Source organism: Cajanus cajan, chromosome 4 (assembly GCF_000230855.2).
Source record: "Cajanus cajan strain Asha chromosome 4, NIPB_CcT2T_4, whole genome shotgun sequence".
In the NCBI taxonomy this organism is placed as follows: Eukaryota; Viridiplantae; Streptophyta; class Magnoliopsida; order Fabales; family Fabaceae; genus Cajanus; species Cajanus cajan.
The window spans coordinates 58,485,409-58,600,164 of record NC_138520.1 but is presented as its reverse complement, the minus strand read 5'-3'; the positions used below and the strand labels follow the sequence as shown (position 1 = coordinate 58,600,164).

Sequence of the window (114,756 nt, the reverse complement as noted above, 5' to 3'; positions counted from 1 at the left end):
TTGCAATTTTGCAATTTTAGTCCTTCAATTTTTAATTGAACAATTTTAGTCTATTAAATATCATAATTGTATGATTTTAGTCTCTCTCATTAAAAATTTCATAATTTTACTATATATACATACATACATATATATATATATACAATATTTTAAAATTATATTATTTGTCTATTCAAATCAACGTGTATTATAATTTTCATTAATATATCAAATTGTAACATCCCGAATTTTCTATTAGTATAATTGTTTATTATTACTAAATAAATAAAATTTATATATTATTATTTTTATAATATTATTGATAAATTAGTATCAATAATATTATTAGTGTATTTATAGAAAAACTCATAATTTGATAAATATAACTTATTATATATTAATATAATTTTACAAAATTATAAGTATATTAATTATAAATATACATATCTTATCTAGTATATTTATATTTTTGTAAAATTATATTAACATATACTAAGTTATATTTATCAAATTATGAGTTTATCTATAAATATACTAAAAATATTATTGATATTAATTTATTAGCAATATTAAATTATTAATAATATATACATTTTGTTTATTTAGTAATATTAAATATATATCATTTGTTACATTAATAAAAATTATAGTATATGCTAACTTAAATAAGCAAATAATTATATAATTTTAAATTATTATATATATATATAGATATATATATATATATATTAAAATTTTAAAATTATTAAATTTTTAATGGGAGACATTCAAATTGTACAATTATGATATTTGAGGGACTAAAATTGTTCAATTAAAAATTAAAGAACTAAAATTGCACAATTACAATTATTTAGGGACTAAAATTATCCAATTAAAACCTTAGGGATCAAAATTGCACAATTACAATACTTGAGGGAACAAAAATGTAATTAAGCCAAAATTAAATTAATACTCTTTTTTTTTTTAATTTCACAAGTTTTTTTAAAATATTTTTAATGAATGTCTTAATTTCTTATGCTCAAAATTGACAATTTTTTATTTAATTAAATAAATTTCATAATTTTTTCAGTCCTTTAATGAAATAAAATATTTTTATTTTTATTATTATTTTTTAAAAATATTTAACATATTTTCTTTAATTATGCATCATTCTTAAATATAAAAGTTTCATAAATAAAATTTAATATTTTGAGAGGGAATAATTCGTCACAAATTTTTTTACAAAATATTTTAACCTATTTGTGACGGAATTTTGAGAGGGAAAAATCCGTCACTAAATTTTTTTTTATTTAGTGACGAAATTTGTGACGAATATTTTAGAGACGAAGTTTATTCCGTCACAAAATACGTCACAAACATTTTTTTTTGTTTAGTGATGAAATTTATGACGGATTTTTAGAGACGAAAATTTTTCCGTCACAAAATCCGTCACAAAATTTTTATTTTTTATTTAGTGACGAAATTTGTGAAGGATTTTTAGAGATGAAATATATTCCGTCACAAAAGTCAATAAATGGTAATCTGTCACAAAACTTAAAATTCCCTCACAAAATGCGTCGCTATTAGCGACGCTATTTTTTCCGTCACAAAATTCGTCACAAATATTAATTGATGGAATAACACTAAGGCCGAGAAGACCAAGAGGTGATATACTAAAGGAGGCAAGAGGAATGGGATAGTAAGGCCATTTTTTGGACCTTAGCTCCTAAGTTTTATAGCATTTATTTATTTATTCTTATTTTGCCCTTGTCTTTAATTTCTTATTTTACCCTTGTATTTTGGGGTATTTTAGTCATAGAATTGATTTTACTTGTATTTCCAATTTTACCCTTGTATTTTGGGGTATCTTAGTCATAGAATTTATTTTCTCTTGTATTTCCCATTTTACCCTTGTATTATGGGGTGCTTTAGATGATTAGGGTTTTAATTTTGGGCTAGGGTGTACATTAAAAGGGTGACGCATATTTGGTGACCATTGGACCTATTTTTGGTGTTAGAAAGGCTTAGGCCCAAGTGGAGGGCAAAGGTTGCATGGTCTTATCATGCACCTAGATATAGCCAATCTAAACCCAAAGATTCCATCCTTGGCCACCAAGTTGCATCTAGGGTTCATTTGCATTTCATTTTGAATGCATTTTCCTACTCCAAATGCAACCCTAGATGCCTCCCCTCCTATAAATACCCTAGGCTATGCATCATGTAAATACTTTGGATTATATGATATTGAGTGAGCCTTTTGTGCCTCAAAATCTATCCTTAGTCCCTAGGTTAGTTTCGGCTAGCCCCCTTCATTCTCCACCCTTGGAGAGTGAAACCCTAGAGTGGCCTCCACTTACACTTGGAGTGAGCCAACCTTGTGAGCACCAAACACCATTTCACCAAAACTTCCGCCCAACACCTCCTTTCACGCCCATCTCCCTTTTGTCCCACAAAAACCTTCCTTTGTCTACCCCTTGGTGAACCTAGATCAAGGGCAAGGAGTCTTCCTTGCACATGCATAAAAATTGCTACCCACTTTTCCCTTGCATTCCACTTGTTATGGTCTTTATTTGATACTTAATAACCCTAAAAGAATCTAAGAGGTGTGCTGAAAATTTTGTGCAAAACAACTTGTACTAGATAGTACAAATCAATTTCCACTCAAAAGATTCCCTAAGCACCACTAAGAAACTGCCACTTGTCCTCCTCTCCTTCTCCTAAAATTTGACCTAATTTCTCTCCACCCACAAGTGCAAAACCTAAGCAAAAATTGGGCTGAACATTAAAAAAAAAATTGGACCCAAAGTATAAAAGAAAGTGACGTGAAAAGAAAGGAAAAGAAAGAACAAAAAAAAAAATTTGACCAAAAAGGACTTGTTGCTAGACTTGTGGACTTGGACCAATACCTATGCTTTTTGGAGTTGGACTTAAGACCATTATTGACCTATTTTGAGACCTTAAAGGTGGCTGGAATGAATCAATTAAAAGACTTAAGCAAGTGGACTAAACACTAATCCATTCTAGTGCCATTCTAGGATTACTCTTTTGTGTGCTTCCTATTTTTGATTGAGTCTTAATTTTAGTTTGTCTTTTATTTGGCCTCTTTTGTTTTGTCTCAACTAATTCTCTCTGAGTTTAGCCTTCCCTAATTGTGCTTTTCAGTTTTATTTCTTGGACTCTTGCTCTTTGGGTTGGTTTCATTTTGTTTGTAGGTGAAGAACCTATCTAGCAAACTAGCACACCTTTGGTGGATTTGAGTGGAGGAGTGAACCGAATCCAAACTTAGCCTTTGGAGGGATTTCCACCATACAAAAGGAGTGTTAAACACTTGGAGAGGACTAACAAGTTTTCTCTTTGTGAAGGAACCCCAAGTGGAGGAGTTTGAAGACCAAGACTTTTGTTTTTCATAATTTTTGCTTGAATTGTTCTTTTCGGCCTTTTGTGTTCTCTGGACTTGTTTTCATTCTTTTGGTTTGTAATTGGCCATTCTTAAACCTCTTCATTTTGGTTTAGCTTCGTGTAGTTTGAAGGTTATTTGAAAACCTTCACCTAGGACCTCGACTAGACTATGTTTTAAGTGCTTTTCTTTTGCATGCTTTATAGCTTTTGGTAGTATAATTGTTTAGGCTTTTATCTTTGTCTTCAAATCCGTTTAGAAGGCTTGCTATTTGCCTACTAGGGGTAACGTGCACACACACACTTTATTGTTGTGCCAAATTGTTTTGTAAGAAAAGTAGAAAAGGCTTAGTGATTTTTACTTGATAGGGCTTGGTTATTAAGTGATTCTTTGTAGTCCACCTCCCCTTGAAAGTTCACTTTGTACACTTAGGCCTTTTCCTACCTATCTTGCACTTTGAAAACCTTTTGTGAAAACCATTTTATCACTCACTCTTGGTGAAAACTTTTCTAACCCCTTTGAAAACAATTTGTGAAAACCTTTTCTTGATCAAAGATGAGTGATCATTCTAGTGTCCATGGTCATAATTCTCGTAGTACTAGGTCTAGTGTTAGGGATGAACTTAGGGAATTGAAAGAGTACCTAAGAAAAAAAGAAAAGGAAAATATAAAAAGAGAGGAAGAGTTGAGAAGAAAAGAAAAAGAGTTTGAAAAGAATAATAAGGAAATAAGAAATTTACTTGCAAAGTTGGTAGAAACTCGTGGATCCCACCCTAGGATTGTTCCATCTAGATCTCAAAAGGAGAAAGAAGCTAGAATTCCTAGAAGTATGCATGAGGAAGAAAATACAAAAAGAGAGGAAGAACTTAAAAGAAAAGAAAAAGAAAAGAAAAGAGAAAAGAAAGAAAAAATAAAGAAAAGTATAGAGAAAGTTCAAGAGTGGTTAGAAAATGAGACACAACCAACACTCTTGGAGAAGAGTAAGGAGGATAATGTTTCCTCCAAAGGGCTTATGCTTAAAGAGAGTCACTTTCCCATTGAAAATGATTTAAAAGAAACTCTCTTTATTCATCAAGACCTTAATTCTTTCTCTCACATTGCCACTAGTCATGAAGTGGAGATTCAAAAGCAAATCCTTTTTAAAGAAAAAGAATCTCAACTTCAAGATTTAGTGAAGAAGAAGTGGACTTCACCTAGTACCACTTCTTTTGCTACTTCCTTGGTGGTGCCCAAGGAAGATAAGCCTTCTTTCTTTAAGACTCTTTCTACTTTAGTTCCCTTCATAAAGCACCCAACTTTAGATTGGTATGATTTGTTGGATACATCTCATGGTGTCCTATTTTCTATTTTCGATCTTGAGGGAAGTTCAAACTTATTTGAACTTAACTTGGACACTTCCCTACAAGACAAACTTAGATTATATGAGTTTTCTAAACTGCCCTTAACACCTTTTTCTCATATGTATCTAACAAATTATGCAATACAAAGTTGTTTAGGTAATTTTTTAGATAAGTTTTCTTTATTTTCCAATACTTACCTAGGTCATTACATTGGGCACTTCCAACAAGATATTTTAGTTTTTAGGACTAGTGCTTTAGTGTGCTATAGTTTTAGTCTTTTTAACTTTTTAGGTTTTAGTTATACACCTAGACTTCATCATGGGGAGGATCCTATCCTTAGCATTAGGGAGTCTAGTCTTTTAGTTTAGAAAATCTTTTTAGCATTTTTAGTGGCACTCCTCTTAGGATGCACTTTCCATCTATATCATATACTATTACCTCTCATGCTTACTTTTATGTTTTTGTTGGTCATAACGTCCACCATGAAGAACCTCTTGATTTGAGGTCAAATCCTTTTCAAGAGGGAGGGGATGATGGAAAAACACTAAGGCCGAGAAGACCAAGAGGTGATATACTAAAGGAGGCAAGAGGAATGGGATAGTAAGGCCATTTTTTGGACCTTAGCTCCTAAGTTTTATAGCATTTATTTCTTTATTCCTATTTTGCCCTTGTCTTTAATTTCTTATTTTACCCTTGTATTTTGGGGTATTTTAGTCATAGAATTTATTTTACTTGTATTTCCAATTTTACCCTTGTATTTTGGGGTATCTTAGTCATAGAATTTATTTTCTCTTGTATTTTCCCATTTTACCCTTGTATTATGGGGTGCTTTAGATGATTAGGTTTTTAATTTTGGGCTAGGGTGTACATTAAAAGGGTGACGCATATTTGGTGACCATTGGACCTATTTTTGGTATTAGAAAGGCTTAGGCCCAAGTGGAGGGCAAAGGTTGCATGGTCTTATCATGCACCTAGATATAGCCAATCTAAACCCAAAGATTCCATCCTTGGCCACCAAGTTGCATCTAGGGTTCATTTGCATTTCATTTTGAATGCATTTTCCTACTCCAAATGCAACCCTAGATGCCTCCCCTCCTATAAATACCCTAGGCTATGCATCATGTAAATACTTTGGATTATATGATATTGAGTGAGCCTTTTGTGCCTCAAAATCTATCCTTAGTCCCTAGGTTAGTTTCGGCTAGCCCTCTTCATTCTCCACCCTTGGAGAGTGAAACCCTAGAGTGGCCTCCACCTACACTTGGAGTGAGCCAACCTTGTGAGCACCAAACACCATTTCACCAAAACTTCCGCCCAACACCTCCTTTCACGCCCATCTCCCTTTTGTCCCACAAAAACCTTCCTTTGTCTACCCCTTGGTGAACCTAGATCAAGGGCAAGGAGTCTCCTTTTAACCATTGTCATCTTCCATGGAAGGAACTACTCCATCATTAATTTTTCTAGTAGTGTTACCTGATTCCATTTTCATTGGAAAGATAACGTCCAAGGTTACAACTTTTGTGAAGACCATAAAATCTAAACAAAACTGCAACGAAAATATTCCCTACACCATACCGCAATAGTGTACTAACATCCCACAAAATACCTCAACCATTCCAAAATCACTTCTTTCCACCTTAAACTCATATCCAAGCTTTTCACTACAATTCTAAACCAAATCAACTCACACATTCAGCACAAAAGACTTATAACTGAAATAAAATCCTCATGCAACCTAACCCCTAACTAGGTTAATATGCAAGTATCAAAACTTAAGGAAATCACCAACACTTTGACCTTTCATCAAGAATGCTCAAAGCTCTAATGCTCAACACATAACCTCTCGGATTCAATCGCTAAAACTATAAATTCCAAAAACTCCATCAACCATAAACTCTCAATACACTCAACAAATCAATGTCTCACCCACATCCAAGATTCTAATAGTTTCTAGTTGGTTAGCAAGGCTTTGTCCACTACTACTGGTACATATGCTTGCAACACGAGTGATACCACTCAACCACTACTTCTTACATAAGTAAGAAGTATCAAAACAAATAAACAATCATGAATAGAATCAACTAATCTATATCATGTCTTTCGGCCAAATTCTGAGAAAACAATAAAAGTGTAAGCACAACACTAACAACACCACGGACACATCTACATCATCATCATTATCCTCATCATAAGGAAAAACATTGTTAGAGTACACACAATTAAATAACAACAAACATAATCAATCATCATACTAGCATATCAATAAATTCCACAACCAATTCATTTTATCATTCATCTACCAAACAAGCATAGTAGACTCATAACTCACGGCCGATTGGATCGACCTGCTCTGATACCACTAAATGTGACACCCTTACTACCCCCAACAGATATATAAATAAATCTTGAAAATAACTAAAGAATAAAATATTCAACATTGATAAAAGGGTTCACATAAAACCTCAAAAATAACCAAAATAATTAAAAATGAAATTTAGAAAGTAAAACTTGAGAGTTTACAAATTGCTTTCAAAAGAGAAGTTATAACTCTAAATACATATAAAACTTTATCCTAGAATTCTTTGCCCTGATGTCACAATATCAAAGCACACCCACAACTCAACGATTGACATTCTAGATGACACTCAAAGCTGGATCTTCCTCACCTAAAACATCCACAAGTTGTACGGTGAGAAAATAAAATATTTATATATAAAGCACACAAGGAAATCCACAACATCATCTCATCATAACATGGAATATTATTTACAAGCATTTCTATAGATATATCATCATTCTATCAATCATTCATCTTCACATCTCAATTCACAATTACACCAATCCATCACAATCCACACAAATCTTACGATTAACACTATGCCAAGGCCACGCCACATCTGACACAAGTGATACGGGTTAATTTCCTCACTCATCCCACACCATGCCAGGGGCACGCTCTTCCTCGTTGCATCACTTACCCAAGGTTTGTCTCATCCCCGGTCATTAGTGTGAGGAACCACTGTCACATTACAATCCACACAAGTCTTTCAATTTACCCAGGGCTGCCATATTTGACATAAGTGATGCGTGTTAATTGTCTCACTCATCCCACACTATGCCAGGGGTACGCTTGTCCTTGAAACATCACTACTCAAGGTTTGTCTCATCCCTGGTCATTAGTATGAGGTACCACAATCACAATCATAATCATATCCACACAACATCTCATTTCATATCTCAATTCCATATTACATACACAATTCCATATCACATACACAACAGACAAGTCCAACAAAAATAAGGGTTTACACACCCCTCAAGCAATTCACATCTAGATCATCAATTCTTATCAATTAACATAACAATAACATTCATAAATTAATAAAATAATCAATAAAATTATCAATTTAATATAATTTTAACATAAACGGTAAAACCCCCAATTATTCTAAAACCCAGCTCACAGGCACTTTTCTACAATTTCGTTCTCTCTCCCAAATCGTCATTCTTACAAATTAAATATATCTTTCTAATCCTCAACACATACAGAATCTAATGGTATCATTAATTCCTCAAACAGAAATAATCTAATTTTTCCAAAACCTAACTTACAGGCACTTTTCTATAATTTCGTTCTCTCCCCAAAGCATCATTTTTACAAATAAATCATATATTCGTAGTCGTAAATATATACAGAATCACATAAGACCAATAATTCTCCAAAAAGAAATAATTATAAAATTACTCATAATCCTAAAGGACTCTTCCTCTACCCAATTCCCTCATGAAACTCTACATATAAATAATCTCCTTTCTCCCGTACCTGGATTAACAGTAGTTGAAACTAAAATAGAGATCTCCTTGGTCTCCTCCTTTGAGTGTCCCTCGGTCTTCAGAGAGTGTAGAAAGAGAAGAAGAGAGCAAAGAAGAAAAGAAGAGAAAAGTGAAAAGTGTGCCTTTTGGGAGTGCCAGAGTGCTCTATATATAGGCATTAGGTGTCTCCGGAACGGCCCGTTCCAAATCCGAAACGGCTCGTTCTGGACCCTTAAATCATGAGCAAAATTCACATCCAGAACGGCCCGTTCTCAAACCAGAACGGCCCCTTCTGGGTTTGCATTAAAAACTCTCAACGGTCATAATTTGGAACGGCTCGTTTTGAATAAGGTTTAAACGCCATTTCTAAAATCCGGAACGGCTTGTTCCCAACTAAGAATCATAGACAAATTTAATAGTTTGGAACGGCCCATTCCAATTCCGGAATGGCCCGTTCCGGGCTACCAAATGTTGGTCTATTTAGTAATTTGGAACGACCCTTTCCAATTCTGGAACGACACGTTCCAGGCTACTAAACCACCTTAATTGGGCTCTTGGTCTAGTGAAAATTGGGCTGTTACAATAATCATTGATGACGATGAGAGTTTGAATAATGGTAATATACAATGTTATGATGTGAAATGATGTGATGATGATGATGTATGTGATAATATGATGTATGAAATGATGGTGATGGTGATGGTATGATGAGATGTGTAAGACTAGACTACAAATGACAATGATGAAATCCAAGTAAAGCTTTATATGTTGTAGAGAAGTTTAGACTATTTAGTCTAGCGATAAAATCACCAAGTAGTCATTGTATTTGTTGTAATGTGGCATTGTTATGTATGGAGTCCATGCATTCAAACCTTTTTGGCAAGGTAGTGTGAATCTATGTGCGAGGATCTCTATAGTTATATACTTAGACCTTGATGGTGTTATGATAAGGATCCTTTAATGGAGGGTGTGAGGTAACCATGGTCGACTATAATGTTTCAATTAGATTTTGGTAGATATCCCCTAATTAAGAGTGGATTGATAGGGTCATCCAATATGTGGTGATCTAGTCCATGAGTCTTAGGCTGCCTTAAGTTGGCAATGATGAGGAGATTGATACCATATGCATGTAGAATGATTGTTGTTATTGAGATGAATATTGCCTTGGATATTGGAGATGAATATAGGTGTATGTATGAGGTTTAAGTATGATGTATGTACTTTTAGTACTATCCTTATGCCTTATATGTGTTGTACATGGATGAAATATATTCTTACTCCCTATGTTTATTGTTGTGTTTTGCTTGTGCTGATTATCACTACAAGAGTAGACCAGGTACAAAAAGATGAGTTTGATGAAGGCGAAGTCTAGTGCTTTGACGGTTGTTTCATGATCTTGCTTTGACAGTGTTACATCGCAATTAGAGAGATTTATGCATTCCTTAGTTACAAATAGGTTTATTCCATTTTTATGTCATTTTATGTTTTAAGTTAGAAGTTTGTGTAAATAAACAATTTGTGCTTTGTTTTTTAATTTATACAATTATTTGGTTACATTTTATTAAATATTTTTTATTTTAAAAGAATTGTCAATCCTCTTGCTTTAAAGTGATGATTAATTATTTTATAATATCTACTTAATTTAATTAGTTTTTTAAAAATATTTATTTATAATGCTTTAGAGTAGAAAAGTGTAATGGTGATGGTGATGGCTGCAACAATGTGATGGTAGTAGAGGTTGTGATGTTGATAGTGACGATTATATTATGATGGTAGCATGTGTGTGTCATGGTTTTGCTTTGCATGAAAACATAGGATAGAAAAATTCTTTATCAGTTGCTTTGTGTTTTTATAAAAGTGTGCTCTCAAATAGTTACATAACAAGTGGCCCAGGTTTAAATTTAGATTCTTATCTATCAGAAAATGCAAGTCAGAAAGAGATGTCCGCTGTAACATCCCAGTTTTTATTATTATTATATGGTATTTGGTCATAATTTTGTGATTATATTTTACTTCAATTGTAGCTAATTCACATTTCATTTATGCTTAATTGTAGGCTTTAGAAATATATGTATATTGTTGGGCTTAATTAGATAGTTGTAAACTTTCTTTTCAATAAAATCGTTTTCGCTGGGCTGACTGGCAAACCTCGGTGTTTAGGGCATAACTTGGGCTGTGATGGTCCAAATGATGCAAAATTGGTGTCAATGGAAATCTAAGAGAAAAAAGCACAACTTTTACAGAAATAGCCATTTGCAAATTCGGTCGTTTAGGAGGTCAAAATTGGAATTTGATTGATACAATTGGTTCTCGCTGGACTGATTGGCAAGCCTCGGTTTGTGGGGTATAACTTGGTCGGTGGTTGTTCAAATGATACAAACTTGGTGGCTATGGAAAGATAAGAGAAAATCCTACAACTTTCATGAAGGAAATATTTTCAGATTCGGCTGTCTATAAGGTCCAAATCAGTAGCTAAAGTCGATGAGGAAAAGAACATGGCACCAACTCCATTAATTCATCCCACCAACTTTAATAATTCATCTCACTAATTCATTCCACTTAGTTTTGTCTAAGATTTTTTTCATTATTTTCCATTTTTTAATGTGTCTTGAAGGCTATAAATAGCCCTTCACTTCTCCATTGCAAACCATCCCTCAATTCTCATTCTCTCTTCTCTTATACTCTCTTCTTCTCCTCTTCTTCTCTTTGAAGACCTAGAGGAATCCATAGGAGGTGATTCTATCCTAGTAGAAGGAGCCTAGAGGAGGAAGCTCTTCTTTAGTTTCAGCGCTTGTCATCCAGGTAAGGGGGGGAGTGAGAAATCTCGCTCTGGGTGTGGGATTGTATGCTGGGTAGTGGGATTGGCCCCCAATCCTGTGTTTGTTGTATGTTATATTGTTTGTATGTTCTAATTGCTTGGTTAATATGTGTGTATGAATAGAAATTCTGTTGAGATTATGATTGTGAAAGTTATGAATATGATATGATAATGTGAATGTGATGTTTCTAATGATATGATGTGATGATGAAATATGATGTGAAATGACCATGAGATATGATTGACCATGAGATAGATAATGTGATAATGTGACAATGAGATATGAAATGTGATAAAGAGAAATGACCATGGAAAGTGATAAAGTGATATGAGAATGCATAGAGTCTTGTTTGACATGCATCATTTGCATAAAGTGATAAGGGTACGATATGGAATACGCCGCCAGAGAAGGCCCCCTAGTGTAAAAGCTGTGGGGATCAGTCCTTGGGGATGGCTCGGTTTGGAAGTCCCAGTCTCGCCCATTGTGTGCATGGGATGTATCTTGCGCGGCTTAGCTATCCCGACGAGACTCTGGTAGTATGTCCTTCTAGTGAGAGTGCGCAGAGGTTGTGTCCCGGCATGTACTCCTAGACTACTCTTTGTGTATTGCTAGCGGCAATATACTACGTGATAAGTGACTGGCGCCACATGCATGATAAAATGTAGTCCGTGTCCATACATGTGTCTTTTGATGTTATATGACAAATGAATATGCCTTGAATGAGTAAGATGTGATATTGTTATTAATCTATGTTATACATATTTTGTTTGTGCTTGACTATCTGGTATATATTTCTACACTGTGAGCCGAGTGAGATGTTTTCTCACTCCCTTTTTCTTTGTGTTGTTTTTCTTTAACCGTTATACAGGTGATTATCAGCATGAGGCTGAGGATGTTGGTGGTGAAGCTTAGGCTTCTTTATGGGCTATGCTCTGATAGGACATGTGACATCGGGGTATAGATAAGATTAGATTAGGTTGTTAATGTTATTTTAATTACTTTGAAAACTTTGAGATTTATTTCTTTGTAATTTCCGCTGATTATGTTTGTTAAAAATGTGATACTCTGTAAACATGTTTGATTATTAAAGTTATATTATTTAAATTTATTGATTTATGATATGCGGGGTAGAGGGTGTCACATTTAGTGGTATCAGAGCAGGTCGATCAAATCGACCGTGAGTTATGAGTCTACTGTGCTTGTGTGATAGTTGAGAAATTTATACTAGCATGATGGTTGATTATGTTTGTTGTCATGTGTACTATTTTCTTAGATTATGGCTGGTAGAAATGATCGTGCAATTGCTGATGCTCTTCAAGCGTTAGCACAAGCCGTGAGTAACAATAATAGGGCTGAAATCACTCCTAACTGGTTAGAGCGATTTCAACAAAATAATCCACCTACTTTCCAAGGAGGATATGACCCAGATGTTGCGATGAATTGGCTAATGGAAATCGAAAAGATTTTTAATGCCATGGAGTGTCCTTTCGCTCAGAAGGTGAGGCTGGCTACCTTCATGTTGACTGCTGATGCCCATTTTTGGTGGGAAGGAGCTCTTCAAAGGATGATTGATGGAGGAGTGCAATTGAATTGGGACAACTTCAAGAGAGTCTTCCTCGAAAAGTATTTCCCGGATGATGTAAGAAGCCAGAAAGAAGTTGAATTTCTCGAGCTGAAACAAGGAAATGATACAGTGGCAGAGTATGCTGCAAAATTTGATGCCTTGGTTCGCTATTGTACTCATTACCATGGTGAGGGTGGTGAAAGGGCTAAGTGTATTAAGTTCGTGAATGGCCTTCGTCCGGAGATAAAAACAGCAATTAATTATCAAGAGATCTATCACTATCCAACGCTTGTCAACAAGAGTAGAATCTATGATCGTGATAATCGTGCACGTGCTAGTTTCTACAAAGGGGCTGGAGGTCCTATACGTGCTGCAGGTTCTAGTGCCATGGGTAAGAGTAAGCCTTACTCTGTTCCTACCAAAATTCAAGGAAATCATGCTAAGAGTAGATCCGTTGCTAGAAATTCTTTCGTAAGTGGTGCTGCTAGTGTAGGAGGCTCTGTTTCTACCCCTACTAATCGATGCAAGAAATGTGGGCTGCGTGGGCATGAACACTATAACTGTCCCGACAAAGAAATAACATGTTTCAATTGCAATGGCAAAGGTCATATTAGTACTCAGTGTCCACAATCGCCAAAGCAACGTATGATGGGAACAGGAGCTAATTCTCAACCTAAACGTCCAACAACTACTGGAAGAGTATTTGCTCTTAGTAGTGCTGAAGCTACTCAGTCCGATAATTTAATACAAGGTATTTGTTTCATAGCTGAGAATCCTTTGGTTGTACTGTTTGACTCTGGTGCAACTCATTCTTTCATTTCTTTTGCCTGTGTCCAAAAATTGAAATTGCCAGTGTCTTATTTGAGCTATGATCTAGTGGTAGAAACTCCCACAGAAGGTCCTATATCTACTTCTAGTATTTGCCTCAAATGCCCAATTGCTATTTCTGAAAGACAGTTTCTGGTTGACCTTATCTGTTTGCCTCTTAGTCAACTCGATATCATTCTTGGAATGGACTGGTTATCTTCCAATCATGTCCTACTAAATTGTTTTGAAAAATCCATATCTTTTGGTGAGAATAAGGGCGCAGAGTTTTTAAGTGCTAACAAAATAAAAACTTGTTTAAAGGAAAATGAAAAGGTTTACATGATTCTCGCCTGTTTAACTCTTGAGAAAGACCATGAGCCTAGTAAGATTCCCATAGTAAGAGAGTTTCCTGAAGTTTTCCCTAAGGACATATCTAGCTTACCACCTGAGAGGGAGATTGAGTTTTCCATAGACTTAGTACCTGGTACTGCACCCATATCCATAGCACCTTATAGAATGTCCCCTAAGGAGTTAGCTGAACTCAAGAAACAGATAGAAGAACTTCAAGAGAAACAATTCATTAGACCTAGTGTCTCACCTTGGGGAGCGCCTGTTTTGTTGGTCAAGAAGAAAGATGGGAGCATGAGGTTGTGCGTAGACTATAGGCAACTAAATAAAGTAACCATCAAGAATAAGTATCCATTGCCTAGAATAGATGACCTTATGGACCAGCTAGTTGGGGCTTGTGTGTTTAGTAAGATAGATTTGAGATCAGGTTATCACCAAATCCGAGTGAAATCCGAGGATATCCCAAAGACTGCTTTTAGAACCCGCTATGGGCACTATGAGTATTTAGTTATGCCTTTCGGTGTAACTAATGCACCTGGAGTATTCATGGATTATATGAATAGGATCTTTCACCCCTATTTGGATAGATTTGTAGTAGTCTTCATAGATGACATCCTTGTATATTCTAAGACTAAGGAAGAACATGCTGAACACCTTAGGATTGTCCTTCAAACCCTTAAGGAGAAGCAGTTATATGCTAAATTGTCTAAGTGTGAATTCTGGCTCAATAGTGTAAGCTTTTTGGGACATGTGATTTCTGAAGGAGGGATAGCTGTAGACCCTTCTAAGGTAGAAGCTGTACTTGAGTGGAAAACACCTAAGTCAGTTTTTGAGATCAGGAGTTTTCTGGGGTTAGCTGGGTATTATAGGAGGTTTATAGAGGGTTTTTCTAAATTAGCATTACCTTTGACCAAATTGACTAGGAAGAATCAACCTTTTGTGTGGGACTCTAAGTGTGAAGAGAACTTTCAGGAACTTAAGAGGAGGTTAACTAGTGCCCCTATTTTAGCATTACCTGACCCTAATGAAACCTTTGTAGTGTATTGTGATGCCTCTAAGATGGGTTTAGGAGGGGTACTTATGCAGAAGGGAAAGGTAATAGCCTATGCTTCTAGGCAATTGAAAATCCATGAACAAAACTACCCTACCCATGACCTTGAATTAGCTGCAGTAGTATTTGTTCTTAAGTTGTGGAGGCATTACTTGTTTGGGTCTAGATTTGAAGTTTTTAGTGATCATAAGAGCCTTAAGTACTTATTTGACCAAAAAGAACTAAATATGAGGCAGAGGAGATGGTTAGAGTTCCTTAAGGATTATGATTTTCAATTAAATTACCACCCTGGCAAGGCTAATGTTGTAGCTGATGCTCTGAGTAGAAAATCCTTGAGAATCTCTTCTTTGATGATTAAGGAGTTGCACATGATTGAAGAGTTTAGAGATATGAGCTTAGTGTGTGAACTGACCTCTAGGAGTATTAAGTTGGGAGCCTTGAGAGTGACTAATAACTTGATAGATGAGATTAGAAAAGGTCAGAAAGCAGATCCTTTCTTATTGAGTCAAGTAGAGAAGTTGAATCAAGGTGTGGAAAGTGAGTTTAAAGTTGGAGTAGATGGGGTGTTAAGATTTAAGGACAGGTTATGCATTCCTAGTGTGCCTGAGCTTAAGAAAGCAATCCTAGAAGAAGGTCATAGGAGCAGCCTTAGTATCCATCCAGGAGCCACTAAGATGTACCAAGACCTTAGGAAAATGTTCTGGTGGCCTAAGATGAAGAGGGAGGTAGAGGAATTTGTGTATGCTTGCTTAGTATGTCAGAAAGCTAAAGTAGAACACCAGAAACCTTCAGGTCTGCTACAACCTTTAGATGTGCCTGTGTGGAAATGGGATAGCATCTCGATGGATTTTGTAGTAGGATTACCTAGGACAAGGAAGAACTTGGATGCTATATGGGTCATTGTGGATAGATTAACTAAGTCTGCCCATTTTATTCCCATTAACATTAGATACCCTTTGGAGAGATTAACCAAGTTGTACATAGGTGAGATTGTAAGGTTGCATGGGGTTCCTACTAGTATAGTTTCTGATAGAGATCCTAGGTTCACCTCTAGATTTTGGGAGAGCTTGCATAAGGCGTTAGGCACTAAGCTTAGGTTGAGTTCAGCATATCACCCCCAAACAGATGGCCAGACTGAGAGGACCATACAATCCTTAGAAGACTTGTTGAGAGCTTGTATCTTAGAACATGGAGGTACTTGGGATAGTTTCCTACCTTTGATAGAGTTTACCTACAATAATAGCTACCATTCCAGTATTGGGATGGCACCCTATGAGGCTTTGTATGGTAGGAGATGTAGAACACCTTTGTGTTGGGTAGAACCTGGAGAGAGTGCCATTTTGGGACCTGAGATAGTTCAACAAACCACCGAAAAGGTTAAGATGATCCAGGATAAAATGAGAGCGTCCCAAAGTAGACAAAAGAGCTACTATGATAAAAGAAGGAAAGACCTTGAGTTTAAAGAGGGAGATCATGTATTCCTTAAAGTAACTCCTTGGACTGGAATTGGTAGAGCACTTAAATCTCGCAAACTTACTCCAAGATTCATTGGTCCCTACCAGATCCTTAAAAGAGTTGGTGATGTAGCCTACCAAATTGCGTTACCTCCATCCCTATCAAATCTTCATGATGTCTTCCATGTTTCTCAACTTAGAAAATACATTCATGACCCATCTCATATTGTGGAACCCGACAACATTCAGTTAAAGGATAACCTCACTTATGAAACCATACCTTTGAGAATTGAGGACAAGAGGGTAAGGCAACTAAGAGGTAAGGAAATTCCTTTAGTCAAAGTTGTTTGGGGAGGAAACTTTGAAGAAGACGCTACATGGGAACTAGAAAGCAAAATGCGGGAAGCTCATCCATTCCTGTTTTCAGGTAAATTTCGAGGACGAAATTTCTTAAAGGAGGGGAGAATTGTAACATCCCAGTTTTTATTATTATTATATGGTATTTGGTCATAATTTTGTGATTATATTTTACTTCAATTGTAGCTAATTCACATTTCATTTATGCTTAATTGTAGGCTTTAGAAATATATGTATATTGTTGGGCTTAATTAGATAGTTGTAAACTTTCTTTTCAATAAAATCGTTTTCGCTGGGCTGACTGGCAAACCTCGGTGTTTAGGGCATAACTTGGGCTGTGATGGTCCAAATGATGCAAAATTGGTGTCAATGGAAATCTAAGAGAAAAAAGCACAACTTTTACAGAAATAGCCATTTGCAAATTCGGTCGTTTAGGAGGTCAAAATTGGAATTTGATTGATACAATTGGTTCTCGCTGGACTGATTGGCAAGCCTCGGTTTGTGGGGTATAACTTGGTCGGTGGTTGTTCAAATGATACAAACTTGGTGGCTATGGAAAGATAAGAGAAAATCCTACAACTTTCATGAAGGAAATATTTTCAGATTCGGCTGTCTATAAGGTCCAAATCAGTAGCTAAAGTCGATGAGGAAAAGAACATGGCACCAACTCCATTAATTCATCCCACCAACTTTAATAATTCATCTCACTAATTCATTCCACTTAGTTTTGTCTAAGATTTTTTTCATTATTTTCCATTTTTTAATGTGTCTTGAAGGCTATAAATAGCCCTTCACTTCTCCATTGCAAACCATCCCTCAATTCTCATTCTCTCTTCTCTTATACTCTCTTCTTCTCCTCTTCTTCTCTTTGAAGACCTAGAGGAATCCATAGGAGGTGATTCTATCCTAGTAGAAGGAGCCTAGAGGAGGAAGCTCTTCTTTAGTTTCAGCGCTTGTCATCCAGGTAAGGGGGGGAGTGAGAAATCTCGCTCTGGGTGTGGGATTGTATGCTGGGTAGTGGGATTGGCCCCCAATCCTGTGTTTGTTGTATGTTATATTGTTTGTATGTTCTAATTGCTTGGTTAATATGTGTGTATGAATAGAAATTCTGTTGAGATTATGATTGTGAAAGTTATGAATATGATATGATAATGTGAATGTGATGTTTCTAATGATATGATGTGATGATGAAATATGATGTGAAATGACCATGAGATATGATTGACCATGAGATAGATAATGTGATAATGTGACAATGAGATATGAAATGTGATAAAGAGAAATGACCATGGAAAGTGATAAAGTGATATGAGAATGCATAGAGTCTTGTTTGACATGCATCATTTGCATAAAGTGATAAGGGTACGATATGGAATACGCCGCCAGAGAAGGCCCCCTAGTGTAAAAGCTGTGGGGATCAGTCCTTGGGGATGGCTCGGTTTGGAAGTCCCAGTCTCGCCCATTGTGTGCATGGGATGTATCTTGCGCGGCTTAGCTATCCCGACGAGACTCTGGTAGTATGTCCTTCTAGTGAGAGTGCGCAGAGGTTGTGTCCCGGCATGTACTCCTAGACTACTCTTTGTGTATTGCTAGCGGCAATATACTACGTGATAAGTGACTGGCGCCACATGCATGATAAAATGTAGTCCGTGTCCATACATGTGTCTTTTGATGTTATATGACAAATGAATATGCCTTGAATGAGTAAGATGTGATATTGTTATTAATCTATGTTATACATATTTTGTTTGTGCTTGACTATCTGGTATATATTTCTACACTGTGAGCCGAGTGAGATGTTTTCTCACTCCCTTTTTCTTTGTGTTGTTTTTCTTTAACCGTTATACAGGTGATTATCAGCATGAGGCTGAGGATGTTGGTGGTGAAGCTTAGGCTTCTTTATGGGCTATGCTCTGATAGGACATGTGACATCGGGGTATAGATAAGATTAGATTAGGTTGTTAATGTTATTTTAATTACTTTGAAAACTTTGAGATTTATTTCTTTGTAATTTCCGCTGATTATGTTTGTTAAAAATGTGATACTCTGTAAACATGTTTGATTATTAAAGTTATATTATTTAAATTTATTGATTTATGATATGCGGGGTAGAGGGTGTCACATCCGCCTATTAAGTACTTGTTAATCTCTAAAAAAGATGAGTCCTTGTGTTGATACTCATTGATAATAAAAAAAATAAAGATTAAAATACTTTTATATTATGTATATAATTTTACTTACTTTACATCTTTGTCCTTATAATTTAAAATAGACAAGTTTAGTTTATATACTTATCTTTTTAAATTTTTTTAATCTCTATAGTTTAAGATAGATCTTTTTAATTCTTATACTATAATTTTTTTAATCCTTTTAGCTAATGTTGTTATTCTTTTTTTAACATTATCTATTTTATATTGACCTAGTATTCAACTTTGTGGTTTTAATATTGAATTTGCTTTTGTAAGACTTCCCTTCGACCCATTTTTTTTTATCCTCACCTTCGATGTCCATTATTGAAATACATATTTTTACCCTTACAAAGTTGAAAACCTCTATCATATTAACACAAAAGAGATGATGTTATAAAAGAATTAACAATAAAAATTGTAAAAGATTAATAAAAATTGAAAAAGATTATAAAAAAGGTATGTATAAAAGTTAAAATGATATATTTTAAATTATATATAGAAATTAAAAGTTATTGATATAAATAAATATAAGGGCCAAAAATGTCTAATTTAAATTATAAAAACTAAAAGGTTAAATAAATAAAAATATAGAGATTAAAAAAATATATTTTAACATAATATTAAATTAGGTCACTAATTTCAACATAATTCATTTTAAAACATCAATTTATTGCGCAATCACATTTAATAGTTAGTAAAAAAAAAACTGTAATGTTAATCAAAATATGTAACTCCTGAATACTTAGAAGTATGGATAAGTTACATGATTATTTAACTATTTTTATAATTAGAGTACTAATAATATATTTTTAACTCATTTTTATGGTCGATTAAAAGTTATTAAAATTACAAAATCATACACTAATTAATAAGAAATGAGACATCTAATTTTATAATTTTAAATAAAATTTTACTATTAATAAATAGTTTTTTAAAAAAGTGTGCAGCTGATAAACTTGTAGGGATGAGAACAGAACATCGATTAGTTTTTCATGTTTATGTAGTTCTACCTTTTACTATGTTCGATACTTTTATTCGTGACCTTATTTTAGTTTCTTAATTTCTATATTGTTTATGTACTTCCTTTGATGTTAAAAAAATTGTCAAAATTTTTATTTTATCGTATATTTACAAGTTTGTTTTATACATTGGTGTAAAAAAATGTTATTTTATACCATATTCAACTATGTTAATTTTTTGATTTCTTCTTATTATATTAATTGTTCTATTTTCGTATGTTTATCATTCTTTATTTGTTGTAAAAAAAATATATTTGTATATACAATTGTTAGGGTCATTCGAACAAATTTTCATAGCACCTACTCGAAAAAGGAAATCGAGAGGATACTTGCCACAAAGACAGGTAAGCATGTATTCGAGGGTGACTCGAAAACTATAAAATGGAAAGAGGTTATTGAAGGTTCTTGGGTAGTTTGATTGGTTATGCCAAAGAGGTTACACTACAAGAAAACACTGAATAAGCGGCGAAAAATAAATGTCGGCTAATAGCTGACGCAAATAGTGTCGGAAAAGTTGATGCTATTTTAAGATTTAGCGTCGGCTTTTCCGATGCTAAACTTAAAATAAATTTAAATTAAATATTTTAAGTTTAGTGTCGGAAAAGCCGACACTATTATTTAAATATAGCGTCGGCTTTTCTGACGCTAAACTTAAAATATTTAATTTAAATTTATTTTAAGTTTAGCGTCGGAAAAGCCGACGCTATTCTTTAAATATAGCGTCGGCTTTTCTGACACTAATTTAATTTAAATTTAAATTAAGTTAGTGTCGGAAAAGCTGACGCTATATTTAAAGAATAGCGTCGGCTTTTCCGACGCTAAACTTAAAATAATTTAAATTAAATTTATTTTAAGTTTAGCGTCGGAAAAGCCGACGCTATATTTAAATAATATACGTGCTTTCAGAGAGATAAAAATAATTTTTCCAATGTTATATACGCATAATGTGTTCTAGTACACTTGGTTATCAAGTTCACTTAAGACCTCAAGGTTCACGGATCGAGTCCTAGGAATGTTAAAAATACGAACGAATAAATGATAAGCGAGAAAAAGAAGATAAAGAAAAAAATAAAATAAAATTTGTGTCAACATAGTGTCGGCTTAGCCGACAATAAAAAATTAAAATAAATAAATTTGTTAGTGACGGCTTAGCCGACACAAAAAAAATTGTGTCGACTTATTTAGCGTCGACCAAAAACCGACAAATAACCGACAATATTGTGTCGGCTTTTATGATTTAGAGTCGGCTTTTGGCCGACTCTAAATTAAAACATTCTTGTAGTGTTACTACATGATCACGTGTCGAAGGGATAAAAACACGTGGGATAAGCGGTTACGAGAAGTTACACTCGATTGACGGAAGTTGCGTAGTGGATAGCAGTTGTACATCCCATGATGAGCCCATGCGAGGTTAACTGCTCCTAGTAACCTCTATAAATATGAAAAGCAAGTTACTTCTCAAGGGTAAGAAAAATCATACTTGCACTCTCATAGACACTTACCGCCTGCACATATGGCTTTCGTGCATGGAATTGTTGGGTATGACAACTTCTTGGCCACATTTTTCTTCCTTTTCTGTTTATTAGTATATAGTAGTTTCTATAATTTGTTTTCTTTTTATCAGTACTTATTGTAATTCAACAAGCATGTGAATTGGATAATGATCTGTATTGCCAATATATATGTTATTCACTCGATATATTTGAATGTTTGTGTGCATGAGGGTTATTTGTTGATAATTGTTGATCAACATCTGGAGATCGGAACTTGCTAAATTAATTAAGACAATTGTTGTCGTCTCTATCATACTCTTAGAAAGCTTAATCACATCTACCTAAATTGAAACATTTTGCTAGTTCAAACAAAAAGAATCCATAAACGAAAATCCACGTCAACAAATTTGGCACGCACGGTGGGACATGTTTAATTAAAAACATAATTGAACTAGTTTTAGGTATGTTTTATGAGACTTAGGAGTGGAAGAACCATGTCTACGTCTAGAAAGAGAAAGGTGAATAATGACGATCAATTTGATATAGAAAATAGAAATCCAAATCATAATCTAGAGAATGCAACTACCGTGACAAGGGGGCAACATCGCCTCCTGTTGTACCTGAAAATGTGGCTAGGCAAATAAATGCATCACAAGAGTTTATAACTGCCACTCCGGAATGCCCATGGGGTATGCCCCAAATTGGCGAACTACCCAACCCATGCACGTCGAGATGCCAATGCCTTATTTGGGGTCAAATCCACAAATGCATGTATCCCCACGAGGGTATAATCCCGCTCCAAACGGAATGGGTTTTATCATGCAAGACCCTTACCGGAATGAGGGCACTAATCAAGAAGGATCATTAGTGCGACAAAGTAACTATGTTCTCACGGGGATAAGTAATCAGGCCATGATAGCTCTTCGACAATAGATGGATCATAGTAATCATGACATGGTAAATTTACTATCAACCCAAATGCATAACATACTCACTCCTTTATATGAGTTAATAAATAAATAAGGTGATAAATGGGGGGATCAACCTTCGAGAGCCATGAGCGCAAATTTGAACGAAATCGATAATCATGGTGGGAATGGTATTCCCCAAAATCTGGGGAGGCCTCATAGGAACCTCAAAGAAAATTTAGATCAAGCAGTAGAGAGGGTATTAAATAGGCATGGTTTCGAGACAGGAAGGAATGAACATCCTTATTTTGTGTCAGCCTTCCCTGAATACATAACCCAGGCAGAATTTCCTAGAGGAATGAAAATTCCAAAGTTCTCAAAATTTGCGAGAGAATTGAATGAATCTACCATTGAGCATATAGCGAGGTACTTAGTCGAATGTGGAGATTTAGGGAACAATGAATACCTAAAAATGAAGTATTTCCCAATTCTCTGACTAAACATGCTTTTACATGGTTTACAACATTACCTCCTAATTCGATTAATACATGGGCTCAATTAGAAGGAAATTTTCATGAACATTTCTTTTAAGGAGAAACTAAGGTAAGTATATTCAATTTAATGAATATAAAAAGACAGCATCATGAAACATTAGATGACTATTTAAATAGATTCAAGCAGTTAAAATCTCAATGTTATACAAACATACCTAAACATGAATTGGTTAAAATAGCGGCCACATGGTTATATTTTTCAATTTGTAAAAAACTTGTGAACAAACAACTAAGGGATATGGCCCAGTTAGCAGAAAAAGTGAGAAGAATCGAACAGATTAGGATAGAGAAAGAAAAGCTAAGAAAATTCGATAGGTTTGTTCGAAAAGAAAAAGTGGCTTATATAGAGAATGCAGAGATCAACAAAGATACTAATTATGAGAGTTTGAGTGAAGATTTCGAAGTAAACATAGCTGAATTATGCCCTGGTCCTACATATCAATGCCAAATGCTAAAACCAGGAGATAATGTGGAAGGGGGTACAACTAAACAATATAGTTTCAATGTAACCAAAGCTGATAAAATATTCGATATCCTGTTAAAAGATAAGCAGATTGTACTTCTAGAAAACCATAAAATTCCTTCATTAGAACAAAGAAAAGGGAAAAAGTTCTATAAATATCACAACATGTATGGTCATTAGACTAATAATTATATACGTTTGAGGGATATGATCGAAAAGGCAATTACTGAGGGTCGTCTTACTTTTGAGGAGAAAGATATGAAAGTAGATACTGATCCATTTGCAGATCACACTAGGTATGTAGAACCTGTTTCGATGGGGATCAACATGGTCGAGGTTAACATTGAAGAAGATGAGAATGTTGAACCCATCTCAGATGAAAAGTTGGAAGAACTATTGGACGATTTTGCTAAGGAGGAAGAACCAATTTATCCAAAAGAGGGGGATAGTCTGATTGAATTCCTTTCCAAGAAGAAGGATGTTGATAGAGAGGTCATGTTATGCCCTCGATGCAGCGCAGTGTTCGATAGAGTTACTGCTAAAGCTTTCAAGGAATCGGAGTTACTGAAAAGCTATAAAGCTGAAAAACTTCGAGAGAAGGCAAAGGCAAATGCTAGGCTGACCATGAGGTAGATACACATGCTTCAGTATAATGCTCCAATGGGAAAAATGGAAATGCACAACTCATCAAGATTTGGTAATACCTTTATGCCAAGTGCGAATATACCAGTAGGAAAGTGGAATGCACCATAGAGGCATATGGCTAGAATGGGTCGAGGAAAACAAGTCATGAACTATGTGGGACCCCCATTCCAGGGAACCCCTGGGAGGTTTTTGAATGTGCCTAGAATTTATGGGCATTGACTTAAGTAGCAACCTTTCAATAATTTAACCAAGACCCAATGGAGAAGGCAACAAAGAATGAGGAAGGCTACATTCGAGGGTTTCAAGGGGAATCGTTTCTCAATCCTAGTGCCCCAAAAGTGTGAGTCATCTCGAAAGTTCATGGAAGATGATGAGGACATGATAACTGATTGCTTCAAGAGTGGGTTTGAGGATTCCTTAAAGAACATCTGTGGCATAGTGTCAATTCTTCCTTCTGAGTATGCTGGAGCAATGGAATCTGTAAATAAGCAAGAAGACATTCATAGGGAGGATTATTTTGATGATCCTAATTATGAATCGAAAATTATGTGGGTTAATCGGATCTCTCGAGTTATCCTCAAGTTCAACTTAGCCGTGTTTGACTCACCAACTGAGGAAATGAAGGCTCATCTGAAACCTCTGTTGTTGACTCTAATGATCAAAGGGCATGAGGTGAACAAAGTGTTGGTAGATGGGGTAGCAGTTATAAATATACTGCCAAGAACCATGCTGAAAAGGTTTGGAAAGACATTGGTTGATCTGAAACCTCATAATATTCTTATATCAGATTATGCAGGAAAGTCATCACAACCTGAAGGGATGATTTTGCTCGACGTGCAGATAGGTACTGTGAAAAGGACAACTATGTTTATTGTGACTCCATCGAAGGCAAATTTCAATGTGTTGTTGGGACGAGAATGGATACATGGAGTTGGGGCCGTTCCTTCGACTATTCACCAGAAAATCTTCTTTTGGAATGATGATGAAGGTTTGGAAGTACTCGATGTTGACTAGAAAGAATATGAAGTGGGCATGTACTTCGCAGATCAATAGCTAACTGCGTTTGCAAAAACTAAGCCTTTCGATGCTCATAATACCAGTATATTAGAAGAGAAGGAAGACTTTAAGAAAATTTTCTGTTGGGATGTACAAATAGGATTTGTTATTCGTCGAGTTGAAGTTGAGTCAGTTCAGGAGCAAGCATGACGTACCAAGATCAATATTCGAGCTTTTTAGCTTGAATTGCGGTTTGTGGCCTAACAAACAGCCAAAAAGGCCGAGGATTGTGAAAGCATTGAGGGGATTGATGATGCCTAAAAAATATTAGGAGAGTGTGCAGACAAAACGACTAGAATTACCGAAGAAAAAGAAAGCAAAAAAACAAAAAATGATCGGGAAAACCTAGAAGTCGAAAATTAGCAAAATGAAGTGTCAAAACCTGAAGCAAAGCTTGATTGTGTTTTCGATGATTCCCCATTGGGATTCGAAAAGCCAAGAAGTGAAGAGTATAAGCCAGAATACCAAGATCCATTAGAGGAAATCAACTTGGGTACCATCGAGAACAAGAAGATCACGTACATTAGCAAGCTTTTGAAAGGGAAAAGGAGTTATTTGAGTGTTACACGAGTATAAAGACTATTTCGCGTGGGATTATAAGAAAATGGCCACTTTAGATCGAGGTTTGGTAGAACATAGATTGGCAATAATTTCCAGGAAGAAGCTCGTGAAGAAAATGAATTTAGATGAAAAACACATAAAAGGGGGGTTGAATATGTGTGTGTGTGTGTGAACAAAGGAATTTTAAAACGTTTTCGCAAGAAGACTCTTTTTTGTCCACTAAAATAATATTGGTAAAGTCCAATTGGAACTCTCGAAGATTGCTTCATCAATATTTTTGTGTCTAGAAATTTCATCGTCTACTTAAGAAAAATATTTCTTAAACAAAAATCGTTCTTTAGAATAACAAGTTAAACGAGTGTGGTTTTCGTCTGAAGATAGTTTTAATGGACGATAAGCGTTAGACAAAGTTTTCAATATATTGAGTCAATCAAATAAAGTGCGTCTAAAATATTTGAGTGTAGAGCAAGTATTTTTATATTGGTTCACTCAAACTGAGCTACGTCCAGTCTCCTTCAATTGAAGGGTTCCACTAGATAATCAATAAAGTGCAAGTATTGTTTTGATGGCATCCTAACTTGCATGAACTTGAGATGATCAACAAAGAATAGGACGCCTTCTCCAAGGATCAAGTTCTTCAAAGGTGGCACAAGGTTTTAGGGTGGATGATGATGGAATGAACGAAAATGGAGGTTGGGTAGAAGGTGTTTGAGGAAATGCTTGAGAAGGGTACTCTAGGGTTGGCTCACTTCATGATGATGAAGGCCACTTCTAGGGTTGTTTCTCTCAAGGTGCAGATGGGAGGGAAGTAGCCGAATTAGCCAAGGGTGACTAAGGAAGGATATAAAGGCACAAAAAGCTCTCTTTATATTCAATTTCCAAAGTATTTGCAAGGTGTGGTGCCTAGGGTATTTATAGGAGTGGGAGGCATCTAGGGTTGCATTTAGGGTGCCAAATGCACACCAAATGAAACCCAAATTAACCCTAGATGCAACTTGGTGGCCAAGGATGAAATCTTTGGGTTTAGTTAGGCTACATCTAGGTGCATGATAAGACCATACAACCTTTACCCTCCACTTGGGCCTAAGCCTTTCTATGTCCAAAAATAGGTCCAAACACCACCAAAAATGTGTCTAGCTCCCTAATTAAATACCTTAGCCCAAAATTAAAAACCTATGATCTAAAACACCCTATAATACAAGGGTAAAATGAGAAATACAAAAGAAAATAAATCCTATGACTAAGATACCCCAAAATACAAGGGTAAAATAGGAAATTAAAGACAAAGGCAAAAATAGGAATAAAAATAAATGTTATAAAAACTTAGGAGCTAAGGCCCAAAAGTAGGCTTACTCCTCCTATGGTTTTTCAACACTAACCCATTCCTCTTGCCTCCTTCAATATATCACCTCTTGGTCTTCTTAGCCTTAGTGTTATTCCATCATGTTTGTTCAGCCTCTTCAAGCTTGTAGTGAGTATTATAGACCACCCAGGTCACGACCAATCCTGGTCCCAAGTATTCTCAACCACTTTTGACTCGTTAGCTTCTCACTCGTAGACGCTAGTATTCTTTACTCAGCCACTTCTGGCTCTTAGTGAGTATTATCGACCAACTCCTGGCCCATTGATGATGGAGTTAGGTTGAAGCAATGGATGGATTCTTGCTTCTTGTGACCTTCTCCGAATATGAAAACCTTTTCCTTGAGCTTGCCACAGATTAGATGATGGAAGAAGATGATTGAAATGATAGGAGAAGATCTCTAAGCTATGGATGGAAGCATCCAAGCTCAAGAACCAAAAGAAAGCTCATATTCAAGTTTAGGAATGGAGGTTTTCCTAGAACTAGGGAAGGTGAGATTTCGGTGACCTTTGAGAGAATTTGGGCTGAAGTAAAATTCAGAAATTCTCATTCATCAAAAGTGAATACAAATTATGAAGGATCATGCATATATAGGCTCGACTAGGGAAGCATTTGGTGCCAAGATTCAAACACCACATGTGGCGCCAAGATTTGAATTCAAATTCGAAATTTGAATTCAAATTTTCACTCGCATGTGCAAGTCCGTGAATCTAGGTGCTCTCATGCATCTTAATTTGATTTAGGAAGCATTTAGGGTTGATTTGGCTAAGCACATGTTCAGCCACAAGTGGCACCATCCATGTGATCCCAAATTCAACTTAAATGCCTTCTAAATTAAATCTAGTTTAGCCTAATGAACCTATTTAAGTAATCCCTCAATAATCCTAATCTAATGACCTAAATACAATGGCCAAGCAAATACAATGGAAAGTAAAAATTACAAGAATGAAAATGAGCCCAATATTGGGTACCAAAAGCCCAAAGGCCCATGAAGCCCAAAACTAGGCCCAATAAGCTTATAGCCTAAAATGTTATCCTAAATGGTCCAAAATACAAGACCCAAAATATAGAAAACCTATACTAACATGATATATATACAAGACATAAGGAAAATAGCTAAAACAAGATATGGCCCATGAGAATCTCAACTTGGGCCTTCCAAGCCCATCGGGCCCATTGGGCCTTGACTGGCCCAAACCTTCTTGTCTAGCCCATTCCTCTTGGCTCTTTCAATGTGACACCTCTTGCCTTCCTAGGCATGATTCCATTAGTTGACTTCACTCATCAACACTAGTATTCTTTAATCAGCCACTTCTGGCTCCTAGTGAGTATTCTCGACCAACTCTTGACCCGTTTACTTCACTCATCAATGCTAGTATTCTTTCCTCAACCACTTATGACTTGTAGTGAGTATTCTTTGACAAGCCTCTCCAGGCTTTACAAGTATTCTTTCCCTAGCCTCTTTAGGCTTTACATATGATAACTAAGCAGGTTTAGTTTGATACAAGAAAAATTATTATCTTTGGAATATTACCTACGGAATTTTTTTCGTAGATAATATTTAGTTATCTACGGATTATTATCTCGAAATTTTTTCTGTAGATAACTTTTAGTTATCTACGGAATATTACCTACAGAATTTTTCGTAAGAAACGTTACTTACGAAAAATTCCGTAAGTAAGTTACCTACAGAAAATTCTGTAGATAATAAAAATAAAAATAATAATAATTTTAATATTAATAATATTAATAATAATAAAAATAAAAATAATACACATAATAATAATAATAATAATAATTATTATATCATTATAATAATAATAAAACTAAAAATAATAATAATTATTATAATAATAATAATAATTATTATTATAATAATAATAATATTATTATTGTTATTAAAAATAATAATTATTATTATAATAATAATAATTATTATAACAATTATAATTATAATAATAATTATAATTATAATAATCATAATAACCCACGAAAGTTACCTACGAAAAATTTCGTAGGTAAGTTACCTACAAAAAATTTCGTAGGTAATAGAAAAATAGTAATAATAAAAATAATAATAAGAAAAATTATAATAATAATAAAAATTATAATAATAATAATAATAATTATAATAATAATAAAAATTATAATAATAATAATAATTTTAATTATAATAATACTAATAATAATAATAAAATTATAATAATATTAATTATAATAATAATAATAATTATTATAATAATAATAATAATAAATAATTATAATAATAATATTTATTATTATAATTATAATAATAATAATTACAATAATAATAATAATAATAATTAAAATAATAATAATAATTATAATAATAATAATAATATAATAATAATAATAAAATAATAATAATAATAATTATAATAATAATAATAATAATAATTAAAAGTAATAATAATGATAATAATAATAATATTAATTCAAAAATTACTAAATAAGTTATAGTAAAAAATAAATATTTGATAAAAAAATAAATATTATTAAAAATTGTCATTTTTTATTTTTTATTTTTATAAATTAATGATGATAAAAAATAACATACTAATATTTGGTTTTAAATTTGATATGAAAATATTATAATATAATTAGATAAGATTTTAAATTAGTATTTTATTAATGATTGATAATTAGAAAATAAAACAAGAATAGATATATTTTTTGAATTTTATATCTTAGATTTAAGATGAATAAATATATTAAGTTAATTAATTAATCATTTATTTAAAATATTAAATTTTAATTTATAAAAATAATATTTTAAAAGAGAAGGGTTATAATAACACCAGTGTAATAATAAGGGTTATTTACAATATTAAAATTTAATTTATAAAATTAATATTTTAAATGTGAATTTTATAAATTCAATCGTTAGATTGAAAGATTTTTACTTTTAACTCATATATACAAAATTTTATATTAATTCAAGATTATTTGATACTTCATTCTTGTAAAACAAAATTGACGTAATATATACATTTCAAAATATACTAAAATATGAACACTTTGATTACCTTCAAGTTGTGGTTCAATTTTAACAAAATTTGATATAAACATATAAAGTGGTATGAACTTTCAATCTAACGATTGGATTTACAAAATTTACATTTAATATAAAGTTATTGAACAATGTAATACTTAGTAAAAGTTACACCGGTGTTATTATAGCCCTTATCATTTTAAAATATATAAATTATTATTTAAACTTTTAAATTTATAATAAATAATTTAAATTGTATCATAATATTAATTTTAAGTAGAAATAAGTAGATTGTTAATTATACAAGTAAGTATATATATATATATATATATATATATATATATAAAGATTAATTAAATATAATATAATTATTATATATATTTTTATTTTTTTATAGCGAACTAGACATACTAAGATGAGAGGGATCCAAAAATAGTATAAGTATGAGATTGTATAGTTGAGGATGACTTAAATGAATTAATTTGTATTACTTATACTGATAACATGCATTAGCTTTTCTGTAGCGCATCTCATCAGAACTCCACAGTTAAGCGTGCTTGACTTGGAGTAGTATAAGGATGGGTGACCTTCTACGAGCTTATTACCTACGGATTTTCATGCTTATATACGGATTTCTTCCGTAGATAATGCTGATTTTTCTTGTAGTATATGAGATACTCTCATAGAGAGGATACAAAGGAATATACACTCACTAAGGTATGCAACCTTAGTCTTTGCAACGATTGAGTGTTTGGTTTACTCTCACAAAGAGGATACATAAATTGGTACACTCAGTAAGGTTTTGTTCCTAAGATGCACATGCTTGGAACTCCCGAGTTTACAGAGATGAATACACTGTGGTATATTTGACTCTTATACGTTCTATCTCTGGTTTCGTTGCTTTGTGGGCTTGATATCATTTGGTTAAGAATGCACAGCCAAAGTCTAGCCAGCAAAGCCAACCTTCCAAGGTTTGAGATAGTGATATATATAATGTCTTGCAGAATCTGCTCGTTGCAAGTGTTCGTTAAAGCAGATATAGTTATTTATGACTAGTTCAATCTACTCATTTAATGCTTGAGTTTTTGCATTAAATGTTGCTTCCTGAGATAGACCTTGCGTGAAGTCTTCTTTGCCTTGTTAGCAGTAGTGTCTGAATTTAGTAGAGACCTAGGATCCTTTTTGTCCTTTTCTCGTCTCATAGCTGTTAAGTGTTGTCCTTATTTGAAAAAGTGATGTACTTTTTCTAACACATGCATGCTTTTGCTTTTGTGTGCTTTTCTTCTTCTTCTTCTCTTCTCTTTAATCATGCGTTTTACATTGAGAGCATTTGACTGATTATAGACGCTGTCTTGATTAGTCTTTTAATTGCTTGCGTGGCAGTCTTCGTCTACGTTTGTTAGTTTTGTGCATCTCAATCTTGACCTCCGTTTGAGCATCTGAATTTAGTGCTTTGACTTTTCTCTTATTCTGATCAACATTATAGGTGGACAGACTCTGTTCTTTATTTGACGTGTGTTTCAATCTATGTTGTCCTTCGTTTGAATTTCTTCTGTCTTTGTCTCATGCTTCGTCTAATTCGTTATGTTGTACTGGAGGTTCTCCTTGACACACCTTAATTTAATATTAGACTCATAGTCATCTGGTGCACATATTGTACTTTGTCTCTTTCAATTTGATTTGTCTAATTCTCATGATGTGCCTTACCTTGACTGTTCTTTTATCAGAGTTGACCATCTGGTTTCATCTGATGTTTAACCCATCTTTTTATTCTTCCTGGTTAGGCCTTGTTTTAGCTTTTCATTGGATGCTTCAATGTCTCGACTTGTAGTAGGCCTCATCTAGTGTTTGTTGAATGTTCTTCCGTCTGTGATTGGACCTGATCTTGAAGCTTGAGTGGCCATCATCTTATTCTCTTGTTTGATTTGTCTAGGCTTCGTAGATCTTGCATTTAATGTATTTGATCTTGCATTAAATGTTTGCTTGCTAAATCTGTGTTTCACAAAGTCTTTTGTACCATTTGTTTACTTCTATGTCTGGCATCAATCATAACCTAGACATCTCTGTACATTCCTGGCATTATAGCTACAGAGCTGTTATCTTTTACTGACTAGTAAGTGTACTTGTTTTGACATATGCAACTTTCACTTGTGGAGAAGCGCTCGTCCATTTTTCTTTTCTCTCTTCTTTTATTTTGATGACTTCATGTGTTCTTCTGAGAGTGTGAATGCTAGGTAGTTCTTCTTGTTGTGACTTCAGGCACAATCCAACATTTTTGGTTTTCGTCTGTGTATTAGAGTCTCCGTCTGGTCAGTTATGTAAGCTCTTGACTTCGTCTAGGATGCTTTGATTTTAGATTTGTCCATCATCCGTGGTTTTGTATTATCTGAGGCTTCACTAATTTCCTTCTTATGTTGAGCTTGTTATCGTTTGACCTCTTCGTCTAGTGTCTTATAGCTTGGGGATAGCTTTGTCTGGTGTATTTCCTTCTTTTGTTCAACCTTCATCACCTTCATCCGATGCTTAGCTTATTTTGTCTTGATTTTGGTGCAGAGGGTGGTGCATGCATATTCTCTATTCTTCAACTTTCCTGTACTTATGTTTTTATCTGAAACACTAACACATTTGTTAGAGATAACAATATGTATTATAATTATCTCATTCAAAACCTTGCTGGGAATTTCTTCGTCTGACTTAATAGCAAAGTCCTCGAAGATTCGCTCTTGAAGTAATTGACAAAATTAAAGAGGAAATCGAAAGGTTACTAAAAGCCAAGTTCATTCGTACTTCGAGATATGCTTAATGGGTATCTAATATTGTTACTGTCATCAAGAAAAATGGGAAACTCAGGGTATGCATTGATTTTCGAGATCTCAATTTGGCTACACCCGAAGATAAGTACCCTATGCCTATTGTAGAGACATATTCTTAAGCCTATATCTATTAGATGGATATTCTGGTTATAATCAAATTTACATTGTAGCTAATGATGTATCAAAAATTGTTTTTCGATGTCCAGGAACTTTAGGGGTTTACGAATGGGTGGAAATTCCATTTGGATTAAAAAATGTAGGTGCCACGTATCAAAGGGCAATGAATTTAATATTCCATGATTTGATAGGTAAGTTTGTACAAGTATATATTGATGACATAGTTGTTGGGTCGAAACGAAAGGGTGACCATTTACAGCATTTAAGGCTATCTTTTGAAAGAACGAGAGAACATGGTTTAAAAATGAACCCACTAAAATATGGTTTTGGTGTCACAGCAGGAGAGTTTTTGGGATTCATTGTGCATCAGAAGGGAATTGAAGTGGACATAAACAAAACCAAGGCTATTATGGAGGCTAGGCCACCCTCGAACAAAAGGGAGCTACAATATATGTTAGGTAAGATAAACTTTCTCAAAAGGTTTATTTCAAATTTATTCGGGAAAACTATGGTGTTCTCTCCTTTATTACGTTTAAAGAAAGAAGAGGCATTTCGATGGGAAGAAGAGAACCATAGGGCATTCGAGGAAATCAAGTCTTATTTAGCTCGCCCTCCAATAATAGCACCACCCTCTAAAGGAATAGAACTGAAATTGTATGTTTCGGCCAACGATTCAACTATTATGGGCATGCTGGCGCAAGACGATGATAATGATATCGAAAGAGTCATTTAGTATCTAATTAAAATGTTGGTAGGAGCAGAAAGTAGATATACTCCTTTAGAAAAACTATGTTTAAGTTTATATTTTGCTTGTACAAAGTTGAAGTATTATCTTAGACCTTCCCATGTATTGGTATTTTGACGAAGTAATGTAATTAAGTATATGTTGTGTAAACTTGTGTTGCATTCTCGAATTGGCAAATGGGCACTTGCTTTGATTGAATATTCATTGACCTTCGTTCCTCTCAAATCCGTTAAGGGACAAGTAATTGTAGATTTTATTGCGGATCACTCAAACTTAACTAAACAAGTAAATTACTTAACCACGAAACCTTGGGAATTATTTTTTTATGGTTCAAAACAAGAATTGGGAACTGGAATAGGCTTGTTAATTGTTTCCCCTAAAGGAATCCCAACTAAGTTGTCACTAAAAACAAAAATTGGGTATTCAAATAATGAAACTGAATATGAAGCACTCATTGTCGGAGTAGAGATACTCAGGGAATTAGGAGCTAGGAGTATAATGGTTCGAGGAAATTCTCAACTTGTAATCAAACAATTAACTCGAGAATACAAATGCATAAACGAAAAATTACTAGAATGTACATCTCGAGCTATAACGTTGTTAAATTCATTTGATGAGGTACAGCTAGAACATATCTCTCGAAATGAAAATAAAATCGCTAATGAATTAGCTCAAGCTGCATATGGATATAAGATAAGAAAGGAATGTCTCGAATCCTTAGTTTGTACAGAAAACGAGTTGAGTTACAATCAAGAAGGCTTCACCATCAACACCTTGAGCACTCAGGATTGGAGGAAAAAGTTAATCGAATATCTCCAAAACACAAACTCAAAAGTCGAAAGAAAGATAAAATATCAGGCTTTTAATTATGTCATGTTGAACAACGAGCTGCACAAGAGAGGTTTGACGGAATTTTATTTAAGTTTCTCGAAAGTCATGAAAGTTATATAGCTACGGTAGAAGTACATGAGGGTATTTGTAGAGCTCACCAAGCAGGAGAAAAAATGAGATGGACATTGTCTCGGAAAGGATACTATTAGCCAAGCATGATCAGGGATTGTATCAAATTTGCTAAAAGTTGTGAGGAGTGTCAAAAACACAATCCAATACAGAGGTTACCAGCAAGTGAGTTGTATTCAATTATCAAACCGTGGTCATTTCGAGGTTGGGCAATCGATATAATAGGAAAAATACACCCACCATCATCAAAAAACCACAAATACATAATAGTAGCCATAGATTATTTTACAAAATTGGTAGAAGAAATTCCATTAAAGGAGGTAGGTCAGAAGGAAATTATAGATTTCATTGAAGACCATATCATAGTCTGATTTGGAATACCTCAGTCAATAACCACAGACCAGGGTACAGTGTTTACAGGTCGAAAAGTCACATAGTATGCTCAGTCAAGAAGGATTAAGTTGATGTCTTCGACACCTTATTATGCACAGGCAAATGGGCAAGTAGAGGCTACTAAAAAAGTGATCATTGCCTTAATCAAAAAACACATTTCAAGAAAACCTCAGAATTGGCATGAAACCCTTGTCCAAGTATTATGGGCTGATAGAAATTCACCAAGAGATGCTACAAAAATTACACCATACAAGTTGGTGTATGGACATGAAGCCATTTTACCTATAGATATCAATTTACAATCTATTCATTTTCAAAGGCAACGATTTGCTTGTCGAAGATTACTAGAATTTAATGTATGATGAATTAAGTTCTTTAGATGATGAAAGATTAATAGCATTGCAAAATCTCATTTAGCAAAATGAAAGAGTCGAGAAAACATATAACAAAAGAATTAAAATTCAAAGTTTTCTAGTCGGAGATCTAGTATTAAAGACAATTCTTCCCATGGATCAAAAATCTCGACACCTAGGCAAGTGGTCTTATAATTGGGAAGGCCCATTTATAATCAATCAGGTGTACTCAAAAAAAGCGTATGTAATTAAGGAGATAAATTCTAAGTCTACGAGTAGGGTAATTAACAACAAATACTTGAAGAAATTCCATGAAAGATAATAGTATTGTAGAATGCATCAAAATAGTCAAAGAAGTACAAAGAAATTTAAAGTCATGTACAAAATTTCAATCTAAAACTCTTATAAGCCTGATAGGCTTGATCTAAACTTTGCCTCCGAGATGCACATTGAGTCTCCAAACGTTTTTTGTGATCCAAAGTCTTCAAGAGCCTCAAAGAGATCTCCTTGCCTTCGTCCTTGAGACATTTTTGCTGTTGAATCACTTCTTGACTTTGAGTTCTCGACGCGACCTGTTTAGCTTGAAGATTATCAAGTTCTTTTTGCAAAGCCTCGAGATTTTTCTCAGTATCATCCTCTTCTTGCTGCAACTTCCTTAGAGCAAGAATCATCTCTTTAGTGGATTTCCTTATCGAAAGTAATTCCTTCCTGAGATGTTCGAGCTTGGCACGATCACCCTCAGTCTCTAAATCGATTTGGGCCACTTCTTGGGAATAATTAGCCCATTTATCACGAAGATCATGGGCAAGGGTAAAAGACTTCATAAACTCCTAGAGCTCAAGATGAATCTCAGGAGGTAAATCTGGGAAGGTTAGCAAGTCATCCACCATTTGTTCAATTTTGGTTTTATTTTCTAATTCTTTTGTGCTAAATATGTGAGTTGTTTTGGTTTAGGATTGTAGTGGGAAGCTTGGATATGAGTTTGAGGTGGAAAGGAGTGAGTTTGGAAGTGTTGATACACTATTGTTGTAGGTGTAGGGGATGTTTACACTACCGTTTTGTTTTACCCGTACGAGTTCCTTATTGATAGATTTAGATTTTATGGCCTTCACAAAAGTTGTAGCCTTGGATGTTATCTATCCAATGCAACTGGAAACAGGTAAAACGAAGGTCTAGAACTCCAGTTATAGCTACTTTGGTGAATAGTGGTCTAGCTGTAAGCGCTGAATATATCCATTTTTGTTTTTGAAGTTTTAGCTAAAAAGATGATGCTTTTAGAATCTCATGTCTTCATAAGATTTATAGCTTATTCTCTTAGCTTTCTTTTGAGATAGTTTTGTGATCATTTGGATGAGTATAACTCTCTATCATTTTCTTTGGCAGTTGTTGAAGGGTGATGTATGCTTTCATGATGTTTTGAGTTATTAGGCAATGCAAGGATAAAAACTGATTTTGTTATGATGTTCTGAGGTGTTATCATGTGGATTGAAAGGTTGTTTAAGGTTGTATGATGTTATGTGGTAAATTTGGTTCATGTACATGCTATATGGAGTAAATGATGATTGATTCTTACATGCTTAGGGATGATATATATCGAATGTTTAAAGTAGGTATTCTAATATGATTTGATATGCGTGTATGTTGATACGAGGATAGATGACCTTATGGATTAATTAGTGGATGTTTGTGTGTTTAGTAAGGTTGATCTCAAGGTGTGGTATCATCAGATTGGAGTTGAGAATGAGGATATATCCAAGACAGCTTTAGGCTAAGTTATCTAAGTATGATTTTTGGTTATATGAAGTGAGTTTTCTAGGTCTTTTAAATTTTAGTGGAGGTATAATGTAGATCTATCTATGGTAGAAGTTGTGCTTAAGTGGGAGATACTTAAGCTAATTGGTGAGGTTAAGAGTTTTCTTAGATTAACTTATTTTTATAGGAGGTTTATTGAGGAAATTTCTAAGATAGCATTACCTTTGACTAGATTGACTAGGAAGATTGTTGTCTTTGTGTGGAATAGTACGTGTGAGAGTAGTTTCCAAACTCTTAAGGAAAGATTTGATAGTGTTAATATTACCAGATTTTAGTAAGCCTTATGTGGTATATAGTGATGCTTCTAAGATAGGTTTGGATGGAGTGTTGATGCAAGAAGGAAGGGTAGTAACTTATGTTTCTAGGCAATTGAAAATTCATTAGAGGAATTACCTTACCCATGACCTTAAGTTAGCGATTGTAATATTTACACCTAAATTTGGAGACATTACCTGTATGGTTCCAAGCTTGAGGTATTTAGTGATCATAAGAGTCTTAGATATCTTTTGACTAAAGGAGTTGAATATGAGACAAAGGATATAGTTGGAATTTCTTAAGGAATAAGATTTTAATCTTATTTGTTATTATATGGCTAAAGCCAATGTGGTGGTTGATGCTTTGAGTAGGAAACCTTTACGTTTATCTTCCCTTATGATTAGAGAGATGAATCTTTCGGCTCAAATTAGGGATTTAAGTTTGACATGTGAGATTACTCCTAGCAGTGTGAAACTAGGTATGACTCGAGTAATGAGTGGATCGTTGAAGGAAAATGGAGAAACATAATTAGTGGATTCAATTTGGTGACAAGACTTGGAGACCAAGTATAAGTACGGAATGAACTTACACTTAAGCGCTTAATCCTTGGAGAGGGTCATAAAAGTAAAGCTAATATTGTGACAGATGCCTTGAGTAGAATGATCATTCATCTATCATTTTTGATGATGTAAGGGTTGGATTTGATTGAAGAGGTTAGAGACTTGAGCTTGATGTGTGAGCTCACCATTAGGAACATTGAATTGATTATGTTGAAAGTGACTAGTGAATTATTGGATGAGATTAGAGAAGCCTAGGAGTCATACCCTTTCTTAGTGAACCAAGTGGAGAATTTTGGTAGGAGTAAAAATAACCTTTTTTGAGTAGGAATCGACGTTGTTTTGGTGTTCAAGAACAAAATTTGGGTGCCTAGTAATCCTGAATTAAGAGAATGATCTTAGAAGAAAGACATAAGAGTACTCTTAGTATTCATTTGGGAGCTGCTAAGATGTATTAGAGTGGTGCAACGGAAGCGTGGTGGCCTAAGGTGAAGAGAGGAGTAGAGGAATTTGGGTACTCGTGTGTAGTATGCCAGAAGTCTAAGGTACAACACTAGAAGTCTTTAAGATTTTTATAGCCTTTAGACGTCCCATTTTGGAAGTGAGATGGTGTGTAAATAGACCTTGGTTGTAGGTTTGCCTATACACACTTAAGAAATTTGATTTTTTGGGTTATAGTGGATAGACTCACCAAGTTTGTTAGTCTTATCCTTATTAATATTAGATATTCCTTAGAGAGATTGATAGAGTTGTACATCCACTAGTGCAAAAAAGGGTATTTACGTCACCCAATTTACGTCGCAAACCACAAACACCGACGTTGTAAAAACGCGGTGGCAGTTTCGTAAATAAGTGGAGACTAATTTACGTCGGACCACTCTTAGACCGACGTAAATTAGGTAATTTACGTCGGGTACCTCCAATCCGACGTTAATTTACGTCGGGTACCACTATTCCGACGTAAATTTACGTCGGTTCCCTGTAGTCCGACGTAAATTTACGTCGGTCCCACCCAAATCCGACGTAAATTTACGTCGGAGTTCAACAAGGGCGACGTAAATTTACGTCGGCGACGCCTTATCCGACGTAATAGTTCTCCTATATTGCCCCCAAAGTCCCATTTTCATTCCCGCGCTCACAGTTTATACGAAATCCTCTGAATTACTTGAGTCTCCCTCTGCGTTTACGGCTACATTCAACGTATCCAAGTTTGTAAGTGTCAGCACGTTGGTCGTTTGAGGTTAGTTTGTTGTCCCCGTAATTTATTTGTTTTTTTTTTTGCTATTTGTTCCTCTGGAACGGGCCGTTCTGCAAGGAGAACGGGCCGTTCTGCAAGGAGAACGGGCCGTTCTGCAAGGAGAACGGGCCGTTCTCCTTGCAGAACGGGCCGTTCTCCTTGCAGAACGGGCCGTTCTGCAAGCAGTACGGGTCGTACCGCATGGAGAACGGCCCGTTCTGCTGGAATTTTTTTTGTTGTAATTTGATGATCTGGAACGTCCCGTTCTAGTTTCAGTACGGCCGTTCCAGATGCATTAAAGAAGAGACTTTTTTAGGCATTGACCTTTAGTTTACCATCGATTTTTTAGGGTTGTAGTTTAGGTTAAAAAAATTATGAATAACTGAGTCAATAGTTAATTTGTGTTAATATATAGATAATGAATCGAAGTTGGATGAATATGGGAAAACATTCCAACCTAATAGGTTTCTGTTTATGTATTATTTGTTTTTTTATTAGTTATTTTGTTGCTATATTGTTATTATCTTTTTTACTTTATTTGTCTATTCAATTAATTCATTGTTTTAATAATGACAGTTTAATTTTTTCAGGATTATGGAGGATTCTGGGTCTGGCAGTGGAAGGAGGGAAGGTAGATCTGTCACTCGATTGTCTGGGTTGACAGCTGGGCGCATTGCCAAGGAGAGGACATCGGTTGAGGTGGATCCTCGTTCTGGCAAGGCATCAGGCCCAAATGCTGCCAAGTTTAAGAGCTATTTGGGAGTCCTAGCTCGACGACATGTTTCTATTATCATTCCATCATGGGATGACGTTCAGGAGGTTGACAAGAACCTCATGTGGCAGGATATTCAGGTATATACTTTCACATCCTTTCAATATTATATAACTTAAATACATTATTTATTATTTGTTGTTATTTTCATAGCAAAATTTTGACATTCCCAACACTGAGGGCATGAGGAGGAAGATGTTATCTGCCCTTGCCAGCAGGTGGAGAGACTTCAAGACTTTCTTGACACGGGAGTATGTATTTGGAGAGCGCCAAAATGAGACTCCCTGTCTAAAGTACCAGATCACTGATGAGGAGTGGATGCAATTTTGTGCCACTCGATTGGACCCTTTGTGGCAGGTTAGTTATCGATAACTTTTACATTGACACAAATACTTAAGGTATATTTTAATTTATCTCATTTTTTTTTGTATTATTGCAGGCTAAAAGAATAGCTGCCCAAGAACGACAAGCCAAGAATGATGCACCCCATCTATTGTCAAGAGGGGGATATGAAAGAAAAAAAAAGCAAATGAAGAAGGCTAGGGCACAGGCAGCAGGGGTTGAGGATGCTGACCGTGTGGAGTCACCTCCCCGCCATGAGATGTGGATAGCAGCCCGGACAAAACCAGATGGGCAAATGACTTATAAACCCTAAACCCTAAATTCTTAATTCATTTGGAAGAACTTATTTCTTGAATTTTCTTTGATTTCCATTGGGGCTTTCTTGTTAATTCTTTATCCTTAAATTTGATGACTTGAATTTTATGTGTTAAGAAGAGTTTAGATTTTTTTTTTGTAAAACCAATGGAAACCAATTTTTGAGGCTTGAGATGTGTATGGATTGATTTGGAACGTATGAAGAATATAAATGGAGTTAAACTGAACCAACGGAGTGTAGAAGTAGTGAAAATTGGTAAAAACCTTGTTGAAACTCGTAAAACGCAGGTTTAATTTCACAGAGGGGAGTCTGGGCAGAGATTTGGGCGCTCAGCGCCAGTTTTGGGCGTCGGGCATCGGGACCCCGACATACGTTTGTAATTTTGCGATATCTTTCTGTGTAGTTATCCAACTCGAGTGCCGTTTGTTTTGTTAGAAACTAGACATCTGGGGCTACCATTTAGACACACGAATCGTGTAAAAATATTAATATTTGATCAAGTTATGTGAGTTGCAATTTGAGCCTTCCAATCTGTGTGCGAACCACAACATCAATTTTTGTGAGCCCTGAATGGTAACCTAAACGACTTTATTAGGATTTGTGTTCTTCATGAAAGTTGTAGATATTGATGTTAGGATTCTAATGGAGTTGGGATCACTTAGAAAGGATATGTATATCTCGACTTATGGTTAAATTATTAACTGAATGTCATAGATATTGTGATGTGTGTGAAGAATTATGTGAAATTTGTGGTCTATGATGTTGATAACTTAATGATAGGTACCTAGCATGTGAGGATGATATTGCATGGATTGTTATTGACATGTGATGATGTTATATAATGGAGATGCATTAATTATGAGTTACGTGGGATGCATGAGTTGCATGAGACTTATGAGTTGCATGTGGTGCTTGAGAAGCCAGACGTGGCTATATTGCATTGGACCCTGGGCCCAGAGAGGGGTTGAGACAGGGGGGACCATGACGGGAGGCATTCCATGCGTGGGCCGTTGGGTGTTTAACTGCACAGCTCACTGGCCACAGAGGGTTTGACGGTGGGTGGATTGCCTTTGCACGGGCCGCTGGGTGTTTAACCGTGCAACATACCGGCCCTGGGAGGGTGTGAGAACGGTATGCCTGCATTGGCAACAACTAAGGGAATTGACGAGGTACGCCCATTGTGCGGAGTGCCAAGTTGAGACTCTTAGGAGAGGAGATGTGTATGAGCAAATAGTGAGCATGTGTATGAAAGCTTGTATGATTGAAAAAAAATGATGTTTGGTAATTATATGAGATGTATTTGTTGTTTATATTTAATGATGATATTTTGGGGCACGGTGTGGGGTGGGAATTGGATAGCTCTATGTTCATATATGATGTTATCTATCTCTCATCGTCCTGTTTTTATGTGGTTTTCTTTTAGGTGAAGATGAAGGCACTCATAGTGTTGAGTTCTAAAGGGAAAGGGTTCTGCTCTGATAGGATGTGACATTGGGGCATGAATTTAGGATGCTTTAGTTATGAATTGTTATTTGTCGTTTGAGGAGACTTATTTTTAGGAGTTTTATATTCACCTTATATTTGTAAATTCTGGATCCCTTTCATTTTTCTTTAGAGACCTTGATAATTTTCTTTTAAGAGTAAAACTTTATTATTATTATTATTATTATTTCTATTTATTTCAAGACTTGTGAACCTATGAGTTTTTATTAAAATATGTGGACCCTTCTTGATGTTATATTTATTGAATTATTCTTATTGTTGTTACTTATCTATTATGGGGTAGAAGGGTGTCACACTTGACCCCGAGTGTGCCTTCATCTGTATGAAGGAACTACCCAAAGGTGTTGGTGCCAAGCGGGAAAATGTCCACATCAGGCCATAAGGATTATGGTGCTCTCTATTGTAATTTAAAGTTGAGTGGAAGTGTGATGCTAGGCGTATAAGGATTATGATGCTCTCTGTTGTGATTTAAAGTTGGGTATGTGGAATGACGCTAGGCGTATAAGGGTTTATGATGTTGTAAATGATGTTTTTATGATGTTTATGATTGATTATATGATGATGAATGTATATATATATATATATATATATATATATATATATATATATATATATATTATGAATGATGATTATTATCTGTATGGGTGACAATTGATGTGGATGAATATAGATGTTGATAAACAATAAATGATATGATGATTGTGATGAAGTTATATAAAAGCATTTGCATGGTTGTGACATGTGTCATATTTGCATAATTCTGTGATTTTGGTGGGAACCTATCTCTGTGGTTCTGGTGGGAACCTATTGGTGTTTTAGTGGGAGCACTTTTGTGTTGGTATAGCCCAAGGTTAACTCGGGACTTAGGTATCAACAGTATATTTTAGATGGTGATGGTCGAATACCCATGCATTTAAATGTAGGTGCACATCGCATTACATTTCTATGTGTGTGTTGATGGATGGAATTGATGTTTTCTATTATTGAAGTTGAATTGTGAATTATGATTATCATAGTTTGAAGTATGAATTGTGATTACTATAGCTTGAAGTATGAGTTGTTGTTATTATATTTTGAAGTATTAATTGTTATTATATTCGTTTATCGTGAAGGGATGGGATGTCAAGGATTGCAGCTCATTCCATATAAAGTGAGATTGTTCTCACTCCTTGTTTGTTGTTGGTATTTTTTTTTTATATGTTTTGCATATGAATTTAATTGGTATCATACTTGGGGTAGATGGGTGTCACAAATGTAAAATTATGTTCTCATTTACATTTGTTCACAGTTGAATTGATGTATATGTGTCTTTTTTTTAAAATAAAAATGTTTATTTAACCTATAATAAACAAATATAATTCTTAGTTAGATTGATTCACACACCCATCTTTTGTTTATTTATGTTTTAACCATCAATGAAAACATATATAATTCCTAGATAGATTAATCCACACATCTATATTTTGTTACACACATTTAGACCAATAAAGACAACTAATAATTAAAAAATTAAAAATGTTTAACTATTGGTGTGACACCCTTTACCCCAACATACATATACAATAAGTATAAAAATAAAATTCCTCATTATTAAAAACCAAACCTCCAACCACATAAGGGTAAAGAGTTCACATTCATAAACTTAATTCAAATAACATGTCAGTGAAATTACAAGAAATAAAACTGAGTTTTCAAATAGTTAATGGAAATAACATCCTAAACTAAGCCTAGCTATGCCCCGATGTCACATATCCTATCAGAGCATGCCCAACTGAAGCTTAAGCCTCATCACCAACATCCTCACGTTGATGATCACCTGCAACACAATTTAAATACATACAAATAAATATAAGGGAGTGAGAAACATCTCACTCAGGTTCAGGTGCAGAAATAAAGGTTAGATAGTATACACACACACAATAAACATATTACAAGTTACCAATCACACATAAACATTACATATACATAATCAACATCACATGTACACTCATTTATCATGCAATGATGTCATGGACTCGACTAATAGTATATTTCCTATCACAAAATATACTATTAGAAAATCCCATGTAACCTCACTACCTCAATGATCACTAGTACACAAAGGGTGTTTTACGTCGTGTATTTTGACCATTTTACGTCGGAAAAGGGTCCGACGTTAATACGGGAGTCGTAAATTTACGTCGCCACTGGAAGACGACGTAAATTTACGTCGGGCAACTTTTCAGACCGACGTAAAAAGGGTCAAAATCGTGCCACAAATTTACGTCGGACGTGCCACAAAATCGGGTCAAAATCGCCATGTCCGACGTAAATTGTGGCAGTTTTTTTTTTAAAAACGTTTGTAAATTGATATACCCAACACCTGCATATAAATATAATCCAGAATACCAAATCTAAACCAGGCAGTCCAGAATAGAAATTCAAATTGTATTTCAAAATTGAATGACAAAAAGAAAATAATATATAAATCTTAAAAAACATAAATTATGACAATGTAAATCCTATTATCCTAAAAAAGCTATAAAACATGTTTGTCAATGCTATCTAAATAACTAACTATCAAACTATAAACATAATATCTAACTAACTAAACTTAGAAAAAAAGTTGCCCATTGTTCTCTTATCTTGAGCATCTCATCTTCGGGCAATGGAGATGGATCTTGAAAGACCTGAAAGGGTAATTTAAGTGTCATTAATATGCAATGTTAATTATTCTAAAGGTAAATATAGTTAAATAAATTTTGATATGAATTACCTGCGCCCAAGAATCAATAATACCCGCAGAAACTATGGCTTTCATCCAATACATGATGTAATAGCCACATTCAAACGAGTCTTGTTGCTTATTACACTAAAATGAGAAACAAATAACTATTAATTCCAAAGTCAATAAATTTAAATATTATTGACTGTATGAATTAATTTGCTAACCTTAGGGTATATGAAATGCAATGACTTTGATGATCTGGCTCTTCCACTTAATATATTAGCTCCAGACACGATTCTAATTAATTGAAATAAAAATAAATGTTAGCCAATATATATAATTACAGTGTTAAAACATAATGAAAAAATTTAGTTACCCATGTAATTGGCTTTTAATTTCCTGGCTTGGTTTTCGATGAAGTGAACAAAACCACACCACGGTATATTCCTTAGGAATGATTACCATTAACTGCCAATGAGACCTACATTGTATGACAAACAAATCAGTTAAAAAATTACCATGATTAAAAAATCAATTAAAAAACTAACCCGTCAATGTATGGAGCCATGTATATATGTCTTCTTGAGTCACTCATCCATGTTTGCATATATTGTTGGATCTGGACCTGAGTGTTTCCTGATTTTTGGATGGATTGAGGCTCAATAAATCCATATACTTCTGCTTGTGCTTGCTCCACACTCAATTTGTCCATGTACCTAACACAAATAATTATTATAAGTTAAATGTAATTATTGTAAATTTAGACTCATAAAAGAAAATATGACTTACATGGCCCACAACTGTATGATAGATATATTTAACATGGAGGTTCCCCCAACAATCTCTAATGCATCAGGCAGAGATATGTATAGTGGAACATCAGAGCTATCAACTCCAAAAACTCTAATGTCCCACTGCAATTGAATTGGTTGCTTCTTTAATCGTGGTAATTTGATTAGAAGCTTAGATATGGGATCATCCTCAGCTTCTGCGATATTAGCATCATGAACATGAGGTTCTCTCATGACCTCCTTACCACGATCGATAAAATCCTAAAGAAATAATGAAAATTAGTTAAACAATAATAGAATTATAAGAATCTAAAGGAGCAATAATATAATTACCTTTGCCCGTGCTGAAAGCGGCATGACCAAACATTTTGGCCAAGCTAAGAATGTGCCGGTTGCCTGCCCCACTAGTTGAACCTCTGTATTGGGCAAAGGCACTGGAGCAGCAGCATCTTGAACTTGGTCAACCACAACCCGTGTCCAGTCTGGCTGTAGAGGGACACCATGGATGGTTGAGCCACCCTCAAATACTCGGCCAATAGCCACTAACCGTGGGGGGTCATCCTCAACATATAACTCGCACTGGTTTGGTACATCAGTGTGAGCATGTTCCCCTGAGAAATTTGGAGCAGCACAACTCCCTTTAGTGCTGACTCGAACACCATCATGAGCAACTGCAGTCTGTTGCTGAGAACGAGCCAAAAGTTCAAACTTCTCTTCAAACTATTTTTCAATATTCTTCAGTTTCTCTTCAAACTGCATCTCCAATCTCTGCTCCAATTTCTGTATAACCTCTTGACTGCAAGAGTCGACAGTGCTCCTCGATGATCGGCCACCAAAGAAATCTCGGTGGCTCCAAGAACCACCAACACCACGCACACGACCTCCGTGCTCTGGCTTTCCTATGGCCGTTGTGAGGATATCATTCCGACCATCGGAAACAAATGAGCCTTGGGTGCTCTGCTCAACTAAATCCTCCTGCAACAATAAAGAAGATTAAAAAATCTTATGAATTAAATGAGTTGAAATGAAGAGTCTTAATTTGTATATTTTTACTTACTATTTTATTAGCAACGACCCTTGCAGACTCAGAACACTACAAGAAAATTGCGAATTAGAGAGGGAAAAATCCCTCGCAAATCCCTCGCAAATCCCTCGCAAAACAGAATAGCGAGGGACTAGCGAGGGATTTGCGAGGGATCGTTCCCTCGCTAAATTCAAGTCGCTAATTAGCGACGGATGCATATCCCTTGCAATTCCCTCGCTAAATTCCTTCGTTTTTCCCTCGCAACTAGCTTCGCTAGTCCGTCGCAAATTTGTGCCGCTAATTCATCCCTATCGCCTCGCCAATGTAGAACCTAAATTCCCTCGCTAATCGCATTTAATATGTCCTTCGCTAATCCCTCGCTAATCCCTCGCAGATATTTCCTTCGCTAATTCCTCGCTAATCCTTCGCAAATGTGTCCTTCGCTAATCCTTCGCTAATCCCTCGCAAATATGTCCTTCGCTAATCCCTCGCTAATCCTTCGCAAATATGTCCTTCGCAAATTCGTCGCTAAACCCTCGCAAATAGGTCCTTCGCAAATCCCTCGCTAATCCCACGCAAATCCATCAAAGCATATGGATTGAGTTCCCTCACGAATACCACGCTAATCCCTCGCTAATATCTTGCGAAACCTTCCTAATTTATCGATATATATACATTATTCTCTCATGAATCCCTGTAGATATGCCACTTAATTCAACTACATAATTTTTTTTCAATTCAACATGATTTAAAATAAAAGTTACATGTAACAATATCTCTTACAAAACCAAATTGTTAAATGTCTTACAAAATCCAACTTGTGCATACTATCTTAAAGAAACCAAAACTAATTAATGTCTTACAAAAAGAAAAGTCAAATAATGAGTCATCCTAAATAGTAATCAACCTAAGCTAGTAAAATCATCATCTCGTCCTTGATCCTCCCTATGTTGGTTGGTTGATGGTGTTGATGGTTGAACTGCCTGAATTTGCCTCATCATCTCTGGTAATTGTGTTTGCAAAAAAGAGGCCAATGCATTATTTATAACTGTATTGACCCGTTCTTCTGTCATAGGCGTAAGATTTTTAGAGGAACCTGCAACCTCTGGATCGATGAAGCTTGGGTAGAGCTACTAGTTCCAAGATCCAAGCTATGTCCCATGCCATGCACTCTTTTCTTCTTGTTTTCACCTGCAACTTTTAACCAAAGATCAGAATCAATTATAGGATGAGATGAAGTGTTTCTCCATATTTTTGTGTCATTGATTCTTCATATGTTTCATACAAATAATAAATAAAAAAAATAAGTGAAATAACAAGAGGTTAAAAAAGTACATAATCAATCTTAAAATATAAAATAACATACAATAAATTTCTTTGCCCTAGTTGAGACAAATTCACCATCAATTTTTTGTGAACCTTTTATTTTGCAAATTCTATTTCCTTTAAATCTTTTTATATCAACTAATTTATGTTGATTCTAAATCAAAGAGTCTCAAGATTGTAAAGTTCAAATATGTTTCTTATATAAAATAAAGATGACATGCTAGTTTCAATTTGTGGTGACACTTTTTTTTTTTTTTTTTGTATCGGTAAAGATTTCAACATCTTTTTAATCTTGTTATGTAAAACACTTTGATTTATCATTTAATTGTTTTTTAAGATAATATCATGTTTTCTCCAATCTCCAAAAATTGCATCCAACAACTATACTTAATAGAAACATTTTTGTTTTCAAAATTGACAATTTAACAATCATTAATTTTCTTTTTATGCTTTTATACTGAGTTTCGATTTTGTAGTAGTGTCAGGAAATCTATAGTTAACATAACTACATGACAATTGATAACAGAGATTAAAACATGAAAGAATTACTCAAATAATAGTGGCACAAATATTTGAACAAATCAATTTATTGATCAAATAAAGTTATAATTTCATTATCTTCATAATAATTGTAATGGAAAAATGATAAATATATATGTATATATAATCAAAAAATTAATCATAATGGAACTTTGTTATGCAAGTGAGTTTATATTTACAAAGAAAAATTAAAAGTGGCAGTGAGTAAATTTCTAAATAAAAAGACCACTAGTTTAGCTCCTGGGCCCGTTTAAAGGGTTTCTTTAATGATAATGTTTAATTAGTCGACAATATGTTAGCTACTTATTATCCCTTGTTAGAATATAATTTACTGCAACAACCAACGTACCATTTTATCAACTAGCAATAGTAACAACAGAGTGAAAGACTGCATTAGAATATGGAAAATGGCACTTACTTTGGAAGCATCAAGAACCATCAGTACTATGTCTGAAGATTTAGCAACAGCAATAACCTGAGAGAATCAGAGAAAATTCAGAAAACAAAAGTCCTGCGCTGTTAATAATAAGGAAGCCATGCTTTCCAAAGCATTCAATGAAAAGAACCAAACATCACATTCTACTCGGGATAGAGAAATTTTAGTTTTACCTGCCTCCCACGTCCCTTGCCTTCAGAAGCACCTTCAATAATTCTAGGAAGATCAAGTAACTGAATCTTAGTATCAATTTAATGTATAATCCTAGGAATACAGGTCAGAGTTGTGAACTAAACTAAAATTAAAACTAAACTTTGCCAGCATTTGAAAATAACACAACGCAAAGTTGACATGAGATTCAAGATTTCTACCAAAACAATAATTACAGAATGCATTACAGAGAGAAATGTAGAAGATCGATTAATATGAGTCTGAATAGAAAACAACGTTATATAACACGAAACAACAAATAATTTATCCCCCTACATATCCTCAAAAAGCTAGAACATACCTTTCAGAAATTGAACAAAAGAAGAATTGTAGAAAAAAGGAACAATCGAGGAAAAGTGAAAACAACATGCTAGGTTATAGGCAGGAACGAATTGATGCAGGAAGTGTTAATTGATTGAAAAACAATCATGCAATGAATAGAAAGGCGTCCAAACAATATGAATCACAGGCACAGACCATAAAACCTAGATTGATTGAAGCGAGTAACGCAATAAGCATAGTAACAAAGAGATAACGAAAAAATGGAGAGAGATTACGATTTGAGCATTGTGCCAAGAGAGGCCTCTGTAAACGTTGACGGAGAAGGTGGCGGTGAGGTAAATGGTGGCGATTCCGAGTGTGGCGGTGAATGCCTTGAAAGCATAATCTCCAACCCTACCTGCTATTCCCATTCTCACCCAACTCCACTAGGTTTTCCGCACCCTCTATTCTATTTTTCTTCTACTTCTATACCCTCAAATATATACTTTTGTAAAAAAAATTGTAGTGCGATTCTTCTCAAACAGATCAATACCTTTGGTATTCTGCATTAGCAATGTTTTCAAATTAGAAATAAGGTATAATATTTATTAATAAAAAAATCTAAAATATTTTTTTAAAGCTTAAGATTATTTTAGTAGTTAAAAATATCCTTTTAAAAAAAGTGTTTCTTCAAAATAAACTATTTCAAATACCAACTAAATAAAATTAGTTTAATTGCTATGTACCAGCACCTAAGAAGATTCACACCAAAATGTCGATAAAAAAATTGATATATACGAGTTTTAAAATATTAGTTAATATAATTTTTTAAACATATTATATTATTAAACATAAATATTTTAAATTTTTTATTTGATAAATTTAAATAATTTTTATCTTTATAAATGAATTTAATTTAAACTATAATTGAAAATAACAATAAGCTAAATAGAAATAATATTGATAAAAATATACAAAAAGATATATTATTATAATTTTAATATCATATTATTTTAAATTACAAAATAATATTAAAAAAGATAAATATAAGAAAAAAAGTATACATAGTAATAAGTTGTTTTTTTAGTTTTAAAAATAATAAAATATTGGTATTTGAAAAAAAATTAAAATACATTAAAAATGAAGTGAAATATTTACTCTATGCAATTAGTTTTGTTTTAAATCTCATGTATTTTATTGAAAAGAAAACACACACACACACACACACACACACACACACACATATATATATATATATATATATAGAGAGAGAGAGAGAGAGAGAGAGAGTTATGGAGAGAAGGTAAATTAAATTAAATTTATTAAAAAAGATAGAGTAAAAAAAAACATGTTGAGCAAAAACGTTTTTGAAAAAATCGTGATAAGTGTTTAGAAAAAAAAAACTTCCTTTATATATAATATGATAATTAACAAATATTTTGATAAAATTGATTAATATATATAATTTATGCTTACTTTAATTTTACAAATATTATATATGAAATATAAGTTAAATATTAATTTAGAGTTTTTTAATGTTGATCCTTCCAATTTTTTAAAATTATTTTTAATCCTTATAGGATTATCCTTTCTCAATTCCAATCTTTATAATATTTTTTTTCAAAGTTTAGTCAATATAAGTTTATATTTTTTTCTTTCTAATTTTTAGTTGTTAGTACGAAGTTACATGAACTAGAGTGAAAGAAAATTATAATATATATTTAAAGAACTAAAATTTGAAAAATACATATTTATAAGGATAAAAATTTAAAGAACTATAATTGAGAAAACATGACCTTACAGAGACTAAATTCATATATAAATCAAAATAAGCAAAAATATTTTAAATTATCATAATTAAGAAAACAAAACATATACGCACTAAATTCATATTGTAAACATATAAATTATATTTAAAATTTATGATGATATATATATATATATATATGTGTGTGTGTGTGTGTGTGTGTATTTTAAAAAATATATATGAGTGAAAATTCAGTTACTTCAAAAGTAACTCTTAAAAGAGTTATTTAATGAATATAATTACGTTATATATTGAATTTTTTATTCAATAAATTAAGTCTAAAAATTTGTATATTTTATCTTTTAATCAATAGTTTTATTTAATCAATAGTTTTATTTAATAGATAATGTTAGATAATATTTAATAATTTTTAAAATTAATATTAGATAATATTTAATAATTTTTAAAATATTTAAAAATATTCAATAATTAAAAAAAATGAAGAGATAACAAATAAGATAATATATATATATATATATATATATATGTAAAATAAAAAGAAAAAAATATGAGGAATTTCAAATTCTTACTTTTTTGGGAGAATTTGAAATTCTACTATTTGAAGAAATTTTACAAATACTTGAATTTCAAATTCTACTAGCAACAAAATCTCTTATTTGCGAGGGATTAGCGAAAGACCTTTTCCCTCACTAATTTGCGACGGATTTGCGAGGCATTTGCGAGGGCTATACTTATAACTCATTAGCGAGGGATTTGCGACAAGAAAACTCCCTCGCTAGATGAAAACTTCGTTTTTATATTTTGGCTCATAATTTAGCGAGGGATTTGCGAGGGATTTGCGAGGGCCTAAGTTCCTCGCTAAATAAGCACTAGCTTTAGCGACGGATTTGCGAGGAGATGAAGGTTGGTCGCAAAATAATCCTATTTAGCGAGGGAATTTAGCGAGGGATATAAATCCAAGCTATTGCCTCGCTAATTAGCGAGGGATTAGAGAGGAACTGTATTCCTCGCCAGTCCCTCGCTAATTAGCGAGGAAATAGCTTGGATTTATATCCCTCGCTAAATTTCCTCGCTAATCCGCGAAATTCTTGTAGTGCCACCTGACTCCTTTCTTAAAATTAATCCATTGGACTCGGTCAACCCAACCCATTTTCCTTCTCTTCTAATCCACTTCTAATTTTCCTCAAAATAATTAAATAAAATAAATACATGTATATTATAAAATATTTTTTCTCTATAATAATAATATATTTCTGACCCTAAATATAATAATATAATTTCAATAACAAAATATCATATAAAATCAACATTCTCTTAAAACATATAAATATTTATTTAAAAATGCTAATAAAAATACTTATTTAATACGTACAAAATAATTGTCCAAAATAATAATTATTTAAAACGTACAAAATAATATTCCTCTATAATTATTAAAATAATTATGACCAAATACCATCTAATAATAATAATAATAATAATAATAATAATAATAACCTTTTTGAAAATTGGGGTGTTACATCAAGCTCATGAGCCTAGTGCTAAGTGCGATCCAACACCGAAACACCTCAACATCAGACAAAAATCTCGAAGCAAACATCACCCAATCAATCATAAGAATTATAATCACTCAGAACAAATTTTACATCTAGGAAATTCACCAATTTCGGCGTCTATAACTTCCACTTCTGAATTTCATTAAATTTCTTCCCTTAGGGTTCTAACCCCTTTCTACATAGCACTTAATTAATTACTCTCACAACGTCTGATCATCAAATAAATTACATATTCAAGATCTACTCAGTAAATCACATCAAACGCACATAACATCTCATCAAATAGAAAACTTATGGGATTGGGGCCAATCTTTCTACCTTTCATGCATACACCTAATCCTTAGAAATGAGTGTTCTCACTCCCCCCTTACCTGGAGTGATGCAATATACGAGTCTTTTTGGAGCACCCGAACGTTAAGGAACGTGAAATGAAACAAATGAATAATAATATCCCCCTTTCTCCCTTTTCTTACAATATATAACTCATATTTCTCTAAATCCCCTCTTATCTTCATTATTTCTAATACTTTCCTGAATAATTAAATCTATTAAAATGAATAAAATAAAATTATTAATAACAAAATAAAATAAAATAATCATTATCTTCCTAATTAATAATTACTAATTATTAGAAAAATCTTAGGATGTTACAACATTAGTTCACTTAAAAATTGATGTAGATTGAGACATAAATCTACATCAATTGTGTAACATCCCAAATTTTAGTCAATGAAAAGAAATATTTTTTATGTATTTATTATGTGAATAAGTATTTTATTTATGTATTTTACTATTCACATATACGTATTTTACTATTTATGTATACGTATTTTACTATTTATGTATATATATTTTACTATTCATATATACGTATTTATGAATAGTGTTTTACTATGCAAATAGTGAATGGCTGCGCATGAGGGGCGGCTACGAGGGGCTGCGGATTCTTAAGTTTCAAAATTAAAATTAATTTGAATATTTTAATGAATAGTGCATAGTAACTTATAATATTATTTTAATGAATAGTGCATAGTGCATAGTAACTTCAAAATTTCTATAAATAGGGGCCTAAGGTTTTGAAAATTCAGAATTCTAGAGAGAAGGAAATTCTGGAGAAATAGAGAGAGAAAGTAAGAGAGAGAGAAGGAGAAAGAAAAGGAGGTTCTGCTCTAGTGCCTTGTTTAAGGAGAAAGAGGAAGAGATTCTGCCCTAATTCCGATTCCTTTTAAGGAAAGATAGAGAGGAGGAGATTCTGCCCAAATTTCTGTAAACCCAGGTAAGGGGGGAGTGAGAAACCTCGCTTGGGGGTGTGGGAATAATTGTTAAATAGTTTGTTTGTTGGATTGGCTCCCGATCCCTTACCTGTTGTTTATTTCTTTGAATATGTATTATTGATGTGTTTTGTTTTATATCTTATTTACATATTAGAATCTGTTATTTGAATGGAAGGCTAAGCCTCCTAAGTATTTATAAATTTGTAATCTGTTATTTAAATGGAAGGCTGAGCCTCCTTATTATCTTATATTACCTTTTAAGCTTCCTACTTTACTTAAAAGATCTTAATATATTATTATTGAAAAATATGATACCTAAGCAACCTCTGGACTGTTGGATTGTTGGACTGTTGGACTGTTGGACTGTTTGGACTGTTGGACTGTTTGGACTGTTGAACTATTGGACTATTAAATTGGATTATTGAAATAATTCTTAATTATGAAATATGAATATGATATGTGTAACATGCTAAAGGTTGAGTCTGTGAATGTATGACATGCATCATATGCACATATTACTCCAGGTGTGCCGCTGAGGCCGCATACCCACGACTAACAAGGTGTACCTTTGGGTCACCCACGATATGCTAACGAGGTGTATGAACACCAATGATAGGTGTACCTTAGGGTCACCGACAATTGTATAGGTGTGCCTTCGGGTCACCAGTGATAAATTCTGAAACTTCCGTATGGCGCCACATGCATACATTAGTGAGTCAAGTCAAGAAAATCATTATACATAAGCATATATGTGAGATTGATTATATATGTGAATTATATTGCGTGTGTGTGTGCTATTTAACTTTTATTTCTATATCTGCAACTGAGTGAGAAGTTTCTCACTCCCTTGTCATTTTTGTTTATATTTAAATTATGATGCAGATAATTAGCATGAGGCTGAGGATGTTGGTGGTGAAGCTTAGGCTTCTGTTTGGGTTTCGCTCTGATAGGATGTGACATCGGGATTAGCTAGACTTATTGTTAAATTATTATTATTTTTCTTTTGTAATTTTTATGTTATTTATGTTGAAAGTGTGTATTTTTGTCATATTATAATTTTTCTAAAAGATTATAAGTTAATTTCTAACTAGGAGGCCCTGCCACCTTTACTGGGATTAATCTATAATCTTTATTTTATTATTTCTTGACAATTTGATACTTATAGTTGAAAATTTATGAATGTGCATCTTTTACCCAATGATACTTGAGATAATTATTTTATATTAGACTAAGAAAGAATTTATATATAGATGGTTTATATCTATTGTATTTATGTTGGGGTAGAGGGTGTCACATTTAGTGGTATCAGAGCCTGGTTGATTTTATCAACCGTGTGTGTTATGTGCTTATCATGACTCTGTTGTGTACTCTGACTATGTCTTGTTTGTTGTGTACTATGATGATGATGTTCGTCCTGTGTTGATATTGTTGAGTTTGAGATTGTTAAGTTAGTTTGTAATTAGAGGAATGATAATCATGATAGTGTTAGCCAACTCGAATTATTAGAACCTTGGATGGGAGGTGATATATTGAGTGTACTAAGAGTTTATGATTGGTGAAGTTTCTGACATCTATAGTTATAGCAGGTTGAATCTAAAGGTGGTTGTCTCTTTGGTGAGAGATCGAAATGATGTTAATTCCCTTAAGTGTTATTATTGGTATGTTAATTATTTATGGTTTAGGTAGCATGTGAGTTGTTTTGATTGAGAAAAGTAAGGAGAGACTTGAATGAGAAATTAAGTAGTGAATTTGGAAAAAGTTGAGGTATTTTGTGGCATTAGATATATTGATACATTATTGCTATTTGGTGTCGAAAATATTTTCATTATAGTTTGTTATGATAGTATGAGTATTATATTGACAAAATTTATATTTTGAGGTCTTTATGAAGAATATGGCTTTAGATATTATCTTTTCAATAGAACTAGGATAAGATGAAACAAAAATCTAGAACTTCAAGTTATGACTGCCTTGGTGATTAGAAATTTAGTAAGCACTGAATTTATTAGTGGTGATATTTGAATCTTTAGCTAACGAGATGATCTCTTGGAAATCTTATGTCTTCATAAAGAGTTGTAGCTTATTCACTTAACTTTCGTTTGAGATAGGTTTGAAATCACTTGGATGAATACAACTCTGTGTGTCAGGCAGATATATGCTATCATGATATTTTGAGTTGTTAGGCATAAAAATAGATTTAAATATGATATTTTGAGGTTTTGTATTTGATAGGTCTATTAAAATGATATAATGCAGAGTAGTAAAAGTTGGTTCTTGTACATGCTATAGGATGTAAGCAATGATCAATTCATACATGCTTAGGAATGATATTTATGAAAAAGGTATTCTAATATGAATATGTATATTTTTAACTACCCAAATCATTTCGTTGCTTACTTCTTTGAATTACTTACTATTACCTTTGACTGAATTGACTAGAAAGGAGTTACATTAGTATGGGATAACAATTGAGGAAGTAGTTTTCAAACTCTTAAGGAAAGATTGACTAGTGTTAATATTACTAGATTTTAGTAAGATTATTGTGATATATAAATATGTCTCTGAAAATAGGTTTAGGAAGAATATTGTGGCAAGAAGAAAAGATAGTAGCTTATGTTTCTAAGAAATTGAAAATTCATGAGAAAAATTACCTTACCCATAACCTTGTTAGCGACTTTGTCATTTATACTAAGATTTGGAGACACTAACTATATGATTCTATGGTTGAGGTATTTAGTGATCATAAGAACCTTAAATATATTTTGACCAAAGGGGTTGAATACGAGATAAAAGAAATAGTTGAAATTTCTTAAGGAGTAAAATTTTGATCTTACTATTTGGCTAAAGCCATTGTGGTGATTGATGTTTTGAGGAAATCTTTATCTTTCATTATGATTAGAGAGATGAATCTTTTTGGCTCAAATTAGAAATTTAAGTTTGGATTATAAGGTTACTTCTAGTATTGTGAGATTAAGTATGAATAACGAATGGATTGTTGAAGAAAATTATAGGAGCATAATTAGTTGATTTATTTTGGTAACAAGTTATAAGGCTATAGGTTAAGGTGATGGATATGATTATGACTTGGGTGAAGATGAAATGGTGAAACTAGAAAACTGATATGGATACCGAGTGTACATTATGCTTAGGTACCTGATCTTTAGAATTGATCATAGAAGAGTTTGAATTGGTTGTAGATAGAGTAGTAAAATTAGTGATCTGATATGTGTATCTAATGATTAGGTGTTGATATTGTGGCAAATATCTGGATTACAATGATAACCAAATTATTATTTTGATGATTTAAGGATTGAATTTGATTGCAGAATTTAGAAACTTATGCTTGATGTGTAAGATTACCCTAGTAGCATTGAATTATTTATGTTGGAAGTAACTATCAGATTAATAGATGAGATTAGAGGAACTAGGAGTTAGATCCTTTATTAGTGACCCAAATAAGCAAGAGATTAGAAAGGACACAGTTGGATGTTTAGTTATAAAACTTGAAAGGACATAAGAGTACTCTTAACATTTATTTAGAAGTTACTAAAATGTATCAGAGTGGCGCAGGGGAAGCGTGATGGTCTAATATGGAAAGAGAAGTAGAGAACTTGAATTAAGATATGGAGAGTGAGTTTAAATTTGGAGTGGATGGAGTTTTGAGATTTAAGGATAAGTTGTGCATTCCTAGGGTGCTAGAATTTAATAAAGCAATCCTAGAAGAAAGTCATAAGAGTATCTTTAGTATCCATTCAGAAACTACTAAGATGTACCAAAATCTTAAGAAGATATTTTGTGACCTAAGATGAAGAGAGGAGTAAAGCAATTGTATATTTATGGTTAGCATACTAGAAGTTTTTTAGAATCTTGTAGCACTTAGATGCTCCATTTTGGAAGTAAGATGGTGAATAGATAGACCCTAGTGGAAGATTTGTCTAAGACGCTTAAGAAATTGATTTTGTTTGTGTTTAAGTGGATAAATTCGTCAAGATCTTTCCCTAAGCAAATCCTTTGAGGAAATTGATAAAAGTTGTACATCAACAAGGTAGTGATGTTGCATAAGAATTAGAAGTAAGAATGCGAAGAGTTTACCATTGCAAAAATTTCGGGGACGAAATTTCTAAAAGGAGGGGAGAATTGTAACATCCCAAATTTTAGTCAATGAAAAGAAATATTTTTTATGTATTTATTATGTGAATAAGTATTTTATTTATGTATTTTACTATTCACATATACGTATTTTACTATTTATGTATACGTATTTTACTATTTATGTATATATATTTTACTATTCATATATACGTATTTATGAATAGTGTTTTACTATGCAAATAGTGAATGGCTGCGCATGAGGGGCGGCTACGAGGGGCTGCGGATTCTTAAGTTTCAAAATTAAAATTAATTTGAATATTTTAATGAATAGTGCATAGTAACTTATAATATTATTTTAATGAATAGTGCATAGTGCATAGTAACTTCAAAATTTCTATAAATAGGGGCCTAAGGTTTTGAAAATTCAGAATTCTAGAGAGAAGGAAATTCTGGAGAAATAGAGAGAGAAAGTAAGAGAGAGAGAAGGAGAAAGAAAAGGAGGTTCTGCTCTAGTGCCTTGTTTAAGGAGAAAGAGGAAGAGATTCTGCCCTAATTCCGATTCCTTTTAAGGAAAGATAGAGAGGAGGAGATTCTGCCCAAATTTCTGTAAACCCAGGTAAGGGGGGAGTGGGAAACCTCGCTTGGGGGTGTGGGAATAATTGTTAAATAGTTTGTTTGTTGGATTGGCTCCCGATCCCTTACCTGTTGTTTATTTCTTTGAATATGTATTATTGATGTGTTTTGTTTTATATCTTATTTACATATTAGAATCTGTTATTTGAATGGAAGGCTAAGCCTCCTAAGTATTTATAAATTTGTAATCTGTTATTTAAATGGAAGGCTGAGCCTCCTTATTATCTTATATTACCTTTTAAGCTTCCTACTTTACTTAAAAGATCTTAATATATTATTATTGAAAAATATGATACCTAAGCAACCTCTGGACTGTTGGATTGTTGGACTGTTGGACTGTTGGACTGTTTGGACTGTTGGACTGTTTGGACTGTTGAACTATTGGACTATTAAATTGGATTATTGAAATAATTCTTAATTATGAAATATGAATATGATATGTGTAACATGCTAAAGGTTGAGTCTGTGAATGTATGACATGCATCATATGCACATATTACTCCAGGTGTGCCGCTGAGGCCGCATACCCACGACTAACAAGGTGTACCTTTGGGTCACCCACGATATGCTAACGAGGTGTATGAACACCAATGATAGGTGTACCTTAGGGTCACCGACAATTGTATAGGTGTGCCTTCGGGTCACCAGTGATAAATTCTGAAACTTCCGTATGGCGCCACATGCATACATTAGTGAGTCAAGTCAAGAAAATCATTATACATAAGCATATATGTGAGATTGATTATATATGTGAATTATATTGCGTGTGTGTGTGCTATTTAACTTTTATTTCTATATCTGCAACTGAGTGAGAAGTTTCTCACTCCCTTGTCATTTTTGTTTATATTTAAATTATGATGCAGATAATTAGCATGAGGCTGAGGATGTTGGTGGTGAAGCTTAGGCTTCTGTTTGGGTTTCGCTCTGATAGGATGTGACATCGGGATTAGCTAGACTTATTGTTAAATTATTATTATTTTTCTTTTGTAATTTTTATGTTATTTATGTTGAAAGTGTGTATTTTTGTCATATTATAATTTTTCTAAAAGATTATAAGTTAATTTCTAACTAGGAGGCCCTGCCACCTTTACTGGGATTAATCTATAATCTTTATTTTATTATTTCTTGACAATTTGATACTTATAGTTGAAAATTTATGAATGTGCATCTTTTACCCAATGATACTTGAGATAATTATTTTATATTAGACTAAGAAAGAATTTATATATAGATGGTTTATATCTATTGTATTTATGTTGGGGTAGAGGGTGTCACAGATTGTTTATGAAAATCGATGTAGCTAGATTCATGTACTAATCTATATCGATTTTCATAGAGAACCAATGTCGATGTGAATATTTTATTTTGATTCAAAAATTGATGTAGATGTCTATACATTTTCTAAGTCACCCTATTTTACATCAATTTTGGAATTGATGTAGATACCTTCACACATGATTGATCTAGATAATACTTCTTGGTGACCTTTTGCCTTACCAAGGTTTTGTTTTGTCCAACTAACAAGTTGTGGTTGGATATAGTTAATATTAATCCAACAAAAAATGAAAAATAAAAAAATTAAAATATTAAATATCTTTGTTCAATTGGCTTGTGCTATAAGTTGGAAGTATGAGACTAACATCTCTACCTTAATATTCAAACTAAATAATCTTGACTAACAGGAATCTATATACCAAAGGTGATCACATATATGGGAGATACTAGGAATTTCATTTACGCCTTCGAGTAACTTTCACTAGTAATAAATAAAGGCTAGTAAGCGGATGAAAAGGGATAATTAAAAAAATTACCTTTCGTGGTTGATAAAATGGCTACAAAAATTGTCTCCAAAAGCTTTTTGTTTTAGTGGATTTTTAACAACATTTAATATAACAATGAGTAATTCTTTTACTAACGTTTGATACACCAACCTTTAATTAATTGTTGGTAAAATTTTAGTAACTGTTTAGAACATTTTCTATTGTGATTCTTATTAGTAATTTATTAAAGTTTTTATTTTACATTAAATATGATCTACCTTACCACATCATTTTTAAGTAATTCACTCTACATTTTTACAAATTTTACATCAATGTTGGAATTTTATAAGCAGCCCACACTTTTATAATTTTTTTTTTATATACACTTCATTTTTTTGACAACTTAAAAAATTAAATTAACTATTATATATAAATATTAAGTTAATTAAACATAATAAATAATATTTTACCTAAAAAATAATTTACATAATTAATTTAATGCATATATAAAATATTAAATAATAAAGCAATTACATTCATGATATAAGAATGATGGATAAGTAGTTTTCTATTGGTGGGTGATGAAGAGTTGATGATGCATGTATATATATTTTTTTATATGTGAGAGTGATTTGTATTCTCTTTTGGTTATTGAAAAAATCAAGACTAAAAAATGTTATTTTTTTTTAATTCATAAACTTATTTAAGGATTGTTGCTTATTTTTAAACAATTGTTCATGTTGTTATTAAAATCCAATAAAAATTACTGATAAGTATCATTACTTTTTAATAAAATATATCACAATCACTTTTATTTGGATATGCATAACTAAAGGACATATTAATAACTACCAAAAGTGTTTTTTGTAGTGATTGTGAAATTTGTATAATTTACTTGACATCGTAAATGTTATGTTCATTGTTCACGTTCATTGTACACGATCACAAATAAAAGAATCATTTTATTTTGATATACACCCAAAAATCATTTGTTAGTGGTTTATAAATAAAAATTATTAAATACATTAATATAATTTTGATTGTGATTATTATTACTATTATTATATATTAATAATGTATTTATATCGAGTTAATATCACTCGGTCAATTCAATTCTAGAAAAGTAATGACACGATTTTAATTGAAATATTTTATTAATATATGATAACATTAACAAATATTTTTAAAACATTTATTGACTATTTAAAAAAATAAAACGTGTTAAGAAAACATTGAAATATTAAAATATTCAATGTATTATATGTTGTATTTTAAGAAATACCTTTATTTGTTAAATATTTGTTATTGATTTTAAAATATTGTTGGCTATTTCAAAAAAAATTAAGAAAAATGTTAAGTGGTTAACAATATTCAGTATATTAAATCTTGGTCAAAAATAAAAAAATTAAGAAAAAATGTTAAAAGTATTCAGTATATTAAATGTCATATTTTAAGAATTAATTAATTTAATTTAATTTTAAGAGGTATATATATCCTTAGAACAATTGGTGAACATTCAAAATATTCCCATATCAATATTCTCACAAGGACAGGAGGTGAAAACTGCAAATTGGCTTCCCGCACCAATCAAATTTTCCTTTTGGGACTATTATGCATCGCTTTGCTTTTGGATTCAGGTAAATAATAATAATAATAATAATTAAGTTGCATGTCTATTTTTGATTGGGTAAATATGGTTTTGAATCGTTAAATATGATTAAATAAGTAGTTTTTCTCTAATAAATTTTAACATTCTTTTTTATTAATGTATATATGAAGAATGATTAATTTGTGCAAAAAAGAAACCAATATATGTATTTATTTATTTATTTATTTTATCTGGGTTGAATATGCAGGAGAAGGAGAAGAACAAATCTGCCAAAAAGGATCAGACGAATGCGCACATGTCTCACCGTGGGCTTGTAGTGAGAGTTGTCGTAGAAAAGGCTTTGGGAAAGGAGGCTCATGCGAGATAGTTCATTCTGGGGATGTCGAGTGTTGTTGTTTCAAATGAGCACTTGTATATGCTAAGCATGTATGAAATTCAAATAAAACTTTTACAAACTACACCTTAATTTGAAACTGAGTTAGCAAGAACTCCTGTTAAAAGTCCCATACTGCATTGGTTAAAAGTTTAGGTGTTGACCAATATTATAACTTTTAACCACTAATAATGTTTGTTATACAACTTTGGTAATGAAATAACTGACATAATATATCAGGTTAAAAATTAAGTTGTTTAGGGTTATTAGAGTTGAGATCAAAGTTAACTATGAATATGGAAGACATATAAGGGTTTTTTGAAGATAGGAAATTCATAATCATTTTCACAAAACATAGGCGATGGTTGGTACACTATTTGCTTTTACTTTGTCAAGAATTTGAAGTTGAGAATGTTACCTTCTCAGGTTTGACTTATCATCTAAAAAATAACATTCATGGGAAACATGGTTTTTCGAAAATGTTTTTTATACAGGTTTTCCATCAAATTGTTCTTATGGGATAGGTGGTAATCTAACATTCTTGAGTTAAAAAGAATGTTTTACTATAGTAAATATGTTACCTTAATTTTCCTAGTTAATGTAGTCAAAATCTTTGGTTCCCAAAAATATTTATAACCAACCAAACGAATTTAATCATTCCTACAAATCATGATTTATAAGATTTATGATTCCCAAGAATCATGATTCTTAGGCATGAAAAAATTTTCTTTTTACCAAACGCTCTCTTAAAGTGAAGTTTTATAGGGAAGTTAAAGAGATGTGCTTTGGAGCTAAAGAAATTTGTCTTCTGATTCCACGAAGATCTACCTTGTCTTCTCCTAAAATTGAGAATGGTGGAGGTGTTGGCAACGATGACGATGGTTATGGTGCGGGCTACAAAAGTGTCATTGTAAAATCTCATTTCTCATAAATAAAATAAAAACAAGTGTTTAATAAAATAATTATATTCCTAAATTAATTAAATTAATTTTTTTATTCATATAATTAAAATGTTTTATTAAATAAAATAAATTAAAGGGTAGTAATGGAGAAATGAGGTTTTAGTTGGACTCTGAAGTCTAATCTGGAGGCTTATTTAAACACAAACAAAAATAAAGGGTGGTTCATTGTTATGCATTTGTTCTAAATCCTAAGAGCAACAACAAAGGAAAACATAGAAGGAGTGCTACAAAGATTGTCACTCAATGTAAAGGGGAGTGAGAATGTCTCATTTATGGACACATATGAAGAAATGGGTAGTGAGAGGACCCTTAACCCTCTTAGGTTGTTGGTTGGATTTCGTTTAACACTTGTAATATAAATTTTTTGGCCGAATTGATCACGTGTGAAATTTAATTGTTTGAGGGTTAAGGTCAGATGGATGATTTGGGAGTTTGGTGTGATTTTTTTAAACTCTAAAAATTATTGCAATATGATGTTTAATTTTGAAATGATTATATTAGTATCGTATAATTTCATGATGCAAAATAGAGAAAAAGAGGGTGAGAATTATGTGGGAATTAGTTGAGTTTGATGCAATTACGTGACTCTAGACTGACAAGCATGACCATGGTTAAGGGAACATACCAGTGTAGGAAGCACCACGACTTTGCTTAAGTAAGCATGCTTTTTCATGGCCAAACTTGAGGGAACCACATTTTGTCTTAATGAAGCATGCCCATGCATGCTTGATTTTAGTGAAGCACACCTATGCTTAATTTGTGCATGCTCGTGCATCCTTTTAAAATGTGATTTAACTTTTGATGTCCTCATAAGAAATGTAGCCTTGGATGTTAGCTTTTCAATGACACTAAAATCATCGAAAATAAGGTATAGAACTTAAGTTATGATCAAATTAGTGACTAAAGGTCAAGCTATCATAATTGGGCCTAAATACTACAATTTTGTAATTTTTAAAAATAGTAGATGGTAAAATAAACAGTTGAGGTCAACATAGAAGGTTTAGATAATTATCTTAACTTTCTAATAAAATTAAGATCAACTTGATAGCATAGGTACAATTGTAAATATCAAGTTTAGACTACAAGATATCATAAAAGCTTAAGATTAGAAGAGATAATTTTTTAGTTATATTGATGAGTTGTTTTATTCTTTTATTTCCTATATGTGATATGAGGTGGTTGTACATGATATGACATATAATGTTGATATTTGAATTGAGAATGTTGTGTGTAATATTTGACACATGTTGGTGAATGAAAATATGTGAGATGATAATCATTGATGATGATGAGAGTATGAGTAATGGTAATACGCAATGTTATGATGTGAGATGATGTTATGATGATGATGTATAGTGATAATGTGATGTATGAAATGATGATGATGGTGATGATATGATGAGATGTGTAAGACTATAGGCTACAAACAGCAATGATGAAATCCAAATAGAACTTTATGTTGTAGAGAAGTCCAGACTTTTCAGTTTAGTGAAAAAATCTCCAAGTGCTCATTGTATTTGTTGGAATGTGGCATTGTTACGTATGGAGTCCATGCATTCATAACTTTTTGGTAAGGTAGTGTAAATCTATGTACAAGGATCTCTATAGTCATCTACTTAGACCTTGATGGTATTATGGTAATGAGCCTTTAACGGGAGGGGGGTGTAAGGTCACCATGGTCGACTATATTAATGCTTCAATTGGATTGAGAGGGGCATCCAATGTGTGCACTATGCCAAATTCATTAATAGATAGTGCTTATTTTGCTAATTGATAACACTTTTTAAGCGCTATCTATGTGAGCGATGTCTATTAAAAGAAAGCGCTTCTCAATAAACACTATCTAATGACATTAAATAGACAGGGCTTATTGAAGCAAGCACTATGTATGTTAGATTCAGTACAAGGCGTTTTTCTCTTCAATTGTTGTGTATGTTGTCTCCAATAAACAAAGTTTTCTATAAAAAAATGTTTTCTATCTACCCTCCAATAGATGGCACATTCTAGAATAAGTGCTTTCTGTATTTGCGTCCAATAAATAACACTTTCTTACACAAGCGCTCTATATTGGCAAACTTAATGTAAATCAAAAACAGGAAAAACTAGAACTAAGGACCAATAGCTCCATCAAGCCAAAACCAAAGTTGTTGTACCAAAATAGCTAATGTAACAAAACAAATCATAACTAGAAATAGTGTATATATAGGTAATGTATATATCAACCTAACATAGTCTTAGAATACTCCATGTCTAATTAATCATGTAATAAAAAGAAAATTTACATGTCATCAACTAGATACAATATAAAAACAAGTGTAAAGATTAAAATTAACATGAACAATGACAATAGCTTCACTTGTCAATGTATCAAACATCTGATGACAATCTCGCATATCCTCTTCAAAAACATTTAACTCCATGTAAGGGAGAGTGAGAACACTCATTTGGAGGATTGGGTGTATGCATGAAGGGTAGAGAGATTGGCCCCTAATTCCATAAGTTTTTTGTTTGATGAAATTAGATGTGCGTTTGATGTGATTTAATGTGTAGATTCCAAATATGCAATTTAATTGATGATCAGATGTTTATAGATAATGAATTGAGTTCTTTGTAGAAGGGGTTAGAACCCTTGACCCCTAATTCCATAAGTTTTCTATTTGATGAAATTAGATGTGCGTTTGATGTGATTTAATGAGTAGATTTCAAATATGCAATTTAATGGATGATCAAATGTTTCTAGATAATGAGTTAAGTGCTCTATAGAAAGGAGTTAAAACCCTAGAGGGATTTGCCCCAATTCCATAAGTTTTCTATTTGATGAAATTAGATGTGCGTTTGATGTGATTTACTGAGTAGATTCCAAATATGTAATTTAATTGAAGATCAGATGTTTCTAGATAATGAATTGAGTTCTTTGTAGGAGGGAGTTAGAACCCTATAGGGATTGGCCCCCAATCCCATAAGTTTTTTGTTTGATGAGATGTTGTGTGCGTTTGATTTGATTTGATGAGTGTATTCAGAATATGTGGTTTATTTGATAATCATATGTTTCTATATAATTAATTGATTGCTCTATAGGAAGTGGTTGGAACCCTAAGGGAGATGAATTCAATGAATTATAGAGAAAGGATCTTAGTTTTTTAATTAAAGGGATAAGAGTCATAGGCGTTAAAATTGGAGACTTTCTAGATCTAAAATTAATTCTAACCACTTATAAATTGTATAATTGTTTGTAGTTATTCACTGATCGTGAGGTATTGCGCTGGGCGTGAGAGATATGTAATGCTCTCTGTTGTGGTTAGTCACCAGGCGTGGGTTTCCAAGCCTGGTGTGGATGGTCTGAAAGTTTATTTTGGTGTTTCAAATGGTGTTTTATGATGTTTATGATTGATTTATATGATGATGAATGTGTGTGTGTGTATGTGTGTATATATATATATATATATATATATATATATATATATATATATATATATATATATATATATATATATATATATATATGGGCTTGATGAATGATGATTTCTATCTTGATGGATGAGAATTGATGTGCATGAGTATAGATGTTGACGAATGATGGATGATGATATGATGATGAATGAACGTACATGCCTTGTGATAGATGATTTTTATATTAATGGATGACCTTGATGTGGATAGACATAGATGTTATGATGATCATGGTGTGATATTATAAAAGCATTTGCATGATGGTGACATGCATCATACTTGCATATTTGTGGTTTTGGTAGGAGCCTATTGGTGTTCTAGTGGGAACACTAGTGTGTTGATAGCCTCAGGTTAACTCGAGACTTAGGTACCAACTGTATATTTAAGATAACAATGATGATGATGGTCGAGTACCCCATGCGTTTAGACGTAGATGCACATTGCATTACATTTATGTGCATGTGTTGTGAATGAGATGGATGATGTTGCTATTGACACTAGTGCGAAAATAGGCTTTTACGTCACCTAATTTACGTCGGAAACACGAAAACCCGACGCTATAAAAGTGCGGTGGCATGTAGCGTAATTTTGTTGAATTATTTACGTCGGTCCTAATTGGGTCCGACGTAAATTTTAACATCTACGTCGGTTAGGCATTGTGTCCGACGTAGATGTTAAAATTTACGTTGGACCCAATTAGGGCCGACGTAAATAACCCCCATAAGCTGTTAAAAGGTGAGGCGCACTAGTTAATTTCAAAATTTTCATGGTTGTTCCTTCTCCCGCGCCTCCTCCTCCTTCTTCTATTTTTCTTCCTTCTCCCGCGCCTCCTCCTTCATGGCGTTCATCTGCACCTTCTTCTGTTTCTTCTTCGCGTGGTCATGGGCTTCTCCCGCACCTTCTCCTTCATGGCGTTCTATGAGGTAGCATCTTCCATCAAGATTGTGTTTTTTGTGATGTTTTTTTCTTTATAATACGCATATTTTGTGGGTATAAGTTATTGTGATGTTTTTTTCTGGTAGGTTCGAGTTTTTGAAGCTGTAGAAGGAGAAGGAAGTGATGAAGTCCAGTTTCGCAGAACGCACTCCTGGGATTATCAAGCAGAACGGGTCGTTCTGCTGCACTTGTTTTCTTTTTTTTTTTTTAATTTTGTATGACTTTTTACGTCGGACATTGGCATGTCCGACGTAAATTTACGTCGGTTTTCGTGCCCCGACATAAAATTTACGTCTCTCGCTTCTACGTCGGAAGTTTTTCTGACGTAAAATGCTTATTGTGTACTAGTGTGAAATTGATGTATACGAATTGTTGCTATTATGGTTCGAAGTATGAATTGTGATTTCTATAGTTCGAAGTATGAACTATTATCATCCTAATTGTTTATCACGAAGGGATGGGATGTCGAGGGTTGCGACCCATTCCTTATAGCTAGAGTGAGATTGTTCTCAATCACTGTTTGTTGTTGGCATGTTTTGTATATTTTCCAGACGAGGACCCTCAGCCTTGGGAGGAGCAAAGGGGTGGTCTAGGTGTGTGTAGCTCTGCTGCCAATGTGATACCGGGGATTGAAGTAGTTAGGGATTTTGTTATTTTTTTTGTTTTAGTTTCAAAAGTTTGAATTGTAATTGTTTATCACTACTTCGTTTACTTACCTTTTGATGACCTAGCTTGTCTTTATATTTTTATGTTTGTGTGAGGATTCAAAGGAGATTTATGAACCACTCATGAGAATTTTGAAGCTATATTTTTATCTTTTAAATGGTATCATACTTGAAGGTATATGAGTGTCACAACTAAAGGGCATATTAATAACTATTGAAAGTTAATTTTTTGTAGTGATCATGAAATTTGGATAATTTACTTGAGATTGTAAATTTTATGTTCATTGTTCACAATCACAAATAAAAGGATCATTTTATTTTGGTGCACACCAAAAAATCACTTGCTAGATGTTTGTAAATAAAAAGTATTAAATACATTAACATAAATTATTAACATTATTATTATATATTAAAAATGTATTTATGTAGAGAGTTAATATCACTCAGTCAATTCTTTATTCTAAAAATGTAATTACACGATTTTAATTGAAATATTTTATTAATATTTGATAAATATTAACAAATGTTTTTAAAACATCTAAAATGTTTTTAATTGAAATGTTTTGTCCAATTAACATGTTGTGGTTGGATATACTTAATATTAATCCAAAAAAATGAAGAAAAAAAAAGGTCAAAATATTAAATATCTTTGTATAGTTACCTTGTGCGTTGGAAGTATGAGACTAACATCCATACCCTAATATTCAAACTAAATAATCTTGACTAGCAAGAATCTATATACTAAGGTGATCGTGTATATGGGAGACACTAAGAATTTCACATACGCCCTCAAGTAACTTTCACTAGTAATAAATAAAGGCTTATAAGTCGGTGGAAATGAGTAATTAAAAAAAAAATTAAAGATTGGTAATTCTTTTAGTTTTAGTGGACTTATACCAACATTTAATATAAAAGTTGGTAATTCTTTTATTAACTCTGATACACCAACCTTTATTTTTTTATATACACTTCATTTTTTACAACTTAAAAAATTAAATTAAATATTATAATTCAATATTAATTTAATTAAATATATTAAATAATATTTTAACTAATAAAAAAATTACATAATTAATTTAGTGCATATATAAAATATTAAATAATAAAAGCAAAGAAATTACATTCATGAAAAATATATAACGATGATGGATAACTAGTTTTCTATTCAAGGGTGATGAAAGATTGATGACTCAAGTACTTTTTTTATCTGTGAGATTGTGTTCTCTATTGTTTGTTGAAAGAATCAAGAATAAAAAATATTATTTTTTAATTCATAAACAACAAAACTTATTTAAGGATTGCTACTTATTTTTAAATAATATTTTATGTTATATTATTACATTCCAATAAAAAGATGTTAATAAACATCATATTGCTTATTAATAAGATACATCACACCATCAAATCACAATCACTATCAATTAGATATACTTTAAGATTACTAAAGGACATATTAATAACTACCAAAAGTGAATTTTCCTTTTAGTGATTGTGAAATTTGGATAATTTACAATTAATTGTGAAATTTGAACAATTTACTTGAGATGTAAATTTTGTGTTCATTGTTCACAATCACAAATAAAAGAATCATTTTATTTTGGTACACACCAAAAAAATTACTTATTAGTGGTTTATAAAAATAAGTATTAAATACATTAACACAAATTATTATTATTATTATTATTATTATTATTATTATTATTATTATTATTATATTAATAATGTATTTATATAGAGTTAATATCACTCGGTCAAATCATTCTAGAAAAGTAATGACATGCTTTCAATTGAAATATTTTATTAATATATGATAAACATTAACAAATGTTTTTAAAACATTTATTGACTATTTAAAAAATAAAAAGTGTTAAGAAAACATTAAAATATTGAAATATTCAATGTATTATATGTTGTATTTTAATAAATAATTTTATTTGTTAAATATTTGTTATTGATTTTAAAACATTGTTGCCTATTCAAAAAAAATTAACAAAACTTTAAGTGGTTAACATTATTCAGTATATTAAATCTTGGTCAAAAATAAAAAGAATTAAGAAAATGTTAAAAGTATTCAATATATTAAATGGTATATTTAAATAATTAATTAATTTTATTTAATTTTAACAGGTATATATATCCTTACAACAATTGATAAAAATTCAAAATATTCCCATATCAATCTTCTCAAAAGTACAGGAGGTGAAAATTGCAAAATGGCTTCCCGCACCAATCAAATTTTCCTTTTGGGACTATTATGCATCGCATTGCTTTTGGATTCAGGTAAAAAAAAAATAGTTAAGTTGCATATCTATTTTTGATTGGGTAAACATGGTTTTCTGTCGTAAGATATGATTAAACAAGTTTTTTTTTCTCTAATAAATTAAACTTTTTTTTTAATTATAAAGATAGATGTCATTCAGATAAATAGATCTCACGAATAATGTATATCTAAAGAATTATTTTTTCAAAAAAAAAAAAACAAGATATGTTTTTATTTATTTATTTAACTATGTTGAATATGTAGGAGAAGGAGAAGAACAAATATGCCAAAAAGGATCAGACGAATGCGCACAAGTTGATCCGTGGGCATGCCCAGACAGTTGTCGTAAAAAAGGTTTTGAGAAAGGAGGTTCATGCGAGATAATTCATCTCGAGGAAGTCCAGTGTTGTTGTTTCAAATGAGCACTTGTATATGCTAAACATGTATGAAATTCAAATAAAACATTTATGAACTACAACTTACCTTAATTTGAAACTGAGTTAACAAGAACTCCTGTCAAAAGTTCCATACTACATTTGTTAAAAGTTTAGGTGTTAATTTATGTTATAACTTTTAACCACTTATAATGTGTGTTATACAACTTTGGTAATGAAATAACCCATGTAATATATCAAGTTAAAAATTAAGTTGTTTTGGGTTATTAGAGTTGAGATCAAAATTAACTAAGAATAAGGAACACATATAAGGGTTTTTTGAAGACAGAAAATTCATAATCATTTTCACAAAACATAGGCGATGGTTGGTACACTATCTACTTTTACTTTGTCAAGAATCTGAAGTTGAGAATGTTAGCTTCTCACATTTGATATATCATCTAAAAAATAACATTCCTAGGAAACATGATTTTTCAGAAATTTTTTTCACATACAAGTTTCCCATCAAATTGTTCTTATATGATAGGTGGTAATCTAACATTCTTGAGTTAAAAAGAATTTGTTACTACAATAAAAATATTACGTTACGTTAATCATAAATAAAATAAAAACAAGTGTTTAATAAAATAATTATATTTTCTAACTTAATCAATTAAATTAATTGGGTTATTAATATAATTAAAATATTTTATTAAATAAAATAAAATAAAAGGGGGTTGTAGTGAAAAAAGGAGGTTTGGGTTGGACTCTTAAGTCCAATCTGAAAGCTTATTTATAAACAAAAAAAATTAAGGGGTAGGTCATTCATATGCATTTGTTCTAAATCCTAAGAGCAACAATAAAGGAAAACCTAGTGGGAGTGCTATGAAGATTGTCACTCTATGTAAAGGGGAGAGAATGTCTCATTATGAGCACATATGAGGGAATGGGCAGTAAGATAGTCTCTAAGCCTTTTAAGTTGTTGGTTGGATTTCGTTTAACACCTATAATATGAATTTTTGGCCGAATTGATCATGTGTGAAATTTAATTGTTTGAGGGTTAAGGTTAGATGTATGATTTGGGGGTTTGGTGTGATTTGTTTAAACTCTAAAACTTATTGTAATATGATGTTTAATTTTGAAATGATTAAATTAGTATCAAATTGATAATTTCATGACGCAAAATAGAGAAGAAGAGGGTGATAATTTTGTGGGAATTGATTGAGTTTGATGCAATTCACTACTAGAAAAATTAAAATTAGAGAGGGAACAAATCCGTCACTAATTTTGATAAAATCCGTCACAAATCAATTAGTGACGGAATTTGTGATGGAAATGATTCCGTCACAAAATTTGGCGTCACAAAATATTTAGCGACGGATTATTTTCTCCGTCACAATTAGTGACGGAATTAAGGCTTCACAAATAGTATAATTTCCGTCACTAATTTCTAATAATAAATGTTTAGAAATTAATAAAAATCCGTCGCAATTTGTGAGGGATTAAATCCCTCGCAATTTGTGAGGGATTAAATCCCTCGCAATTTGTGAGGGATTAAATCCGTCACAAACTGTGATGACTTTAATTAAGTAGAATCCGTCACAATTTGCGAGGGATTTAATCATTCGCAATTTGTGAGGGATTAAATCCGTCACAAACTGTGATGACTTTAATTAAGTAGAATCCGTCACAATTTGCGACGCCAGAATGCCATCACAATTTGCGACGCCAGAATGCCGTCACAATTTGCGACGGATTTTATCCGTCACTAACTGGGATGAATCCCTTACTAACTGTTGATGACTAAATTTGAGAAAACCATTGTTTTTAATAGTCTAGTAATCGATTACCTACACATGTAATCGATTACTAGACAATGAAAATCATATGTTCGAAATTTACTTATTAAAAGGTTCTCTGGTAATCGATTACCCATTTCTTTGTAATCGATTACCAGAAGATGAAAATTCCAAATTTGAATTTAAACTTTAGAACTTGAAAATAAACCGTTGTAATCGATTACCAAGTCTTGTAATTGTAACACCCCAATTTCCAAAAAGGTTATTATTATTATTATTATTATTATTATTATTATTATTAGATGGTATTTGGTTATAATTATTTTAATAATTATAGAGGAATATTATTTTGTACGTTTTAAATAATTATTATTTTGGACAATTATTTTGTACGTATTAAATAAGTATTTTTATTAGCATTTTTAAATAAATATTTATGTTTTAAGAGAAGGTTGATTTTATATGATATTTTTTTATTGAAATTATATTATTATATTTAGGGTCAGAAATATATTATTATTATAGAGAAAAATATTTTATAATATACATGTATTTATTTTATTTAATTATTTTGAGGAAAATTAGAAGTGGGTTAGAAGAGAAGGAAAATGGGTTGGGTTGACCCAGTCCAATGGATTAATTTTAAGAAAGGAGTCAGGTGGTGTTAACCCTATCTGCCTCATTTGCGTTCTGAAGGGTTAGGGAAAAAAAGAGGAGAAACAAAGAGCTCTAAGGAAGAGTACTCAGGAACGATCTTAGATCACACCAAGACCATTCATCTTCTGCTCATCCAGGTACGGGGGAGATGGGTTTCTTCATATGTGAATATAGGGGTGTTCGGGTAGTGAGGGCAATCCCTAAGTCCCTCTAGGAACTCTATTTAAAATTTTGAACGATTATCTGTGCAATCGATGTTCTAAATTCTTAATTCATTTGGAAGAACTTATTTCTTGAATTGTCTTTGAATTCCATTGGGGCTTTCTTGTTAATTCTTTATCCTTAAATTTGATGACTTGAATTTTATGTGTTAAGAAGAGTTTAGATTTTTTTTTTGTAAAACCAATGGAAACCAATTTTTGAGGCTTGAGATGTGTATGGATTGATTTGGAACGTATGAAGAATATAAATGGAGTTAAACTGAACCAACGGGGTGTAGAAGTAGTGAAATTTGGTAAAAACCTTGTTGAAACTCGTAAAACGCAGGTTTAATTTCACAGAGGGGAGTCTGGGCAGAGATTTGGGCGCTCAGCGCAAGTTTTGGGCGTCGGGCGTCGGGATCCCGACATACGTTTGTAATTTTGCGATATCTTTCTGTGTAGTTATCCAAATCGAGTTCCGTTTGTTTTGTTAGAAACTAGACATCTGGGGCTACCATTTAGTCACAATAATCGTGTAAAAATATTAATATTTGATCAAGTTATGTGAGTTGAAATTTGAGCCTTCCAATCTGTGTGCGAACCACAAAATCAATTTTTGTGAGCCCTGAATGGTAACCTAAACGACTTTATTAGGATTTGTGTTCTTCATGAAAGTTGTAGATATTGATGTTAGGATTCTAATGGAGTTGGGATCACTTAGAAAGGATATGTATATCTCGAGTTATGGTTAAATTATTAACTGAATGTCATAGATATTGTGATGTGTGTGAAGAATTATGTGAAATTTGTGGTCTATGATGTTGATAACTTAATGATAGGTACCTAGCATGTGAGGATGATATTGCATGGATTGCTATTGACATGTGATGATGTTATATAATGGAGATGCATTAATTATGAGTTACGTGGGATGCATGAGTTGCATGAGACTTATGAGTTGCATGTGGTGCTTGAGAAGCCAGACGTGGCTATATCGCATTGGACCCTGGGCCCAGAGAGGGGTTGAGACAAGGGGGGACCATGACGGGAGGCATTCCATGCCGTTGGGTGTTTAACTGCGCAGCTCACTGGCCATAGAGGGTTTAACGGTGGGTGGATTGCCTTTGCACGGGCCGCTGGGTGTTTAACCGTGCAACATACCGGCCCTGGGAGGGTGTGAGAATGGTATGCCCACATTGGCAACAACTAAGGGAATTGACGAGGTACGCCCATTGTGCGGAGTGCCAAGTTGAGACTCTTAGGAGAGGAGATGTGTATGAGCATATAGTGAGCATGTGTATGAAAGCTTGTATGATTGAAAAAAAATGATGTTTGGTAATTATATGAGATGTATTTGTTGTTTATAGTTAATGATGATATTTTGGTGCACGGTGTGGGGTGGGAATTGGGTAGCTCTATGTTTATATATGATGTTATCTATCTCTCACCGTCCTGTTTTTATGTGGTTTTCTTTTAGGTGAAGATGAAGGCACTCATAGTGTTGAGTTCTAAAGGGAAAGGGTTCTGCTCTGATAGGATGTGACATTGGGAATTTAGGATGCTTTAGTTATGAATTGTTATTTGTCGTTTGAGGAGACTTATTTTTAGGAGTTTTATATTCACCTTATATTTGTAAATTCTGGATCCCTTTCATTTTTCTTTAGAGACCTTGATAATTTTCTTTTAAGAGTAAAACTTTATTATTATTATTATTATTATTATTTCTATTTATTTCAAGACTTGTGAACCTATGAGTTTTTATTAAAATATGTGGACCCTTCTTGATGTTATATTTATTGAATTATTCTTATTGTTGTTACTTATCTATTATGGGGTAGAAGGGTGTCACAGTAATCGATTACCAGAGCCTATTATTCTAGGCTAAACACTACAAGAAAAATCAGCATTATCTACGAAAAAAATCCGTAGATAATGATGAAAATCCGTAGACCCTAAACCCTAAACCCTTCAAACAATACACATGAAGCAACCTAATTTTACTAAGCTGGATTGCTTAATGACCTTATACCTATCTACCAAACATACAATTAATAGAGGCAACATGTTGAAAATTCCAAATCAAATCATACAAAAATTCAAATACAGGGGAAAAAATTCTTAAAATTGATTACCTTTTTTCCCGGCCTAACAAAAATTCATATACAGGGGGAAAATTCTTAAAATTAATAAAATCCAAGACAGAGCATAGGTAATAAACCTGCTTCTTTTTCTTCTTGGGTCTTCTCTTCCTCCGAGGTTTGTGAGCATCAAAGTTGGAACTTAGACTACTACCATGACTTGTCCCTGATCTTAAGGATCCCCTTACTTTGAAGTCTGAGCTGCTTTTGTTATTTGAGTGTTGTTCGATGTAGAAACCTCAGATCTCTGCATAGATGAATTTTAACCAGAAGATGACCCCAAACCTTGACAACTTCATGTTTGAAGGACGAGGTGGAGGCATCAAAGCTCTAGCAGAAATCAGCCTCTATAAAAAGGTTGAAGATATTCAAAATTTGCAAAATAGTTTGTGACTATATATTTCATAGCATAGAATATTGGGAATTAAAACACAGTTGCTACTCTTACTGTCAGACCTGATTTTTTTCATCACTGGACATGCCAGACACGCCTTTACCAGAAGCACTGGAAGCCTGCTCCCTGCAACCAATAGAAAATTTTATATAGCAAATTCCGTCAAAATAAAATATGTTTGCTGCATCTTAATCATTAATGCAAATTTCCAAAAACAAATGCATTTGGAATATTTTCCTAGCATAATGCTGGACAAACGCCAGAAGTTTCATAAATAAATGTGGCTTCGACTTCATTAATACCAACATCACAAGTGAGGGTTGATTCCGCTACTCTTCTTTTAACATTCTAATTCTCCTTTACCTTAATGCACGCAGGGTATATATGAAATTCTCATTGTTAGAATTGCTAAAGGATTAAAACATCCCCACTGACCTTGTGCTTTTGTCTGTCCATTCATCATCTGCATCTGCTTCATCACTAGAACTCCCAGCAAGGAAAAAATCATCATCACTCAGATCCAAAAGACCGTCATCCTCACTGCCAGTCTCTGCCATTCTATGAATCTTGAGCAGATGGATCAGCTCCAGCTGCAAGCAATATCTGCACTAGTTCTCTCCCCTCTATATATTTGGCATGAACAAACAAAATCAGATAATTCATCTATTTCTCAAAAGAGAATAAATAGCATAAATGATATTAAAATAACCATGTATTAACTCTCAAATTTGAAATATGAATGCAAATTTATTCTAGTATGCATAGGAACTGAATCAAATTTAAAAGATCCAATGAAGAATATAAAAGCACATTTCAAATATACATTAAAATTAAGAAAAATGTTAAGTGGTTAACAATATTCAGTATATTAAATCTTGGTCAAGAATAAAAAGAATTAAGAAAAAATGTTAAAAGTATTCAGTATATTAAATGTCATATTTTAAGAATTAATTAATTATATTTAATTTTAAGAGGCGTATATATCCTTAGAACAATTGGTGAACATTCAAAATATTCCCATATCAATATTCTCACAAGTACAGGAGGTGAAAACTGCAAATTGGCTTCCCGCACCAATCAAATTTTCCTTTTGGGACTATTATGCATCGCTTTGCTTTTGGATTCAGCTAGGTAAATAATAATAATAATAATAATAATAATAATAATAATAATTATTATTATTATTATTATTATTATTATTATTAAGTTGCATCTCTATTTTTGATTAGGTAAATATGGTTTTGAATCATTAAATATGATTAAACAAGTATTTTTTCTCTAATAAATTTTAACTTTCTTTTTTATTAATGTATATATGAAGAATGATTTGTGCAAAAAAGAAACCAATATATGTATTTATTTATTTATTTATTTTATCTGGGTTGAATATGCAGGAGAAGGAGAAGAACAAATCTGCCAAAAAGGATCAGACGAATGCGCACATGTCTCACCGTGGGCTTGTAGTGAGAGTTGTCGTAGAAAAGGCTTTGGGAAAGGAGGCTCATGCGAGATAGTTCATTCTGGGGATGTCGAGTGTTGTTGTTTCAAATGAGCACTTGTATATGCTAAGCATGTATGGAATTCAAATAAAACTTTTACAAACTACAACTTACCTTAATTTGAAACTGAGTTAGCAAGAACTCCTGTTAAAAGTCCCATACTGGATTGGTTAAAAGTTTAGGTGTTGACCAATGTTATAACTTTTAACCACTTATAATGTTTACAACTTTGGTAATGAAATAACTGACACAGGTTAAAAATTAAGTTGTTTAGGGTTATTAGAGTTGAGATCAAAGTTAACTATGAATATGGAAGACATATAAGGGTTTTTTGAAGATAGGAAATTCATAATCATTTTCACAAAACATAGGCGATGGTTGGTACACTATTTGCTTTTACTTTCTCAAGAATTTGAAGTTGAGAATGTTACCTTCTCACGTTTGACTTATCATCTAAAAAATAACATTCATGGGAAACGTGATTTTTCGAAAATGTGTTTTATACATGTTTTCCATCAAATTGTTCTTATGGGATAGGTGGTAATCTAACATTCTTGAGTTAAAAAGAATGTTTTACTATAGTAAATATGTTACCTTAATTTTCGTAGTTAATGTAGTCAAAATCTTTGGTTCCCAAAAATATTTATAACCAACCAAACGAATTTAATCATTCTACTAGTGCAGAATGATGCTTTTACGTCACCTAAATGACGTCGGAACCAGGAACCACCGACGTTATAAAAACGCGGTGGCAGAATGGTAAATAATAGGAACTAATTTACGTCGGACAAAGGGGAGTCCGACGTAAATTAGCCCATTAATGTCGGAGCTATCACTATCTGACGTAAATATGTCCCTATATTCATGCAGCTTTCATTTTTCATTCCCGCGCTCCCTGTTTATGAAAACTATCCCTTTTCTCTGATTCTCTAAGTCTCCCAGCGAGTTTGTTGCTACATTGGACGTTTATAACTCTCTAAGTGTCTGCACATTACATGTTTGAGGTTAGTTTCTTGTCAACGCAAATTTTTCTTTTATTTTCTGCTATTTCTTCATCTGGAACGGGCCGTTCTACAAGCAACTGGTTGCAGAACGGGCCGTTCTGGTTTCAGAACGGCCCATTCTGCTTAAATTTTTTGCAGTGTAAATTGTTGATCTGGAACGACCCGTTCTAATTTCAGTACGGGCCATTCCAGATGCATTAAAGATGGACTTTTTTAGGCATTGACGTTTAGGGTTCCATCGTATTAGTAGAAATATTTGTGGATTTTATCCGAAATTAGTATCGATTTTTTAGGGTTGTAGTTTAGGTTAGAAAAATTATGAATAACTTAGTGAATAGTTAATTTGTGTTAATATATAGATAATGAATCGAAGTTGGATGAATGCAAGTCGCATTAGTCAAGAGTTACAGAAATGGAGTTGAAGAGTTCTTGGAATTTGCAAGACAAAATGGGAAACCCATCAAAGGGGCATATTATTGTCCATGTGTTCGTTGTTTGAATCAGATACGTCAAGAAGTTGGAGAAATACGTGATCACCTATTTATATATGGTATTGTGAAGAGTTATACAGTATGGACATGGCACGGAGAAATATTAGACATTCCAACAGTGTCAACAACTGAAAATTTTGAAGGGATGGACAATAACTTAGAAGAGATGATACGTGATGTTGGTGAAGAAAATTTTGAAAGAGCACATGTGTATGATACTTTAAAGTCTGATTTTGAGCAACCATTATACCCAGGATGCAGTATGTTTACAAGATTATCAGCAACTTTAAGATTGTTTAGTTTAAAAGCAAGAAATAGCTGGACTGATAAAAGCTTCACAGAATTGTTGGATGACCCTCTCAATCCAATTGAAGCATTAATATAGTCGGCCATGGTGACCTCACACCCCCCTCCATTAAAGGCTAATTACCATAATACCATCAAGGTCTAAGTAGATGACTATAGAGATCCTTGTACATAAATTCACACTACCTTACCAAAAAGTTATGAATGCATGGACTCCATACGTAAAATGCCACATTCCAACAAATACAATGAGCACTTGGTGATTTTTTCACTAAACTGAAAAGTCTGGACTTCTCTACAACATATAAAGCTCTATTTGGATTTGATCATTATCGTTTGTAGCCTATAGTCTTACACATCTCATCATATCATCACCATCATCATCATTTCATACATCACATTATCACTATACATCATCATAACATCATCTCACATCATAACATTGCATATTACCATTACTCATACTTTCATCATCATCAATGATTATCATCTCACATATTGTCATTCACCAACATGTGTCAAATATTACACAAAACATTCTCAATTCAAATATCAACATTATATGTCATATCATGTACAACCACCTCATATCACATATAGGAAATAAAAGAATAAAACAACTCATCAGTATAACTAAAAAATCATCTCTTCTAATCTTAAGCTTTTATGATATCTTGTAATCTAAACTTGATAGTTACAATTGTACCTATGCTATCAAGTTGATCTTAATTTTATTAGAAAGTTAAGATAATTATCTAAACATTCTATGTTGACCTCAAGTGTTTATTTTACCATCTACTATTTTTAAAATTTACAAAATAGTAGTATTTAGGCCCAATTTTGATAGCTTGACCTTTAGTCACTAATTTGATCATAACTTAAGTTCTATGCCTTCTTTTCGATGATTTTAGTGTCATTGGAAAGCTAACATCCAAGGCTACATTTCTTATGAGGACATCAAAAGTTAATTCATATTTTAAAAGGATGCACGAGCATGCACAAATTAAGCATAGGTGTGCTTCACTAAAATCAAGCATGCATGGGCATGCTTCATTAAGACAAAATGTGGTTCCCTCAAGTTTGGCCATGAACAATCATGCTTACTTAAGCACAGTCGTGGTGCTTCCTACACTGGTATGTTCCCTTAACCATGATCATGCTAGCTTGTTAGTGTAGAGTCACGTAATTGCATCAAACTCAACTAATTCCCACATAATTCTCACCCTCTTTTTCTCTATTTTGCATCATGAAATTATACGATACTAATATAATCATTTCAAAATTAAACATCATATTGCAATAACTTTTAGAGTTTAAAAAAATCACACCAAACTCCCAAATCATTCATCTGACCTTAACCGTCAAACAATTAAATTTCACACGTGATCAATTCGGCCAAAAAATTTATATTACAAGTGTTAAACGAAATCCAACCAACAACCTAAGAGGCTTAAGGGTCCTCTCACTAGCCATTGCTTCATAAGTGTCCATAAATGAGACATTCTCACTCCCTTTTACATTGAGTGACAATCTTTGTAGCACTCCTTCTATGTTTTCCTTTGTTGTTGCTCTTAGGATTTGAACAAATGCATAACAATGAACCACTCTTTATTTTTGTTTGTGTTTAAATAAGCCTTCAGATTGGACTTCACAGTCCAACTAAAACCTCATTTCTCCATTACTACCCTTTAATTTATTTTATTTAATAAACATTTTAATTATATGAATAACAAAATCAATTTAATTAATTTAGGAATATAATTATTTTATTAAACACTTGGTTTTATTTTATTTATGAAAAATGAGATTTTACAATGACACTTTTGTAGCAACCACCTTAACCATTATGATCGTTGCCAACACCTCCACCATTCTCAATTTTAGGAGAAGACAAGGAAGATCTTCGTGGAATCAGAAGACAAATTTCTTTAGCTCCAAAGCACATCTCTTTAACATCCCTATAAAACTTCACTTTAAGGGAGCGTTTGGTAAAAAGAAAATTTTTTCATGCCTAAGAATCATGATTCTTGGGAATCATAAATCTTAGAAATCATGATTTGTAGGAACACTAGTACAAAAAGGGTCTTTTACGTCGTGTATTTTGAGCCTTTTACATCGGAAAAGGCTCCAACGTTAATACGGGAGTCGTAAATTTACGTCGCCTCTGCAAGGCGGCGTAAATTTACATCGGGGCTTCTCCTAGACCGACGTAAAAAAGGGCCAAATTCATGCCACAATTTTACGTCGGACATGGCCTTGTCCAACGTAAATTTACGTCGGGCCTTGCAATGGTCGACGTAAATTTACGTCGGACCAGGCCATGCCCGACGTAAATTGTGTGAGTTTTTTTTAATACGTTTTTAAATCGATATACCCAACACCTGCATATAAATATAGTCCAGAATACCAAATCTAAACCAGGCAGTCCAAAATAGAAATTCAAATTGTATTTCAAAATTGAATGACAAAAAGAAAATAATATATAAATCTTAAAAAACATAAATTATGACAATGTAAATCCTATTATCCTAAAAAAGCTATAAAACATGTTTGTCAATGCTATCTAACTAACTAAACTAGCTAACTATCAAACTATAAACATAATATCTAACTAACTAAACTTAGAAAAAAAGTTGCCCATTGTTCTCTTATCTTGAGCATCTCATCTTCGGGCAATGGAGATGGATCTTGAAAGACCTGAAACATTAATTTAAGTGTCATTAATGTGCAATGTTAATTATTCTAAAGGTAAATATAGTTAAATAAATTTTGATATGAATTACCTACGCCCAAGAATCAATAATACCCGCAGAAACTATGACTCTCATCCAATACATGATGTAATAGCCACATTCAAACGAGTCTTATTGCTTATTACACTAAAATGACAAACAAATAACTATTAATTCCAAAGTCAATAAATTTAAATATTATTGACTGTATGAATTAATTTGCTAACCTTAGGGTATATGAAATGCAATGACTTTGATGATCTGGCTCTTCCACTTAATATATTAGCTCCAGACACGATTCTAATTAATTGAAATAAAAATAAATGTTAGCCAATATATATAATTACAGTGTTAAAACATAATGAAAAAATTTAGTTACCCATGTAATTGGCTTTTAATTTTCTGGCTTGGTTTTCGATGAAGTGAACAAAACTATACCACGGTATATTCCTTAGGAATGATTACCATTAACTGCCAATGAGACCTACATTATATGACAAACAAATCAGTTAAAAAATTACCATGATTAAAAAATCAATTAAAAAACTAACCCGTCAATGTATGGAGCCATGTATATATGTCTTCTTGAGTCACTCATCCATGTTTGCATATATTGTTGGATCTAGACATGAGTGTTTCCTAATTTTTGGATGGATTGAGGCTCAATAAATCCATATACTTCTGCTTGTGCTTGCACCACACTCAATTTGTCCATGTACCTAACACAAATAATTATTATAAGTTAAATGTAATTATTGTAAATTTAGACTCATAAAAGAAAATATGACTTACATGGTCCACAACTGTATGACAGATATATTTAACATGGAGTTTCCCCCAACAATCTCTAATGCAGCAGGCAGAGATATGTATAGTGGAACATCAGAGCTATCAACTCCAAAAACTCTAATATCCCACTGCAATTGAATTGGCTGCTTCTTTAATCGTGGTAATTTGATTAGAAGCTTAGATATGGGATCATCCTCAGCTTCTGCGATATTAGCATCATGAACATGAGGTTCTCTCATGACCTCCTTACCACGATTGATAAAATCTCAAAGAAATAATCAAAATTAGTTAAACAATAATAGAATTATAAGAATCTAAAAGAGCAATAAGATAATTACGTACCTTTGCCCGTGCTGAAAGCGGCATGACCAAACGTTTTAGCCAAGCTAAGAATGTGCCGGTTGCCTGCCCCACTAGTTGAACCTCTATATTGGGCAAAGGCACTGGAGCAGCAACATCTTGAACTTGGTCAACCACAACCTGTGTCTAGTCTGGTTGTAGAGGGACACCATGGATGGTTGAGCCACCCTCAAATACTCGGCCAATAGCCACTAACCGTGGGGGGTCATCCTCAACATATAACTCACACTGGTTTGGTACATCAGTGTGAGTCTGATCTGGTGAGGGATTTGGAGCAGCACAACTCCCTTTAGTGCTGACTCGAACACCATCATGAGCAACTGCAGTCTGTTGCTGAGAACGAGCCAAAAGTTCAAACTTCTGTTCAAACTGTTTTTCAATATTCTTCAGTTTCTCTTCAAACTTCATCTCCAATCTCTGCTCCAATTTCTGTATAACCTCTTGACTGCAAGAGTCGACAGTGTTTCTCGATGATCGGCCACCAAAGAAATCTCGGTGGCTCCAAGAACCACCAACACCATGCACACGACCTCCGTGCTCTGGCTTTCCTATGGCCGTTGTGAGGATATCATTCCGACCATCGGAAACAAATGAGCCCTGGGTGCTCTGCTCAACTAAACCCTCATGCAACAATAAGGAAGATTAAAAAATCTTATGAATTAAATGAGTTGAAATGAAGAGTCTTAGTTTGTATATTTTTACTTACTATTTTATTAGCAACGACCCTTGCAGACTCAGAAGTCATTTGCCCATCTGGTTTTGTCCGGGCTGCTATCCACATCTCATGGCGGGGAGGTGACTCCACACGGTCAGCAGACTCAACCCCTGCTGCCTCTGCCCTAGCCTTCTTCATTTGCTTTTTTTTTTCTATCATATCCCCCTCTTGACAATAGATGGGGTGCATCATTCTTGGCCTGTCGTTCTTGGGCAGCTATTCTTTTAGCCTGCAATAATACAAAAAAGAAAATGAGATAAATTAAAATATACCTTAAGTATTTGTGTCAATGTAAAAGTTATCAATAACTAACCTGCCACGAAAGGTCCAATTGAGTGGCACGAAATTGCATTCACTCCTCATCAGTGATCTGGTACTTTAGACAAGGAGTCTCATTTTGTCGCTCTCCAAATACATACTCCCGTGTCAAGAAAGTCTTGAAGTCTCTCCACCTGGTGGCAAGGGCAGATAACATCTTCCTCCTCATGCCCTCAGTGTTGGGAATGTCAAAATTTTTCTATGAAAATAACAACAAATAATAAATAATGTATTTAAGTTATATAATATTGAAAAGATGTGAAAGTATATACCTGAATATCCTGCCACATGAGGTTCTTGTCAACCTCCTGAACGTCATCCCATGATGGAATGATAATAGAAACATGTCATCGAGCTAGGACTCCCAAATAGCTCTTAAACTTGGAAGCATTTGGGCCTGATGCCTTGCCAGAACGAGGATCCACCTCAACTGGTGTCCTCTCCTTGGCAATGCGCCCAGTTGTCAACCCAGACAATCGGGTGACAGATCTACCTTCCCTCCTTCCACTGCCAGACCCAGAATCCTCCATAATCCTGAAAAAATTAAACTCTCATTATTAAAACAATGAATTAACTGAATAGACAAATAAAGTAAAAAAGATAATAACAATATAGCAACAAAATAACTAATAAAAAAACAAATAATACATAAATAGAAACCTATTAGGCTGGAATGTTTTCCCATATTCCTTCATCATGATCACTTCGAATAGCATGTATTTCGTCCACTTTATTGTTCGCAATAGGACCAAATGATCTGCTTGAAAAAGACGGTGTCTCATGCATATCTAGAGACTCATCTTCGTGAGTTCCATGCATGGTTCTTCCTTCGAGGACCACTGACCATTTCTCATTACATGGATCCTTGACATAAAAAACTTGTCTTGCTTGATATGCCATAATAAAAGGTTCATCCTTATAGCCGACCTTATTCAAATCAACCAAAGTAAATCCTAAATCATCTGTCCGCACACCTGTATTGCCATCAACCCATTTACACTTGAACACAGGCACTCTAAACGTAACATAATCAATTTCCTATATGTCTTCTATGACTCCGAAATAATTCATGGATGCTGTAATGGGATTTTTATCTTTTGAACTAGCAAAGTGCACAGCCTCAGCCTGAATTGTAACCCCACTATTTTGTACTCTACTTTTGTCATCTTCTGTCTTTGTATAAAAAAAATATTTGTTAATGTCATACCCACCAAATGTAATGACATCGTTGTTAGGCCCACGCGCGAGTCTCAAAAGTGTATCAAAAGCATTAACCTCACCATAAACCTTTTTCTTAAACCAAGCTAAGAAACTCTTGTTATGTTCATTCAATACCCATTTCTCATTCGTCCGGGGGTGTGCTATCTTGATTTCATCTATGTGTTCTGATATGTAAGGAATTACTTCATCAGTGTTGTTCAATATGTACAAATGTGCTTGGTCAACTTTTGTTCGACTCACAGTTCTAATCTTTAAACTTCGAGTACCCTTACCAAATTGTTTCCCATCATGTCGAGTGTTGGGAATTCCTATTGGTTCTGATTTCGACATGTACCCTGAAAAAAACTCAATGGCTTCTTCTGCAATGTACCTCTCCACAATAGAGGCTTCTGGGCGGTATTGATTCTTGACATATCCTTTTAAGATCTTCATGTATCTCTCAACAGGGTACATCCATCTATGATAAACCAGGCCATGTAGACCCCTAAAATTGTCCGGGTCGGAAATAAGACTCGAAGACTCTCAAAGATCGAAGGAAAGTCATCCAGAAGGACTCCTAGAAGACCATAGGATGACTATCTGTAGGTTTAGAGGTCTTAGAGTAGCTAAAAATAAGGAAGTGGGAGGATTGAAGCTCAATACGGCCTCCTTGGAGTTCAGTACGGCCGTACTGCACATTTTAAACTACAATACGGCCGTACTGAAACCAATACGGCCGTATTGAAGTTTCTAAACTTCAATACGGCCGTACTGAATTCAATACGGCCGTATTGAAGTACAAAAACTCAATACGGGCCGTATTGACCCCAGAGGCCGTACTGCGCCTCATTCCTATAAATAGGACGTCATTTGGACGTCATTTGAGACAATTACGGACAATTACACACTTTTGGACACAGTTTTGACTCTCTCCTTGAGTGTTCTGGGGTGTTTGAACAGTGTTCTGCCCTAGAAATCGCTCTGAGAGTCGATCCGACGAAGTTCTTGAGTCACGAGCCATTTGCTTGAGTCTCGAACCTAGTCGAAGGGAAATCTTTTGGATTTCCATAGTCAAAAATTATTTTTTAGGAAGGAGCGAGCGAGCTTGTAGAGAGAAGGAGCGCCAAAAAGCCTCCTAGACTTCATTGATATATAAAAGCACGCTTCAAAGGTTTCTTTTCTAAAATCCTTTCTTTTACTGCTTTCTGATTGCTGCATATTTAAAATTGTCATCATGTAGATATTTAAGTTATAATCGCTTATAATAAATAGGGGTAGTTTAGTAATTTCACACTGTTATTTATGAAATAATCCGTCATAGGGAACCCGAAAGGGGCGCTGTGGGGTGCTAACACCTTCCTCACGCGTAACTGACTCCCTTACCCAACTCTGGTTGTAATGGCCAAGGTTGATTTATAAAAATCAATTGCCTTAAATCTTTTTCCAATGTTTTGAGTAAAACATTGGTGGCGACTCCACGAACCCTCCTTTTTGCGAAAACCACTAATCCATGGAGGGTCCCGCTTGGGATTAACATGGATTGGTGAATCATTTAATAAAATTGTTAGTTCAACAAGGTCTCAGTTTGAGAATAAGTCGTTCTAATAATCCACCACTTTTAAAAATTAAAACGAGTCATGACCATCGTCGCGAATGCCAAGGTCCGTTTCGGCGGGTGGCGACAGATGGCGACTCCACTGGGGAAGCCTCGAGAGTCAGTCCCATTTAGTGATGGATTTTTTCAAAAAAATAATAGTTTAAAATTACTTTATTACCCCTTTGCTTGTATAATAACATGTTTTATCTATTTGGCTTTAATAACTGTTGAATGTTTAAATTTTTGCAATTGTTTGAAATAAAAACTGCACACAAACCTTTGCACACAACAGTTCCCTCTATACCCGGGGGCATGAGTGGAAAGCCATAGGGAGTGGATGTTAGTACGGCCGGTTGTCGAATGGGTCTATAGGTGCCCGTAGACCGTTGTCGGAAAGCATCACTCAAGGTGAAAACCATGAACTCAAGTTCGACAGTGCGTTGGAACTTTCCATCGACTTACGACGAGAGGAATTGGGTCCCTATAATGGGGGCACCTTGGGGGCCTCAGACCAGTGAGAACAGTTAGAACCACCTTGAATATGCACTTTTCTGCAGGATACCCCTACCTCGTGATTCGCTCGTGACTGTTCGTGGATGAGTGAATTGTTTGTGTATAGGTTTATGTGATATTGTTTGTGCACTAAAAATAAACCTCGTGATAAGGTCTAAGAATAATCCTCATGCATGAAAATACCATGACATGAGAGGAAAGACCATGTGTGAAAATATAATAAAAGTAAGGAGCATGTGCATCATTACCAATAAGACATCATGCATCCTCATAAACCATGCATTTTAGGTTCACCAATACCCCTTGACATGAGTGAAAGAGACCCACGACTATTGAGTTTCTCCGTTGGGGAGAGGTCATAAGTCAAGGAGGGTGGTAAAACTTCGTCTTAAAAAGGCAGCACCTTAAAGATAGAGGGTTACCAAGCTCATGTCAAGTGTGTATTCACTCCATAAATAAAATTAGATTAAACATTCATTTTAGAAAGTGGCTGGTCATCTCTCTGTCCTCACGCGCGCGCAGAAAATCAAGAAGATGGACGCGTTGGAGGAACAAAATAAGAAGCTTACAGCCGAGCTCTCATAGCTCAAGGAGCAAATGACGCAAATAATGGAACTCATGCGTCACCACAACATACACGGGGCTGAGCACAGTGACCACGAGTCCCATCATGTTGGAGGAAAAGTGGAACAAGAGCTGAAAAGTGGGAAGCTAGCTAAACCTTCCCAATCATTTAAAGCTAAGAAGGCCTTTGGGAAGAAGAAGGAGAGAGGAGTCAGCGCCATAACCATTTCCTCGTCTTCCTCCACTTTGAAGTCAGGAAAGTCGCAATACAACTCTGTGAAGAAGTTTGATAAACTTCCGACCACATATAGCGACCTCCTGCCGAAGCTAGTGGAAGCACGTCTTCTAGCTTACGTTCCACTAAAGAAGATTGATCCACCTCATCGCTATTGGTACAAACCGCAAGACAAATGTCTATACCATTCGGGGGCATCGGGGCATTCAACGGAGAAATGTAGAGCTCTCAAAAATAAGGTCCAAGACCTTATCGATGCTGGGTGGATCACTTTTGATTCGACAGCGCCCGACGTGAGCAAGAATCCGCGGCCAAAGCAGGAATAGAGAGAAGAACAAGCCACGATAGGGCCCCTTCATATTTTTCTTTTAGGGACTCATGATCAGTACCCGAGATCATGAGAACCCTTTTCATGTAAATAAGGGTCTTTGTACAAATTTTAATACGTATCAATAAAGAGGCATTTTTCACACATCACTCTCTCTTTTGTTCTTTTCTCTCTTTCCTCATTAACATTAATAATTCTAAACCTAAACAGAACCAATAAAATAATTATGTCTGTAATTGTTCGCTCTGACCGGGATCCGAAAGTTGAGGATGAATGGGTTGAGTTGGACAGTGATGAGGAGGCCATCTCTCCGGATCTGCAAAGACTGCTAAATCAAGAAGCTCGTCTACTCCAACCGTGTCAAGAGAAATTGGAGACTGTGAATTTGGGGCAGGGCCGAGAGATAAAAGAGGTCAACATTGGGACCCATATCAGTGATGAAATAAGGACACATGTTTCCGCTATGATTATAATAAAATCATTCTTTATTCTTTCTCATTGCTTCTTTTCTTGCTTATAATAAAATTCTAAACCACATTATTTTTAAACCTGTTTGAATAAACATGAATGAGGTTAAAATCATCTTAATAATAATAAACCCGCATCATTTTTATGTGGAAGTGTGTGTGACAACTTGGAGCACCTTCCCTTGGCCTCGACAAGTGCCATCATAGATAAAAAGAAATCCTTTAAAATAAAAGAAGCTCGGCAGGAAACCCAAAAAGGGGGCTGCGCAAAAATAAGAGCAAAAGACCCGCTAGGAATCCCACGAAAGGGTGACCTTGGCAAAAGTTAGGGTTGCAAAAATGAATAAAAACAAAAGTCCGCTAAAACGCCACAAAAGGGTGTTTTAGGCAAAAATAAGGACAATCAAAAAACAAAAGAAATCCATGATGGTACCATGAACCGAATTCAAAAAGAAAGGTTCAAGAGAAGCTATCCAAGTTGTCAAAATCACAACGTCAATAAACAAAGATTTTCTTAACTTCATAAGTGTTTAATCAAACAAGCCTAAATACATAAGCCTACCTCGGCTAACCATTCTTACAAAAACCATTTTTGAAAAATAAATCCCCTCTAAAACACAAACTTCAGAACAAAAATATCTTTCCTTTCTTTTCTCTCTTGTCCCAAACGATTTTAGAATAATCTAGTGGAAGCATGGAGAAATAAATCATCACTGAAAATGGATCTAATCTGAATAATAAAATGGTGGAAGAACTGTGCCAAGAATTCAAGATCCAACACCGCAACTCTTCCCCATATCGGCCGAAGATGAATGGGGCAGTCGAGGCAACCAATAAGAACATCAAGAAAATAGTGCAAAAGATGGTTGTCTCATTTAAAGACTAGCACGAGATGTTACCCTTCGCTCTCCATGGTTATAGGACTTCTGTACGCACATCTACAGGAGCTACTCCATTCTCCCTCGTCTATGGGATGGAGGCAGTTCTACCCGTCGAAGTCGAAATACCTTCCCTAAGGGTAATCATAGAAGCAAAACTTTCCGAAGCAGAATGGGTTCAAAACCGGTACGACCAGTTGAACCTCATTGAAGAAAAACGGGTGAACGCCATATGCCATGGTCAAGCCTATCAGAGGAAGATCAAAAAGGTTTTTGACAAGAAAGTCAACCCTCGAGTCTACCATGAGGGAGAGTTGGTAATGAAGAAATTACTACCAACTCAAAAGGACAAAATCGGAAAGTGGGCCCTAAATCACGAAGGACCGTACGTGGTAAAGCGAGCTTTCTCAGGAGGAGCATTGATCCTCACAAACATGGATGGAGAAGAACTTCGATACCTAGTCAACGCTGACGTGGTAAAGAAGTACTACGCTTGAAGACGTTGCTTGCATAGGCCCGCTAGGATGAAAACCCAAAAAGGGCATCCTAGGCAAAAGATAGGGCAAAATAAAAAGCCCGCCAGTACAAGGGTACTAGGCAAAATAAAGGCGAATTTATCCCCGCTAGGATACGTCCTAGGCAAAAATTAGGGGCAAAAGAATAAGACATAAAAACAAAGCAAGCAACGATCACTTGATTTGAAAACCGAAAGGCGGTTCAAGTGATTATCTTCTAGAAGCAAGCGTCTTGCAGCATCTACACTCCTAGCTCAGGCATCTCACCCGAAGCAATTAGGGGAACGTAAGAGCAATAATTACAGATATAAATTGTTAAGCCTAATGTATATAGCCTACCCTGGCTAGCCATTCTTCAGAAATTCCTTCTGTATATCTTTCTGTAAAAACACTTGTGAATATCAATAAAATATCTATTCATTTCTTTTCTCTCTTGACCATGTGATTATGCCTCTAAATTGGTGTTTCTAAAAAAAATTGTATGAAATTCCTTTAATAATCGGTCAATAAAGAAAGTTGGTGGGGTTCCTATAAAATCCGTGATCTCCTGCGTAAAAGGCTCACAAAGATATTCCCTCGCATCAATGACAGAAGTTCCTCCAAGAAGAGGAGGATAGGGAGAGCCATTCATTTTTCTGAAAATATTAACAAAATAATAAAACTTGCATTTCGTGCATCACACACATTAGTTGCACATTCAAAGACCTTATCATGAGGCAATCACATAAAATAGAAAAATATGACAGCAGTCAACAGAAAAAGCCAAAAGACGACAAAAAAAAAGGCAAAAATACAGAAAAAGCCAAAAAAACGACAAAAAAGGCAAAAGATTTAGGAAATCAATCGCATCGTACAGAATAATTGAGCCTGGAGAGGCTTGCCGAAATAATACTCCCTCAGAATAACTGAGCCTGGAGAGGCTTGTCGAAATAATACTCTCTCATCATAACTGAGCCTGGAGAGGCTTGCCGAAATAATACTCCCACAGAATAATTGAGCCTGGAGAGGCTTGCCGAAAAAATACTCTCTCAGGATAACTGAGCCTGGAGAGGCTTGCCGAAATAATACTCCCTCATCAGAATAATTGAGCCTGGAGAGGCTTGCCGAAAAAATACTCTCTAGAGATATCTCAGCTTCCACTCACGGGCCAAAATCCCCAGTGAGAGCTATTAGACCAAGATCAGCAAGATTCCCCAAGGGAGGCTTGATCATCTAAACAGAATATCCAAGTCGAAAGGACCCATACTTCCTCAGTGGAAGATAGCTTTCCAACTCAAACAAAGAGTGAAGCTAAGCCTGAAGAGGCTTTCTAAATAATACTCTGGGATACATAAGATTCTTAAACCCCCAGTCGCCTACTCAGAGGCATCCCTACAAAAAGCAAAAATCCAAAAGATCAATAATCATTCCCCAAGTGGAATCTGGCTTTCAGCCAATCATTGAACGTCAAGCTGATACGCCTAATAGAAGAGGCTAATCAAAATCAACGACAAAATCCCCCAGCGGATAACAGCCTACACAGAGGCAACAAAATCAGAAAAACCAAAAAGAGTCACCCGAATAAGGATAACTGGGATACTCCACCAACGTCGAAAAGACGTCAGCCAATCATAAGGCACCGCTCATCTCAGAAAGAGCATCTTTGTGTCTGCACCCCAAGGAATCAGAAATTCCCCATTGGGCACCAACTACGCAAGGGAAAGTTGGGACACAAGAACCTATGAGTAACTGCACATCCCCTAGACGGATCCCTGCGTTATCCAGCCCTCAGTGGCATCAAAATCAAAAACAACCGTCGAAGCAGCATCGTGGACTGTGGAGACAAAATCATCGTAAAAGCCTGGAGAGGCAGTACTCAGCTACCCAGTTGTCAAGAGCACCGAGGTATGCACAAGCCTGGAGAGGCGATACTCAGCTACCCAGATGTCAAGAGCACCGAGGTATGCACAAGCCTGGAGAGGCGGTACTCAGCTACCCAGATGTCAAGAGCACCGAGGTATGCACAAGCCTGGAGAGGCGGTACTCAGCTACCCAGATGTCAAGAGCACCGAGGTATGCACGAGCCTGGAGAGGCGGTACTCAGCTACCCAGATGTCAAGAGCACCGAGGTATGCACGAGCCTGGAGAGGCGGTACTCAGCTACCCAGATGTCAAGAGCACCGAGGTATGCACAAGCCTGGAGAGGCGGTACTCAGCTACCCAGATGTCAAGAGCACCGAGGTATGCACAAGCCTGGAGAGGCGGTACTCAGCTACCCAGATGTCAAGAGCACCGAGGTATGCAACGAGCCTGGGGAGGCGACGACTAATACTCAGCCTGGAGAGGCGGTACTCAACCATCAGCGTCGTCAGAAACACGTTGGTGTTCAACTTCCGGCTCGGGCGTCGAGCGAAGTTGAGCCTGGAGAGGTAGTACTCAACCTGGAGAGGCTACTCAACAATTTTCCACCGGAAGACACTACAAGTCGGAAGGATGGCTTATTCCCCGGACGATTGGGTCAACTCCTTTACTTGTCAATCGATACACCAAAAGGCCGTTTGACTAAGTAAAGGGGGGGCAGCTGTAGACCCCTAAAATTGTCCGGGTCGGAAATAAGACTCGAAGACTCTCAAAGTTCGAAGGAAAGTCATCCAGAAGGACTCCTAGAAGACCATAGGATGACTATCTGTAGGTTTAGAGGTCTTAGAGTAGCTAAAAATAAGGAAGTGGAAGGATTGGAGCTCAATACGGCCTCCTTGGAGTTCAGTACGGCCGTACTGCACATTTTGAACTACAATACGGCCGTACTGAAACCAATACGGCCGTATTGAAGTTTCTGAACTTCAATACGGCCGTATTGAAGTACAAAAACTCAATACGGGCCGTATTGACCCCAGAGGCCGTACTGCGCCTCATTCCTATAAATAGGACGTCATTTGGACGTTATTTGAGACAATTACGGACAATTACACACTTTTGGACACAGTTTTGACTCTCTCCTTGAGTGTTCTGGGGTGTTTGAGTAGTGTTCTGCCCTAGAAATCGCTCTGAGAGTCGATCCGACGAAGTTCTTGAGTCACGAGCCATTTGCTTGAGTCTCGAACCTAGTCGAAGGGAAATCTTTTGGATTTCCATAGTCAAAAATTATTTTTTAGGAAGGAGCGAGCGAGCTTGTAGAGAGAAGGAGCGCCAAAAAGCCTCCTAGACTTCATTGATATATAAAAGCACGCTTCAAAGGTTTCTTTTCTAAAATCCCTTCTTTTACTGCTTTCTGATTGCTGCATATTTAAAATTGTCATCATGTAGATATTTAAGTTATAATCGCTTATAATAAATAGGGGTAGTTTAGTAATTTCACACTGTTATTTATGAAATAATCTGTCATAGGGAACCCGAAAGGGGCGCTGTGGGGTGCTAACACCTTCCTCACGCGTAACCGACTCCTTTCCCAACTCTGGTTGTAATGGCCGAGGTTGATTTATAAAAATCAATTGCCTTAAATCTTTTTCCAATGTTTTGAGTAAAACATTGGTGGCGACTCCAAGAACCCTCCTTTTTGCGAAAACCACTAATCCATGGAGGGTCCCGCTTGGGATTAACATGGATTGGTGAATCATTTAATAAAATTGTTAGTTCAACAAGGTCTCAGTTTGAGAATAAGTCGTTCTAATAATCCACCACTTTTAAAAATTAAAACGAGTCATGACCATCGTCGCGAATGCCAAGGTCCGTTTCGGCGGGTGGCGACAGCCACACAATCGAATCTCTCTAACCAAATGAACTATCAAATGCACCATGATATCAAAATATGAAGGTGGAAAATACATTTCCAATTGACACAAGATTGTGATTGCTTCATTTTCTAACTCATCTAACTTTACAGGGTCAATTACTTTGTTGCAAATGGCATTGAAGAATAAACACAATCGAGTAATAGCAACTCTAACAGAAGATGGTAAAATGTTACGAATAGCCACAGGCAAAAGTTGTTGCATTAACACATGACAATCGTGAGACTTTAAACCAATCAACTTCAAATCTTGCATAGATACCAAACTCTTAACATTTGAGGAGTACCCTTGTGGAACTTTCACACTGCTTAAAGCACTCACAAAAGCTTTTTTTTTTCTTTCTTTGATAGAGTATGACAAGCTGGAGGCAAGTAAGTGTGTCTTCCAATAGACTGAGGATGCAACTCAGAACATATACCCATGTCCACCAAATCTTGTCGTGCTTTCACTCCATCTTTAGTCTTTCCTTTGATGTTTAGCAATGTCCCAATTACACTATCACAAACATTTTTCTCCACATGCATCACATCTATGCAGTGTCTAACATCTAGCTTGCACCAGTAAGGAAGATTAAAGAATATTGATCGTTTCTTCCAGATATTTCTCTCAGTTGACTTCTTTTGCGTCTTTCCAAACACAATGTTAATGTTCTTCACCCGTTGATATACTTCTTCACCATTGCGCGGTGTCGAGGCAATTTCATCCTCCTGACATCCATTGAATGCTTTTTTCAATCTACGGTATGGATGACTACGAACAAGAAACTTACGATGCCTAGTGTACGCAGTCTTTTGCCCATGTTTCAATTGGGTATAACTTGTGTTTTCTTCACATATAGGACATGCATAATGACCCTTCACACTATACCCACTCAAGTTACCATATGCTGGAAAATCATTTATTGTGCAAAATAACATTGCATGCATGGTAAATTTTTCTTCACGATATGCATCAAAGACATCCACTCCTGTGTCCCACAACATTTTCAAGTCATCAATCAATGGACTAAGATACACATCTATGTCATTTCCTGGTTGTCGGGGACCTGATATCATCATAGACAACATAATATATTTTCTCTTCATGCATAGCCAAGGAGGCAAATTGTAAATGACCAACAAAACTGGCCATGAATTGTGTTTACTACTTAAGTTCCCATAAGGATTCATGCCAGCTGTAGCTAGACCAATTCTCAAGTTTCTTGACTCTGCACCAAATTATGGAAATGTTTCATCAATCCTCTTCCATTGCGGAGAATTAGCTAGATGTCGAAGAAAATTGTCACATTTTCTACCATTTTCATGCCATGTGAGGTTTTTTGCATCCTCTCTAATGGCAAACAATCTTTTAAACCTAGGTATTATTGGAAAATACCATAAGACCTTAGCAGGGGGACCCTCTATTTCTTCCTCACCACTACTTCCATTAGTTTTCTTTTTGAACCGCGACAATCCACATGTGGGACACATTTTCAGTGTAGCAAAATCATTTCTATACAATATGCAATCATTAGGGCACGCATGTATCTTCTTATACTCCAAACCCATTGGACATAGTATCTTTTTTGCCTCATAGTTGCGATTAGGTAATGTGTTATCTTCTGGAAGCATCTCCTTCAATAACTCCAACAATTCTGTGAAGCTTTTATCAGTCCAGCTATTTCTTGCTTTTAAACTAAACAATCTTAAAGTTGCTGATAATCTTGTAAACATACTGCATCCTGGGTACAATGGTTGCTCAAAATCAGACTCTAAAGTATCATACACATGTGCTCTTTAAAAATTTTCTTCACCAACATCACGTATCATCTCTTCTAAGTTATCGTCCATCCCTTCAAAATTTTCAGTTGTTGACACTGTTGGAATGTCTAATATTTCTCTGTGCCATGTCCATACTGTATAACTCTTCACAATACCATATATAAACAGGTGATCACGTATTTCTCCAACTTCTTGACGTATCTGATTCAAACAACGAACACATGGACAATAATATGCCCCTTTGATGGGTTTCCCATTTTGTCTTGCAAATTCCAAGAACTCTTCAACTCCATTTCTGTACTCTTGACTAATGCGACTTGCATTCATCCAACTTCGATTCATTATCTATATATTAACACAAATTAACTATTCACTTAGTTATTCATAATTTTTCTAACCTAAACTACAACCCTAAAAAATCGATACTAATTTCGGATAAAATCCACAAATATTTCTACTAATACGATGGAACCCTAAACGTCAATGCCTAAAAAAGTCCATCTTTAATGCATCTGGAATGGCCCGTACTGAAATTAGAACGGGTCGTTCCAGATCAACAATTTACACTGCAAAAAATTTAAGCAGAATGGGCCGTTCTAAAACCAGAACGGCCCGTTCTGCAACCAGTTGCTTGCAAAATGGCCCGTTCTGCAAGCAGAACGGCCCGTTCCAGATGAAGAAATAGCAGAAAATAAAAGAAAAATTTGCGTTGATAAGAAACTAACCTCAAACGTGTAATGTGCAGACACTTAGAGAGTTATAAACGTCCAATGTAGCAACAAACTCGCTGGGAGACTTAGAGAATCAGAGAAAAGGGATAGTTTTCGTAAACAGGGAGCGCGGGAATGAAAAATGAAAGCTGCATGAATATAGGGACATATTTACGTCAGATAGTGATAGCTCCGACATTAATGGGCTAATTTACGTCGGACTCCCCTTTGTCCGACGTAAATTAGTTCCTATTATTTACCATTCTGCCACCGCGTTTTTATAACGTCGGTGGTTCCTGGTTCCGACGTCATTTAGGTGACGTAAAAGCATCATTCTGCACTAGTGGAATGATTAAATTCGTTTGGTTGGTTATAAATATTTTTGGGAACCAAAGATTTTGACTACATTAACTAGGAAAATTAAGGTAACATATTTACTATAGTAAAACATTCTTTTTAATTCAAGAATGTTAGATTACCACCTATCCCATAAGAACAATTTGATGGAAAACATGTATAAAACACATTTTCGAAAAATCACGTTTCCCATGAATGTTATTTTTTAGATGATAAGTCAAACGTGAGAAGGTAACATTCTCAACTTCAAATTCTTGAGAAAGTAAAAGCAAATAGTGTACCAACCATCGCCTATGTTTTGTGAAAATGATTATGAATTTCCTATCTTCAAAAAACCCTTATATGTCTTCCATATTCATAGTTAACTTTGATCTCAACTCTAATAACCCTAAACAACTTAATTTTTAACCTGTGTCAGTTATTTCATTACCAAAGTTGTAAACATTATAAGTGGTTAAAAGTTATAACATTGGTCAACACCTAAACTTTTAACCAATCCAGTATGGGACTTTTAACAGGAGTTCTTGCTAACTCAGTTTCAAATTAAGGTAAGTTGTAGTTTGTAAAAGTTTTATTTGAATTCCATACATGCTTAGCATATACAAGTGCTCATTTGAAACAACAACACTCGACATCCCCAGAATGAACTATCTCGCATGAGCCTCCTTTCCCAAAGCCTTTTCTACGACAACTCTCACTACAAGCCCACGGTGAGACATGTGCGCATTCGTCTGATCCTTTTTGGCAGATTTGTTCTTCTCCTTCTCCTGCATATTCAACCCAGATAAAATAAATAAATAAATACATATATTGGTTTCTTTTTTGCACAAATCATTCTTCATATATACATTAATAAAAAAGAATGTTAAAATTTATTAGAGAAAAACTACTTATTTAATCATATTTAACGATTCAAAACCATATTTACCCAATCAAAAATAGACATGCAACTTAATTATTATTATTATTATTATTTACCTGAATCCAAAAGCAAAGCGATGCATAATAGTCCCAAAAGGAAAATTTGATTGGTGCGGGAAGCCAATTTGCAGTTTTCACCTCCTGTCCTTGTGAGAATATTGATATGGGAATATTTTGAATGTTCACCAATTGTTCTAAGGATATATATACCTCTTAAAATTAAATAAAATTAATTAATTCTTAAAATATGACATTTAATATACTGAATACTTTTAACATTTTTTCTTAATTTTTTTATTTTTGACCAAGATTTAATATACTGAATATTGTTAACCACTTAACATTTTTCTTAATTTTTTTTGAAATATCCAACAATATTTTAAAATCAATAACAAATATTTAACAAATAAAGTTATTTCTTAAAATACAACATATAATACATTGAATATTTTAATATTTCAATGTTTCAATGTTTTCTTAACACGTTTTATTTTTTTAAATAGTCAATAAATGTTTTAAAAATATTTGTTAATGTTATCATATATTAATAAAATATTTCAATTAAAATCGTGTCATTACTTTTCTAGAATTGAATTGACCGAGTGATATTAACTCGATATAAATACATTATTAATATATAATAATAGTAATAATAATCATAATCAAAATTATATTAATGTATTTAATAATTTTTATTTATAAACCACTAACAAATGTTTTTTGGGTGTATATCAAAATAAAATGATTCTTTTATTTGTGATCGTGTACAATGAACGTGAACAATGAACATAACATTTACGATGTCAAGTAAATTATACAAATTTCACAATCACTACAAAAACACTTTTGGTAGTTATTAATATGTCCTTTAGTTATGCATATCCAAATAAAAGTGATTGTGATATATTTTATTAAAAAGTAATGATACTTATCAGTAATTTTTATTGGATTTTAATAACAACATGAATAATTGTTTAAAAATAAGCAACAATTGTAACATCCCAATTTTCAAAATGGTAATTACTATTATTATTATTATTATTACATAGTATTTGGTCATAATTTGAGGATTATCTTTTATTTCAATTGTAGCTAATTTACATTCCATTTATGATTAATTGTAGGTTTTAGAAAGATAGGTGTGTTAATGGACTTAATTAAATAGTTGAAAAACTTTCTTTTTGTTAAAATTGTTTTCGCAGGGCTGACTGGCAAGCCTCGGTTTTTGGGGCATAACTCGGTCTGTGGTTGTCCAAATGATGCAACCTTTGTATCAATGGAAAGCTAAGAGAAAATAGTATAACTGTTATGAAGAAACCATTTTCAAATTCCTTCATCTACCATGTTAAATATTCTAAACACCGCAACAGCTTTGACTCTCGCTGGCAGCCTGACTCCTATTCACTAAAACGGTCATATCTGGAGTTATAAACCTCCTTTTTCGGTGATTCCAAAACGACTGAAAAGATAACAGCCACGGCTAAAACTTTCATGAAGACCACCTGACCAAATTCTGCCATCTAGAAGGTCTAAATCATCGTGCTTAAGAACGTGTCCACTAAATCATCCACCAGCACCACTAACTCATCCAATAACTCCACTAATTCTTCTACCAACTCCACCAACTCCACTAATTCATTTCATATTACTCCACTAAGCCCATTTTACTTATATTTTAATGTGTTATGAAGGCTATAAATAGCCCTTCACTTCTCCATTGCATCAATTCTCATTCTCTCTTCTCTTCTACTCTCTCTCATTTCCTCTTCTTCTCTTTGAAGACCAAGAGGAATCCATAGGAGGAAGCTCTGGTCTATTTACAGTTCTGGTCCCTATCTAAGAAGAGGAGGTTCTAGCCTAATTTCTAGTTAACCAGGTACGGGGGAAAAGGGGATTATTTATATGTATAGTACATGAGGGAATTGGGTAGAGGAAGAATTCCTTAGGAATATGATTGATTTTACAATTATTTGATTTGGAGAATTATTGGTTCTATTAAAATTATCTGTGTTGAGGTTTATAAATATGCCTAAGTGTAGGAATGATGATCTGTGAAGAAGAATGAATTGTAAGGAAAATGCGGTGAGCTAGATTTTGGAATAATTAGGGGTTTTACTGTTTATATTAATTATTCTATTGATTATTATATTAATGAAAGTTATTGTTGTATTACTTGTTAAGAATTAATGATATTGATGTGAATTGCTTGAGGGGTATGTAAACCCTATTATATTGAGCTTATCTGTTATCTATGTGATATGGAATTGCGTACGTGATATGAATTTGAGTTATAAGATGAAAGGATGTATGAATGTGACTTTGATTGTGATTGTGGTGTCTCACATCGATGACTAGGGACGGCACGGCCCCTGGGTAAGTGGTGCTACAGGGAGGGCGTGACCCTAGCATGGTGTGGGATGAGTAAGACAGTTAACACCACCATTTATGTCGTTTATGGCAGCCCTGGCATAGGGTTAATTGCAAGAGATTGTATTGATTGTAATGTGATTGTGTTTCCTCACACCAAATGATTAGGGATGACATGGCCCCTGGGTAAGTGATGCTACAGGGAGGGCATGACCCTGGTCTGGTGTGGGTTGAGTGAGGCAATTAACCCGTATCACTTGTGTCAGATGTGGCGAGGTCTTGGCATAGTGTTAATTGTGAATGATGGACATGGAAATGATATTATTAATGGTGAGATCGGCATGAGTTATGGTTATGGATGTGGAAATAATTTTATGATTGGTATGAAATATTGATGTGATATTATGAGATTGACATATATATGTGAAATGAGAACTGAAATGTGAAAATGATGAATGATTGATAAATTATATATACATCTATATATTGCAAATATTTTAAATAATGAGTTATGATGAAGTTATATATGTTGTGTTTGGATGTACTTTGCATATAGATATCTTCTTTTCTCACCGTATAAATTGTGGATATTTTAGGTGGAGAGGATTCGGCTGCAAGTGGCATATAGGATGCCAACAGTTTTATTTTGGGAAATGCTCTGATATTGTGACATCGGGGCAAAGGATTTTAGGAGCGAAATATTCGTGTGAATTTGGTACTGTAATATTATTTTGAAAACAATTTGTAAAAACTATTGTGTTTTATGTTTTATATCTCTATTAATGTGATTGTTGAATTTTTATGTGAACCCTTTTACTAACTTAGAAAATTTAAACCTTCTGAAAATTATTATAATTTTCTGATATATGTGTCGGGGTAGTAAGGGTGTCACATTTAGTGGTATCAGAGCAGGCCGATCCAATCGGCCGTGAGTTATGAGTCTACTATGCTTGTTTGGTAGATTAATAATGTGATGAGATGATTGATGTGCTAATGTGATGATTAATTATGTTCTTATTTATTTATTTATTTGTATGTATTGTATTCTCAGGATTTGTCTGATAGACATGATATAAATTGATGATGCTATTTTTGATTGATCTTTTCATAATTGCTTTTTTGTTTGATACTTTTTGCTTACGTAAGAAGTAGTGATTGAGTAGTATCACTCGTATGGTGAGCTTATGTACCAATAGTACGGACAAAGCCTTGATAATCAACTAGAAATTATTGAGACCTTAGATTTGGATGATTTTTCAATAGTTTACGGTTAATGGAAGTTAGGAATCTATAGTAGTAGTGGTTGAATCCAAGGAGGTTGTATTTGAGAATTGGAGTTTTGATATTTTGATGAGAGATTGGTACGTTCCTTGAGTGTTGGTGCTTGCATGTTAACTTTTATGGTTGAGGTAGTATGTGAATTTTATTCTCTAAGTCCTTTGTGAGCTGTTTTGGTCTAGGATTTGTAATGAAAAACTTGAATATGAGTTAAGGTGGGAAGGAGTGAATTTGAAATGGTTGAGGTATTTTGTGAAATGTTAGTACACTACTACTTTATGATATGGGGATTATTTTCGTTGAAATTCTGTTGTGCTAGTATGAGTATCATATGACAGACTTAGATTTTGTGGTCTTCATGAGAATTGTGGCTTGGGATATTATTTTTCCAATGGAACTAGAATAAGATAAAACAGAGGTCTAGAACCTTAGTTATGACTACTTTGGTGATCAGAAGTTTAGTTATAAGAGCTGAATATACTTGAAATGATTTCTGAATTTTTAGTTAGGAAGGTGATCTTTTTGAAATCTTATGCCTTCATAAGAATTGTAGCTTATTCATTTACCTTTCGTTTGAGATAGGTTTGAGATCATTTGGATGAGTGTAACTCTGTGTGTCAGGTAGATATATGCTATCATGATATTTTTGAGATTTTAGGCATAACAAGGATAAAAATGGATTTGATGATGTTTTAAGGTCTGGTCACTGAAAGGTTGATTCAAATGATATGATTGGTTCATGGTGATAAATTCATACATATTTAGGGATGATATATGTGAAAGAGGTATTCTAATATGAATTGATATGCAAGTATGTGACCTTATGGATCAATTAGTGGATATTTGTGTGTTAATGAGAGGTTTTGACCTTAGGATGTGATACCATCATATTAGAGTTAAGTGTGAAGATATATCTAAGATAAACTTAGCTAGATTATGATTTTGATTGTATGAGGTGAGTGTTCTAGGCTATGTAATTTCTTGCGAAGGTATAACATAGAGCTATCTAAGGTAGAAGTTGTTCTTAAGTGAGAGATACCTAATTCAATTAGTAAAATTAAGAGTTTTCTTAGGATAATTTATAGGAGATTTATTAAGTAAATGTCTAAGGTAGCAGTTAGAGGTTTAGGCTACTCTCATTTCACTCGCCTCTACTACAGGAATCGCTTTTGCTTTCTTTTCCTCTAGCTACTAAGACGTTTCAGTTCACTAAGTTGTCGTTTGCCTACCCATGAATTCAACAGTAGTTTGAAAGGCTAACCCATATTAGGAATTTCTGGACCTATGTTTATTTTAAGTACCTAAAACATTTTATCGCTTACTTCTCTAGGTCGCTTAGTATTACCTTTGACTGGATTGACTAAGAAAAAGTTGCCTTTGTGTGCATAACAAAGGAGAAGGTAGTTTTCAAACTATTAAGGAAGAATTGGCTAGTGTTAATACTACTAGATGTTAACAAAGACTTTTGTGGTATATAGTTATGCTTCTAAAGATAGGATCAGGAAGAGTGTTGTGGCAAGAAGAAAGGTAGAAGCTTATGATTCTAGGCAACTGAAAATTCATGAGAGGAATTACTTTACCCATAACTTTGAGTTAGCAGTTTTAATATGAATACTAAGATTTGAAAACACTACGTATATGATTCTAAGCTTGAGGTATTTAGCGATCATAATAGCTTTAAATATCTATTAACAAAAAGAAATAGTTAGAATTCGTTGAGAAATAAGATTTTGATCTTATTGATTATTCGGCCAAGCCATTATGGCAACCGATGTTTTGAGTAGTAAACCTTTATATTTATCTTCCTTTATGATTAGAGAAATGAATTTTTTTAGATTACTCCTAGTAGTGTGAAACTAGGTATGACTTGAGTAACAAGTGAATTCTTGAAAGAAATTGGAAAAGCATAATTAGTTGATTCATTTGGTGATAAGATATGAGGCTATAAGATAAAGTGATGAATAAGAGTTTAACTTGGGTGTAAATGGAGTGGTGAAATTAGAGATCTGATATGTACATGTAGTGAACTTACGCTTAGGTGGTTAATCTTTAGAAATAATCTTAATATTGTGACAGACGCCTTAATTATGTTGATCTTTGATATATCACTTTTGATGATTTAAGGGTTGGATTTGATTGAAGAATTTAAGACTTATGATTGGTGTTTGAGATTATCCTTAGGAGCATTGAATTGATTATATTTAAAGTGACTAGTAAATTAATGGATAAGATTAGAGAAGCCTAGGAGTCAGATCCTTTCTTAGGGAATCAAATAGAGAAGATTGGTAGTAGTACGTATAATCATTTTTGAGTAGAATCAATATTGTTTTAAGGAGAAAATTTGAATGCTAAGTAAACTTGAAAGGACATAAGAACTCTTCACATTTATTTAGGAGTTACTAAAATGTATCAGAGTGGCGCAGCAGAAGCGTGATGGTCTAAGATGAGAATAGAAGTAGAGAAGTTGAATTAAGGTATGGAGAGTGAGTTTAAATTTGGAGTGGATGGAATTTTAAGATTTAAGGATAGGTTGTACATTCATAGTGTGCTAGAGTTTAATAAAGCAATCCTAGAAGAAGGACATAAGAGTATTCTTAGTATCCATCCAGAAATCACTAAGATGTACCAAAATCTTAAAAAGATATTTTGGTGGCCTTAAGTGTAGAGAGGAATAGAGGATGGTGTGTACTCATATTTAGTATAGTATAAGTCTGAGACAAAACATCAGAAGCCTTTAGGACTTTTGTAGCCTTTAGATGTTCCTATTTGGAAATGAGATAATGTGTCTAGACCTTGTTGTGGGTTTTCCTAGGAAGTTTAGAAAGAATCTTGAACAAGTCATAGTCAAACCTCTTCGTTGCGGAAATTCGAGGACGAATTTCTTAAAAGGGGGGAAGTATTGTAACATCCCAATTTTCAAAATGGTAATTACTATTATTATTATTATTATTACATAGTATTTGGTCATAATTTGAGGATTATCTTTTATTTCAATTGTAGCTAATTTACACTCCATTTATGATTAATTGTAGGTTTTAGAAAGATAGGTGTGTTAATGGACTTAATTAAATAGTTGCAAAACTTTCTTTTTGTTAAAATCGTTTTCGCAGGGCTGACTGGCAAGCCTCGGTTTTTGGGGCATAACTCGGTCTGTGGTTGTCCAAATGATGCAAACTTTGTATCAATGGAAAGCTAAGAGAAAATAGTATAACTGTTATGAAGAAACCATTTTCAAATTCCTTCATCTACCATGTTAAATATTCTAAACACCGCAACAGCTTTGACTCACGCTGGCAGCCTGACTCCTATTCACTAAAACGGTTATATCTGGAGTTATAAACCTCCTTTTTCGGTGATTCCAAAACGACTGAAAAGATAACAGCCACGGCTAAAACTTTCATGAAGACCACCTGACCAAATTCGGCCATCTAGAAGGTCTAAATCATCGTGCTTAAGAACGTGTCCACTAAATCATCCACCAGCACCACTAACTCATCCAATAACTCCACTAATTCTTCTACCAACTCCACCAACTCCACTAATTCATTTCATATTACTCCACTAAGCCCATTTTACTTATATTTTAATGTGTTATGAAGGCTATAAATAGCCCTTCACTTCTCCATTGCAAACCATCCCTCAATTCTCATTCTCTCTTCTCTTCTACTCTCTCTCATTTCCTCTTCTTCTCTTTGAAGACCAAGAGGAATCCATAGGAGGAAGCTCTGGTCTATTTACAGTTCTGGTCCCTATCTAAGAAGAGGAGGTTCTAGCCTAATTTCTAGTTAACCAGGTACGGGGGAAAAGGGGATTATTTATATGTATAGTACATGAGGGAATTGGGTAGAGGAAGAATTCCTTAGGAATATGATTGATTTTACAATTATTTGATTTGGAGAATTATTGGTTCTATTAAAATTATCTGTGTTGAGGTTTATAAATATGCCTAAGTGTAGGAATGATGATCTGTGAAGAAGAATGAATTGTAAGGAAAATGCGGTGAGCTAGATTTTGGAATAATTAGGGGTTTTACTGTTTATATTAATTATTCTATTGATTATTATATTAATGAAAGTTATTGTTGTATTACTTGTTAAGAATTAATGATATTGATGTGAATTGCTTGAGGGGTATGTAAACCCTATTATATTGAGCTTATCTGTTATCTATGTGATATGGAATTGCGTACGTGATATGAATTTGAGTTATAAGATGAAAGGATGTATGAATGTGACTTTGATTGTGATTGTGGTGTCTCACATCGATGACTAGGGACGGCACGGCCCCTGGGTAAGTGGTGCTACAGGGAGGGCGTGACCCTAGCATGGTGTGGGATGAGTAAGACAGTTAACACCACCATTTATGTCGTTTATGGCAGCCCTGACATAGGGTTAATTGCAAGAGATTGTATTGATTGTAATGTGATTGTGTTTCCTCACACCAAATGATTAGGGATGGCATGGCCCCTGGGTAAGTGATGCTACAGGGAGGGCATGACCCTGGTCTGGTGTGGGTTGAGTGAGGCAATTAACCCGTATCACTTGTGTCAGATGTGGCGAGGTCTTGGCATAGTGTTAATTGTGAATGATGGACATGGAAATGATATTATTAATGGTGAGATCGGCATGAGTTATGGTTATGGATGTGGAAATAATTTTATGATTGGTATGAAATATTGATGTGATATTATGAGATTGACATATATATGTGAAATGAGAACTGAAATGTGAAAATGATGAATGATTGATAAATTATATATACATCTATATATTGCAAATATTTTAAATAATGAGTTATGATGAAGTTATATATGTTGTGTTTGGATGTACTTTGCATATAGATATCTTCTTTTCTCACCGTATAAATTGTGGATATTTTAGGTGGAGAGGATCCGGCTGCAAGTGGCATATAGGATGCCAACAGTTTTATTTTGGGAAATGCTCTGATATTGTGACATCGGGGCAAAGGATTTTAGGAGCGAAATATTCGTGTGAATTTGGTACTGTAATATTATTTTGAAAACAATTTGTAAAAACTATTGTGTTTTATGTTTTATATCTCTATTAATGTGATTGTTGAATTTTTATGTGAACCCTTTTACTAACTTAGAAAATTTAAACCTTCTGAAAATTATTATAATTTTCTGATATATGTGTCGGGGTAGTAAGGGTATCACAACAATCCTTAACTAAGTTTATGAATTAAAAAAAATAACATTTTTTAGTCTTGATTTTTTTAATAACCAAAAGAGAATACAAATCACTCTCACAGATAAAAAAAAATATATACATGCGTCATCAACTCTTCATCACCCATCAATAGAAAACTACTTATCCATCATTCTTATATCATGAATGTAATTGCTTTATTATTTAATATTTTATATATGCATTAAATTAATTATGTAAATTGTTTATTAGGTAAAATATTATTTATTATGTTTATTTAACTTAATATTTATATATAATAATTAATTTAATTTTTTAAGTTGTCAAAAAAAATGAAGTGTATATAAAAAAATTATAAAAGTGTGGGCTGCTTATAAAATCCCAACATTGATGTAAAATTTGTAAAAATGTAGAGTGAATTACTTAAAAATGATGTGGTAAGGTAGATCATATTTAATGTAAAATAAAACTTTAATAAATTACTAATAAGAATCACAACAGAAAATGCTCTAAACAGTTACTAAAATTTTACCAACAATTAATTAAAGGTTGGTGTATCCAACGTTAGTAAAAGAATTACTCATTGTTATATTAAATGTTGGTAAAAATCCACTAAAACAAAAAGCTTTTGGAGACAATTTTTGTAACCATTTTATCAACCACGAAAGGTAATTTTTTTAATTATCCCTTTTCATCCACTTACTAGCCTTTATTTATTACTAGTGAAAGTTACTCGAAGGCGTAAATGAAATTCCTAGTGTCTCCCATATATGTGATCACCTTTGGTATATAGATTCTTGTTAGTCAAGATTATTTAGTTTGAATATTAAGGTAGAGATGTTAGTCTCATGTTTCCAACTTATAGCACAAGCCAATTGAACAAAGATATTTAATATTTTTATTTTTTATTTTTCATTTTTTGTTGGATTAATATTAACTATATCCAACCACAACTTGTTAGTTGGACAAAACAAAACCTTGGTAAGGCAAAAGGTCACTACTACAAGAAGTATTATCTAGATCAATCATGTGAAGGTATCTACATCAATTCTAAAATTGATGTAAAATAGGGTGACTTAGAAAATGTATAGACATCTACATCAATTTTTGAATCAAAATAAAATATTTACATCTACATTGGTTCTCTATGAAAACCGATATAGATCAGTACATGAATCTACATCGATTTTCATAAACAATCGATGTAGATTTATGTCTCAACCTACATCAATTTTTAAGTAACTAATGTTGTAACACCCTAAGATTTTTCTAATAATTAGTAATTATTAATTAGGAAGATAATGATTATTTTATTTTATTTTGTTATTAATAATTTTATTTTATTCATTTTAATAGATTTAATTATTCAGGGAAGTATTAGAAATAATGAAGATAAGAGGGGGTTTAGAGAAATATGAGTTATATATTGTAAGAAAAGGGAGAAAGGGGGATATTATTATTCATTTGTTTCATTTAACGTTCCTTAACGTTCAGGTGCTCCAAAAAGACTCGTATATTGCATCACTCCAGGTAAGGGGGGAGTGAGAACACTCATTTCTAAGGATTAGGTGTATGCATGAAAGGTAGAAGGATTGGCCCCAATCCCATAAGTTTTCTATTTGATGAGATGTTATGTGCGTTTGATTTGATTTACTGAGTAGATCTTGAATATGTAATTTATTTGATGATCAGACGTTGTGAGAGTAATTAATTAAGTGCTATGTAGAAAGGGGTTAGAACCCTAAGGGAAGAAATTTAATGAAATTTAGAAGTGGAAGTTATAGACGCCGAAATTGGTGAATTTCCTAGATGTAAAATTTGTTCTGAGTGACTATAATTCTTATGATTGATTGGGTGATGTTTGCTTCGAGATTTTTGTCTGATGTTGAGGTGTTTCGGTGTTGGATCGCACGTAGCACTAGGCTCATGTGCTCGACCCCGAGTGTGCCTTCATCTGTATGAAGGAACTACCCAAACGTGTTGGTGCCAAGTGGGAAAATGTCCACATCAGGCCATAAGGATTATGGTGCTCTCTATTGTAATTTAAAGTTGAGTGCGAAGTGTGACGCTAGGTGTATAAGGATTGTGATGCTCTCTGTTGTGATTTAAAGTTGGGCATGTGGTATGACGCTAGGCGTATAAGGGTTTTGGTGTTCTTTGTTCTGGCTTAAAGCCGGACATAACTTGGGGAAGCCAGGTGCGAGAAAGAGTGGGTGCTCTCTATTGTGGCTTAAAGCCAAACGTGGATTTCCAAGCTTGGAGTGGATTGTCAGGAGACTCTTTTATGATGTTGTAAATGATGTTTTTATGATGTTTATGATTGATTATATGATGATGAATGAGTATATATATATATATATATATATATATATATATATTATGAATGATGATTATTATCTGTATGGGTGACAATTGATGTGGATGAATATAGATGTTGATAAACAATGAATGATATGATGATTGTGATGAAGTTATATAAAAGCATTTTCATGGTTGTGACATGCGTCATATTTGCATAATTCTGTGGTTTTGGTGGGAACCTATTTTGTTATTTTGGTGAGAACCTATCTCTGTGGTTCTAGTGGGAACCTATTGGTGTTTCGGTGGGAGCACTTTTGTGTTGGTATAGCCCAAGGTTAACTCGGGACTTAGGTATCAACAGTATATTTTGATGGTGATGGTTGGATACCCATGCATTTAAATGTAGGTGCACATCGCATTACATTTCTATGTGTGTGTTGATGGATGGAATTGATGTTTTCTATTATTGAAGTTGAATTGTGAATTATGATTATTATAGTTTGAAGTATGAATTGTGATTACAATAGCTTGAAGTATGAGTTGTTGTTATTATATTTTGAAGTATTAATTGTTATTATATTCGTTTATCGTGAAGGGATGGGATGTTAAGGATTGCAGCTCATTCCATATAAAGTGAGATTGTTCTCACTCCTTGTTTGTTGTTGGTATTTTTTTTATATGTTTTGCATATGAATTTAATTGGTATCATACTTGGGGTAGATGGTCACAAATGTAAAATTATGTTCTCATTTACATTTGTTCACAGTTGAATTGATGTATATGTGTCTTTTTTTTTAAAATAAAAATGTTTATTTAACCTATAATAAACAAATATAATTCTTAGTTAGATTGATTCACACACCCATCTTTTGTTTATTTATGTTTTAACCATCAATGAAAACATATATAACTCCTAGATAGATTAATCCACACATCTATATTTTGTTACACACATTTAGACCAATAAAGACAACTAATAATTAAAACATTAAAAATGTTTAATTATGGTGTGACACCCTCTACCCCAACATACATATACAATAATTATAAAAATTAAATTCTTCATTATTAAAAACCAAACCTCCAACCACATAACGGTAAAGGGTTCACATTCATAAACTTAATTTAAATAACATGTCAGTAAAATTACAAGAAATAAAATTGAGTTTTCAAATAGTTAATGGAAATAGCATCCTAAACTAAGCCTAGCTATGCCCCGATGTCACATATCCTATCAGAGCATGCCCAACTGAAGCCTAAGCCTCATCACCAACATCCTCACGTTGATGATCACCTGCAACACAGTTTAAACACATACAAATAACAACAAGAGAGTGAGAAACATCTCACTCAAGTTCAGGTGCAGAAATAAAGGTTAGATAGCATACACACACACAACAAACATATTACAAGTTACCAATCACACATAAACATTACATATACATAATCAGCATCACATGTACACTCATTTATCATGCAATGATGTCATGGACTCGACTCATAAATGCATGCATGTGGCGCCATACAGAAGTTTCACATTTCTCATCACTTGTATGCTGCTACAGCAACATATCTTGGGGCACTTTCACTCATGAATACATCATTGGTGACGAAAGGTACACCTTGTTAGCTTGTTACATCACCCGTGACTCTAAGGTATACCTTGTTAGCTTGTTACATCACCGGTGACCCTAAGGTACACCTTGTTAGCTTGTTACATCACCGATGACCCTAAGGTACACCTTGTTAGCTTGTTACATTACCGGTATGCGGCCTAAGCCACACACCTTGAATAGATCATTTATGCACATGATGCATGTCACACATTCACGATTTCATTGACTCAACATTTCACTTATCATGGAATTTCATGTCTTATCTCATTTCATCACATTTCACATTCTCATAGTCATAGTGTTCACAATAGCACATTCTCATTCATATCATGTCTCATTTCATTTGTTCATATTTCACATAGTCATACTCATAATTATTCCTCATAGGATTTCGCATAGGAACCCACAGAGCACTCTAATTCATATTAAAACATTTATTCTTAAAATTAATCACATATTAACACATCACATCACACAAGCAATACAATAGAGCAATTAGAAAGCAAAACAAAAAATATTCATATTTTGCCTGTTCCTAGAAGCATGCATCAGGCAAGGGATTGGAGGCAAATCTTACTACCCAACAATTATTTTCACACCCCCGAGCGAGGTTTCTCACTCCCCCCCTTACCTGGATAAGTAGAAAAGACAAAGCTAGAGCAGAATCTGATTGATCTCCTTCTCTTAGTTTTCCTTGGTCTTCAGAGAATGTGTCCAGAAGTAGTGCTAGAATCTACTATTTATAGATGTCAAAAGTGGTCAGAACGGCCTGTTTCGAATCTGAAATGGCCCGTTCTAGATGTTGAGCTTAGTGAGTTTTGATGATCACAACACAAGTGTACAACAACAACTTGGAAGCACAAAGACAAAGTCAAAGAAGAGTCAAAAAAGAGTCAAGAGAATGTTATGTAATAGTGCTATGTAATAAAGTATAGAGTTTATAAATTGTTTTGATTGAGTTTTTATGTTGTGTATGCTTTGTGCATGATCAAATCTATATCTAAGCTAAGTAGAGAGTATATGATGATGAGTTAAAACATTGAAAAGTTATTTTGAGACTTAAAATGAAGTTTTAAGTACTAACTCAAAATAATCGATTATTGTTAAATATAATCGATTATTTCAGCAAATAGGCTGAGTAGAATGCCTTGCTGTAATAATCGATTATTTGAAATAATCGATTATTCCAGAAACAACCCTCTGGAATAATCGATTATCCAGCTAAATAATCGATTATATTGTTCTTGGTTGGTTTCTAGAAAACTTGAAGAACAAAATAATCGATTATTCTTTAAAATAATCGATTATCTGGGTCTGAAACTTTTATAAATAGTTTGAACTTTGAGAAACTTCAGACAAGAGTTAGAACTGATAATCAATTTGTGAAAAACGTTTTGTGGAGTCTTTGTGACATCTTGGAGAGTTTTCTTTGTGAAATCCAAGAGTGAAAATGTTTGTGAAAAGCTTGTGAGAAGATCATCATCATCATATTCTTGAAAGGGGAAGATAAAGATTTGTTCAAGAATTCCAGGTGAATTGATTCCTTTGTTTTTTGTGAATACTTGTAAATCTTGAGAAAGGTTTCTCAAGTGGTAAAGTTTCTTGTAGTGGGTTTCTACAAGGGGTGTTTTCTTGGGGTCAAGAAAGTGGTTATCTTTTAGTGTTGAAGTATATGCATGTGTGTGTGCTTGTAAACCTTCTTGCTTAAAGATAGTGGAACAAATCTTAATCAGGTGTTGATTAAGGACTGGATGTAGGTCACATGTGGAGTGGCTGAACCAGTATAAAAGACTTGTGCAATCTTCTTCTACCTTATCTTTTACATTGTGTAATTTCTTGGTTGAACTTTAAAGAAGATAAAACTTGATTAACAAGTATATGTGAATTTTGTTGGTTTAAATCTGAATTAGAGCATTATTGTTGAACCTCATTATGTTGTAATCAAGTGAGCATATTGCATTCATATTTTCATAACAAGTCTTTAGAAAAGCTTCATTTGAAAATTCAGTCTTAGAAAAGTTTAAAGTGAAATAAAGATCTTAAATACTCTGATAATTTTTTAAAGGGTCATAGAATCCAATTCACCCCCCTATTGGATTGTGCCATTCTTTTCTAACAATTGGTATCAGAGCAAGGTTCTTAAGAGTTATTCAAGATTTCAAAACTGGCCAACAACAACTTACCCTATGGTGAGGGTGTGTCTATTCATAGACCTCCTGTTTTCAATGGTGAAAACTATGTCTATTGGAAAATTAGGATGAGAATTTTCATTGAAGCTATTGATATTGTTGTATGGGATGCTATAGAAAATGGACCCTATATCCCTATGAAAAAAGATGATGATGGTGAGCTTAAGGAAAAACATTGGAGTGAATGGAGTGATGAGGAAAAGAAAAGAGCCCAACATGATAAGAGAGCTAAAAACATCATAACATCTGCATTGTCTATTGATGAATTTTTTAGAATTTCACAATGCATATCTGCTAAAGAAATGTGGGATACTTTGCAAGTCACTCATGAATGAACAAGTGATGTAAAGAGGTCAAGAAAACATACTCTCATAAGAGAATATGAGTTGTTTAGAATGCAAAATGGTGAATTTATTTCTGATTTTCAAAAGATATTTACACACTTGATAAATCACCTTGTTGACCTTGGTAGGAAATTTGATAAGGAAGAGCTGAATTTAAAAGTGCTGCAATGCTTGGACAGATCATGGCAAGCAAAGGTGACATCCATTGAAGAATCAAAGGATTTGACCTCCTTGACATTAGCTACTCTCTTTGGGAAGTTGAGGGAGCATGAGCAAAAGCTGCACATATTTGATGAACATGAGCAGCAAGATAAGAAAGGTAAAGGAGTGTCATTGAAAGCTTTGAAATCTGGAAAAGGAAAAGAGGTGAATGAAGAAACAAGCTCCGATGAGTCCGAAACCGAGAACTTCAATTTGCTGGTGAAGAAGTTCAGAAAGTTCATGAGAAGAAAGAAAAATTCCCCCTATAAATTCAATAAAAAGACAAACAAGAAAGAGGAAGCAAGCACATCCTCCTTCAATTACTTTGAATGTGGAAAACCGGGACACATGAAAGCTGAGTGTCCAAATCTCTTGAAGAAGCAACAAGATGAGAAGAAGTTTAAGAAAAATGGAAAAGGAAAGAGAGTCTATATTGCTTGGGAAGACAATGACTCAAGCACAACAAGTGAAGAATCTGAATGTGAGGAGAACAACCTGTGTTTGATGGCTGGAACTGACCATGACACAATTGTAAGTGACTCTGACCTTGAATCCAATCCGGATTATGATCAACTCCAAGAAGCTTTTATACAAATTCATGAAGAAGCTGTCAAATTAGATGCCTTAAATTCAAAGTTGAAAAACAAGCTGAAATGGTATGAAAATGCTTTAATTAAAGCTGAACAAGAGCTTGAAGATTTGAAGCATGAGCATGAAAATCTTCA

The 114,756-nt window shown here is 33.9% G+C and overlaps 3 protein-coding genes and 4 long non-coding RNA genes across 9 annotated transcripts; 4 read left to right on the top strand and 3 right to left on the bottom strand.

Annotated features, from left to right (window-relative positions):
- Positions 1–39,013: 39,013 nt before the first annotated feature.
- LOC145957078 (uncharacterized) lies at positions 39,014–40,805 on the top strand. Of its 2 annotated transcripts, XM_083073303.1 has the most exons (3): positions 39,014–39,413; positions 40,001–40,262; positions 40,336–40,805. In XM_083073303.1, the coding sequence occupies exons 2-3, from the start codon at positions 40,005–40,007 to the stop codon at positions 40,552–40,554; spliced, it is 477 nt and encodes a 158-aa protein (XP_082929429.1). In that variant the 5' UTR covers positions 39,014–39,413; positions 40,001–40,004; the 3' UTR covers positions 40,555–40,805. The 2 variants fall into 2 exon arrangements, with proteins under 2 accessions (XP_082929429.1, XP_082929430.1); XM_083073304.1 differs by lacking the exon at positions 39,014–39,413 and having other exon boundaries at positions 39,537–40,262.
- A 3,115-nt stretch (positions 40,806–43,920) lies between these two features.
- LOC145956878 (uncharacterized) lies at positions 43,921–46,816 on the bottom strand. The gene is made up of 7 exons (XM_083072672.1): positions 46,175–46,816; positions 45,840–46,102; positions 45,599–45,766; positions 45,427–45,531; positions 45,275–45,347; positions 45,099–45,194; positions 43,921–45,012 (listed from the first exon to the last, which is right to left on the bottom strand). Exons 1-7 carry the CDS (start codon positions 46,196–46,198, stop codon positions 44,923–44,925), a joined length of 819 nt encoding a protein of 272 aa, XP_082928798.1. The 5' UTR covers positions 46,199–46,816; the 3' UTR covers positions 43,921–44,922.
- Positions 46,817–47,568: 752 nt separating this feature from the next.
- Positions 47,569–50,140, bottom strand: LOC145956877 (GTP-binding protein 1-like). Of its 2 annotated transcripts, none has more exons than XM_083072670.1 (4): positions 49,935–50,140; positions 49,341–49,383; positions 49,150–49,206; positions 47,569–48,062 (listed from the first exon to the last, which is right to left on the bottom strand). In XM_083072670.1, the coding sequence occupies exons 1-4, from the start codon at positions 50,039–50,041 to the stop codon at positions 47,952–47,954; spliced, it is 318 nt and encodes a 105-aa protein (XP_082928796.1). In that variant the 5' UTR covers positions 50,042–50,140; the 3' UTR covers positions 47,569–47,951. The 2 variants fall into 2 exon arrangements, with proteins under 2 accessions (XP_082928796.1, XP_082928797.1); XM_083072671.1 differs by having other exon boundaries at positions 47,569–48,056; positions 49,935–50,136.
- Positions 50,141–53,684: 3,544 nt separating this feature from the next.
- On the top strand, positions 53,685–55,408 carry LOC145956876 (uncharacterized). Its single transcript, XR_014433204.1, has 2 exons — positions 53,685–54,238; positions 55,119–55,408. It is a non-coding gene; the product is annotated as an uncharacterized LOC145956876 (long non-coding RNA).
- Positions 55,409–58,640: 3,232 nt separating this feature from the next.
- Positions 58,641–60,114, top strand: LOC145956875 (uncharacterized). Its single transcript, XR_014433203.1, has 2 exons — positions 58,641–58,944; positions 59,825–60,114. It is a non-coding gene; the product is annotated as an uncharacterized LOC145956875 (long non-coding RNA).
- A 10,282-nt stretch (positions 60,115–70,396) lies between these two features.
- On the top strand, positions 70,397–71,464 carry LOC145957077 (uncharacterized). The gene is made up of 2 exons (XR_014433498.1): positions 70,397–70,996; positions 71,241–71,464. It is a non-coding gene; the product is annotated as an uncharacterized LOC145957077 (long non-coding RNA).
- A 26,703-nt stretch (positions 71,465–98,167) lies between these two features.
- On the bottom strand, positions 98,168–98,997 carry LOC145957076 (uncharacterized). The gene is made up of 2 exons (XR_014433497.1): positions 98,625–98,997; positions 98,168–98,413 (listed from the first exon to the last, which is right to left on the bottom strand). It is a non-coding gene; the product is annotated as an uncharacterized LOC145957076 (long non-coding RNA).
- Positions 98,998–114,756: the final 15,759 nt, after the last annotated feature.

Bases quoted from the DNA above. Each gene is read 5' to 3' on its own strand.
- LOC145957078 (XM_083073303.1), top strand. From the start codon at position 40,005: ATGGAGGATTCTGGGTCTGGCAGTGGAAGGAGGGAAGGTAGATCTGTC. The intron at 40,263-40,335 runs GTATATACTTTC...TTATTTTCATAG, and splicing joins TCATGTGGCAGGATATTCAG to CAAAATTTTGACATTCCCAA.
- LOC145956878 (XM_083072672.1), bottom strand. From the start codon at position 46,198: ATGCCGCTTTCAGCACGGGCAAAG. The intron at 45,767-45,839 runs GTAAGTCATATT...TATTTGTGTTAG, and splicing joins ATCATACAGTTGTGGGCCAT to GTACATGGACAAATTGAGTG. The intron at 45,195-45,274 runs GTTAGCAAATTA...TTCTCATTTTAG, and splicing joins TGCATTTCATATACCCTAAG to TGTAATAAGCAACAAGACTC.
- LOC145956877 (XM_083072670.1), bottom strand. From the start codon at position 50,041: ATGCTTTCAAGGCATTCACCGCCACACTCGGAATCGCCACCATTTACC. The intron at 49,384-49,934 runs GTAATCTCTCTC...TGATCTTCCTAG, and splicing joins CTTGGCACAATGCTCAAATC to AATTATTGAAGGTGCTTCTG. The intron at 49,207-49,340 runs GTAAAACTAAAA...TGATTCTCTCAG, and splicing joins GCAAGGGACGTGGGAGGCAG to GTTATTGCTGTTGCTAAATC.